At 71.2% G+C, this 129,656-nt stretch overlaps 19 protein-coding genes across 19 annotated transcripts in view; 11 read left to right on the forward strand and 8 right to left on the reverse strand.

The window, feature by feature from the left end:
• Positions 1-1,695: 1,695 nt before the first annotated feature.
• On the forward strand, positions 1,696-3,480 carry CCS (copper chaperone for superoxide dismutase; the record flags this gene model as incomplete). The annotated part of the gene is made up of 8 exons (XM_082012403.1): positions 1,696-1,731; positions 1,951-2,023; positions 2,103-2,243; positions 2,313-2,490; positions 2,571-2,631; positions 2,712-2,789; positions 3,087-3,190; positions 3,261-3,480. The coding sequence occupies 8 exons, from the start codon at positions 1,696-1,698 to the stop codon at positions 3,478-3,480; spliced, it is 891 nt and encodes a 296-aa protein (XP_081868529.1).
• Positions 3,481-3,933: 453 nt separating this feature from the next.
• Positions 3,934-9,364, forward strand: RBM14 (RNA binding motif protein 14). The gene is made up of 3 exons (XM_082012397.1): positions 3,934-4,294; positions 6,483-8,118; positions 8,653-9,364. The coding sequence occupies exons 1-3, from the start codon at positions 3,949-3,951 to the stop codon at positions 8,858-8,860; spliced, it is 2,190 nt and encodes a 729-aa protein (XP_081868523.1). The 5' UTR covers positions 3,934-3,948; the 3' UTR covers positions 8,861-9,364.
• A 1,243-nt stretch (positions 9,365-10,607) lies between these two features.
• Positions 10,608-14,870, reverse strand: LOC309415014 (RNA-binding protein 4-like; the record flags this gene model as incomplete). Its single annotated transcript, XM_082012400.1, has 2 exons — positions 10,608-12,738; positions 14,459-14,870. 2 exons carry the CDS (start codon positions 14,868-14,870, stop codon positions 12,047-12,049), a joined length of 1,104 nt encoding a protein of 367 aa, XP_081868526.1. The 3' UTR covers positions 10,608-12,046.
• Positions 14,871-17,487: 2,617 nt separating this feature from the next.
• Positions 17,488-39,931, reverse strand: SPTBN2 (spectrin beta, non-erythrocytic 2; the record flags this gene model as incomplete). Its single annotated transcript, XM_082012376.1, has 35 exons — positions 17,488-17,706; positions 18,664-18,706; positions 18,797-18,970; positions 20,084-20,295; positions 20,412-20,487; positions 20,784-20,935; positions 21,029-21,225; positions 21,330-21,414; positions 22,381-22,519; positions 22,616-22,860; positions 23,384-23,758; positions 23,849-24,053; positions 25,220-25,350; positions 25,451-25,705; positions 25,784-25,873; positions 25,965-26,189; positions 26,764-27,027; positions 27,101-27,247; positions 27,324-27,414; positions 27,484-27,686; positions 27,783-28,539; positions 28,824-28,961; positions 29,039-29,909; positions 29,997-30,150; positions 30,238-30,540; positions 31,527-31,685; positions 32,641-32,758; positions 32,847-33,034; positions 34,201-34,313; positions 34,386-34,501; positions 34,735-34,815; positions 34,902-34,993; positions 35,678-35,851; positions 37,463-37,614; positions 39,778-39,931. 35 exons carry the CDS (start codon positions 39,929-39,931, stop codon positions 17,488-17,490), a joined length of 7,098 nt encoding a protein of 2,365 aa, XP_081868502.1.
• Positions 39,932-46,965: 7,034 nt separating this feature from the next.
• On the forward strand, positions 46,966-49,648 carry RCE1 (Ras converting CAAX endopeptidase 1; the record flags this gene model as incomplete). Its single annotated transcript, XM_082012377.1, has 8 exons — positions 46,966-47,162; positions 47,965-48,067; positions 48,155-48,238; positions 48,309-48,387; positions 48,660-48,827; positions 48,904-48,975; positions 49,269-49,331; positions 49,418-49,648. 8 exons carry the CDS (start codon positions 46,966-46,968, stop codon positions 49,639-49,641), a joined length of 990 nt encoding a protein of 329 aa, XP_081868503.1. The 3' UTR covers positions 49,642-49,648.
• Positions 49,649-50,256: 608 nt separating this feature from the next.
• On the reverse strand, positions 50,257-51,470 carry ZBTB3 (zinc finger and BTB domain containing 3; the record flags this gene model as incomplete). The annotated part of the gene is given in 2 exon segments (XM_082012399.1): positions 50,257-51,171; positions 51,174-51,470. Coding segments are annotated over 2 exon segments (1,212 nt in total).
• An 877-nt stretch (positions 51,471-52,347) lies between these two features.
• On the forward strand, positions 52,348-58,302 carry GANAB (glucosidase II alpha subunit; the record flags this gene model as incomplete). The annotated part of the gene is made up of 25 exons (XM_082012378.1): positions 52,348-52,367; positions 52,532-52,819; positions 52,898-53,006; positions 53,082-53,209; positions 53,300-53,479; positions 53,801-53,866; positions 54,251-54,350; positions 54,474-54,558; positions 54,649-54,745; positions 54,826-55,006; positions 55,085-55,238; positions 55,324-55,559; positions 55,645-55,771; positions 55,843-55,922; positions 56,173-56,316; positions 56,406-56,502; positions 56,586-56,687; positions 56,767-57,010; positions 57,086-57,150; positions 57,266-57,342; positions 57,437-57,511; positions 57,621-57,734; positions 57,810-57,922; positions 58,004-58,104; positions 58,193-58,302. 25 exons carry the CDS (start codon positions 52,348-52,350, stop codon positions 58,300-58,302), a joined length of 3,093 nt encoding a protein of 1,030 aa, XP_081868504.1.
• A 2,420-nt stretch (positions 58,303-60,722) lies between these two features.
• Positions 60,723-62,241, forward strand: B3GAT3 (beta-1,3-glucuronyltransferase 3). Its single transcript, XM_082012406.1, has 3 exons — positions 60,723-60,840; positions 61,456-61,746; positions 61,976-62,241. Exons 2-3 carry the CDS (start codon positions 61,456-61,458, stop codon positions 62,072-62,074), a joined length of 390 nt encoding a protein of 129 aa, XP_081868532.1. The 5' UTR covers positions 60,723-60,840; the 3' UTR covers positions 62,075-62,241.
• Positions 62,242-66,191: 3,950 nt separating this feature from the next.
• On the forward strand, positions 66,192-76,524 carry EML3 (EMAP like 3; the record flags this gene model as incomplete). Its single annotated transcript, XM_082012394.1, is given in 24 exon segments — positions 66,192-66,222; positions 66,422-66,574; positions 66,768-66,906; positions 66,908-67,048; positions 67,353-67,460; positions 67,714-67,742; positions 67,866-67,892; positions 67,983-68,106; positions 69,188-69,337; positions 69,427-69,496; positions 70,836-70,946; positions 71,030-71,125; positions 71,202-71,336; positions 71,424-71,562; positions 71,640-71,791; positions 72,552-72,677; positions 72,759-72,890; positions 73,587-73,654; positions 74,725-74,813; positions 74,927-75,024; positions 75,099-75,186; positions 75,455-75,553; positions 75,635-75,765; positions 76,297-76,524. Coding segments are annotated over 24 exon segments (2,631 nt in total). The 3' UTR covers positions 76,492-76,524.
• A 656-nt stretch (positions 76,525-77,180) lies between these two features.
• MTA2 (metastasis associated 1 family member 2) lies at positions 77,181-83,219 on the forward strand (the record flags this gene model as incomplete). The annotated part of the gene is given in 19 exon segments (XM_082012396.1): positions 77,181-77,208; positions 77,962-78,029; positions 78,125-78,218; positions 78,718-78,835; positions 78,913-78,976; positions 79,081-79,198; positions 79,298-79,400; positions 79,482-79,581; positions 79,683-79,871; positions 79,970-80,044; positions 80,153-80,211; positions 80,317-80,414; positions 80,953-81,092; positions 81,170-81,398; positions 81,476-81,565; positions 81,923-82,041; positions 82,623-82,771; positions 82,883-82,967; positions 82,970-83,219. Coding segments are annotated over 19 exon segments (2,007 nt in total). The 3' UTR covers positions 83,051-83,219.
• A 381-nt stretch (positions 83,220-83,600) lies between these two features.
• On the forward strand, positions 83,601-86,940 carry TUT1 (terminal uridylyl transferase 1, U6 snRNA-specific; the record flags this gene model as incomplete). The annotated part of the gene is made up of 9 exons (XM_082012379.1): positions 83,601-83,709; positions 83,800-83,990; positions 84,069-84,272; positions 84,660-84,774; positions 84,861-85,188; positions 85,279-85,388; positions 85,470-85,592; positions 85,687-85,779; positions 85,850-86,940. 9 exons carry the CDS (start codon positions 83,601-83,603, stop codon positions 86,938-86,940), a joined length of 2,364 nt encoding a protein of 787 aa, XP_081868505.1.
• A 3,931-nt stretch (positions 86,941-90,871) lies between these two features.
• Positions 90,872-93,694, forward strand: TAF6L (TATA-box binding protein associated factor 6 like; the record flags this gene model as incomplete). Its single annotated transcript, XM_082012381.1, has 10 exons — positions 90,872-91,018; positions 91,121-91,207; positions 91,396-91,546; positions 91,651-91,701; positions 91,810-91,904; positions 91,997-92,071; positions 92,158-92,378; positions 92,476-92,608; positions 92,706-92,834; positions 92,933-93,694. The coding sequence occupies 10 exons, from the start codon at positions 90,872-90,874 to the stop codon at positions 93,692-93,694; spliced, it is 1,851 nt and encodes a 616-aa protein (XP_081868507.1).
• Positions 93,695-94,232: 538 nt separating this feature from the next.
• Positions 94,233-95,900, forward strand: TMEM179B (transmembrane protein 179B; the record flags this gene model as incomplete). Its single annotated transcript, XM_082012382.1, has 5 exons — positions 94,233-94,398; positions 94,939-95,126; positions 95,201-95,335; positions 95,450-95,525; positions 95,742-95,900. The coding sequence occupies exons 1-5, from the start codon at positions 94,303-94,305 to the stop codon at positions 95,898-95,900; spliced, it is 654 nt and encodes a 217-aa protein (XP_081868508.1). The 5' UTR covers positions 94,233-94,302.
• A 5,070-nt stretch (positions 95,901-100,970) lies between these two features.
• On the reverse strand, positions 100,971-101,632 carry TMEM223 (transmembrane protein 223; the record flags this gene model as incomplete). Its single annotated transcript, XM_082012404.1, has 2 exons — positions 100,971-101,269; positions 101,371-101,632. 2 exons carry the CDS (start codon positions 101,630-101,632, stop codon positions 100,971-100,973), a joined length of 561 nt encoding a protein of 186 aa, XP_081868530.1.
• Positions 101,633-101,825: 193 nt separating this feature from the next.
• Positions 101,826-110,161, reverse strand: NXF1 (nuclear RNA export factor 1; the record flags this gene model as incomplete). Its single annotated transcript, XM_082012398.1, has 21 exons — positions 101,826-101,938; positions 102,032-102,092; positions 102,208-102,390; positions 103,306-103,378; positions 103,460-103,502; positions 103,613-103,728; positions 103,862-103,920; positions 104,045-104,152; positions 104,245-104,300; positions 104,407-104,475; positions 104,785-104,821; positions 106,142-106,251; positions 106,335-106,442; positions 106,536-106,624; positions 106,713-106,782; positions 106,867-106,947; positions 107,101-107,205; positions 107,350-107,433; positions 109,086-109,215; positions 109,293-109,488; positions 110,131-110,161. The coding sequence occupies 21 exons, from the start codon at positions 110,159-110,161 to the stop codon at positions 101,900-101,902; spliced, it is 1,848 nt and encodes a 615-aa protein (XP_081868524.1). The 3' UTR covers positions 101,826-101,899.
• Positions 110,162-111,074: 913 nt separating this feature from the next.
• STX5 (syntaxin 5) lies at positions 111,075-112,902 on the reverse strand (the record flags this gene model as incomplete). Its single annotated transcript, XM_082012402.1, has 10 exons — positions 112,825-112,902; positions 112,652-112,722; positions 112,489-112,544; positions 112,279-112,349; positions 112,085-112,201; positions 111,939-111,995; positions 111,763-111,848; positions 111,558-111,654; positions 111,324-111,445; positions 111,075-111,234 (listed from the first exon to the last, which is right to left on the reverse strand). Exons 1-10 carry the CDS (start codon positions 112,885-112,887, stop codon positions 111,075-111,077), a joined length of 900 nt encoding a protein of 299 aa, XP_081868528.1. The 5' UTR covers positions 112,888-112,902.
• A 2,205-nt stretch (positions 112,903-115,107) lies between these two features.
• On the reverse strand, positions 115,108-119,116 carry NAA40 (N-alpha-acetyltransferase 40, NatD catalytic subunit; the record flags this gene model as incomplete). The annotated part of the gene is made up of 7 exons (XM_082012409.1): positions 119,021-119,116; positions 118,818-118,870; positions 118,626-118,721; positions 117,527-117,685; positions 117,341-117,424; positions 117,155-117,232; positions 115,108-115,249 (listed from the first exon to the last, which is right to left on the reverse strand). Exons 1-7 carry the CDS (start codon positions 119,057-119,059, stop codon positions 115,108-115,110), a joined length of 651 nt encoding a protein of 216 aa, XP_081868535.1. The 5' UTR covers positions 119,060-119,116.
• A 3,340-nt stretch (positions 119,117-122,456) lies between these two features.
• Positions 122,457-127,103, forward strand: RCOR2 (REST corepressor 2; the record flags this gene model as incomplete). The annotated part of the gene is given in 13 exon segments (XM_082012383.1): positions 122,457-122,577; positions 123,017-123,073; positions 123,163-123,243; positions 123,666-123,718; positions 123,807-123,968; positions 124,948-125,072; positions 125,143-125,212; positions 125,313-125,504; positions 125,774-125,851; positions 126,202-126,259; positions 126,355-126,557; positions 126,844-126,898; positions 126,901-127,103. Coding segments are annotated over 13 exon segments (1,458 nt in total).
• A 1,294-nt stretch (positions 127,104-128,397) lies between these two features.
• Positions 128,398-129,656, reverse strand: part of MARK2 (microtubule affinity regulating kinase 2) — a gene marked incomplete at its 5' end in the record, with an annotated part of 14,072 nt that continues 12,813 nt past the window's right edge. The window contains one exon of the mRNA XM_082012395.1: positions 128,398-129,143. Within this exon, the coding sequence (XP_081868521.1) occupies positions 128,789-129,143 (355 nt within the window). The 3' untranslated portion in view covers positions 128,398-128,788. The remainder of the gene's footprint in view (positions 129,144-129,656) is intronic.

Genomic DNA, 129,656 nt, shown 5'->3' on the forward strand with positions numbered 1-129,656 from the left:
GAGCGCGGCATGCAGGTGGGCGCGGTCCCGCGCCTCCATGGCACGTGCCGCTGCCGACGCTGGGCCCCCGCGAAAGAAGCGTCCGGGGTCGGAGCCACACTCCTCCAGCCGCTCCAGCCGCGCCAGCAGCAGCTCCCGCCGCAGGATGCTGCCGGCTGCCGCTTCCCAGGCCTCCAGCGCCGCTGGCAGCCGTGCCAGGGCCACGCCGGCGCCATACTTCACCGCCATCTCCAGCCTCTCCCAGGTGGGGACGCCCAGCGTGGCCCAGAGCCGGTGCAGCCGCCTCTGCAGCCGCTCCAGCCCTGCTGGCGCCGGCTCCAGCACCACTGGCTTCCACAGCCCCTTCTCGTGCGGCTCCGCCGGTGCCGGCTCCTGGTGCGGCTGCGGGGCTCCCGCCGGCTCTTCCTCGCCGCTGCCATCACCACCGTCCAGGTGGAAAATGGTGTGGAGGAAGTCAGAGCCAGTGGCTGCGACAAACTCGAGGTAGTCGCTGAAGAGGTGGGCGGTTTGACGCTGCCCGTGCCGGGCGTCCCCACGCCGCGGTGGCTCAGTGGTGTTTCGGCGTCCCTGCTTGCCCGTGGGGAGCAGATCCGCCAGGGCGGCTGCCGGCTCGACCAGGGGCTCGTGGTGGAACTGCAGCCGCTCGGCGGGGAGGGCCTTGCCCAGCTCCCGGTACAGCTCCTGCACGCCCAGCAGCTCCGGTCCGGTGTCCCCTCCGGCGTCGCAGCACAGCGGTGGGTGCGGCCGCAGCGTCACCCCCTCGGCTAAGGCCCTGCCCGGCGGCAGCCACAGCCCGGCCATGCCGGGCCGCAGGAGCAGGCGGGGGCCGGGGGGCCGGGGGGATGTCGGGGCCCTCCACTGCGGCGTCGCCGCCAGCCGCAGGCCCCGGAGCTGCCGGAGCCGCGCGTCGTCCTCGGTGCGGCGGGTGAGCACTGCCAGGAGCGGCGGCAGCTGGCAGCCGGCCCTCGCCTCCCTCCCGTCCTCGCCGGCCGCTCGCTGCGTCAGCCGACGCAGATCCTCCATCACCGCGAGGGTGTCCGGCGGTATTTTGGGGGCCGGAGGCTCCCCGTGGGGCGCCGGCGTCACCGGGGAGAGGCGCCGAGGGGGCAGCGAGCGGGGGCGGTGCAGCCCGGCGGTGCTGACGTGGCTTTCGGCGGCGGGGGACTCCCGGCCGGGGGTGCCGGTAGCTCCGGGGGTCTCTGGGCTGGTGGCGGAGGCCGAGGGCTGGGGATGAGCCCACCCCCGAGCCACCCACAGCCCCCCCCAACCACCCCCAGGTGGGTTTGGGGGCCCCGGGACGCTTCGAGGAGAGGGGTCACGCGCGGAGGGGCTTCCCCGTGGGAGGGGTGACCCCCCCCGAGCGCCCTGCAGCCCCCCCCCCCCCAATCCCCCCCCACGGGAGGCCCCTCCGTCCGGTCCCCCCCGGGAGCTCCAAACACCCCTGGGACCCCCACCCCCCCTACAGCCCGGTGGGCCCCCCTCGACCGGCAGCAGCCCCCCGGGACCCCCCGATAACCCCCCGGGCACGGCGGGACCCTGCGGCCTACCGCCTTGTTGCCATGGCGACGGCACGCCGGAAGTGGCTCTATCGCCAAATTCCTCCCCCTCCGGCTCATCCCCTTTCCGGTCCGTCGCGAGGGCGGTCCGGCCGCCCCGGCGGCCCCGCGGGTGGTTCCGGGGGCGGAGTCCGCGGCCATGGCGGCGCCGGGACCGACCGGGAGCAGCTGCCGGGTCAGGGCCCCTCCGCCGGGGTCGCGCGAGGGGAGATTTGGGGGTGCAGAGCCCCTTGCACGGGAGTTTTGGGGGTGCAGGGCCCCGAGGGACCAGGATTTGGGATTGCAGAGCGCCTTCCATGGGACATTTGGGGGTGCAGGACCCCTTGCACACGAGTTTTGGGGGTGCGGGGCCCCAGGGTTTGGGGGTGCTGACCCCAACCCCCCCTCCCCGCAGCTGGAGTTCGCGGTGCAGATGCGGTGCCAGGACTGCGCCGAGGCCGTGCGGGCGGCGCTGCAGGGAGCCCCAGGTGAGCCCCCCGTCCCCCCCGTCCCGTCCCCCCCAAGAATCGGGGACCCCCCTCCCCGTCACCCCTCTCCTTCCCGCAGGCGTGCGGCTGCTGGAGCTGCGGCTGGAGGCGCAGACGGTGCTGGTGGAGACGACGGCGCCGGCCGAACGGGTGCGGGAGCTGCTGGAGAACTCGGGGCGCCGGGCGGTGCTGAAGGGGATGGGGGGGTCCGACGACGACGGTGAGTGAGATTTGGGGTGCCGGGGGACGGACGGACGGCGGGTGCGGGTGCCGACGCGTCTCCCCACAGCGAGCCTGGGGGCGGCGGTGGCGGCGCTCGCCGGCCCCGGCGCGGTGCGGGGCCTGGTGCGGTTCCTGCAGGTCTCGCCGACGCGGTGCCTGGTGGACGGCGCCGTCGAAGGGCTCCCGCCGGGCGCCCACGGGCTCCACGTCCACGAATTCGGGGACCTCTCGCGCCCCTGTGACAGGTACCTCGGCGGGGGGACGCGCGCGCCCGCGTCTGGGGGCGCGGGCACCCCCGACCCACCCCGTGTCTTCCCCCCCACAGCTGCGGGGGCCACTTCAACCCCGACGGGGAGTGCCACGGGGGACCCCAGGACCAGCACCGGGTGAGCCGGTGGGCACGGCCGCTCCGTGGGGCTGGGAGGGGCTCCTGGACCCTCCCTGACCCCCCACACCCCCACCGCAGCACGTTGGGGACCTCGGGAACATCTGGGCCGACGCCGAGGGCCGAGCCAGCTTCCGCATGGAGGACTCGCGCCTGAAGGTGAGGCTGGGGAGTGCATGGACGGCCCGGCCCCCTCCCACGGTGGCAGGGGGTCTGGGCTGCGCCCCACGGCCGTGGGGAGGGTCTGACCCCGGTCCTGTGGCCAGGGGGGGGTCCCAGCTCTGCCCCACGGCTGTGGGGAGGGTCCAAGCTGCGCCCCACAGCTGTAGGGGAGGTCCAGGCTGCGCCCCATGGCCGTGGGGAGGGTCTGGCCCCAGCCCCACAGCTCGGAGGGTGGGCAGTCCCCAGCCCCACGGCGGTAGGGGGGTCCTGAGCCCTCTCTAACCCCCCCGCCAGGTCTGGGACATCATCGGGCGCTCGGTGGTGGTGGCAGCAGGCGAGGACGACCTGGGCCGGGGCTCCCACCCGCTCTCCCGGGTGACTGGGAACTCCGGGCCGGGGTGAGTGCTCTAGGGGGGCCCGGGGGCTCTGGGGGGCCGCTCGCCCCCTCACTGCTCGTGTGCCCCCCAGGCTGGCCTGCGGCGTGGTGGCCCGTGCGGCCGGGCTCTTCCAGAACCCCAAGCGGGTCTGCTCCTGTGACGGCGTGACCCTCTGGGAGGAGCGGGACCGGACCACGGCGGCCCCCAGCCCCACGAAGGCCCCCAGCCCCGCAACGGCCCCTGACCCTATGGCGGCCCCCGGCCCCACGGCAGGTTCCAGCCCTACGGTGGCCCCGGCCCCCCACCTCTAGGAGCTGCCCCGGGACAGCAATAAACGATAACTCGCTCTCCGGCCTCTGCGGTTTCCGGGGGGCCGGGGGCTGCTCGTTCCCGCGGTGCTCGGCGCTGCGCGTTCCCCGGGGCCTCAGCGGCCCCTTTAAGGGTGGGCGTGGCCAGCGCGGCGGCGGCCGTTAGAGGCGTGGCGCTGGGGCGGGGCCGTGCGGAGGGGGCGGGCGGCGCGCAGGCGCGGCGGTGGCGGCGGGAGCGCGGAGTGGGCGGTCGCTGGGCGGGAAGCAGGGGCGGCGGGCGGCGCGCAGGCGCAGTGCGGAGGGCGCGCACACGGCGGGCGGCGCGCAGGCGCGGTGCGGAGGGCGCGCGGGCGGCGCGCAGGCGCAGTGGCGCGGGCGCCGCTCCCGCTCCGCGCTGAGGAGACGCCGCCATTTTGTGAGGCCGCCGCGCCGCTGCGCTCCCGCTCCCCTCTCCCCGCCGCTGCCGCCACCATGCGTCCCGGCATAAAGCTCTTCGTGGGCAACGTCCCCGAGGAGGCGACGGCCGAGGAGCTGAGCGAGCTGTTCGCCGGCGCCGCCGGGCCTGTGCTCGGTATCGCTCTCATGAAGCAGTTCGCTTTCGTGCACCTCCGGGATGAGGCGGCGGCGGCTCGCGCCATCACCCAGCTCAACGGCCACCAGCTGCACGGCCGCCGCATCGTGGTCGAGCCCTCGCGGCCTCGGCCCACCAACACCTGCAAGATCTTCGTCGGTAACGTCTCGGCCGCCTGCACCAGCGGCGAGCTGCGCTCGCTCTTCCAGCAGTACGGCACCGTCGTCGAATGCGACGTGGTGAAAGGTACCGGACCCGCCGGCACAAGCCTGTTCGCCTCCCCCGGGGCCAGTGCCCCGCCGCAGGGGGCTCGCCGCTCGCCTCCGTCCTGGAGCCGCTCCGGCCCCGCTCTCGGCTCGGGGGACCCGTGTTGCGTCCGGCTGGCTGCGGCTTCCCCCCCCGCCCCCTGCCCCGGCCCGATCTGGCGGCGCCCCCGCACACGAACCAAGGCCCCGGGTCCTCCTGCCGCCCCCCAGCCCCGGCCGGAGCCCTGCGAGCCCTCCTGGGTTCCCCAGACCCCTCTCCCGCCCCTCTGCCCCGTTAACCCCCCAGCGCACCCCCGGGTGCGCGCTCTCCAACCAGGCCGCGTCCTCCATGCTCGGCTCTCCCCCAGCCCCGGCGGTTGGAAACCGCTGCCACCGCCTCCGTAACTGTTCCCTGAGACGAGGCGCTTTTCCCCCCGTCCCGCTGCGACGTCGCCCCGGCTTCGCCCTCGCAAACACGCTTCGACGTGGAGCGAGCCGTTCCCCCGTCGGCCCAGGCGGCAGAGCCGGAGCCCGCGAGAAGCGTGCTGTAAAACTCCCGAGGGGGGATTCGATCGACTCCGGATCAGGGATCCCGCAGCACGGGATCCCTGAGGTGAAAAAGCGGCATTCCCACGTCGTGCGGCCGCTCCCCGAGGTGCCCGTTCCCCTTACCCCGGCGGCATCCCCGCCGGCTCCTCCGCCTCCCGGGAGGGTGATGTTGTTGCCTCTGCTCTCTCGTCCCAGGTCGCAGGCCCACCGGCTCCGTCCCGCCAGGACGCAGCTTCCCAGCGGAGCCCGTCTGAAACCGCCCCAAACCCACGCCAAAAGTTTCTGGCGTCCCCTCGGCCGGTGGCTGATTCGTGGGGTGCCCCAGAGAGGGCTGGGGGTGGATGGAGGAGACGTCCCCTCCTTAGGCTGCTGGGGTGGGATACGTGGATGCGGGATGGGAGCCAGGGAAGGGCGGGATGGCGGAGCGGAGGGGGGACAAGCAGGAGGGTGGGCAAAGCGACGCTGACATTTAGCCAGATCGTGAAATACCAGGATGGGGGTCGCTCGGCCAGCGACACGCTGAGTGTGCCGCGCTCCCTCGGGCGGGCTGCCCTGGCCGATCTGTGCACCGGCCCTCTGGCTGCGGGCTACAGCGGGCTCTTGCCGCCAGCGCCGGTTATGGTGATCCCTGGCCCGTGACCATCCGTGGGGGGATGCCGTGAGGTTGCTGAGAGGAGCCTTTCCGCCCTGTGCCGGCCTCCCGGACCCGTCGTGCCATGGGGACACCCTCCCCAGTTACTGCGGCGGCACCCGAACCCCAAAACGGTTGTCCTGAGCGCTGCGGGTGGCTGCCGGGCCTGGCGTGGGCACAGCGTGGTGGCGAGAGCCATGCGGGGGGACGGGCTGGCTGCCTGTGACGTGGCGGGTGACCCGCTGTCCCGCCACACACCTGGACCGGCCGCTCTGGTTCCTGCTTCCACCGCTCCTCGCCTCGCTCTCCATCTCCTTTCCGACGCCTCTCCGCTTCGGCGCCGCCTTCGTGCCGTGCTGCTCGCCCGGCTCCGCCTCGGCCCGGGCGCTCGGCGGGGTGTGCGGTGCCTCCTTCTGCCCCCGTCTCTTCCTCTGTCTTCCTCCCCCCTCTCTTCTCTCCCTGTCCTCCTGCTGGCGCTCTGTCCCCCTCGGCACGACCCGGTGTCTCGGCGGGCACCAGCCCTCTCTGGCTTTGTTCCGCTTACCGGCGGGCTGGCCCGGCTGAGCCCGCGGCGGCCGTGCCGCCATCCCGGGGCGCTTGGTCTCTGCGTGCCAGAGGACGGGTAGGGAGGAGTCTCCGGCGGCGAGAGGCCGCTGTGCCGTGGGACCGGGTGCCGAGCTCCCTCGGTGCAGGGAGGGCACGGGCGAAGGGAGGAAGAAAACGGGGGTGGGAAATGGATTTAAAAAAAGCCCTGACTGGGTGTTCCTGAGCCGGGGGACGCCGGGCGGGTGGCTGGGCTCGTTAGGGTCCGGCTGAATTAATTGTGGGGCAGAAGCGAACGACGGCGGTTCTGTCTCTCCGCTGCCTGAGCAGCAGCAGCAGCGGAGCGGGTGCTGTCCCGCCGCTGCCGAGCCGCGCGCTGCCGGCGAGGCTCGTTAAAGCTTTCGGTCCTGTAACGAATTGTTTTTTTCTCCCCCCACTGATAACCCTCTGTCTGCTGCTTTATCAGACTATGCATTTGTTCACATGGAGAACGAAGCAGATGCAAAGGTTGCCATCGAAAACCTTAACGGGAAGGAGGTGAAGGGGCGCAGAGTGAACGTGGAGCTCTCCACCAACGTCCAGAAGAAGGGCGCGGGCCAGGCCCTGCCGCCCGCCCTCAGCCTCGACAAGAGCAAGAGGATCGGCCTGGAGTACCGCGAGAAGTTCCAGCCCAAGATCGAGGGCTTCGACCAGCAGCGCCGGGCGGCGGACGCCGCCTTCCCCTCGGCCGCCGCTGCCGGCTACGCCACCGCCTCCTCCCTGTATGACTACCAGCAGCGCTTCGGCACCGGCGGTGCCGGCAAGTACGAGGCCTTCGAGGCGCAGGCCAGGCCCGCCTCCCCCTCCTACTTCGGGAGGGACCGCAGCCCGCTCCGGCGCTCCCCCACCCGGGCCGGCTACGCGGCGGTGACGCTCCCCATGACGGCGCAACCGGCCGCCTACCGCGCCCAGCCCTCCGCCTCGCTGGGGGCCACCTACCGCGCCCAGCCCTCCGCCTCCCTCGGCGTGGCCTACCGCCCGCAGCCCACCACGGGCCAGGCCGCCTCCTACCGCGCCCAGCCCTCCGCCTCGCTGGGCAGCGCCTACCGCTCCCAGCCCTCCGTCTCCCTCGGCGCCTCCGGTGCGCAGCCCACCGCCAACTCCCTCGCCTCCTACGGCGCCCAGGCCGCCGCCTCCTACGGCGCGCAGCCCGCCGCCTCCCAGCTCTCCGGCTACAGCGTCCAGTCCGTCGCCCTGGCCTCCTCCTACGGGGCGCAGGCCGCCTCTGGCTACTCCACCTCCTACGGCGCCCAGGCCACCGCCTACGGCGCCCAGGCTGCTGCCGGCCCTGCCGCCTCCTACGGGGCCCAGGCCGTGGCCACACACGTGGCCTCCTACGGCGCCCAGGCCGCTGCCGCGGGCCACGCCGCCTCCTACGGCGCCCAGCCCGTAGACGGCCACGCCGCCTCCTATGGCGCCCAGCCCAGTGCCGCGCTCTCCGCCTCCTACGGCGCCCAGGCCGTGGCCGCGCACGCCACCTCCTACGGCACCCAGGCGGTGGCCGGTCACGCCGCCGCCGCCTACCAGCCTGTGGCCGGCCATTCGGCCTCCTACGGCGCCCAGCCGGCGGCCGCGCTCTCCGCCTCCTACGGCGCCCAGCCCGCCGCCGGCCACTCCGCCTCCTACGGCGCCCAGCCCGCTGCCAACCTGCCCGCCTCCTACGGCAGCCAGTCCGCCGCTGCCGCGCTCTCCGCCACCTACGGCGCCCAGGCGGCATCCTCACTGGCCGCCTCCTACGGCAGCCAGGCCGCCGCCGCCTCCTACAAGGCGCAGGCCTCCGCCCCGCTGACGGCCGCGTACCGGGCCCAGGCCTCCGGCTCGATGGCGGCGTCCTACCCGGCGCAGCAGGCCTCTTCCGCGTCGCTGGCGGCCGCCTACCGAGCCCAGCCGGGCAGCGCCTACGACGGGCCGAGCCAGCTGGGGCAGCAGGCGGCTTCCTACCTGGGCCTGTCGCAGGCCGCCGCCGCCGCCGTCGCACCGCCCTACGAGCGCACCCGCCTCTCCCCGCCTCGCAGCGCCGCCTACGACGACCCGTACAAAAAATCGTCCGCTCTGGCAAAAAGGTACGGCGCCGGGCCGGGGCCGGCCGGCCGCGCGAGTCGCTCCACGCCGCCCCGCTGGACGCCGCCGCCCGGCTCGCGGCTTAGTCTCGGCTCCGGCGCGGCTCACTAACTGCCCGGCGTGCAGAAGGGTGGGCGCTGCGTGCCGGCACGCGGGTGCGGCGGCTCTGCTCCCGCGGCGCAGACCCCCCCGCGTAACCCCCTCCCCTGGCTCCCCGGGGGGTGCGTGTGGGCAGGCTCACCCCTTCGCCGTACCGGCCGCGCTGCGGGGCAGCGAAGGGGGCTTCGTCCGGGGCGGGGGGAGCTGGCGGCACGTGCTTGCCGGCGGCTGGGTTTCCCCGGATGCCCGGAGTCGGCTCGGTGGGTGCACCGGGCGCCGCTTCCCCATTCTGCGCCGGCTTTGCTTGCGGCGCTGCCTGCCCGCAGCCCGGCAGGGTCACGCTGCCGCGGCGCGTCCCGCCCAGGGACGCGGTCGCCGCCGGCGGCGGATTCGGGCGCCCTCCCCCTCATTCACCTCCTGTCTCTTCTCTCGACCAGGTACGGTTCCGAGCGCCGTCTCTCTGACCTCTCAGATTACCGCCGCTTAGCGGACTCGCCGCTCGCGTACCGCCGGTCGCCAACAAAGTCCCCGATGGATTACCGCCGCCTTCCAGAAGCGCACGCCGATTACGCCCGCTACTCGGGCACCTACGGCGATTACCTGCCCGCCGCCCGCGTCCACTCGGGCTACCAGCGCCGCCTCTGAGCCGGGCGGCACCGGGGCTGGGGAGGGGTGTCAGGCCGCTTGCGTCGCCGCGGGATTGCGCTCGGTGCTCCGCCTCGCCAACCGCTGCCGCACCCGGCACGGTTCGCCTTCTCCCGCCGCCGTCCCCGGGTGCAGGGACGGTTATTTTTTAGCTGCTTTTTTTTTTTTTTCTTTCTCTTTTTGAGTTTTTAGAAGGATCCATGGTTACGGTTGGAAAGCGTGCCGCGCTCCCCCGGGGGAGCGGGCAGCGGGCGCGCGGCGCTGTTCCTCGCCACAGGCATGGTGGAATTGTCTCTCGCTCGGGGCACGCGCGCCCGTCGGCACCGCCGGCGCTCGTACGCTCTTTTATACCACGAGTTCCCCCCTTTTTGGGTTCGTTTCCCCCCTTTTCCAGCGTCAGTCTGCGGCGTGACGCCGGGCTTGGCGCAGCAGCGGGGGTTTTGTACGACTGTAAATAAATGCTGGGCTCTTCACCGTTTCGCAACCGTCTCCCGTCTGGTTCTTTCCCAGCCCGGCACTTCGGGGGACTGGCAGCGCCGTCGGGGCCACCGCCGCCTCTGTTCGGGCAGCGCCGACGTGGTGACGCACCGGAGCCGCGGCTGCCCGCTCGCACTCGTGTCCCTCTGCCCGTTCCTGGCAGCGCCGGCACCACCCCCCCAGCAAATGCCGCGTTTGGGTCGCGCGGCGCCGGTTCCCCCCGTGGCCCCGGCACCGCTCGGTGCTGGAGCTGCTTTCCCGCTGCTGGGGCGGCAGATTCAGAGCGCCGGAGCGCTGCCACCGGCGCTGCCGGGCGCGGGCGGTGTCCCTGCCGCGGTGAGCGCGTGCCGGCAGCGGTGCTCTGCTCCCTAACCTGTGCCCGCTGCCTCTTTTTGGGTGAGAAAAGCCGGTTTTGAGAGGAGAAACTGTGTGTGTGCCCGAGCGACGGCGGTTACACCCGCGGTGGCCAGTCGCACGTGTATCGTGTGGCAGAGCCGGCCGCTGCCTCGCCGCCACTACTTTCCGAAAGCGCTTTCTGTCCCGTCGTCTCTCCCGCGAGCCAGGGCCGGGTCCCGGTTGCGCCATGGCAGGGAACATGGCTGGGGCTCGTTAACCACCGTGGTAATTAGCTGGGCAGAAGGGTCTAATGCTTCTCCCCCTCATTTTCCAGGGCAGGCGCCGGGGGACGGTCCCCAGGCCCACCCCGGTGGCGGAGGAGCCGGTGCTGATCACCCGGAGGCAATTAGCGGAGGCGCAACGGCCCTGGAACCGCGGCGGCCGACGAGGGGCGAGGAGCTCGGGGCTCCCGCCGCAAAACCGGGGCCCAGAGACCAGCCGACAGGCCGGGACGCCGACGTCACCGCTTAACGAGCGCAGAGAGGCGGGGGGAGCGGCGCAGGCCCCTGGGGGACTAACGAGCCAGCCCCGCGCAGGTTAATTAGCGGGTGGTGGCAGGGGCCCTGCCAGGGAGGGAGGCGGAGGAGCCCCGGGGGGCACAGGGAAGGGGGAGGCAGCCGCAGAACCGGAGGGGTTCGTTAAAACCCAGCCCCGCTCGTTAGCCAGGGCAGCGCAGGGCCCTGGGTGTCCCTTCCTGGGGGGCGGGGGTCCCCTTTTGGGGGTCCCACACTCATCTGCCCCTTCGTTTGCAGCGCAGCCCCCGGCCGGGAGCTCCTCGTCTGCAGGCAGGGCAGCACCGGTGAGTCGGGGCGGTTGCGAGCTGGGCGGGGGGCGAATTGGGTCGAGAGAAATAACCGGGGCCGGAGCCAGCGGGTCTGTTAAAAATTTGAGTTTATTTTACCGGAAAGTGGGGTTGGGGGACGCTAAACGCCGTGGGGGGGCACGGGGCGAGCTCCAACCCCACGCTCGGCCCTCCCACGCCGGCAGGGCGCAGGGGGAGCGCGGCGTGGCGGCCGCGACTCGGCTACGTCATTTCGTATTAAAAAGCTACAAGTGGATTATTCACCCTCTTAAAAAATAAAGACAAAAAGAAAAGAAATAATAATAATAATAAAGGAAGCAACAGCGAGGGAGCGAGCGGCTCCGCGCTGGCCGGGGGCGGGAAAGCAAAGCAAAGCAAAGCTGGCGCTGCGGCTACGGCTGCGGTTACGGCTACGGCTACACTTGCTCACGACCTGAGCCTAGACCAGCTAGGGGGGGCCGGGGACCCCCAAACTACCTGAAAAAGCAAATCCTGACAAGGGAGAACGGAAAGCTGGGGGGGTGGAGCTATTCCTGACCAGGCTGGGAAGAAGCTGAGCGTCCGTTAGGAACCGACTCGTTAGCTGAACCCGGCTGCGCTTTGAAGCCCGGCGCAGCCCGAGACGCGCGGTGCCGATTCGGTGTGCGACGGGAACCCGACGTCCAGCCGCAAATATCTTACCTGAAAGAGAAAAGCAGAGTTGGCGCAGGTGCCCGGTGCAGGTGCCGGCACCCGCGCCAGCCGGGAGCGCGCCAAGGACCGGGCCGAGCCCCGGCGCGAGGCGGCGGCGGCGGGCGCCCGGAGGAGCGGCTGGCTTCCTGAGAGCAACCAGAGTCCTGAGGCAGCGGCGGCGGGGGGCTCTGTGGCCGCCCCGTGCCGGGGGGGCTGCTGGGAGCCCCCGTGGCTGTGGCACGCCCGCGGCGCTGCGCCACGGACGGTGGCCATCCCGGAGGGACCTGCAGCGGGGCGGCAGCCCGGCTGCTGGCAGCTTTACCGGGAAGAGCCAGCCCCGGACAGGAGCTACTCCTGGGGGACGCATGTGGTGGCCACGGCCCACAGCGCTGGGGGCTCTGCGGGAACCCCCCACCCTGCGGAGACCGTGCTGGGACGGTACCCAGGCGCAAGGGCTCGGCCCCAGCCGCGGGGAACGCTAATTAAAGGCAGGGGAGCCCCGAGGGAGAGCGACCCGCCGGCACCAACCAGCTCCCGGCAGCAGCACTGATGGCCACGGCGCGTCCTCGCCATGCGCCCCGTGCCGGGCAGAGTGCCCAGCGCCAGCGTCTGGGCTTTAACGCCCGCCAAGACCCCGGTTGGGCCTGTCTGCTTCACCGCAACCCTTCCTCCCGGCTCGCATCGAGGCGAGGATGCTCGACCGGCACAACCAGGGGCTGGGGGACGCGGGCCCCGTGTCTCCAGCAGCTGAGGACCCCCCACCGCGGTGCCCAGAGGCACTGCCGGTTGCAAGGCGCCGAGTGGCGCGCGCCAGACCTGCCAACACGCTCACCTCCGGCTCAAAAGGCAGAGTACCGCGCCCGGTCCGCGTACGGGTCCCGCCCGAACCGCTGCATGTCGTAGAGGGAGGCCCGGGCCACCGAGGAGACCGGCGACAGCTGCCCACGCTCGTACGTGTACGCCTCTCCGACGGTGGTGGCCGCGGCGGCCGTGCGGCGCAGGGGGCTTCTATCCCGGGTGTAATAGGTGGAGGAGGCGGCCGCCGCGGCGGCGGTGGCGGCGGCGGCGACGGCGGCCGCCGCGCCCGGGGTCGGCAGCAGAGCTCTATCGTACGCGTCTAGGGTGGTGGGGATGCGACTGGCCATGGCTGTGGTGGCGGCCATGGCCGAGGACTGGACCTGGGAGTACTGGGCGTACTGGGAGTACTGGGCCATGGTCTGCTCCGCGTAGGCGTCGTACGCAGAGGCCGTGGCGTAGGAGCGGACGCGGTAGCGCTTGTAGTAGTCGGCCATCCCGCCGTACGCCTCATCGTAATACACGGTCTCCCCATAGCCCGCGGTGTAGGGAGTGCGCACGGCTCCGTACTGCTCGTTATAGGCCTCGGCAAAGTCCGCCACTTGCCCCGGGCGATCTACCGGGCACTCTTTAGACCAGTGCCCTTCCTTCCCGCAGCGGTAGCAGCCGCTCTTGTCTCCCATCCCGGGCGCCGTCCGGAGCCGGCTGGTGGACAACTGCACGCGCATCCGCTTGCCTTGAGGAAAGAGACGCGAGAGGGAGGCGATCAGTGAGGCCGCACCGAGAGCGTGGACGCAACCACGGGCGCCGGTGGGCGGCGGGACGGGACCGGCCGCAGCCCTGCCCGCGGCCGCGCAGCCTCCGAAAGCGCCGGGTGCCACGGCGAGGAGCGACCCGGCGCAGGAAGAGCCCGCGACGGGCTCGAGCGGGAGCCGCCTCCCGGCTGCTGGCCACCCGACTTACCAGGAAGGTGCCGGCGGGGACGGGGCTCCGCAGGCAAGACCGAGCGCTGCCCGCGCCGGCCGCCGCGGGCTACGCCAGGAGGGGCTCTGGCGGCTCAGCCAGCCAGCGAGCCGCCGACTACCGTGGCGAGCAGCCGAAGACGGCTTTCTGCTGGCAACCGGCACGCGGCAGCACAGCCGCAGCACCCTGGGGATCAGCCAGCGGCATCGCCGGCCCCGTATCAATGGCAAGCTTCCCACCGGAAAACGCTGACGCCAGCACGCTCCTGGCAGCGGCAGGAGCGATGCGACACCGGACAACCGCCCCGGAGCAAACGAGGCTTCGGACAGGGGCCGGCCTCAAGCGCGGCACGAGGCAAGCGAAAGCGCAACCGGGGACAAGTGCTGGTCCCGCGGACACCCTGCGGCCGGGGAGCTCTGGACGCGGCCGCGCCGTCCCGGCTGGAGAAGAGTTTTGGGGGACGCCCAGAATCGGGGCAGCAGGGTTTGCCCAAACCCCAAGGGGAACCGGGAGGGCCGAGCCCAGCCCCACCGCCGCTCGGGGTGAAGCGCCGGACGCCTCCCTGACGACCCGGCCTGCCTGCCGGCGCCGCTTCCGGATGGGGGATGCGCTCGCCATCAGCGCCACGGCGCCCAGCCTCGGCCGCGAGCTCGGATCCGGACGATCGGCCCCGCCGCTGCATCCGCGCAAGAGGCCGAGAGGCAGAGGCTGCCAGCGAAAGCGCCCGCGCCGCGTCTCGTCTGGGAGTCGGGCGAGGGCCCGGGGCGGCACGTCGAGAGCCCGAGCGAGGAATGCCGCGTGCCACCGGCAGCGGGGACACGGCCGGCGCGGGATCGGGCGCCTCCGCTCACCCTCTTACCAGGCAGGGCAACGCTACAAGGGCGGGAGGCAGCCTGGCTTCACGCCGCGCGGGCGGGACCCGCTGCTCCGGCCCGGCAGGACCAGGCGCGGCGGCCGTCGGCACAAGAGTTGGGACTTCGCCGTCGAGATCCTCCTGCGGGGCGGCCGTGCTGGGTTAAGTCAGAGATGGATCAGTCCCGTCCTCCCCCGGCCCAGCCCCAAACGCCCCTGCCCTCGCTGCGGCTGCCGTGGAAAAAGCAGTGCCCAGGCTCGCCAGGCAGGAAGGCGGCTGCGCCGCGCCAGCCTGGCCCTTGTCGTGCCGTGCACGGCACGAGGGGAGCTGGAATGAAAAAAAAAAAAACCAAAAACAAAAAAAACCCCATTGGCACTTAATTCCAGCGAGGGGCAGGGCGGGCGAGCCCGGTGACGCAGCTCTGCCGCAGAGCCGAGCGCGGTGCCGGAGGATCACCCGTGGGCCGATCACCCCGGTGCTGCTGCCGCGCCCCCAACAGGCGCAGCCAGAGCTGGAAGGGAGTGAAAACATCTAACGAGGTGCAGGAATATCAGGAATCCTCCCGCAGACCCACGGGGCTCGAGCGCCAGACCCATCCCCGCTCCCCAGGGATCTCCGCCGCGACCCCGGCGCGGATCACCTTGGAACTCGGTGTTGTCCAGCCCGCGGATGGCCTCCACCGCATCCTCCGCCCGCTCCATGTGAACGAAGGCATAATCCTTGACGATGTCGCACTCGATGACGGGGCCGTACTCCTCGAACTTGGCCCGCAGCTCCAGGTTGGTGCAGGTGGGGCTGATGTTGCCGACGTGCAGCTTGGTGGAGGCCTTGCTCTTGTTCTTGCTGGCCTCCACGTTGATGCAGACGCCGTGCAGCTTGTGGTGGTGCAGGTTGCGGATGGCGTCCTCGGCCGCCGTCTTGTCCTCGATGTGCACGAAGCCGTAGTTCTTGATGATGTCGCACTCCAGCACCTTCCCGTACTGCTCGAAGAGGGAGCGGATCTCCTGCTCCGTCGCCTCCCGCGGCAGGTTCCCGATGAACAGCTTCACCATCTCGCCCAGCCTGCGCCGAAGCAGCGGGGCGGGGGGCTCAGTGCCGCCGTCCGCGTCCCCCCTCCCCGACACCTGCCTTGCGCCGTAGCGGGGGCGGGCCCGGACCCCCATCCCTGCTTAGAGAAGGGGGTACAGACCCCCGCAGGGCTCTGCGCCCCCCCCCGAGGGCTGTGCCCCTCCACAGAGCGGCGCTCCCAAACCCACAAAAACACCCCAAACCTCTGCCCGCCCCGCCCCCCCCGCGGGGCTGTACCCCCAAACACTCCAAATCCCCCCCCAAAAGCACCCCAAATCCTTGCCTGCCCCCCCAGTAGGCCTGTGTCCCCCCCTCGCAGGCCTCTGGACCCCCCCGGGGCTCCGGCCCGGCTCCCCCCACCGGGCCTTTCCCGCTCCCCCCCCCCGAGGCCTCCGACCGCTTCAGCGGGGCCGGGCCCGGGCCCAGCTCACCCCGCTCGCCCGTCCGGCCCCGCTGCCGGCCTGCCCCCCTCTTCTCCCCCATTTTGTCCACCACCACCCCCCGCCCCTCCCGGTACCGGCGCCGCCGCAGCCCCGCCCCCACCTGCGCCCCGTCCGCCGCGCGGTCCTCACAAAATGGCGGCGGCGCTACCCGGTCGGCCTCCGCCTCCCGCACTCTCATTGGGCAGCGGCTCTGTCCGTCAAACGCCGCTGGGTACCGTCACCCTTCCGCGGCCGGCATCGTGGGCCCGCCCACGGAGCTGCTGCAGCCAATCACGAGCGGGAAGGGGCGGGGCGAGCGGCAGCGGAGCGGTCCATTGCGGCCTCCGCGGGGGGCGGCGGCTGGGGCGGCCCATTGATGGCGGGGGGGAAGGGCCGGCGGGACCCGCGGAGAGCGGGGGCGCGCAGGGTACTGGTGCCCCGTACTGGGGGCACTGGTGTGACCCACGGGCACCCGCACGCCCCCGCCGCCGGCCCCAGCGCCCGGCGCCGCCCATCCCTAAACCCGTCGTGTCCCAGAACCACCCAAAACCATCCCACCCCAAACCCACCCCAAACCCACCCCATCCCATCCCTGTCCCCATCCCATCCCAAACCCACCCCAAACCCACCCCATCCCTGTCCCCATTCCATCCCAAAAACACCCCAAAACCATCCCATCCCTGTCCCCATCCCACCCCAAAACCACCCCAAAACCATCCCATCCCTGTCCCCATCCCATCCAATCCCAATTCCCCTCCCTTTCCACCTCCATCCCCTCCCAGGTCCCATCCCCTCCCCATCCCAGTCCCATCTCCATCTATCCATATCCCAATCCCAATCCCATCCCATCCCCATCCACGCCTGTCGCCATCCCATCCGGTCCTGATTCCCATCCCAATTCCCACCCCATCTCCATCCCCTCCCAATTCCCACCCCATCTCCATCCCCTCCCAATTCCCACCCCATCTCCATCCCTTCCCAATTCCCACCCCATCTCCATCCCCTCCCAATTCCCACCCCATCTCCATCCCTTCCCAATTCCCACCCCATCTCCATCCCTTCCCAATTCCCACCCCATCTCCATCCCCTCCCAATTCCCACTCCATCTCCATCCTTCCCAATTCCCACCCCATCTCCATCCCTTCCCAATTCCCACCCCATCTCCATCCCTCCCAATTCCCACCCCATCTCCATCCCTTCCCAATTCCCACCCCATCTCCATCCCTTCCCAATTCCCACCCCATCTCCATCCCCTCCCAATTCCCACCCCATCTCCATCCCTTCCCAATTCCCACCCCATCTCCATCCCTCCCAATTCCCACCCCATCTCCATCCCCTCCCAATTCCCACCCCATCTCCATCCCCTCCCAATTCCCACCCCATCTCCATCCCTTCCCAATTCCCACCCCATCTCCATCCCCTCCCAATTCCCACCCCATCTCCATCCCTTCCCAATTCCCACCCCATCTCCATCCCCTCCCAATTCCCACCCCATCTCCATCCCCTCCCAATTCCCACCCCATCTCCATCCCTTCCCAATTCCCACCCCATCTCCATCCCTTCCCAATTCCCACCCCATCTCCATCCCCTCCCAATTCCCACCCCATCTCCATCCCTTCCCAATTCCCACCCCATCTCCATCCCCTCCCAATTCCCACCCCATCTCCATCCCTTCCCAATTCCCACCCCATCTCCATCCCTTCCCAATTCCCACCCCATCTCCATCCCCTCCCAATTCCCACCCCATCTCCATCCCTTCCCAATTCCCACCCCATCTCCATCCCCTCCCAATTCCCACCCCATCTCCATCCCTTCCCAATTCCCACCCCATCTCCATCCCCTCCAATTCCCATCCCTTCCCATCCCCACCCCAATCCCAATCCCATCCGGTCCCAGCTCATTCCCAATCCCAGTCCCCAGCCCATCCTCACCCCATTCCAATCCCCCTCCCAATCCCGCCCCGGCCCCGCCGGCGCACTCGGGGGCCCGCCGCGTCTCTACGGTGCCTTTATTGGGGCGGGGGCCGCGCGAGGACATCACGGGGACGCGGGGGGCCGCGGGGGCCCCGGGGCGGGAAGGCACGAGGGCGCGGGGGGACCCCGGGCGCGTCCCCCCGCCGCGTCCCCCGCCGCGTCCCCCCGCCGCGTCCCTCCGTCGCGGCCCGGCGTCGCCCCGGCTTCTACTTGTTCTTCTTGAAGAAGCTGAAGCGTTTCTCGCGCTCCTTCTCCTTGCCCTCGCGGGCGCGGGGCGCGGCGGGACCCTCGGCGGGCGGCGGCGCGGGGGGCATGCTCATGGCCCGCGTCACGCCCTTGGCGCCCGCCGCCGCCTCCCGCGGCCCCGGCGCCGCCGCCGGCGCGGCCGCCGCCTGGATGGCCCGCAGCCAGCTGCTCATCTCCGCCTGCGGGGACGGGCGGCTGCGGGCGCGGCGGGCACGGGGGGGGCGTGGGGGGCGTGGGGGGGGCGTGGGAGGGGGAGGGGGCGTGGGAGGGTGGGAGTGGGTGTGGGGGGGGTGTGCGAGAGTGTGAGTGGGCGTGGGAGGGGGTGTGCAAGAGTGTGAGTGGGCGTGGGAGTGGGTGTGGGAGGGGTGTGTGAGAGGGAGGGGGCGTGGGAGGGTGTGAGTGGGCGAGGGAGGGGGTGTGCAAGGGTGTGAGTGGGCGTGGGAGTGGGTGTGGGTGTGTGAGAGGGAGGGGGCATGGGAGGGTGGGAGTGGGTGTGGGAGGGGGTGTGCAAGAGTGTGAGTGGGCGTGAGAGTGGGTGAGTGGGCGTGGGAGGGGGTGTGCAAGAGTGTGAGTGGGTGTGGGAGTGGGTGAGTGGGCGTGGGAGGGGGTGTGCAAGAGTGTGAGTGGGCGTGGGAGTGGGTGTGGGAGCGGGTGTGGGAGAGGGAGGGGGCATGGGAGGGTGTGAGTGGGCGTGGGAGTGGGTGTGTGAGAATGGGAGTGGGCGTGGGAGGGTGTGAGTGGGCGTGGGAGTGGGTGTGGGAGAATGGGAGTGGGTGTGGGAGGGTGTGGGAGGCCCTGAGAGGGTTTGCAAGGGCATGAGTGGGTGTGAGTGGGCGTGTGAGGGTGTGAGTGGCCGTGCGAGAGGGTGTGAGTGGGTGTGGAAGTGGGTGTGTGAGAGTGGGAGTGGGCGTGGAGGGTGTGAGTGGGCGTGGGAGTGGGTGTGCGAGAATGTGAGTGGGCGTGGGAGGGGTGTGGGAGGGTGTGAGGGGGCGTGGGAGGGGTGTGGGAGGCCCTGAGAGGGTGTGCAAGGGCATGAGCGGGTGGGAGTGGGCGTGGGAGTGGGCGTGGGAGGGCCCCAGCGTCGGGGCGCGCGAGGGGGCTCCCCCGGCCGTGCCCCCTCCCCACCCGGCGCTCACCTCGTCCTTGGCCTGGAAGAGGTACTCCTTGCCGTCGCTCAGCCTGGGGGGGGGCATGCTCAGCGCCCCGCGCCCCCCAGCCCCCCGCCGCCCCCCCCATACCCCCCCAGCCCCCCCTGCCCCCCGCCCCTACCCCAGCTTGAAGACGTGCTTGCGCTTCTTGTAGTGGAGGGCGGGGTGGCAGCGGGCGCCGCGCAGGCTGGCGGGGGGCTCGCCGTGGTACGGGACCCCCGCGCCCGCCCCCTTGGCGTCCTTGTAGAAGCCCAGGCGGCCCCCCCGCAGCACGCAGTACACGCCCTGCCAGGACCTGCGGGGGGGGCACGGGGTGAGGGGGGGGCACGGCTCCGTGGGGGGGGACACCCGGCTCTGGGGGGACACCCGGCTCTGGGGGGGGGGGCACGGCTCTGTGGGGGGGGGCACGGCTCTGTGGGGGGGGGACACACGGCTCTGGGGGGAACACGGCTCTGTGGGGGGGGCACGGCTCTGTGGGGGGGACACATGGCTCTGGAGGGGGGGACACGGCTCTGTGGGGGGGACACGGCTCTGTGGGGGGGGGACACGGCTCCGTGGGGGGACACAGCTCTGTGGGGGGGGACACACACAGCTCCGTGGGGGGGACACATGGCTCCGGGGGGGAACACGGCTCTGTGGGGGGGACACGGCTCTGTGGGGGGGGGACACGGCTCCGTGGGGGGGACACAGCTCTGTGGGGGGACACACAGCTCTGTGGGGGGGGACACACACAGCTCCGTGGGGGACACATGGCTCCGGGGGGGGACACACGGCTCTGTGGGGGGGACACACGGCTCCGGGGGGGACACACATGGCTCCGTGGGGGGGGACACACATGGCTCCGTGGGGGGGGACACAGCTCCGTGGGGGGGGACACGGCTCGGGGGGGGGGGACACGGCTCCGTGGGGGGGGACACACGGCTCGGGGGGGGGGGGACACACGGCTCGGGGGGGACACACGGCTCCGGGGGGGGACACACGGCTCGGGGGGGGGACACGGCTCGGGGGGGGGGACACGGCTCGGGGGGGGGGACACGGCTCCGGGGGGGGGGACACGGCTCGGGGGGGGGGACACGGCTCCGGGGGGGGGGACACGGCTCGGGGGGGGGGACACGCACGGTACCGGGGAGGAGGGACACACCCCCAGACCCGTGGGGGGGCACCCCCAGCGCCGCAGGGAGCGGGGGCGGTGCCCGTTTAAGGGAGGGGCCGGGAGGAAGGGGTGTGGCCGCAGAGAGGGCGTGGCCGTGGGGTGCGGCTTAGCAGGGGCGTGTCCCTATGGGCGGGGTCAGGGTGGTGGCACGTGGGATGGGCGTGAACGGGGTGTGTCCCGTTGGGGGTGTGGCCTGCGTGGGTGTGTCCGGGGAGGGTGTGGCCTGCGTGGGTGTGTCCGGGGGCGTGGCCTCACCTGTTAGGGGCCTTCTTGCCCTGGGCCTCCATCTCGTGCTTGCGGCAGAGCCCCCCCTCCAGGCTCTCGGGGGCGGGGGGCGCACGGGGGGGCAGCGTGGCCGCATGGGCGGGGTCGGGGGCCGGGACCCCCCCCTGGCGCCCCCGGGGGGAGCCCCCCGGGCTGGGCCCCCGCTCCCCAGCCCCGTTGGTCAGTCCCGGTGCCGCCGGCACCTGCGGGGGGCACGGGGGGGAGTGGGTGCCCACCCACGGGGCGGGGGGGTACACAGAGGTGGCGGGGAGCTCCCCCCCCCGGCAGGGGGGTCCCCCCGTCGCGGGGGGGGGGTTACCTGGATCGCGGCGCTGTCGGGGCAGATCCCGTTGACGGCCGGTGCCTCCGGCTGGAGGCTCTGCAGGGCCGGGGCCCTGGGGGGGGGCGCGGGGGTGGGTGAGGGGCTGGGGACCCCCCTGCCTCCCCCGGGCCCTCCCTGCGTGTCCCCCACCGCGTCCCCTCCCTCCCCAGGACCCCGATGTCCCCTCAGGCCTGGCGCTGCCTCCCATGTCCCCCCCCCTTCCCTCCAAGTCCCCCCCGTCCCCTCATTTCCCGTGTCCCCCCCCGGGACCCCCATATCCCCCCTTATCCCAGGACCCCACATCCCCCATGGCCCCACCCCCCCAAGCCCCCCAGACCCCCATGTGCCCCCCAGACCCCCGTCCCTCACCGCTGCGGCTCGCCGGGCCCCACGCCGTTCCGGGCGTCGGGGGGCACCGACGGCGGGACGCCCCCCGCCTCGGGCTGCGCCGGGGGGGGCGTGGGGGGCCGCTTCTTCCTCGCCTCCTCCTCCTCACGCCGGCGCCGCTCCTTCTCCTCCAGCTGTGGGGGGGCCACACGCAGAAGGAGGGGGTCCGGCGCCCGCGCCGAGCGTGCCGGCGGCGGGGGGGTCCCCTCCCCGCGCCCCCCCCTCACCGTGGTGAGGCGCTCCAGGGCGGCGAAGCGCTCCTCCCAGGCGGCGGCCGCTTTCTGGAAGCCCTGGTGGCGCTTGATGAGGTTCTCCACCTCGGCCACGCTGCTCCCCAGCTCCGCCGAGCGCACCAGCGGCTCCTGGCTGGCCAGCCAGGCCTCCGCCATGCTGGCGTCCCGCCCGAACATCAGCACCTCCAGCGCTGCGGGGAGATACGGGGCGGGGGGGGCACGCGGCGTGGGTCCCGGGCCCACCGGGCGGACCCCCGGCCCGCTGGGGGGGGGCCGCCCCCCGCCCCGCGCTCACCGATCTGCAGCCAGTCCATCTTCTCCTGCCAGCGGTCGCCGATGTCCCGGCGGCGTTCCCGCAGCTGCGAGAGCTTCTCCGCGATCTGGGGGTGGCGGGGGGTGAGTGCGCGGCGCGGGGACGCGGGGGCAACGATGGGGACGCGGGGACGGGGACGGGGATATGGGGACAAGAATTGGGACATGGGATGGGGACACGGGGACAGGGACATGGGATGGGGACGGGGACGGGGACGTGGGACGGGGACGTGGGACGGGGACGTGGGACAGGGACGTGGGGATGGGGACAAGGACACAGGGATGGGGACATAGGGACAAGGATTGGGACATGGAGATGGGGACATAGGGATGGGGACAGGGACACAGGGATAGGGATGGGGACGTGGGGATGGGGACGCGGGGATGGGGACATGGGGACAGGGACATGGGATGGGGACAGGGACACAGGGACAGGGACGGGGACACAGGGATGGGGACGGGGACACAGGGATGGGGACGGGGACACAGGGATGGGGACACAGGGATGGGGACACAGGGATGGGGACAAGGACACAGGGATGGGGACATAGGGACAAGGATTGGGACATGGAGATGGGGACATAGGGATGGGGACAGGGACACAGGGATAGGGATGGGGACGCGGGGATGAGGACGCGGGGATGGGGACATGGGACACAGGGACAGGGACGGGGACGTGGGGATGGGGACACAGGGATGGGGACAGGGACACAGGGACAGGGGCAGGGACATGGGGATGAGGACATGGGGACAAGGATTAGGACACGGGATGGGGACGGGGATGTGGTGACGGGGACGTGGGAACGGGGACAGGGACATGGGGACAGCGATGGGGACACAGGGATGGGGACAGGGACACAGGGATGGGGACGTGGGGACAAGGATTGGGACACGGGGATGGGGACAGGGACACAGGGACAGGGACGGGGACATGAGGATGGGGACGTGGGGACAAGGATGGGGACACAGGGACGGGGACGGGAACGCGGGGACAAGGATTGGGACACGGGATGGGGACATGGGGCCGGCCCCACCTTGTCGGCGGCGTAGTGGCCCTTGTCCAGCAGCGCGGTGCCCATGGCCACGCAGGCGTCGAAGCTGTCGGCGCGCGCCTCCACCTCCGCCTTGATGCTCTGGTGGTTCTTGATCACCAGGTCGGCCGAGGACACGTCCCTGCGCCGGGGCCGGGCGCCGCGGTCAGCCTCCCCGCGGCGCCGCCGCCGCCGTGCCGGCACGCGCCCCCCGCCCCGGCGGCGCGGCCCCCCTCACCGCGGGCGCTCCTGGCCCTCGATCTGCAGGCGGACGCCGTCCATCCAGAGCAGCAGGTCGCGCACCGCGCGCAGGAAGCGGAACTTGTCGACGGTGTCGAGCAGCAGCCGGCGCCGGTCCTGGCTGCTGCCGCGGAGCTCGGCCCAGGCTTCGCTCACCGCCCGCTCGTGCCGGCGGATGTCGGCCGCCTTCTCCCCGGCGTACGCCTTCTCCAGCCGCGCCGCGTCCTCCTGCACCTGGTGCACCTGCGGGCGCGCGGACGTGAGGCCGCGCCGTGCCGTGCCATCCCGCGCCACACCGTCCCACACCGTGCCGCACCGCGCCATGCCGCGCTGCCGTCCCACGCCGTGCTGCGCCGTGCCACACCATCCCGCACCGTGCCGCACCGCGCCGCACCATGCCGCACCGCGCCGCGCCGCACCACGCCATCCCGCACCGTGCTGCACTGTGCCACACCACGCCGTGCCGCGCTGTGCCACGCCGCTCCATCCCGCACCGTGCCGCACCATGCCGCACCGCGCCATCCTGCACCGTCCCGCGCCACGCCATCCTGCACCGTGCCGCACTGCGCCGCGCCGTGCCGCACCGTCCCGCGCCACGCCATCCTGCACCGCACCACGCCGTGCCGCGCTGTGCCGCGCCGCTCCATCTCGCACCGTGCCGCGCTGTGCCACACCGCGCCATCCCGCACCGTCCCGCGCCACGCCATCCTGCACCGTGCCATGCCGCACCATGCTGCGCCATGCCGCGCCGCGCCGCGCGGCTCACCTGGGCGCTCAGGGCCTGGATGTCGTGCTCGTAGGCGGTGTGCATGCGCTGCATGGCCTCGGCCGTGTTCAGGTCGCGGCCCACCTCGTCCGGCAGCTGCTTCTGCTTGTGCCGCACCTGGGCCAGGGTCTCGCGGGCGTCGTGGTGGAAGCGGTGCAGCTCGTAGGAGGCCGCCAGCATCTGCGACCGCGTGTCCATCAGCTCCAGCAGGTCGGCCCAAGCCTCGTTCAGCCCGTCCTTCCACTCGGCCACCGTGGCGTTCTCCGGGTGCCCCGCCGCGATCAGCGCGTCCGCCAGCCCGTTGACGCCGTCCACCCGCTCCTGCCCGATGCCGCTGGTGTCCCGCGAGAACTCCCGGAACTTATCCCGCAGCATCTGCCGGGAAGGGGACGGCGGCGCGTCGGCGACGGCGGGGAGGGGGCGCGGGGACGCCCCCCGCCGCGCCCTCCCGCCCCGGCCCCGCACCGTGACGTGCTCGTAGTCCTGGCCCAGCTCGTGGGAAGCGGCCACCACCTCCCGCTCCGAGATCCACTGCTCCAGGTCGTCCACGTCGCGCTTGAGCTGGCAGAGCCGCTGGTGCTCCTGCAGCGCGGCGCGGCGCTCGCCCGCCAGCTCCTTCAGGCCGGCGTAGAGCTTGTCCACCTGGCCCTGGCGCAGCGTCAGCCGCTCGCTGCGGGCGCGGCCGGCATCAGCGCCGGCAGCACCGGGGGGACGCGGCCCCGGGGGGACGGCGGGCGTGGGGAGGGGAGGGGCGGGGGGACGCGGGGTCACCGCGGGGTGATGCGTGTGGGGCTGGGGGGGACATGGGGTCCCCATGGGGTGACGTGTGTGGGGCCAGGGGGTGGCGGGGGGACACGGGATCCCCATGGAGTGACGCGTGTGGGGCCGGGAAGGGGTGAGGGTACATGGGGTCCCCGCGGGGTGATGCATGTGGGGCTGGGGGGGACACGGGGTCCCCATGGGGTGACACATGTGGGGCCAGGGGGTGGCAGGGGGACACGGTGTCCCCATGGGGTGACACATGTGGGGCTGGGAGGGACATGGGGTCCCCATGGGGTGACACATGTGGGGCCAGGGGGTGGCAGGGGGACACGGTGTCCCCATGGGGTGACACAAGTGGGGCTGGGGGGGACATGGGGTCCCCATGGGGTGACACATGTGGGGCCAGGGGGTGGCAGGGGGACATGGGGTCCCCATGGGGTGACGCGTGTCGGGCTGGGGGGGTGGCGGGGGGACACGGTGTCCCTGTGGGGTGATGCACGTGGGGCTGGGGGGGACACGGTGTCCCCATGGGGTGACACATGTGGGGCTGGGGGGGACACGGGGTCCCCATGGGGTGACGCGTGTGGGGCTGGGAGGGACATGGGGTCCCCATGGGGTGACACATGTGGGGCCAGGGGGTGGCAGGGGGACATGGGGTCCCCATGGGGTGACACATGTGGGGCCAGGGGGTGGCAGGGGGACACGGTGTCCCCATGGGGTGACACATGTGGGGCTGGGAGGGACATGGGGTCCCCATGGGGTGACACATGTGGGGCCAGGGGGTGGCAGGGGGACATGGGGTCCCCATGGGGTGACGCGTGTCGGGCTGGGGGGGTGGCGGGGGGACACGGTGTCCCTGTGGGGTGATGCACGTGGGGCTGGGGGGGACACGGTGTCCCCATGGGGTGACACATGTGGGGCTGGGGGGGACACGGGGTCCCCATGGGGTGACGCGTGTGGGGCCGGGGGGTGGCGGGGGGACACGGGGTCTCCGCGGGGTGATGCCGGCGGGGACGGCGGCCCTCGGGGAGGACGCGACCCCCGCGGCACGCCGCCGGCGGCCGCGCCACCCACCTCTCGGGGTGCCCGCCGGCCACCATGTCGCGGCTCTGCGCCGACAGCTGCTGCACGGCGCGGGCGTAGTCCCGCAGCGCCTGCTCCAGCACCAGGTGCTTGCTGACCATGGCCTGGGCGCTCAGCTCGTCCTGCGGCGGCGGCGGCGGCTCAGGGCGGGCGGCCGCGCCGCGCCGGGGGTCCGCGCCGCGCCGGGGGTCCGCGCCGCGCCGGGGCGGGGGGGAGCCGTACCTTGGCCTTCTCCTGCGACATCATGTGCAGCTCCTGCTCGCCCATCCACGCCTCGGCCTCGGCGGCGTCGCGGTAGAACTGCTGGGCCGCCTGCGCCCGCTCCAGCCGCCGGTGCCGCAGCTCCGCCTGCAGCCGCAGCTCGCGCCAGGCTTCCCGCAGCTCCAGCGCCCGCTCGGCCGGACCCCCCGGCCCCCCGCGCCGCCCCAGCAGCTCCTCCACCCGCCGCTCGCGGCCCTGCAGCTCCTTCTGCAGCGTCTGCCGGCGGGAAGGGGGACGCGGCGGTGAGCGCGGGCGGGGGGCGGCGGAGCCCCCTCCCCGGCTCCCCGCGCCCACCTGGTTCTTCTTTATCAGGAGCTGGACGGACGGCAGGTCCTTGCCGTGGTCGGTGGACGCGGCGAGGGGTCTGCGCTCCTTCACCCACAGCTGGGGGGAGGCGGCGGGCGGGGAGGGGGGGTCAGGGAATGCCGGGGGGGTCCCGGGGGGTCCCCGTCCGGCGCACCGCGCGCCCACTCACGATCTCGTCCTCCAGGTCGCGGTGGAACTGGTGCTCCTCCCGGGAGGCCAGGAGCTTTCGGCGGCGCTGGCGCAGCGGCTCGCGCAGCCCCAGGAACTGCTCCTCCACGGCGCGGACCTGCCGCTGCGCCCCGGCCGCGCGGGCGTCCTCCCGGCCGAGCGCCCGCGCCTGCGCCCGGATCGCCTCCAGCTCCTTCTCCCGCACCGCCGTCTGCTGCTCCAGCATCTGCCCGGCCGCGTGAGGGACCCCGCGCCGGGCGCCCCCGCGCCCCCTCCCCGGCCGACCCCCGTCCCCGTGCACCCCGCCCCTGGAGACCCCCGTCCCGGCAGACCCCGTCCCCACAGACCCCGTCCCCTGGAGACCCCCATTCCCTGCAGACCCTCATCCCCTGGAGACCCCCATCCCCACAGACTCCATCCTGGAGACCCCCGTCCCGGCAGACCCCCTCCCCTGGAGACCCCTGTCCCCTGGAGACCCCCGTCCCCACAGACCCCGTCCCCACAGACCCCATCCTGGAGACCCCCGTCCCCACAGACCCCATTCCCTGGAGACCCCCCTCCCCTGGAAGACCCCCATTCCCTGGAGACCCCCATCCCCTGGAGACCCCCGTCCTGGCAGACCCCGTTCCCTGGAGACCCCCCTCCCCTGGAGACCCCCATCCCCACAGACCCCATCCTGGAGACCCCCGTCCTGGCAGACCCCATCCCCTGGAGACCCCCGTCCCTGCAGACCCCCTCCCCTGGAAGACCCCCATCCCCTGGAGACCCCCGTTCCCGCAGACCCCGTCCCCCCGCCGGACCTGCTGCTTCTTGAGCAGGATGTTGACGCTGGTGAGGTCCTTGCCGTAGTCGTCGGAGCGCAGCTGGGCGTGCACGCCGGCCAGCCACCCCCGCAGCGCCGCGCAGGACTGGGCGCACAGCTCGGCGCGGTTGGCGTCAAACAGGCGCCGCGCCTTCGTCCGCGTGGTCGACTCCAGCTCGTCCCACAGCCCCCGCAGCGCCGCCAGCTTCTCCGTCACCACCGTCCCCAGCTCCGGCTTCGCCGACGCCAGCTGCTGGCCCTCCTGCCGGGGACGCCGGCGTCAGCGGGGCCGCGCCGGCGGGGGTCCCGGCGCCTCGGCCTCGCCGCGGCCCCACCTTCTCCATCTTCTCCAGCCAGCCCTTGTTGGCGGCCAGCTCGGCGGCGAAGGCCTGGTGCTTCTGCCATTTGGTGTGCAGGTTGCGCGCTTCCTCGTAGGACACGTCCTGCGCCGTCAGCATCTTCTCGTTGATCCAGAGCGTGAGCTGCCGGCGGCAGAGCGGGGCCGGCGCCGTCACCGCGTGCCGGCGCCGGCCCCGCTCCCGCCGGGATGCCGCTCACCTCCTGCCCGTCCTGCAGGAACCGCTGCAGCTCCCAGTTGTCCCGCAGCCGCCCCAGCAGCTCCTGGGCCGCCTCCCGGTTCCGCCGGTGCCTGCGGCGAGGGCGAGGGGTGAGGGCTGCGCCGGGGCCGCCGGCGCCGCGGGAGGGGGCGTCCCCTCACCTGCTCTCCACCGAATCCACCGTCTCCTGCACCTTGTCGGCGTGGAGGCTGCCCTCGGCTACCAGCTTGCGGCCGGCGGCCACCAGCCCCTGGACGCGCTCCCCGTTGGCCTCCATGGTGGCCATGAAATCCTCGTGCTTCTTGACGGAGGCTTCGGCTCCCGGCAGCGTGCCGGGCATCTCCGTGTGCGACAGGGCGTACTCCTGCGCCGGGCGCCGGAGCGGGCGTCACCGCCGCCCCTCCGGCACCCCGGGGTGCCCCCGGCCGGCGCCGCCGGCTTCGCGGGGCCGGCCGCTCACCTGGGTGCTGAGGACCCCCTCGACCTGCTTGGAGTCGCGGAGGAAGAGTTGGAAGGCGAAGGCTTGGGACAGGAGGTGGTGGCGGTTCTCCCACATCCTCCCCAGCTCCTCCCAGCCCGTGTCCAGCGCTTCCAGGCGCTGGTGCAGGAAGACGTGCTGCGCGTCCGTCTGTCCCCGCGTCACCTCCCGGCCCACGGCTCGCGTGCTGCGGTAGTCGTCGCCGTAGTGGGCGATCTCCTTGCCGATGCTCTCGTGCTGACTCAGCAACCTTTCGGCCTCGGCCAGGGTGGCCGGCACGTCCTCGGAGGCCACGGCCGTCTGGGTGCGGGACAGCCAGGCCTGGAAGGCGGCCAGGTCCCGCAGGAAGCCCTGCAGCTTGCGAGCCTCCCCCAGCGACTCCTCGCGCCGCCGCAGGCCGCGGCACAGCTCGTCCCGTACCGCCTCCACGGCCGACAGCCGAGCCAGGATGACGGGCGCCTGCTCCGGCTGTTCGGCCGCCAACTTCTCCGCTTCGGCTCGTAAATCCCGCACCTTGCCCTGGATGGCTTCCAGGTCGCGCTCCACGCCCGACAGCTTGCGCTGCAGCGCCGTGACGCCGGCCAGGTCGTTGCCCAAGCCCTGCGTCGACTCGATCACCTTCGTCTTCTCCCGCATCCAGGACGTGGTCTCGTCGCACTCCAGGTGGTAGTTCTGGACGTTCAGCGCCGACGTCAGCGCCTCCTTCTTCTGGTCGGCCAGCGCGCGGAACCGCTCCCACCTGCGCGGCGGCGGCGGCGGCGTCAGCGGGGACGCGCCTGCCCCCGCCGCGCCCGGAGACGGACACCCTGCCCGGCGGTCCCGCCCGCGGTGCCCGGCCCTGCCCGCAGCGTCCCTGCCCGCAGCGTCCCCCTGCCCGCAGCGTCCCCCTGCCCGCAGCGTCCCTGCCCGCAGCGTCCCTGCCTGCCTGGAGCATCCCTGCCTGCAGCGTCCCTACCCGCAGCATCCCTGCCCGCCACGTCCCTGCCCGCCCGCAGCACCCTGCCCGCAGCGCCCGCCACCCACCCGGCGTTGAGCTGCTCGCGGGTGGCGCGGACGCTGTCCTGGTTGCGCCGGTCGGCGGCCAGCAGCTGGTCGGCGATGCGGTTGACGGCGGCCACGCGGGACGCCAGGTTGTTCATCTCGGGCTCCAGCGTCTCGAAGCTGCGGGCGGGGACGGGGGCTCAGCCCGCGCCGGGGGCCGCGCCGCGCCGGGGCGGGGGGCCGGCGCCGGCGCTCACCGCTGCTGCACCACCTCCAGGTCCTCCAGCTTGTCGGGGACGCGCAGGGCGCGCAGCCACTGCTCCTTCTCGCCCACCCACAGCCCGCAGGCGTCCGCCTCGCGGCGCATGGTGTAGAGGCCCAGCGCGTCCTGCAGGTCCTGCCGCCGGCGCTCGGCCCGCGCCGCCAGCTCCCGGTACCGCCGCTCCAGCGCCGGCAGCCGCCCGGCCGCGCCGGGAGCGTCGGCGAAGGCGGGCGGCAGGGCGCGAGCCTGCTGGTGCAGGGCGTCGATGGCGGGGCGGTGGCTCCGCACCTCCTCCTGCACCTCGCGGTGCTGCCGGGCCAGCCGGCGGGTGGAATACTCGTCGTGGCCCAGCTCCGGGCTGGACGCCAGGCGCAGGGCGTCCTCCAGCCAGGCCTCCGCGTCCGCCGCCTCCGCCTGGAATTGGAAGAAGCCGGCGGCTTCCCGCAGGCGTCGCTCGCGCTCCGCCGCCAGCTCGGCCAGCGCCCGCCAGCGTCCTTCCGTCTCCCGCGCCCGCTCGGCCACCTCGGCCGCCCCCAGACGGCCCTCGGCCGCCAGCCCCCGGCCCCGGGCCAGCGCCTGCTCCAGCGGCCCCGCGCGCCCGCTCAGCTCGCCGCGGAAGGCGTCGTGCTGACTCAGCAGGCGCAGGGAGCTGGTCAGATCCCGGCCGACGTCCTCGGAGGAGAGGAGCCGTTCCTGCTCCCGCATCCAGGCTTCTTCCTCCCCGGCGTCCCAGAAGAATTTCCAGAGCCGCCGCGATTCCTCCAGCCGAGCCCGGCGCTGCGCCGCCAGCTCCGCCAGCTCCCGGTAGCGCAGCTCCAGCGCGGCCACGCGCTCGCGCGCCGCCGCCGGCTCGCAGGGCCGGTAGCCTGCGGGGACCCCCGGCAGGTCCCTGAGGGGGTGCGCCGGCCGCCCCGGGGGTCCCAGGGGCCGCGGGGTGCCCCGGCCGCACTCACCCTCGCCGGGCCCGGCGAATCGCTGCGCCGCCGCGCTCACCGCCCGCACCCGCTCCGCCTGCGCCGCGATGTCGGCTTCCACCAGCGCGTGGATCTGCAGCAGGTCGTCCACCTCGCGCAGGTGCTTCCCCAGATCCTGCGACTGCAGCCGGCCCTGCGGCACCGGGGAGCGAGGGGACGCGGCGACGTCAGGGTCCGGCCGCCGCGCCCGCCGCCGCCGCCGCCGCCGCCGCGCCGCTACCTTCATCTCCTCCATCCAGTCGGTGAGGTGCGCCAGGTCCCGCAGCATCTTCTGCAGCTCCAGGTGCCGCAGCAGCCGCTCGCGGCGCGCGGCCACCAGTTGCCGGAGGAAATCCCAGAGCCGAACCACGTTGTCGCGACGCGTCAGGACGCGGCGGATGTCGTGGTAACGCTCGGCCTCCAGCTCGGCCGCCACCGCGCTCACCGCCTGCACCCGCTCGCTGTAGGCCACGATGTCCGTCTCGATGGCCTCGTGTTTCCGCACCGCCGCCTCCACCGCCGACATGTCCGTCCCGAAGTTGTCCTGGGGGGGCGGCGAGGCCTGAGCGCGGGGCAGGGACGGCCCCTGCGCCCCAGGGGACCCCCCGTCACCCCCAGGGCGGTGGGACCCCCGGACCCCGCGGGTCGCCAGGGTCAGTGGGGCGCGGGACCCCCAAACCCCGCGGGTCCCCGGGGCGCTCGGGGGCTGGCGGCGGGGCGTGGGACCCCCGAACCCCGCGGGTCCCCAGGGCGCTCGGGGGCTGGCGGCGGGGCGTGGGACCCCCGAACCCCGCGGGTCCCCAGGGCGCTCGGGGGCTGGCGGCGGGGCGTGGGACCCCCGAACCCCGCAGGTCCCCGGGGCGCTCGGGGGGTGGCGGCGGGGCGTGGGACCCCCGAACCCCGCAGGTCCCCGGGGCGCTCGGGGGGTGGCGGCGGGGTGTGGGACCCCCGAACCCCGCAGGTCCCCGGGGCGCTCGGGGGCTGGCGGCGGGGCGTGGGACCCCCAAACCCCGCAGGTCCCCGGGGCGCTCGGGGGGTGGCGGCGGGGCGTGGGACCCCCAAACCCCGCGGGTCCCCAGGGCGCTCGGGGGCTGGCGGCGGGGCGTGGGACCCCCAAACCCCGCAGGTCCCCGGGGCGCTCGGGGGGTGGCGGCGGGGCGTGGGACCCCCAAACCCCACAGGTCCCCAGGGCGCTCGGGGGGTGGCGGCGGGGCGTGGGACCCCCGAACCCCACGGTTCCCCGGGGCGCTCGGGGGCTGGCGGCGGGGCGTGGGACCCCCGAACCCCGCAGGTCCCCGGGGCGCTCGGGGGGTGGCGGCGGGGCGTGGGACCCCCGAACCCCACGGTTCCCCAGGGCGCTCGGGGGGTGGCGGCGGGGCGTGGGACCCCCAAACCCCGCGGGTCCCCGGGGCGCTCGGGGGGTGGCGGCGGGGCGTGGGACCCCCGAACCCCACGGGTCCCCAGGGCGCTCGGGGGCTGGCGGCGGGGCGTGGGACCCCCGCCGTCCCGGTCCGCGCCGCCGGCCGGCACCTGGGAGACGAGGCGCTGGTTCTCGCTCAGCCAGGTCTCCCGCATGGCTGCCTTGCGGTCGAACCGCGCCGCCAGCTGCTCCAGCTTCTCCTGCCGGATGAGCTCGGTGCGCAGCGCCAGCTCCCGCTCGTGTTCCGCCTTCTCCAGCCGCTCCCAAGCCTGGACGGGACGCGGCGCCGTCAGCCGACGCCGCGACGCCGTCCCCGCCAGCCGTCCCAGCACCACGACACCGGTCCCCATCAGTCGTCCCCGTGCCGCTGTCCCCGCGCCGCGACACCATCCCCACCAGCCGTCCCCGCGCCGCGACACCATCCCTGCACCGCAACACCATCCCCGCCAGCCGTCCCCGCGCCACGACGCCGTCCCCGCACCGCAACACCGTCCGTGCCAGCCGTCCCCGCGCCACGACACCGTCCCCGTGCCGTGACACCATCCCCACCAGCCGTCCCCGCGCCACGACGCCGTCCCCGCCAGCCGTCCCCGTGCCGTGACACCATCCCTGCACCGCAACACCATCCCCGCCAGCCGTCCCCGCGCCACGACGCCATCCCCGCGCCGCGACACCATCCCCGCCAGCCGTCCCCGCGCCACGACGCCGTCCCCGCACCGCGACACCATCCCCACCAGCCGTCCCCGCGCCACGACGCCGTCCCCGCGCCGCGATGCCGTCCCCGCGCCACGACGCCGTCCCTGCCAGCCGTCCCCACGCCGTGACACCATCCCCACCAGCCGTCCCCGCGCCACGACGCCGTCCCCGCACCGTGACACCATCCCCGCACCGCGACACCATCCCCGCCAGCCGTCCGTGCCAGCCGTCCCCGCGCCATGACGCTGTCCCCACGCCGCGACACCATCCCCGCCAGCCGTCCCCGCGCCGCAACACCATCCCTGCCAGCCGTCCCCGCGCCACGACGCCATCCCCGTGCCGCGACACCATCCCCGCGCCGCAACACCATCCCTGCCAGCCGTCCCCGCGCCACGACGCCATCCCCGTGCCGCGACACCATCCCCGCGCCGCAACACCATCCCTGCCAGCCGTCCCCGCGCCACGACGCCGTCCCCGTGCCGCGACACCATCCCCGCCAGCCGTCCCCGCGCCGCCGCGCCCTCCCACCTTGTTGATGTCGGAGAGGAGCCTCCCCTCGCGCGGCACGTAGACCTTCTGGTTGTTGGCCCGCATCCGGCTCTGGACGGTGAAGAGCAGCACTTCCAGGTTGCCCTTCTCCACGAACCTGGGGCGGGCGGGGGGACGGGCGCCGCTCAGCCCCCCCGGCGGCGGCGGGGGGGCAGCGGCGGGGGGGGGCGGGCGCGGGGGCTCACTTGGGGGGCTTCTCCACGGTGCGGTAGGTGTTGAAGGCGTGGAGCTGGTTCCGCACGCCGGGCAGCGCGCCGGCCAGCTGCCGGTCGTTGAGGGCGAGGATGGTCCGTGCGATCCAGCCCAGCAGCTCCCCCGCCAGCTCCTCGTACCGCCCCACCAGCTCCTCCGCCTCCCGCGCCGCCTCCAGCACCTGCGGCGCCCGCCGGACGGCCGTCTGTCCATCCTCCGGCTCCCCGCGCGGCCGTCTGTCCCGACGGCCCTCCGGGGGGCCGCCGTCCGTCCCCCTCTCGCCAGCCGGACGTCTGTCCCCCCGGCTCGGGCACCCGGATGGCCGTCTGTCCGCCACTCCTCTCCCTCTCCCTCCGCGTCCGTCTGTCCAGCCCTTCGGCCTGCCCTCCGTCCAGCCGCCCACCTCCTCTCTCCCTCTGTCTGTCCATCCTTTCGGGCACCCGTTCGTCTGCCTGTCTGTCTGTCTGTCCATCCTTTCGGGCACCCGTTCGTCTGCCTGTCTGTCTGTCTGTCCATCCTTTCGGGCACCCGTTCGTCTGCCTGTCTGTCTGTCTGTCCATCCTTTCGGGCACCCGTTCGTCTGCCTGTCTGTCTGTCTGTCCATCCTTTCGGGCACCCGTTCGTCTGCCTGTCTGTCTGTCTGTCCATCCTTTCGGGCACCCGTTCGTCTGCCTGTCTGTCTGTCTGTCCATCCTTTCGGGCACCCGTTCGTCTGCCTGTCTGTCTGTCTGTCCATCCTTTCGGGCACCCATTCATCTGCCTGTCTGTCTGTCCCTCCTTTTAGGTGCCCATTCGTCTGCCTGTCTGTCTGTCCATCCTTTCGGGCACCCATTCGTCTGCCTGTCTGTCTGTCTGTCCATCCTTTTGGGCACCCATTCGTCTGCCTGTCTGTCCATCCTTTTGGGCACCCATTCGTCTGCCTGTCTGTCTGTCCATCCTTTTTGGTGCCCATTCGTCTGCATGTCTGTCTGTCTGTCCATCCATTTGGGTGCCTGTTCGTCTGCCTGTCTGTCTGTCCATCCTTTTGCGCACCCATTCATCTGCATGTCTGTCTGTCTGTCCATCCATTTGGGCACTCATTCATCTGCATGTCTGTCTGTTCATCCATTTGGGTGCCCATTCGTCTGCCTGTCTGTCTGTCTGTCCATCCTTTTTGGTGCCCATTGTCTGCCTGCCTTGCCTGCCTGTCCATCCATTTGCGCACCCATTCGTCCGTCCGTCCGTCCATCCTTTTAGACCCTCATTCACCTTCTTCCTCCATCCAGCTGCCCCCCATCCACCTCTCCGCCCGTCTCCCCCTCCCTCCGTCCTTCCCTCCGTCCGTCCGTCCATCCGCCCGCCCGTCACCTTCCCGACGCGCTTCCCCTCCACCGCCAGCGCCTTCATCTTGGAGAAGTAGTGGTAGAAGGTGGCCACGTAGGTGATGATGGACTTCTCGTCCGGCTGGTCCACGTTCACGTCTGCGGGGAGCGGAGAGTGGGGGGTGAGTGCGGCCCCCCGGCCCCCCCCCGGCCCCCCCGGCCCCTCCTCACCCTCGGGGTCCAGCAGCTTGGTGAGCCCGAGCTCGCGCTCGGCCAGGTTGAAGGCGCTTTGCAGGTTGTAGTGCGCGTTGCAGCGTCGCAGCGCGTCCATGTCCACCAGGTCCGGCCTGGGCAGCGGGACGGCCTCAGCCCCACGGCGCCCGCCCCACGGCGCCCGCCCCACGGACCCTGCCCCACGGCGCCCGCCCCGCGTCCCCGTCGCGCGCCCCGCGAGCCGCGCCCCGCCTCCCGCGTCCCGCATCCCGCGCGCCCGCTGCCCCGCGCCGCCCGCCCCACGCGCCCCCCACGCGCCCCCCACGCGCCCCCCACGCGCCCCCCACGCGCCCCCCACGCGCCCCACCTGTGCTTGTGGATGATGGCGTTGAAGGCCAGCCCGTCCCGCCAGCTCGTGGTGAAGTTGTGCACGTTCACGTTCGGGTACCTGCCAGGTGCCGGGGTGAGGGCTCAACCTGCGACCCCCAGCCCCCCGGGACACCCCCCCCAGACCCCCCGGGACCCCCCGCTCACCCCGCCGTCTTCATCTGGCACCAGAGCAGCAGCGCGTCCTTGGCCGACTTCTTCTCCTTGTTGTCCTCCGTCTCCACGCTGATGTCCTGGATCTGGGGGGCGGCGCGCGCTGAGGGGGGTCCCGGACCACCCCGCGGCTGGGGCGGTACGCGGGCGGTGGGCGGGGGGGGGCTCCCGGCTGGGGCAGGGGGCTCCAGGGTGGGCACGCAGACCCACAGCGGGTGCAGGGACCCCCACGGTGGCTGTAAGACCCCCATAGCAGATGCGGGGACCCCCACCGTAGAGGTAGGGACCCCACAGTGGGTTGAGGGACCCCCACGGTGGATGTGGGACCCCCGTGGCAGATGCAGGACCCTCGTGGAAGATGCAGGGACCCTACAGCAGCTGCAGGACCCCTCTGGGTGATGCAGGACCCCCATGGCAGCCACGGGACCCCGATGGCAGCCGCGGGACCCCACGGCTGATGTGGGACCCCCATGGCTGATGCGGGACCCCCATGGCTGGTGCGGGACCCCGATGGCTGGTGCAGGGACCCCCGGGGCTGATGCAGGGACCCCGATGGCTGGTGCGGGACCCCGATGGCTGGTGCAGGGACCCCCGGGGCTGATGCAGGGACCCCGATGGCTGGTGCGGGACCCCGATGGCTGGTGCAGGGACCCCCGGGGCTGATGCGAGACCCCCGGGGCTGATGCGAGACCCCCGGGGCTGATGCAGGGACCCCGATGGCTGGTGCAGGACCCCCGGGGCTGATGCGGGACCCCCGGGGGCGGCGGTACCTGGAAGCGGAGGATGATGGTCCAGACGAGGCCGAGGGTGAGGCGGTGGTTGCCATCCACGATGTCGTGCGAGCCCACGTTCTCCAGGTGCACCCGCTGCTCCTTCAGGAACTGCAGCGCCTTGTCCACGTTCTCCAGGCAGTGGATCCGCATCCGGCCCTTGGTGGGCTTGGGCTGCGGGGGGCGGGGGCGGCCTCAGGACCCCCGGCGCACGGCCCGGGGCGCCCGGGGGCTGCGGCACCCGGGGAGGGGCACCCGGCCGCCGGGGAAGGGGCGCCTGGATGCCGGGGACCCGGGGAAGGGGGGTGACGGGTACCGGGGTCCTGGGGAAGGAGGTGTCTGGGGGGTCCTGGGGAAGGGGTCCTGGGCTGGGGGTCCCAGGGAACGGGGTGCCTGGGGGTTCCGGGGAAGGGGCCCCAGGTGTTGGGGTCCTGGGGAAGGGGTCCGGGGTGTTGGGGTCCTGGGGAAGGGGTCCTGGGCTGGGGGTCCCTGGGAAGAGGGTATCTGAGGTGTCCTGGGGAAGGGGTCCTGGGTTGGGGTCCTAGGGAAGGGGATTCCTGGGTTTTGGGGTCCTGGGAAGGAGTTGTGGCTCGGAGGTCCCAGGGAACGGGGTGCCTGGGGGTTCTGGGGAAGGGGCCCCAGGTGTTGGGGTCCTGGGGAAGGGGGTGTCTGGGGGGTCCTGGGGAAGGGGTCCTGGGCTGGGGGTCCCAGGGAACAGGGTGCCTGGGGGTTCCAGGGAAGGGGCCCCAGGTGTTGGGGTCCTGGGGAAGGGGGTGTCTGGGGGGTCCTGGGGAAGGGGTCCTGGGCTGGGGGTCCCAGGAACAGGGTGCCTGGGGGTTCCAGGGAAGGGGCCCCAGGTGTTGGGGTCCTGGGGAAGGGGGTGTCTGGGGGGTCCTGGGGAAGGGGTCCTGGGCTGGGGGTCCCAGGGAACAGGGTGCCTGGGGGTTCCAGGGAAGGGGCCCCAGGTGTTGGGGTCCTGGGGAAGGGGGTGTCTGGGGCGTCCTGGGGAAGGGGTCCGGGGTGTTGGGGTCCTGGGGAAGGGGTCCTGGGCTGGGGGTCCCAGGGAAAGGGGTGGCTGGGGGTCCTGGGGAAGGGGTTTTGGGTATTGGGGTCCCGGGGAAGGAGTCCTGGGTTGGGGGTCCCTGGGAAGAGGGTATCTGAGGGGTCCTGGGGAAGGGGTCCTGGGTTGGGGTCCTAGGGAAGGGGATTCCTGGGTTTTGGGGTCCTGGGGAAGGAGTTGTGGCTCAGGGGTCCCAGGGAAGGGGGTGCCTGGGGGGTCCTGGGGAAGGGGTCCCAGGTTGGGGTCCCGGGGAAGGGGATTCCTGGGGGTCCTGGGTGTTGGGATCCTGGGGAAGGAGTCGTGGCTTGGGGGTCCCAGGTTGGGGGTGTCTGGGGGGTCCTGGGGAAGGGGTTCTGGGTTGGGGGTGTATGGGGGGTCCTGGGGAAGGAGTCGTGGCTTGGGGGTCCCAGGTTGGGGGTGTCTGGGGGGTCCTGGGGAAGGGGTCCTGGGGAAGGGGATTCCTCGGGGTCCTGGGTGTTGGGGTCCTGGGGAAGGAGTCGTGGCTTGGGGACCCCAGGTTGGGGGTGCCTGGGGGGTCCCGGAGAAGGCGTCCCGGCGCCGTTCCCCCCAGCACCGTACGCCCCAAAGACCCCAAATCCCCGGGAAGGTGGCGGCGGGCCGTCGCGGGGAAGGCGACGGCCACCCCGGGGGTGGGCGGGCGGGCGGGCGCGGGGGGTCCCCGCTCAGCCCGGGGTCGGGGGGGGGCGTGGGGGGTCCCCGCTCACCAGCTGCTCCCCCGACAGCACCTCGAGCAGGCGCAGCAGCATGCGGCCGTCGCGCAGGTCGCTGTACAGGTCGCCCAGCCGGCAGGTCCCCCGCGCCAGGTGGGAGTTCACCCACTTGGTGAAGGTCTTTTTCTGCACCGCCTCGCGCTCGTCTGGGGAGGGGAGGGGGCCGCGTCAGCCGGGACCCCCCCCCGCCCCCCGCAGGGATGGGGCAGGGGGGCTGGCGGGACCCCCGCGGCGTGGAGAGACGTCGGCGGGACCCGAGCGCTGCGGAACGCGCCCCGTGGCTGGGGGGGGCGGGGATATGGGGGGGTGTCCCCCCACCCCAGGGGCCGTAGGCGTCCGGACCCCCGGCTGTGGGGTGGGGGGAGGCAGGGGGGGTGCTCGGTTTCCCGTGCCAGCCGCGCCCGGCGCCGGCCCGGGATTAGCGGTAAGAGGATTTGGGGCCGGGCCGTGGGGGGCCCGTGGGGGGTCTTGGGGAGGGGAGGGGGGATTGGGGGGTTTGGGGGGCCGTGAGGGGTCTTGGGGGGGGGGAGTTAGGGGGCTGGGGGGGGGATTGGAGGGTTTGGGGAGCCGGGGGGGGGCGTGGAGGGGGGGATTAGGGGGCTGTGGTGGGGCTTGGGGGGTTTGGGGGGCCATGGGGGTCTTGGGGGGGTTAGGGGGCCGGGGGAATCTTGGGGGGGGTAATTGGGGGGCTTGGGGGGGGTCTGGGGCGGGGGTCTTGAGGGGCTATGGGGGGTCTTGAGGTGGTTCTTGGGGTGGTTGGGGGGCCATGGGTGGTCTTGGGGGGGCTGTTGGGAGTCTTGGGGGGGATCCAGGGGGTGTTGGGGGGTCTTGGGCAGCCATGTGGGGTCTCGGGGGGGTTGGGGGGCTGCGGCCAGACCCCTGCATCCCCCCCGGGCCCCCGTGTCCCCCCCACACCTGGGGGTCCCCCTGACACCGGGGTGTCCCCCCCAGACCTGTGAGCCCCGACAGCTGGGGGGGGTGTGTGTGTCCCCAGACCCATGTCCTCCCCACACCTGGGGGTCCCCGCCTGGACCCCTGGGTCCCCCCCCACCCCCGGGGTCCCCCCCACAGTGCCCCCCAGCTTCGGGTGTGCCGGTTTAGGGGTGCGGAGGTGTGCGGGGGGGGGGGGGCGTGCACGGTGGTTTCAGGGAGGCTCATGAGAACCTGGAGGGATCTATAGGGTCTGGGGGGGACCCGGGGGGTGGGCACCTATAGGCCCTCAAGGGACGCCTATAGGGTCCTGGAAAACACCTATAGGGCTCGAGGTGGGGGGGGTGTCTATAGGGTCCGGAAGGACGCCCAGGTCCCCGGAGGCACCTGCAGAGCTGTGGGGAGCCCTATAGGGTCTGGGGGGGACCTGGCCAGGACCTATAGGGCCAGGGGAGGCTATAGGGATGGGGGGGGGTGTCTATAGGGTCGGGGTGGGGGGAGCTGGGGTTGACCTTCAGGCTCTAGGGAGCCCTATAGGGGCTGGTGGGACCTATAGGGGTCACCGAATGGGGACCGAGGACAGGGGGGCCCCGAGGGCTCTGGGGGGGTCCCCGTCCCCCGGGGGGGTCCCATCCCCATCGGGGGGGGCCCCGTCCCCGTCTCACCTTGGAGCTGCTTGAAGCGTCCCTCGAGGACGCCGGGGAGCGCGGCCGGGGGGCGGCGGGGGGCGGCGGGGGGCGCGGCGGGGCGGCCGGCCATGGGGGGGGGCCGTGGGGTCGGGGGGGCCGTGGGGCTGGGTGCCGTGGGGCTGGGTGCCGTGGGGCTGGGCGGGCGAGGGCGGCGCCGGGATTTACGTGAAAACAGGTCGGGCGGCTCGCGACGTGCGCGTGTGCGTACACGCGTGTGCGTGCGTGCACACGCGTGTGTACTTACGCGGGGGCGCGCGTTCACGCGTCGCGCGCTCGCACGTGCGCGCGTCGGGCGCCGGCGGCGTGTGCGCTTGGCGGGGCGCAGGGGGGGCCGCCCCGGCGCCGCCGCCCCCCAAACTCCATCCTCCTGCCCCCCCCCCCCGGGTTTCGGGGTGCTCCCCCCTGTGTCCCGGCTCCCCTCCCCCTGTTTTTGGGCTGCCCCCCACGTTTTTTGGGCTGCCCCGTGGGGTTTTTCGGGGGGCGCCCGCCCCATTTTTGGAGGTGCCCGTCCCTTTTTGGGGGCGCCCGCCCCATTTTTGGGGGCGTCACACCTGGTTTTGGGAGGCGCCCACCCCCTTTTTGGGGGTGCCCCCCCTGGTTTTGGCTCGGGTTGGGTTTCCCGCCGTATTTTCCCCAGTCGGGGTGCCCCCCACCCCAGCCCCCATTTTTGGGGGCGCCCCCTCCCCGTACCGGCCAGCGCCTTGATGCGGGAGCGCTCGAAGCGTCGGGCCGAGCTGCCTTCATGGTCGCCCTCCTCCTCCTCCTCCTCGGCCCCGTCCCAGCGGCTGTTGACGCCGAAGGGCCGCGGCAGCTCCAGGCTGTCGTAAGCCGGGGGGGACAGCATGGCCCTGGGGGGCTGCGGGGGCTGGCCCGGGGGTCTGGCGGGGGGGGGGGGGGGCTGTCACCGGGGGAGGGGGTCCCTGGCACCGGGGGGGGGGGCCCCCGGGGGGTGCGGGGCAGGTGCAGCGGTAGGAGGGGGGAAGGACCCCCCCATCTCCCCCGGGGAGCTGTGTGGGGCACCCCCCAAGCCCAGGAGGGGCACCCCCCCCCCCCCGGGTCCTTGAGGGACCCCCCCTGAACTGTGCGGGCCCCCCCGCCAGCTCGTGAGAGACCCCCCCCCCGATCATTAAGGGATCCCCCAAGGCCAGGAGGGACCCCCCGACACTTGAGGGACCCCCTCAAACTGGGCGGGACCTCCCCCCACCCGTGAGAGACCCCCCCTCAACTGTGCGGGAGACCCCCCCCACCCGTGAGAACCCCCCCACACCTCCTCTAGCGACCCCCCAGGACCCTCCCCAGCCTCCCCAGTGACCTCTGACCCCCCGAGACCCCCCACTCCTCTCCGGGGACCCCCCCCGCTAGCCCCGGGGGGGTCCTCCAGCCCCGCAGCCCCCCCCCCCCGCGGCGCCTCCCGGCCGTTTAATGCTCTTAGCGCGGGATCAGCGGCCGGACCCCCCCGCGCCGGCGGGGGGGTGGGGGGTTGGGCACGCGTGTCGGCGGGGACACGCGGGGCACGAATGCGGGTGCCTCGGGGGGGAGGGGGGTCCCTAGCAAGGCCCCGGGACAAAGCGGGGTGGGGGGGGGGCCCTGCCCGGTGCTGCGGGGAGCGCGGCCGCTGCCGCAGTGGCGAGGGGGGGGTGTGCGGGAGCGGGGGGGATGCGGGGCCGGTGCGGGATCGTGGCTCGGGGGGGTCCCTGCCCGGGTGGGGGGGGTGGGTAGAGGTGCCCCCCCCCCATCCCGCCGGCCCGGCCCGGTCCTACCTGCGCGCTGCGGTGGCGGAGCGGGCTGAGGTCCCGGCAGCTCATCACACCCGCGGCGGCGCGGCCGGGAGGGGCGGAGCGGGGGCGGGGCCAAAGCGGCGCCGGGGGCGGGGCCATGGGGAGGCGGGGGGGGGGGGTTGCCGGTGCCGCTGGACCCCCCCCCCGCCTTCCCCCGCCGTCGCCACAGCAACCAAGGGGCGGGAGACAGGGAGATGAGCTGTTGCCATGGCGACGGCTCCGCCAGTCCCGCCCGTAGCCATGGCGACCCGCCCCGCCCCCGGGGAGGGGCTCCCTGGCGCCCCCCTCCTCCGCGCCGCCAGGGGGCGCTCGTGGGAAGGGGTGGGGTGGGGGTGGGGCGTGCCCGCGACATGGCGGACCAGGCCGTGCGCGGGGTGCGGGGGGTCTTGGGGGTCCCGGCGGGGTCAAGGGTCACTAGGGAGGATGGGGGGGGGTCGGGGTCACTAGGGAGGATGGGGGGAGCTATGGGGAGGGGGGTCTCTGGGGGTCAGGGGTCACTAGGGAGGATGGGGCGGAGCTCTGGGGGGGTCTCTGGGGGTCAAGGGTCACTAGGGAGTATGGCGGGGTCAGGGGTCACTAGGGAGGATTGGGGGGTGTCCTGGGGGGTCTCTGGGGGTCAGGGGTCACTAGGGAGGATTGGGGGGTGACGGGGGGAGTAAGGGGTCCCTAGGCAGGATTGGGAGAGGCCCCGGTGGGGGTCAGGGGTCACTAGGGAGGATTGGGGGGGGTCCGGGGGGGCTCAGGGGTCACTAGGGAGCCTGGGGGGGCTCGGGGGGGTTTCTCAGGGGGGTCAGGGGTCACTAGGGCGGATGGGGGACCCTGGGCCCCCCCAAGCGCCGCCCGTGCCCGCAGGTGCTGGAGCGGCTCCTCCTGGGCCTGCCGCCCCCCGAAGCCGGGGAGCCGAGGCGGGGGGCCCTGCTGGTGGCCCTGGCGGCGCAGGGGGACGCGGGGGGCGCGGGCCGGCCGCGCTGCACCTTCACCGGTGCGTGGGGGGCCGGGGGGGGGGCTTGGGGGGGTGCTGAGGGGACCCCGACACCCCCTTGTCCCCGCAGTGGCGGCCGCTGGGGAGCTCAGCCGCCATCTCGGCGCCGAAGCCCTGCGGGGAGGTAGGAGACGACCCCGGCCCGCGCCGTGGCCCCCCGTGCGCCCGGGGGTCCTCAGCACGGCCCCCACCCCCCCCCCACCCCCCAACAGCCGCCCCGGGGGTGCCGAAGCTGCCGGGGGGCCCCCCCGCCCCTGCCCCGTGCTGCGGCCGGATCCTGCACCGAGCGCGGCTGCGTTTGGCTTTCCAGGTGAGGCTGGGGGGCTCAGGGGGCCCCCCGCCCTCCTTCCCCGTGCCCTGGGGTCACCTTGGGGGGGGGAATCGGGGCCGGGGGCCCCCCGGGAGCCCCGGCCCCTGCCGCAAGTAGGACGGGTGGATAAATATAGCCGGGGCGGCCTGGTTTTGGTGGGGGGGGCAGCAGAACAGGGTCACTGGGCGGCGGGTGGCACCCCAAAACCTGTGCCAGGGCTGGGGGGACGGGCTGGGCCCTGAAGCTGGTCCCAGTCCCCTGGTGGGGCTGGGTTGGTCCCCGAAATTGGTCCCAGTCCCTTGGCGGGGCTGGGCTGCGCCCCCAAACTGGTCCTAGTCCTTTGGTGGGGCTGGGTTGGGCCCCGAAACTGGTCCCAGTCCCTTGGTGGGGCTGGGCTGGGCCCCAAACTGGTCCCAGTCCCTTGGTGGTGCTGGGTTGCGCCCCTAAACTGGTCCTAGTCCTTTGGTGGGGCTGGGTTGGGCCCCGAAACTGGTCCCAGTCCCTTGGCGGAGCTGGGCTGGGCCCCAAACTGGTCCCAATCCCTTGGTGGGGCTGGGTTGGGCCCCGAAACTGGTCCCAGTCCCTTGGCGGAGCTGGGCTGGGCCCCAAGCTGGTCCCAATCCCTTGGCGGGGCTGGGCTGGGCCCCAAACTGGTCCTAGTCCCTTGGCAGGGCTGGGCTGGGCCCCAAACTGGTCCCAATCCCTTGATAGGGCTGGGCTGCGCCCCCAAACTGGTCCCAATCCCTTGGTCGGGCTGGGTTGGGCCCCAAACTGGTCCCAGTCCCTTGGCAGGGCTGGGCTGGGCCCCAAACTGGTCCCAATCCCTTGGTGGGGCTGGGTTGGGCCTTGAAACTGGTCCCAGTCCCTCGGTGGAGCTGGGCCCCAAACTGGTCCCAGTCCCTCGGCGGGGCTGGGCTGGGCCCCCGCCCAGGGTGTGCCGAGCCGGGGCCGGGTGTGCGGGGGCATCGGGGACCCCCCAGCCCTCTCTCCGCCCCCCCAGCTCAGCCCCCCCGCCGGCACGCTCTCGCCCGACTGCGTCGCGCTGCGGCGGTTCCTGCACAGGACCAGCGTGGCGCACCCCGAGGTAGCGTCACCGCGGCGGGGCCGGGGCGTGCGCCGGAGGCGGGGGGGGGATCCCCGCGCCGACCCCCGTCTCCCCCCAGGTGGAGTTTCACTTCTGTGTCAGCGTGAACGGCGCCGTGACCTCACACACCTACGGGTGAGCCCCTGGCGACACCCCCCCACCCTGGGACACCCCCACCCTGGGACACCCCCATGCTTGGGATACCCCAGACCCAATAGCTCATCCCTTGGAGATGGGGATGGGGGCACCGTGGGGGGTCCCAGCCAGGGGACGGGGACGCGGGGGGGTGGTCCCAGCGCGGTGCCAGCCCCTCCCTGCGCCCCACAGCCGGGAGAGCGCCGCGGCGCTGGCGGGAGCGCGGCTGCGGGTCCAGAGCCGGCACTTCGCTCTGTAGGACGGGACGGTCGGGGGGCCTGGGGGTCAGCGGGTCGGGGGGCCTGGGGGTCAGGGACGGGGGATCAGTGGGTCACGGTTCGGGGCCTGGGGGTCATGGTCGGGTTACCTGGGGGTCAGCAGGTTCAGGGGGCCTCGGGGTCAGGGACGGGGGATCAGTGGGTCAGGGTCAGGGGACCTGGGAGTCACGGCTGGGGGGACTGGGGGTCATGGTCGGGGTACCTGGGGGTCAGTGGGTCAGGGTCTGGGGGCCTGAAGGTCACAGTCAGGGTACCTGAGGGTCAGCGGGTCAGGGTACCTGCGGGTCACGGTCAGGGGCTCAGCAGGTCAGGGTCGGGGGGCCTGGGGGTCAGGGTTCAGGGACCTGGGGGCAGCGGGTCAGGGTCGGGGGGCGTGGGGGTCAGGGTCAGGGTACTTGGGGGTCAGGGTCAGGGTCCTGGGGGCACAGCACCCGCCCCCCGCCTCTCCCCCCGCCCAGCCCGCCAGAGCCCGGGGCTGCGACCCCCTGCAGCAGGATCCACCCCACGCCGGGACCCCACATCCGGCTGCGCGTCCCCCCGCCCGCCGCCGCCGTGGGGCTGGGGGGCGAGCTCAGCGTCCTGCCCGTGGCCGCGGCCTGCCCCTGCCTGCGGCCGGCACCCAACCTGCCCGCCCGCCTCGCCGCCGTCGCCATATCCCGGGGGCCGGGGGGCCGGGGGGGCCGCGCGTGGGGCCGCGTGTGGGGCCGGCCCGTTCTCCTTGACGGTGGCCACTTGTTCCTCTACGACCCCGCGGGGCTACCGGCCGGGCCGCTGCCGGCCCAGCTCCTCCGGGACCCCTCCTGGCTGGCGGACTGGGGGCACTTCGGCCTCGCCGCGGCCCCCCACGCCTGCCCGTGGGGCGAGGAAGGTGCGTGGGGAGGGGCCGGGGGCGACGGGGAGGGGGTCCCGCCGGTGGGAGAGACCCCCGCCCCACCCCGGTGCCGCGTCTTGTCCCCGCAGAGCTGGCGACCCCCGACGCCGCGTACGCGGTGCGGCGGGGAGCGGGCGCCCCGGACGGGGACCGGCACCCCCAGACCCTCCTGCTCTTCCTCTTCCTCCGCCACGAGGATCCCTTCCAGGCGTACGACGCGGGTGCGTGGGCCGGGGGGGTCCCCGTGGGCCGGGGGGTCCCGCACTGGGGGGTCCCCGTGGGCTGGGGGTGTCCCTGTGCCGGCGGGTCCCTATGGACTGAGGGGTCCCTGTGCTGGGGTGTCCCCGTGCCGAGGGGGTCCGTGGGCTGAGGGATCCCTGCACCGGGGGGTCCCCATGGGCTGTGGGGTCCCTGTGCCGGGGGGGTCCCTGTGGGCTGCGGGGTCCCTGCACCGGGGGGGTCCCCATGGGCTGCGGGGTCCCTGCACCTGGGGGGGGTTCCCTGTGGGCTGAGGGGTCCCTGTGCTGGGGTGTCCCTGTGCCGGGGGGGTCCCTGTGGGCTGAGGGGTCCCTGTGCTGGGGTGTCCCTGTGCCGGGGGGGTCCCTGTGGGCTGAGGGGTCCCTGTGCTGGGGTGTCCCTGTGCCGGGGGGGTCCCTGTGGGCTGAGGCGTCCCCATGCTGGGGGGTCCCCTGGCTGGGGCGATCCCCGTGGGCTTGGGGGTCCCCGCGCCCTGGGGGTGTCCCCGCAGCCCGGGGGTGTCCCCAGCCGTCCCCCGTCGCCCCCGCGGTGACGACCACCCCCCGCAGGCGCCCGCCGGCTGCTGCTGGCCCACCTGGGCCAGACGCTGCTGAGCAGCCGCCCGGCGCTGGCCCGCGGCCTCCGCGCCCTCGTCCACCCCCTGCTGCGGGAGCTGCGCCGCCGGCACGAGGTGGGCGCCGCCGCGCTCGGGGGGGGGGGGGGGGGGGGGCGCCGCCGGGAACCCCCCCCGCCCCTGACACCCCCGTCCTCGCCCCGTCCCGCAGGGCCAGGAGCGGCTGGCGCGGTCCCTGCCCGTCGTGCTGGACGCGGTGACGGCCGTGGTGGCCGCCAGCGCCAGCGCCCGCTTCCGCGGCGCCTGCCTGCGCGCCATGCAGGTCGGGGGGGGCGCGGGGAGGGGGCGCGGACCCCACGGCGGGGCGCCGGGGAGGGTGGGATGGGTGGGGGTCTCACCCCACCCCGCGTCCCCGCAGGTGGAGGACACCCCGGCCTTGGCGGCGGCCGCGCGGCGCAGCTTGGCCGAGGCGACGCGCCGGCGCCTGCTGCCCCACGCCTCCTGCCAGCCCCACGGCGCCGCGTGGGACGCCCGGGGGGGTGAGGGGCAAACCGGGGCCGGGGGGGGGGGGCGCGGGGCGGCACCCGCCGCCCCCACCGAGCCCCTGACGCTCACGCCGGGCCCCCCCGCAGCGTCCCGGGCGCAGGGTGCCCGTGTGCGGAGGGGGCAGCGGACGGAGGAGGAGGAGGAGGAGGAAGGCGAGGGGCAGGTGGGCTGTCAGCAGCGGGGGGGGGTCCCAGGGGTGCCCCCCCGTGCCCTCCCAGTGACACCCACCCTGTCCCGCAGGGCTGCCGGCAGGAGCGGATGCCCTGAGGGACGGGGATGCAGCCCCCCCGCCCCATGTCCCTGTGCCGGCCCAGTTCACCCAGTTCCCCCAGTTCATTTGATCCTGGCTGGTCCTGGCAGCCTCCAGGGCCTGGCACGCCCAGCCCAGTTGCCCCAGTTGGTCCCAGTTTCCCTCATTGGTCCCAGTTGCTCCAGTTGGTCCTGGTTTCCCTCATTGGACCCAGTTCCCCAAGTCAGTCCCAGTTACCCCACATGGTGCCAGTTCTCCCAGTCAGTCCCAGTTCCCCCAATTGGTTTAGTTCCTCTCATTGGTCCCAGTTCTCCCAGTGAGTCCGGATTCTCTCAGTCAGTCCCAGTTCTCCCATTTCATCCCGGTTTCCCAGTCAGTCCCGGTTCCCCCATGTGGTCCCAGTTCTCCCAGTCAGTCCCAGTTTCCATGGTGGGTCCCAGTTCTCCCAGTCAGTCCCAGTTCCCCCATTTGGTCCCAGTTTTCCCAGTCAGTCCCAGTTTCCCCGGTGGGTCCCGGTTCTCCCAGTCAGTCCCAGTTCCCGCATCCCAGTACCCCATCAGCTGTGCCCCAGTTTCCCACCCAGCTCCCATCGCCCCCTCGACGCCCCGCCCCGCCTTTTGGCACACCCCCTCCCGCCCCCCGGAGCCCCGCCCCGCCCCATGGGGCCTTGCTCCGCCCCGCGATGCTTCGCTCCGCCCCGCGGCGCTTGGCCCCACCCTACCCCCAGCCCCGCGGCGCCTGGCCCCGCCTTCTCCCCGCCCCGCGGCGCCTGGCACCACCCTCTCCCCGCCCCGCGGCGCCTGGCCCCGCCCCTGGCCCCGCCCCGCGGCGCCATGGCGGTGTCGGAGGCCGCGGGCGGCTCGTCCTGGGCCGCGCCGGGTCGCGCCGGGCCGGCCCCGGGAGCGGCCCCGGGAGCGGCCCCGGCCCCCGCCGCCGGCCCCGGGCCGTGCTGGGCCGCCGTGCTGGCCTGCCTCAGCCTGGCCTGCTCCTACGTGGGCAGCCTCTACGTCTGGGGCAGCCCCCTGCCGCGGTACGGGCTGGGGGGCCGGGGGGGGCTCCGGGGGGCATGGGGGGCTTCTTGGGGGGTCTGTAGGGTACCCGCGGGAGGTATGGGGGGGTTTATAGGGTGCGTGGGGGATCTGTAGGGTATCTGTGGGAGGTGTGGGGGGTCCATAGCGTCCCTGGGGGGGTCTGTGGGGTACCCGTGGGAGGTATGGGGGGGTCTGTAGGGTATCTGGGGGGGGCCCATAGCGTCCCTGGGGGGGGGGGCTCTGGGGAGGTATGGGGGGGTCCGTAGCGTCCCTGGGGGAGATCTGGGGGGGTCTGTGGGGTACCCGTGGGAGGTATGGGGGGGGGTCTGTAGGGTATCTGTGGAGGGTCCATAGTGTCCCTGGGGGAGGCCTGGGGGGTCTGTGGGGTACCCGTGGGAGGTATGGGGGGTCTGTAGGGTATCTAGGGGGGGTCCATAGCATCCCTGGGGGAGGCCTGGGGGGTCTGTGGGGTACCCGTGGGAGGTATGGGGGGTCTGTAGGGTATCCGGGGGGGGTCCATAGCATCCCTGGGGGAGGCCTGGGGGGTCTGTAGGGTACCCGTGGGAGGTATGGGGGGTCTGTAGGGTATCTGGGGGGGGTATGGGTATCCTGGTGGGGTTTATAGGGTACCTGGTGGGTCTGGGGTGCATTGAGGGTGGTTGGGAGGGGGTCTTCAGAGTATTGGGGGGGTTATAGAGTACGTGGGGGGGCTGTGGGGTCTTGGGGGAGCTCCTTGGTGTCTGTGGGGTGGGGGGTGCAGTCGGGATAGCCCCCCACTCATGCTGACCCCCTTGGTGGCAGGGACCACCCGGCCGTCATCAAGCGGCGCTTCACCAGCGTTCTGGTGGTCTCGGGGCTCTCCCCGGCCTTCGTCTGGCTGTGGAAGGAGCTGACGGGCATCAAGGTGAGGTTTGGGGGGCCCCGGTTTGAGGGACGGGGACACACGGGGGACCCCCGAGAGCGATGCTGACCCCCCCTCTTCTCCCCACAGCCGGACACCCCGCTGCCGGCACTGCTGGGGCTGCGCCTGGAGGGGCTGCTGCCGGCCACGCTCCTGCCGCTGCTGCTCACCATGGTAGGTGTGAGGCTGGGGCGGGGGGCAGCACGGCCCCCCTGGCTCCCCCTGAGCCCCCCTGAACCCCCAGATCCTCTTCCTGGGGCCCCTCATCCAGCTCTCCATGGACTGTCCCTGGCGCTGGCTCGATGGCGTCAGGGTGGCCCTCGGTAAGAGGGGGACACGACTTGGGGGGGCGTCAGGGGCTGGGTAAGGGGTCCCGAGCCAGGGGGGGCGCTGGGTTTTGGGGAGCACTGGGTTTGGGGGGGGCGCGCTTGGGAATCTGAGCGGGTTAATGGGGTGTGGTGGGTTTGGGGGTGGCAGAGGTGGGGTTTTGGGGGGGCCCGTTGGTTCAGACGACCCCGAGCGGGGCAGCGGGTTTTGGGGTCAGCGGCGGCGGGTTTTGGGGTGCGGCCATGGGCCCCCCCCCGGTGTCCCGCAGACCCCCGTTTCTGGGCGCTGTGTCTGGGCGACGTGCGCTGGCTGCGGAACCAGGTGGTGGCCCCGCTGACGGAGGAGCTGGTCTTCCGCGCCTGCATGCTGCCCATGCTGGTGCCCTGCACCGGCCCCGGCCCCGCCGTCCTCGCCTGCCCCCTCTTCTTCGGCGTGGGTGAGTGCGGGGCCCCCCCGGGGACCCCCCCAGGCCCCCCCAGCCCGAGCCTGACGGCCCCTTTCTTGCCCCCCAGCCCATTTCCACCACGTCATCGAGCAGCTCCGGTTCCGGCAGGGCTCCGTCGGCAGCATCTTCATGTCGGCAGGTACCGCCGCGGCGGGGAGGGGGGGGCCGTGGGGCGCCCGGGGAGGGGGCTGGGGGGACCTTGGGGTGCTGGGGGGACGGGATATGGAGAGCTTGGGGCAGGGTGGGGGTACTCTGGGGGTGGGCTGCGGGGTGGGGAGGCTGCCTGGGGGGCATAGGGTGCTTAAGGGATGTGTGGGGTGTCTGGGGGGGATGTGGGGAGCCCGGGGGGGATGTGGGGAGCCCGGGGGGGATACAGGGTTCCTGGGGGGGGTATGGGGGTGCTCAGCCCCTCCCCAACACCCCCCCCCGCAGCTTTCCAGTTCTCCTACACGGCCGTCTTTGGCGCCTACACGGCCTTCATCTTCCTCAGGACAGGTGGGGCGCGCAGGGGGGCGCGGGGGGCCGGGGCGTGGCGGGGGGCGCGGCCGCTCCCACTGTCTGTCCGTCCGTCCGTCCCGCAGGCCACCTGGCGGGCCCGGTGCTGTGTCACTCCTTCTGCAACTCGATGGGGTTCCCGGCGGTGGGGGCGGCGCTGGAGCACCCCCGGCGCCGCGCCCTGCTCCCCTGTTACCTGCTGGGGGTCCTGCTCTTCCTCCTCCTCCTGCACCCCCTCACCGAACCCGCCTTCTTCGGGGGGGCCCCGGCCTGCGCCCCCCGCCCGGGGGCTCCCCCCGCCTGCTCCTGACCCGGGCGCGGGGCGCCCGCCCCGGCCCCCCAGCCCCCAGCCCCTGTTTTTATAGGTGCCGCCGGACAGAGCTCTATTTTTGTGATTAAAGTCCTTTAAGCCTTGGCGTGCCTGGACTGGGACGGGACTGGGACGGGACTGGGAGGGACTGGGACGGGACTGGGAGGGACTAGGATGGGACTGGGACGGGACTAGGATGGGACTGGGACAGGCCCAAGTCGGGACCTGGGCCCTGCCGGGATCGGGACTGGGTTTAAGGGGAGTCGTACTGGGTTGGGCTGAGGCCCAAACTGGAATTTGTCCCAGTTCAGACTGGGAGAGGACTGGGAGTGCCAGAGTTCCTCCCCTCCGGCAGGGGGCGCTGTGCTACGGCAGGTGCGCTCGCGGCACGACTCAGCTATTGGACGGTGCGGGAGCCAATGGGAGCGCGGCGTGGGCGTGGCCATAGGCCCCACCTCCTCGAGAGACCACCCGCTGCCGGTTACCCGCGGCGTTTTATTCCCTCACGGCCGCACGTGACCGCCGTACACCCGTTCCGCCCCCGCTGCAGGGCCCCGCCCCCTCCCCGGCGCCCCCGGGTCCCGCCGCCCGCCGGCTCCGCCGCCCCGTCCCCGCTTAGGGCGGGTTGTCGCAGTCGCGGTCGTGGTCGCCGTGGCCGCCGCGGGCGGGCGGCCCGTGGCTGTGGGCCTTGCGGATGTGGCGGTAGAGGTCCCCGGACTGGGTGTAGCTGCGCAGGCAGTGGCGGCACTCGTACGGGCGCTCCCGCGTGTGCACGGTGGCGTGGCGGCGCAGGGTGTAGGAGCAGGAGAAGGTTTTCCCGCAGGTGGGGCAGGTCGGCGCCTCCTCGGCAAAGAGCCCGAAGCCCCCGCGCCCCTCCAGCGGCGGCAGGAACAACGGCTCCCGCAGCGCCGGCAGCCCGAAGGGCAGCGGCTCCCCTGACGCCTCCCCAAAGGCCGCGGGCCGTGGGGCGCGGGATGGCCCGGGGAAGAGGCCAGCGGGGCGGCGGGCGCCCGCCTCGGGTTCCTCGTCGGAGATGACGATGGCCTCCACCTTGACGGCGGCAGGCAGCAGCCCGCCAGGGGCGGCGGGCGCCCAAGGCCCTGCGCAGAGGCCCCCTGGAGCAGGCAGCTCGCCCCCAGGGAAGGCGGCGCGGGGGGCGGCCTCCGTCGAGCTGCTGGGGCTGGGGAGGGGGAGCTCTGGGGGGGCGGCACGGGGCCAGTCGCCCTCCATGCCGGGCTGCGTGGTGTCGGCCACGTCCACGCGGGGCACCGGCGGCTCGGGGGGGAGCGTGCCCAGCTCCTCGCCACCCCCAGCGTGGGGGGCTGGGCCAGGGAGGGCCGGGAGGGGTGCCCCGGGGCTGGGCGGGCGCTGCTGGGGGACGGCGGGGGGCAGCGGGGGGCTGCCGGGGGCGTCCTCCTCCCGCTTGGTGCTGTCGGCCTCGGCCGGCACCCGCGCCTGCAGCTTCTTCTTGCAGAGCTTGACGACGTCGTTCATGTGCAGGTAGCTGGCGGCCGCCAGCACGTCCTCCAGCCCGCCAGCACGTCCTCCAGCGGCGTGGCGGCCAGCGCCAGCCGCCCCTCGTACATGAACTCCAGGAGCAGGCCGAAGGCGGGCGGCGTGACGATCTCGCTGTTCAGGCAAACCAAGTCGCCCTTGTCCAAGCGCTCGGCGTAGCACATGTGGAAGAAGGCGCTGCAGGCGGCCAGGACGGCGCGGTGGGCCGGGAATGGGGCGCTGCCCACCAGCACGGTGCAGTCGCAGAGGAAGCCTTGGGCCCGCTGTTCCCGCAGCCCCCGCAGCAGCTGCCGGCTGTGCTCGGGGAACTCCATGGCGTCCCGCGGGGCTCTGCCGGCCTGCGGGGTGACAGAGCGGGCCGGGGGTCAGCCGGGCCTGGCCGGTGACAGGGCCGCGGGAGGCCGGTGCCGGCCCGGCCTGCCCGGGAGACCCTGCCCAGGCCGGGAGGGGCCGGGCCCGGCGCGGCGGGGCCCGTTCAGGCCCGGCGGGGCCCGACCCGGTTCCGCGCCCCCCGTCCCCACTCACCACAAAGCAGCGGCCTGGCGACGCCCCGCCCCTCCGCGCTGATTGGCAGCCCTGCCGGCCGGCCGCTCCCGCTTCCATTGGCCCGATCGCATACCGCTCAACGGGGCCGAGCCGACGAGGGTTAGCGGCGCCTGATGATTGGCCGTCCTCCCCCGCCACTCATGGAGACGGGCTGCTGATTGGCGCCTTCTGCCGCCCTCCCGGGAAGAGGCGGGCCGCGGTTGCCATGGCCGTGGTTGCCATGACCGCGGGGGCGGGGCGTTGCCGGGGAAGCCCTCGGCGGGCGGCGGGTCCCCGGGCCGGCGGGGTGTTCTGACTGGGCACTCGTATGTGTCACTCAGCTTTCCCGCGCTTTCATTGGTCTGCGGTTCCCCCCAACCGGTATGTCTCCGCCTCTTCCCTATCTCGCACTCTGATTGGCGCAAGGTGCCATCCCTCATTCCCTCGCGCACCAATCACGGGGCGGTGGGCGGGGCTAGGATCTCCCCGGCAACGCGGTGAGGCGGAACGGGACGGGAGCGCGCGCGCGCGCCGGCGGGGCCCAAGCTCCTCCCCGCAGAGGGAGGGGCGCGGCCGAGGGAGGGTTCGAGGGCGGGGCTCTCCGCAGCCAATGGGGCGCGGCGGCGTAGGGCCAGGGGCGGGGTGAAGGGTCAGGCCCGATCCAAGATGGCGGCGGCGCCGGGGAGGTGAGCGTGTGCGGGCGGGGGATCCCGCGCCTGGACACCCCCCCATCCCCCCGGGAGCCCCCATCCCTCGCCGGAGGGACCCCCGCACCCTCCCCGCCAGCGCCCCCCCCCCCCCCGCACCGCGCCCCCCGCCGCCCGCGCCCCCCCAACCCGCCGGGCCCCAGCTGCGGGCCGAGCCCCGCCACCAGCCCCCCTCCCCCGCCCGCGGTGGCTCCCGGCCGTCCCGTCCCCGCTCCCCGGTTGCAGCCGGTGTCGCGTCCCCCTGCCCGGTTCCCTGGCCCCTTCCCCGCCGTGGCGGAGGCGGAGCCGCGGCCCTGCCCTTCGCCCCGACCCGCCCCGTCCCCCCGCAGGCGGCGGCCGGCGGCGCTGCTCTGGGCGGCCCTTTGCCTCGGGGCCGCCCTGGCCGTGGACCGGAGCAACTTCAAGACGTGCGAACAAAGCGGTTTCTGCAGGTGGGTGCGGGGGAGGCCCCGCCGGGGGGGGCGGCCGGGGCCGGGCCGGGGCTCAGGCTCTTTCCCCGCTCCCCGCAGGCGCCAGCGCGGCCTGCAGCCCGGGCGCTCGCCGTACCGGGCCCTCCTGGAGTCGCTGCAGCTCGGGCCCGACGCCGCCAGGCTACAGCTCATCAACGAGGCCACCAAGGTCCGTGCGGGGCCGGGGAGGGGGGCGCGGGGGCCGGCAGCGTCCCGCCGACACCGTGCGTGCGGCTCCTTCCAGGTCCCGCTGCTGCTGGAGCTGTGGGGGCTGCGGGGCAACGTGACCCGTATCCGCGTCAAGGAGCTGAATCCGCCGCGGCCGCGCTTTGAGGTGCCGGACGTGCTGGTGGCGGAGCCACCGGTGGAGAGGTGAGCGCCGGGCAGGGGGGGACGCAGGGCGGGGGACACGGGCGGGGGGACGCGGCCGCCCTCAGCGCCCTCCCCGTGTTTTCCCGGCAGGCTGGCGGTGACGGGACGGGATGAGGGGAGCCTGGAGCTGTCGCTGGGCCCTGCGGGCCACCGGCTGCTGGTGACGGAGAAGCCGTTCCGCATGGACCTGCTGCAGGGCCGGGAGCTGCTCTGCAGCATCAACGCCCGCGGCCTCCTCTTCTTCGAGCACCTCCGACGCCGCCGGGACTCGTGAGTACGGCCGGGCGGGCGGGACCGGCCCCCCACACCCCCCCCAGGCTCCCCTCCCACCCCGGGGCACCCAGCAAACCCCCTCCCAGGGAGCTTGGGGTGCCCGGCTGTCCCTGCTCCGGTGAGGGTAACTCCCCCGGGAAGGGTGGGAGAACGGCAGCGCTCCAAGGGACCCCCCCCAAGAGGGAGGGCAGCCCATAAGGGGGGGGGGGGGGAGGGAGCCGCGCGGGGCTGCGTCCATCTGTCTGTCCGGCGGCTCCTCGCACTGACTTTCGCTGTGTTTCTGTTTCTGGCTGCGCTTCCCCCCCGCCCGTGCCCCAGTTTCTCGGATAAAGTTAGTAGCTCGGTCGGTAGCTTGTGGGATAAGATCAAGAGCCTTTTCCATAGGTAAATCTGTGGCTTCTGCTGCTGCTTCTGCCCCCCCCCGCCCCCCCGGGCCCCCAGCGGGAGCCCCGGCCAGGGGACAGCGTCCCCCCCCCAGCCCCCTGGGCTGGGCAGGCTCCAGCGGGAGGGAGGAGGAGGGGGCAGGAACGGCCGGGGCCGTCCCCGTGCCCCCCAGAAGCGAGGAGCTGCCCCCCCACCCCGAGTGAGCTGGGGGGTAGTTGGGGTGCTCTCTCTATCTCGGGGTCCCCAGTGAGTGCCTGCTGCGGTGTCCTGGCCCGTGTCCCCTCCCGCCCCGCTGCGAACCCGCTCTGCGCGTGTGACTCCTGCCTGCGGCAACCGGGGTGCCCCGGCACCCCGTAACGCCCACTCCTCTCCCCTCACTTGCAGGGACACCCCCAGGGAGCCCCCGGCGGAGGAGGGGGCATCCGCTGAGGGGCGGGAAGAAGCTGCTGCCGGGACGGAGGACGCCGACAACCGGAGCGAGAAGGTATTATGGGGAGCGGGGGGGGCTCCGGGCGAGGTGCTGGGGGGCCAGCAGGGAGATGGGCCCCCCCTTTCTTTTGGGAGAATCCCTCTCCCCACCCATCCCTAACGGCGTCCGGCCCCGCAGGCCCCGGAGGCTGCGGCCGAGGCCGCGGAGGAGCCGGGCTCTTGGGAGGAGACGTTCAAGACGCACACGGACACCAAACCCAACGGTGAGGCCCGTCCCGTGGCGGCGGGGGCAACCGGTGTGGAGCGGGGGCCCCCGGTTTGACAGCCGCGTCCCCCTCCCCGTCCCACTGCAGGACCCACTTCAGTGGGGCTGGACTTTTCCCTGCCGGGCTTCGAGCACGTCTACGGCATCCCCGAGCACGCCGACAGCCTGCGGCTCCGCACCACCGAGTGAGTGGCGGGGAGGGCGCGGCCGGCGGGGTGACGGTGGCACCGCGGGGGGGGACGCTGACCCGCCTGGCCTCCCGCAGGGGGGGGGACCCGTACCGCCTCTACAACCTGGACGTCTTCCAGTACGAGCTCTACAACCCCATGGCGCTCTACGGCTCCGTCCCGCTCCTGCTGGCGCACAGCGCCCGCCGCACCCTCGGCGTCTTCTGGCTCAACGCCGCCGAGACCTGGGTGGACATCAGCTCCAACACCGCCGGCAAGGTGCGGGGCGGGCGATGCCGGGGGGCGGGTCCGGGGAGGGGGTCCGGCGGGGCCCTGACGCCCCCTCCCCACCCGCAGACGCTTTTCGGGAAGCTGCTGGATTACATGCAGGGCGGGGGCGAGACGCCGCAGACCGACGTGCGCTGGATGTCGGAGAGCGGCATCATCGACGTTTTCCTGCTGCTGGGCCCCACGCCCGCCGCCGTGGCCGGGCAGTACGCCGCCCTCACCGGTAACGCCGCCGGGGGACGGGCCGGGGGGCGCGGGGCGGCGGCGGGGACCCCGCACCGAGCCCCGCTGTCCCCCCGCCTTCGCAGGCACCCAGGCGCTGCCCCCCCTTTTCGCCTTGGGTTACCACCAGAGCCGCTGGAACTACAACGACGAGGAGGACGTGGCGGCGGTGGAGCGCGGCTTCGAGGAGCACGCGGTGCCCTGCGACGTGCTCTGGCTGGACATCGAACATGCCGACGGCAAACGCTATTTCACCTGGGACCCCAGCAAGTTCCCCCGACCCCGCGCCATGCTGGAACGCCTGGCCGCCAAGAAACGCAAGGTGGGGGGACCGGGAAGGGCCTGGGGGGGGGGGGGCTGCGGGACCCCTCCCACGGGTGCTGACGCGTGGGTCCTGCCCCCCCTAGATGGTCAGCATCGTGGACCCCCACATCAAGGTGGACAGCGGGTACCGCGTCCACACCGAGCTGCGCTCCCGCGGGTTCTACGTCAAGACAAAGGACGGCAGCGACTACGAGGGCTGGTGCTGGCCGGGTGAGCGGGGCCGGGCGGGGGCCCGGGGGGAGCCCCGGGGGGGCCCACGCTGACCCCTGCGCTGCCCCCAGGCTCCGCCGCGTACCCCGACTTCACCAACCCCGAGATGCGCGCGTGGTGGGCTTCCATGTTCGCCTATGACCAGTACGAGGTGAGGACCCCCCCATGTCGCCGTCGGCTCGCTGCCCCCCCACCCCGTCGCTGCCCTCCACCCTGTCGACCTCCTGCTTTTGAATTGCTGTCGTGGCCCCCCCCCCCTCACCGTGGCCCCCCCCCCTCACCGTGGCCCCCCCCCCCTCACCGTGGCCCCCCCCTCCTCACCGTGGCCCCCCCCTCCTCACCGTGGCCCCCCCCTCCTCACCCTGGCCCCCCCCTCCTCACCGTGGCCCCCCCCACCCCAGGGCTCGACCGAAAACCTCTTCACCTGGAACGACATGAACGAACCCTCGGTCTTCAGCGGCCCCGAGGTGACGATGCACAAGGACGCGGTGCACCACGGCGGCTGGGAGCACCGCGACCTCCACAACCTCTACGGCCTCTACGTGGTGAGCGCGGCCCCCCCTCGCCCCGGACCTCCCCGCGCCCCCCTCGCCCCCTCACGGCCTTTTCTCTGTGTTCTCTCCCCTCCCCGCAGCAAATGGCGACGGCCGAGGGGCAGATCCAGCGCTCGGGCGGGCAGCGCCGACCCTTCGTGCTGAGCCGGGCTTTCTTCGCCGGCTCCCAGCGCTACGGTGAGGGCGGGGGTCCGCCCCGGGGGGCCCCCCCGCGCCACGTGCGTGCGTCCCCCCGCCGCCTGACCCCCCCTCTCCCGCAGGCGCGGTGTGGACGGGCGACAACGCGGCGGAGTGGGAGCACCTGAAGATCTCCATCCCCATGTGCCTGAGCTTCGGGCTGGCTGGCCTCTCCTTCTGCGGCGGTGAGCGGGGCGAAAGCCGGCGCGGGGGGCGCGGCCGCGCGGCGGCGGGGGCCGCCCTGAGCCCCTCCTGCCCCCGCAGCGGACGTGGGGGGCTTTTTCAAGAACCCCGAGGCGGAGCTGCTGGTGCGGTGGTACCAGGCGGGCGCCTTCCAGCCCTTTTTCCGCGCCCACGCCCACCTGGACACGGCGCGCCGCGAGCCCTGGCTCTTCGGGGAGGAGAACGTGGCGCTGATCCGCGCCGCCGTCCGCCAGCGTTACGCTCTCCTGCCCTTCTGGTACACCGCCTTCTACCGCAGCCACCGCCACGGGCTGCCCGTCATGAGGTGAGCGGGGAAGCCCCGGGGGTCTCCCCACAGCCCCCCGCCGCCGGCTCCCTGACGCCCCGCGCCTGCCCGCAGGCCGCTCTGGATGGAGTACCCCGAGGACGCCGCCACCTTCGCCATCGATGACCAGTACATGATCGGTGAGGCGGGGGGGGGGGGGGGCTTGCCGCAGGGATGCCCCCACCCCTGAGGTGTCCCCAACCCTGTCGCGGTTCCCCCCAACCCAGCGCTGACCCAGTACCCCCCCTTCCCCAGACAGGGCGCTGCTGGTGCACCCGGTGACGGAGCAGGGCGCCCGTGGCGTGCAGGTCTACCTGCCCGGCAAGGGAGAGGTGAGCTTTGGGGGGGGGGGGGGGTCTGCAGGCTTTGGGGGGGGCCGTGGGCGTCCGGCCATCTCCCCCCCAACCCGCTCTCTGGTACCCCCAGGTCTGGTACGACGTCGCCTCGCATCACAAGCACCACGCGCCCCAGACGCTCTACGTGCCGGTGACCATGAGCAGCGTGGGTGACGGAGCTGGGGCTGGGTGGGGGGTTTGGGGGGGCGGGGGGGGCCGGGCCCACCTTCCCACCCCCCCCCTTCCCACCCCCACGCCCCCCGTCTCCCCTGCAGGTGCCGGTGTTCCAGCGCGGGGGGACGGTGGTGCCGCGGCGGGAGCGGGTGCGGCGTTCCACCGAGTGCATGCGCGGGGATCCCTTCACCCTCTACGTGGCCCTCAGCCCCCAGGTGAGTGCAGACCCCTCCCCAGGCCCCCCTGGTCCCTCCCCAGGCCCCCCTGACCGCTGGCCCCCCCCCCCCAAGGGCACAGCGGAGGGCGATCTCTTCCTGGACGACGGGGAGAGCTTTGACTACGAGACGAAGGCGCGCTACCTGCACCGGCAGTTCACTTTCGCCGGCAACGCGCTGACGGCCAGGTACCCCCCCGCGCCCCCCCAAGCCCCCTCCCTGCACCCCCAGGCCCCCTCCTGACCCCTCCCCATTCTCCTTCCCCGCAGCGCGGCGGACCCCCGGGGCTCCTTCGACACCCCGGCCTGGCTGGAGCGGGTGGTGATTCTGGGCGCGGGGAAACCGGCCGCCGTCGTCCTCCGTTCTGCAGGTGAGTAGGGGGCTCGGGGGGGGTCCTGCGGCTGCGTGCGCCCCTCAAACCCCTGTGTTACCCCCTCCCCCCCCGTGTTCCCCCCCAGATGGCTCCGAGACGCGCCTCGACTTCCAGCACGAGGCCGAGACCTCCGTCCTCACCCTGCGCAAGCCGGGGGTCCGCATCGGCGACGACTGGGCCATCATCCTGCGATAATGCAGAGGGGGGGGGCTGCTGCCGGGGGGTGGGGGGCTCCCCCTGCCCCCCCCCCGCCCCCCCAGGACCCCCCACAGCCCCCTGGGACCCCCCACCCCGGGGAAGGGGCCTGTCCCTGTGCCCCCTTGGCTGCTGTATCGGGGTCTGTCCCCGGGTGGTTTGGGGGGCTGGGGGATACACACACACACGCTGCCTCTGACTGCCCCCCCCCCCCCCCGCCCCCCAAGTGTGGGCCTGGGGTGCAGCGGGGGGCTGGGGGGGGGCTGGGGACCAAGGCTCTGCGTGCTCCCCCTGCCCCCCTTGTGCCCCCCTCCCTTCTTCCTCGCTCCTTCCTCCCCCCCGCCCCCTTTTTCTCCCCCCTCCCCCAGCCTGTGGGGGTCAGCTGGGGTTTGGGGGAGCCCCCGCCCCTCCTTTCCTCCCCCCTCCCCCGGGGGGGGCAGAACGGCCCCCCCTTTCGCGGCTGAGCGGGGCCGGGGGGAGGGGAGGCGCGGCCCCGCGCGGAGTTTTGATAAAAGAGAAATAAAACCAGGACAAAACGCGGTGTTTTGGGGTTCCCGGGGCGGGGGTGGGGCATGTGTGTGCCCGGAACGCCGCGGCTGGGCCGCCAGCGCCCGCCGGACCCCGCGGGTCGGACCGCGGCCGGAAGTGACGGCCAAGCGCGCGAGGGGGGGGGCGGCCCGGAAGTGCCGGCCCGGCCCGGCCCGGCCCGGCCCGGCGGAGGCTTCGCGGCCCCGAACCGGCCCCGGTACCGCTCCCCGTTCCAACCGCCGCCGCGCCCCGGCCGCCGCGGCCCGGTCCCCGGCCGGCCCCGCCGCGGTGAGTCCCGGTCCCGTCGCCGTGGTAACAGCGCCACGTCCGCACTCCTCCTTTGCTGCGGGACTGGGAGCACCGGGAGGAGCACTGGCGGGGACTGGGAGCACTTGGGGGGGGGTGCTGAAGGGACTGGGAGTAGTGGGGTGAGTACTGGGGGAATGTTGGGGGGACTGGGGGGCGGTGGAGGGACTGGGAGCACTGGGGGGGGGTGTTGGGGGGGCTGCAGTGACTGTTGGGGCGACTGGGAGCTCTGGGGGTGAGATATGGAACACGTACTGGGATGGGGGGGGTTACTGGGATGGACTGGGAAGGAGGAGGGAGGTACCAGCGGTGCTGGGGTGGGTGTTGGTGCTGGGGGCTCCAGGGCAGGACGCCTGGGCACCCAGGACCCACGGGAGCCCCTGAAACCCCTTCGCCCACCCCCTCCCCAGGACCCCCCGAGCACCCCCCGGCCCCCTGAGAGCCCCCCCGGGCCCCCTCGGCCCCGCCATGAGGCTGAAGCTGAAGAACATTTTCATCGTCTACTTCGTGGTGTCGCTGGTGGGGCTGCTCTGTGCCCTGCTGCAGCTCGGTGAGGGGGGGCCGGGGGGCAGCTGGGGGGTCCCTGACCCCCCCCCAGGGCCACCCTGGGGTCCCTGACCCCCTTCCCCCCGCTGCGTGTCCCCCCCCACCCAGGGCAGCCCTGCGACTGCTCCCAGCAGCTGCGGGCCGAGCGGCGCCGGGGCCGGGAGCTGCGGGCCGGGGGGGCGCGGGGGGAGCCGCGGGCGCAGGGGGGCGGCCGAGCCCTGCCCACCATCTACGTGGTGACCCCCACCTATGCCAGGTGAGACCCTCCCCCGGCCAGCGTGAACTAGCCCCCCCAGACCCATTTACCCCCCCCCCCCCCCGGCCCCATACAGCTTGATCTGCCCCCCCCAGACCCATTTACCGCACCTTCCTGGCCCCATAGAGCCTGACCTGGCCCCCCCCAGACCCATTTGCCCCCCCCGGCCCCGTACAGCCTGATCTGCCTCCCCCCGACCCATTTACCGCCCCTTCCTGGCCCCATAGAGCCTGACCTGGCCCCCCAGACCCATTTACCACCCCTCCCTGGCCCCATAGAGCCTGACCTGGTCCCCCAGACACATTTGCACCCCCCTGTCCAATACAGCCTGACCTGGCCCCCCAGACCCCTTTTCTCCCACCGTGCTGCCATACAATAATTTTCCCCCCCAGACCCATTTCCCGCCCCCCCCCAGCCTGGTTTGCACCCCCAGACCCATTTCCAGCACACAGCCTGGCCTGGGACACCCCCAGCTCCATCCGTGCCCCCCAAACTCCTTGGCTTCGTATGACCCCCAGCAGCCCCCCAGGATCCCCAGCAGCCCCCCCAGCCCCTTTTGCCCCCTCCCCAGGCCCGTGCAGAAAGCGGAGCTGGTGCGGCTGTCGCAGACGCTGCTGCACGTGCGGGCGCTGCACTGGGTGGTGGTGGAGGACGCGGCGGCCCCCACGGCGCTGGTTGGGGGGCTGCTGGCCGGCAGCGGGGTGCCCTTCACCCACCTGAACGTCGAGACCCCCCCCGAGCGTCGCCGCCGGCCCGGGGACCCCCCCTGGTTGCGCCCCCGCGGCGTCGAGCAGCGTAACCGGGCGCTGCAGTGGCTGCGGGAGACGCGGGCGCCCGGCGAGAGCGGCGTGGTCTACTTCGCCGACGACGACAATACCTACAGCCTGCGGCTCTTCGAGGAGGTGGGGACCCCCCCCGAGCCCCCTAACCCACCTCGAACCCCCAACCCCCCCCAGGAACCCCCTAAGCCCCCCGAGCCCCCAACTCCTTTCTGCTTCGGAATGTCTCCGGCTTGTGCCTCTTTGAGGTGACGGAGTGTGTTGTTAGCCTCCAAACTCCCCTACTCCTCCCAGAGCCCCCCAATACCCCCCCAAACTCCCCTACTCCCCCTAGAGCCCCCCATTCTTCCTCAAACTCCCCTAATCCCCCCCCAGAGCCCCCCAATTCCCCCCTAGAGCCCCCCATTCCTCTTCAAACTCCCTAATCCCCCCCCAGAGCCCCCCAATTCCCTCCTAGAGCCCCCCATTCTTCCTCAAACTCCCCTAATCCCCCCCCAGAGCCCCCCAATTCCCTCCTAGAGCCCCCCATTCTTCCTCAAACTCCCCTAATCCCCCCCCCAGAGCCCCCCAATTCCCTCCTAGAGCCCCCCATTCCTCCTCAAACTCCCCTAATCCCACTTAACACCCCCAGTCTCTGCCCCTTTGAGGGGGCGTGCTCCTCCCCGGCCCCCCCCCGAACCCCCCCTGAGCCCCCTGACCTCCGGCCCCCCTGACAGCCGTTCTCTCCCCACCCCCCAGATGCGCAGCACCCGGGGCGTAGCGGTCTGGCCGGTGGGGCTGGTGGGGGGCCTGCGTTTCGAGCGGCCGCTGGTGGCGGGGGGCCGGGTGGTGGGCTTCCACACCGCCTGGAAACCGGAGCGCCCCTTCCCCCTGGACATGGCCGGCTTCGCCGTGGGGCTGCCCCTGCTGCTGGCGCAGCCCGGCGCCCGCTTCGACCCCCGCGCCGAGCGGGGGTACCTGGAGAGCAGCCTGCTGGGGGGGCTCGTCTCCCCCGCCGAGCTGGAGCCCAAGGCCGACAACTGCACCCAGGTAGGGGGCCGGGGGGGGCGGCCCTGGGGGTCCCGGGCGTCCCTCGGGGCGGGGGGTGACAGGGCGGGGGGCGCGGGCCAGGCTGGGGGGCTCCGCTGGGTGCCCAGCCCCGACCGAGGGGGTCACTGGGGCGCACGGGGGGCAGGGTGGGGGGGCCCCGGGGGGGAGCGCGGGCCGCTCCGGGTGGGGGTCCCGCTGACGCCGCGTCCCCCCCTGTCCCCCCCCCCAGGTGCTGGTGTGGCACACGCGGACGGAGAAGCCGAAGCTGCGGCAGGAGGAGCAGCTGCAGCGCGAGGGCCGGGGCTCCGACCCCCACATCGAGGTGTGAGGGACCCCCCCCGCGCCCCCCCCCGCCCCGCAGGGACCCCCCCCGGGGACGCAGCGAATGTGGGGATGCCCCCCGGGGACCCTCGGACTTTATTTATCGAGGGGGCCCCCCGCTTTTCCGTGGGGTGACCCCCCGCTTTCCCACGGGGCTCCCCCAGCCGGGTCTCGTCTCCGTAATAAACTCTCCCGCTCCGTCCTCGTCCGTGTCTGGGGAGGGGGGACACCCCACGCCAGGGGGGTGGGCGCCTCACACCGGGGGCTGCTGCGTGCCCCCCACCACGGCAGGGGGCCCGGGGTGCCGCGGGGGAGGCAGGAGTGGGGCCCCCCCCCAGATTTCCTGCTGCCGGTGGATTTTCATGTGGGCGTTGCGGCTCTTGATCTTGGGGAAGATCCTGGGGGAAACGAGGGTGCGGTGGGGGGCTGGGGGGGAGCAGCAACCCCTGTGCCCCCCCGCCGACCCCCTCTGTGCCCCCCGGCACCCCGTGTGCCCCCCAGGCCCGCCACCCCCCCGCGTACTTGCCGCAGAGCTTGCAGGGGAAGCGGGAGCCGAGGGTTTCGGGTGGCGTCTGGAACAGAGACAGGCACGAGAGGGGGTCCCCAAAACTGGGGGGGGGCCCCTGGTGCCCCCCAGCATTATGGGGGCGTCCCCAGCCCCCCCCGTACCTGCCTGCGCCCCCGTCCCAGCCGCGACTTGTGCAGGTAGTAAAACTCGACGCACTGCGTCGTCCGCTTGGAGGGCACCTGGGGGGGGGGGGGGGGCGGGTTTTGGGGTGCCCCCGTGGATCGGTGGGGGCCCGGGAGGCGAGAGGGGAGGCCGGCGAGGCGGGGGGCGCGAGGGGGGGGTCCCTCACCGCTCGCCGGATGCGCGCGAAGTCCTTCCCGTGCCGCGCCAGGGCCTCGGCAAAGAGCCGCCGCTCCCGGGGGGTCCAGGCGTCGCTGCCTGCGGGCGTGGGGGGGGGATCAGGATTTGGGGGGGCTTCCCCTTGACCCCCCCCGACCCCCTCCCCGACTCACCGGTGTAGTGATACCCGGCCAAGGGGTCCGCCCGCGGCCAGGCCGGCGTCCCCAGCAGCAGCAGCTCCAGGGCACCCTGAGTTTGGGGCCGGGGGGGGGGGGCGCGGTGGGTCGCAGGGTGCCGGGGGGGGCACCCCCAAACCCCCCCGGCCCCCCCCTCACCATCAGGCTGCCGCGGGCGCGGGCCAGGCAGTGCAGGGCCAGCTCCCGGTTGGTGCCCCCCCCGGGCAGGGCGCTGGAGCAGGCCAGGGCCAGGAGGGTCTCCACTGCGGGGGTCCGGGCTGAGGGGGGGGGGCGAGTCCGCGGGCAGGACCCCCCCTACAACCCCCAGCCCGGGAAAAGGAGGTCTGGGGGGAGGGGGGGGGGCCCTCACCTTGCTGCTGGGTCTCGGGGTCCCCCTCCAGCCCGGGCCAGGGGCTCCAGGCCGGTGCGGTCCCCCCGTGGGGGGGGTCCCGCCTGCAGCCCCCCGCCGCCGGCACGGCTGCCTGGAAGCCGGGACCCCCGTTGATCTGCCTGGGGGGGCGGGGGGGGGCAGAAAGAGGTGGGGGTGGCAGGGCAGCCCCCCTTCCACCCCGCCGCCCCCCCCCCGCCCCCCGGTGTGTGTGACACCCCCCTCCCCAACTCACGGAAGCGAGAGGTGTTGGTGGCGGGGGGGGGGCTGCCCCCCACCGGCAGCCCCCCGAACAGCCCCGGCCCCCGGCGCCCCGGGTCTAGCATGGGGGGTGGCCGGTACCGAGGGGGACCCCCCCCCAGCCCCAGGCGGCTTTGGTACGGGGGGGCCCGGGCCCCGCCGGGAGGGGCCGGGGGGGCCTGCGGGAGAGAGGGGAGAGGGGTGACAGGGGGGGCCCGTGCCCCCCCCGTGCCCCCCCCGTGCCCAGGCGTCCGGCCCCTCTCACCTCGGGGGGGGCCCTGGCCCCTTCATAGGGGGGGGTCAGCTCGCAGCCCCCCCCCGCCGCCCCCAGGGACCCCCCCGGCCATGGGGGGACCCCAGGGAAAGGCAGCTCGGCCCCCCTGAAACAGCGGCTGGGGTCCTGCGGGGAGGGGACGGGGGGTCAGGCGCTGGGGGACCCCCGGGCCCCCCCCGGGCCCCCCCCGGGCCCCCCCCCGGGCTCACCTGGTCGCCTCGCACCCCATCGGGCGCCCAGCCCGGGGGTCCCAGGAGTCCGGCGAAGCCCTCCGGCCCCCCAAGTCCCTGTGGGGCTGCTATGGGGCGAGGGAACGGATTGGGGGGGGGTGTCAGGGTTACCCCCACCCCCAAAAAGGCGTCTGGGCCCCCCCCCCCGAGCTCACCTGGGCTCTGGAAGGGTGCAGGGGGGGCGCAGGACGGGGGCTGCAGGTCCTGGTAGAGGCAGGCGGGGGGCAGCTCCTCGGGGGGGGGCCCGCCGTGGGGCAGGAGGCCGTCGTGGGGCAGGGGCAGGTAGCCCGGGGGGAGGGGTGACCCCCCCGCCCGCCGGGGTCCCGGCCCCCCAGGCCTTGCCCGGCAAGCGGCCGGCGAAGGCCTGGGAGAAGGGGTCCAGGCGGCCGGGGGGTCCCTCGCCGCTGGGGGGGCCCCAGGGCCCGTGGGGGTCCTGGGGGGGCCGGGGCTCCCAGTGGGGCTGCCCCACGGCGGGGAAGGGGCCGCTGGGGGGGTACAGGGGGGTGTAGGGGCCCAGCTGCGGCTCCATGGCGCTGTGTGGGGCAAGACGGGGGGGAGTGGGGCTGGGGGACCCACGGGGTGGGGCGGCAGCGTGGGGACCCCACGGACCCCCACATCCCCCCACGGGACCCAGCGGTCCCTGGGCCACCCCGCGGACCCCAAAGTGCCCCCACAGGACCCAGCGGTCCCTGGGCCACCCCACGGACCCCCACATCCCTCCACGGGACCCAGCGGTCCCTGGGCCACCCCGCGGACCCCCATATCCCCCCGCGGGACCCAGCGGTCCCTGGGCCACCCCACGGACCCCCATATCCCCCCACGGGACCCAGTGGTCCCCTGGGCCACCCCACGGACCCCAAAGTCACCCCGTGGGACCCAATGGTCCATGGGCCACCCATTGGCCCCCGATGTCCCCCCACGGGCCCCGGGCGCCCGGGCCCCGCTGTACCTGCAGCGGGGGCTCGCCCGGTCACCGTCCCCTCGCCGCGGCGGGCGCGACGCGCGCAGCGGAGCGGAGGCTGTTCCCGGAGGCGCAGCCCCGAACCCGCTTGCGCTATGACTGTGCAGGATGCGGCCCCGGCTCCCACCTGCCCCCCCGCCCCGGGGGAGGGCAAAGTGGGGCCGACCTGCCCCACGGCAGGAGTTGGGGGGGGGACACACACGCACGCAGCCCCATATCCTGGCCCGGGGGTGCACGGCACCCAGGCATCGCGGCCCCGGCGCCCACCGAGCCTGGACACGGGGGTCTGGGTCCCCCCCCCCGGCTTCAGGGGGCGCCTGGGTCCCCCGCTGGGGCGCGTAGAGCCGTGGGGCTGAGCCCCTCGTCCCGGCCCGGGGAGGGGGCTGTGGCACCCGGGTCCCCCACGCAAGCGACGTTTCGCTTTCGGGATGAATCGGGGCCGCCGGCGCCCTTTGTTGTGGGTTCGGGGCGCCGGCACCCCCGATTCATCCCGAAACCGGGCGGGTGGGGACTGCCCCGCGCCCCACGGCTGTGGGGTGCTCGCCCCACCTCGGCAAAGCCAAGCGCCCCGGCACCAGCCCCCCGCGAGCGGGGCTTGGGTGGGGGCGGCGCTGGGGGTCCCTCAGCCCGGCGGCGGGGGGATTTACTGGGGGGCCACCCCCGCCCCATGGCTGCCCCCAGGGCGCTGGCGATACGGGGGTCGGGGGGCACCCAGAGCCCCTCGCCCCAAATCCTGGGGGTGGGGGGCGGGGGAGGACGGCGACAGGGGGGCTGCCGGGGCGCCGCGTGCCGGGGGTCCCGGGAGGGGGGCAGGGAGGGGGGGCCGCGAGCGGGGCGCCTTGGGTGCCCCCGGAGGGCCGGTGTCCCCCCGCCCCGCGGAGGCGGCGGGCGCAGGATCGGGCCGGGGCGGCGAAGGGGAAATGACTCGGCGACGCGGCGGCGCTTCCTGGGGCGGCGGAGCCGGAGGCCGCGGCCGAGGCCTGGCGCGAGCCCGGCCGCTCGCCCGCCATGGAGCCCGAGCCGGAGCGCGGCCCCCGCGGTGAGCCCGGCAGCCACGGACGGGCCGGCGGCGGCGGTGGGGGGCTGCTCCGGCGGGACCCCCTCCCCACCCCGGGAACCCCCATGCTGGGTCACCCCACACCCCCACCCCCCCGCCAGAAATGGGGTCTGGCTTTTTGGGGAGGGGGTCCCCCGTCCCCCCCAAGGCGGCACCGTCTCACCCCTCTGCCCTCCCGCAGGTGACCCCCCCGGCCCCCCGGCCCCCCAGGAGCTGCGGCTGCGGCGCCTCGAGGAGGAGCTGGCGCTGGTGAAGGCGGCGCTGGCGGACGCCCTGCGACGCCTCGGCCTCTACGACCAGCACCTGCCCCGGCTGCTGCGGCACCCGCCCCACGGTGAGGCCTCGACGCCGGCCGGGGGTCCCCCGACCCCGCCGCGGCGGCGGCCCTCGCCCGCAAGCCTGGGGGTCCCGCGTCCGTCCGTGTGTCCCCCTCTACGGAGCCCCGGCTCCGGGGTGCGGCGGCGGAGCCGGGAGGGGGGGGGTCTCGGGCGCTGACCCCTCTCGCCGTCGTCCCCCCCCCGCCGCAGCCGACGGCGCCGTGCCGGAGCCCTGCCCGCAGCCGGACCCCGACGGGCTCCCCCCGGCCCCCCCCGGGCCCCCCCAAACCGTCAGCGTGGGGACGCAGACGGAGGAGACGGTCCCGATCCCGGAGGTGCTGGGAGCCGGCGGGGGGGGGCCCCCAGGAGCCACCCCCCCCGGGGTCCCCTCCGTGCCCCCCGGCACCCGCCCCGGCCTCCCCGGAGCCCCCGGCTCCCGATTCCCCCCCGGCGGCCCCCAGCCCGGCCCCTCGGGGCACCCACAAAGAGCTGTGAGGACGGGGGACCCACCCCGACATTTGGGTCGGCTGGGGGAGCGGTGGGTGGGGGTCTGGGTCTGTTGGGGGGGGGGAGTGGGGAGAAGGGGGGGGTCCAGAGGCTGGGGTCCGGTGGGGGGGGGAGTTGGGGGGCCGTGGGGAGAGGGGCCGGGGGCCGGTTGCCTGGGTGCGGGGGGAGGACGGTGGTGGGGTTATGGGGGGATTTGGCGGGGGGGGGGGGGGGAGAGGCGGGGGGGTGTTAGCCCTTCACTGACGGTGCCCCCCCCGTGTCCCCCCGTGTCCCCCCGTGTCCCCCCAGCCTGCGCAGGCACAGCTCCTCCTCCGGCAGCTCCAGCCCCCGGCAGCGCCTCAGCAGGAAAGCGGCTTCGTCCGCCAACCTCCTGCCGCAGGCGGGGAGCCCCGAGAGGTGGGGGCCCCCCCCGCACCCCCAAACCCCCCCCCGCACCCCCAATCCCCCCCCCCGCGCCCCAACCCTCACCCCGCGCCCCTCACCCCCCCCGCACCCCCGCAGCCCCTCTGCACCCTGCCTGCGCCCCCCCGCACCCCCCCAACCCTCCCTGCACCCTTTCGTCCCCCCTGCGCCCCCAAACCCCCCCTGCACCCCCAAACCTCCCCCGCACCCCCCACGCTCCCCCGTTGACGCCGCCTCTCCCTGGCAGCCGCCCGAAGGAGCCCACCCTGAGCCCAGGTGGGTGCTGGGGGGGGGGGGGGGGGGGGGGACCGGGGGTCATTTTTGGGGTGCGGGAAGGAGGGGGGGGGAATCATTACGGGGGGGCTCGTTTTTGGGGCGTAACGCCGTTTCCCTCCCCAGGGTCGCGCCGCGGGAACTACAACCTGGGTGAGGCTCGGGGGGCATCCGGCCGGCCGCGGGGCGGGGGCCGCGGGGCGGGGGCCGCGGGGTGACCCCCCCGGTGTCCCCGTCCCGCAGAGGGGGTGTCGGTGAAGATGTTCCTGCGGGGTCGCCCCATCACCATGTACGTGCCCTCGGGGCTGGGCCCCTACGGGGGGCTGCGGGCTGAGCTGCCCCCCGAGCGCCTGCAGCTCGACTGGGTGTATCCTGCGTCCCCGCCGCGCGCCGCCCCCCCGCCCTGGGGGTCCCCAGCCCTGGACCCGGCTGGGTGCGCCCCTCCCTCGCTGGGGGTCCCATCCCTCGCTGGGGGTCCCGTCCCTCTCTGGGGGTCCCATCTGGGGGTCCCCATCCCTCTCTGGGGTTGCATCTGGGGGTCTCTGTCCCTCTCTGGGGGTCCCATCCCTCTCTGGGGTCTCATCTGGGGGTCCTCGTCCCTCTCTGGGGGTCCTATCCCTCTCTGGGGTCACATTTGGGGGTCCCATCCATCTCGGGGGGTCCCATTCCTGTCCTCATCCCCTTCTGAGGGGGTCCTGTCCCTCTCCAGGGTCCCATCCCTCTCTGGGGGTCCCTTCTGGGGGTCCCTATCTCCATCTGGGGGTTCCGTTCCTCTCAGGGTCCCCTCTGGGGGTCCCATCCCTCTCTGGGGTCCCATCTGGGGGTCCTGTCCCTTTCCAGGGTCCCATCCCTCTCCGGGGTCCCCTTCTGGGGATCCCCATCCCCATCTGGGGGTCCCGTCCCTCTCCGGGGGTCCCTTCTGGGGATCCCCATCCCCATCTGGGCGTCCCATCCCTCTCTGGGGGTCCCTTCTGGGGATCCCCATCCCCATCTGGGGGTCCCGTCCCTCTCCGGGGGTCCCTTCTGGGGATCCCCATCCCCATCTGGGGGTCCCGTCCCTCTCCGGGGGTCCCTTCTGGGGATCCCCATCCCCATCTGGGCGTCCCATCCCTCTCTGGGGCTCCCTTCTGGGGGTCCCCATCCCCATCTGGGGGTCCGTCCCTCTCCGGGGGTCCCTTCTGAGGGTCTCCATCCCCATCTGGGGGTCCGTCCCTCTCCGGGGGTCCCTTCTGAGGGTCCCCATCCCCATCTGGGGGTCCGTCCCTCTCCGGGGGTCCCTTCTGAGGGTCTCCATCCCCATCTGGGGGTCCCGTCCCTCTCCGGGGGTCCCTTCTGGGGATCCCCATCCCCATCTGGGGGTCCCGTCCCTCTCCGCGGGTCACCCTCCAGGGTGGCGGGGGGGGGGGTCCCCGCGCACCGCAGCCGCCGCGTCCCTTAACGGCGCCCAGCTACGGGTACCGGGGCCGCGACAGCCGCTGCAACCTGCACGTGCTGGCGTCGGGCGAGCTGGTGTACTTCATCGCCTGCGTCGTCATCCTCCTGCACGTCCCGCGCCGCCGCCAGCGCCACTACCTGCGTCACAGCGACTGCGTGCGCTGGTGAGCCCCGGGCGGGGGGGGGGGGTGTCCCCGTCCCCGTGTCGTGTGTGTGTGTCCCCCCCCCTCACCCCCCGGCCGCCCCGCCGCAGCCTGGCCGTGCACCCCGACCGTCTCCGCGTCGCCACGGGGCAGGCGGCCGGCGTCGACAAGGACGGCAAGGTGCGGGGCGGGAGGGGAGGGGATGGACTGGGATGGACTGGGATGGACTGGGAGGGGAGGGGGGGTGGGATGGGACGGGCTGGGATGGACTGGGATGGAATGGGAGGGGGGGGATGGGACTGGATGGACTGGGAGGGGGTGGGATGGGATGCACTGGGAGGGGAGGGGATGGACTGGGATGGACTGGGAGGGGATGGGATGGACTGGGAGGGGATGGGATGGACTGGGAGGGGATGGGACAGGATGGACTGGGATGGGACGGGATGGACTGGGAGGGGAGGGGATGGGATGGGATGGACTGGGATGGACTAGGAGAGGATGGGATGGGGCGGGATGGGATATGATGGGATGGAGAGGAAATACGATGGCATGGACTGGACTGGACTGGGATGGAGAGGGGATATGATGGGATGGACTGGACTGGGATGGGAGGGGATGGACTGGGATGGGATATGATGGGATGGGGAGGGGATATGATGGGATGGACTGGACTGGGATGGAGAGGGGATATGATAGGATGGACTGGACTGGGATGGGATGGGAGGGGATGGACTGGGATGGGATATGATGGGATGGGGAGGGGATATGATGGGATGGACTGGGATGGACTGGGAGGGGACGGGATGGGATGGACTGGGATGGGACAGGAGGGACTGGGAGGGGAGGGGATGGGATGGACTGGGATGGACTGGGAGAGGACGGGATGGGATGGGATGGGATGGGATGGGATGGGATATGATGGGATGGAATATGATGGGATGGAGAGGAAATATGATGGCATGGACTGGACTGGGATGGAGAGGGGATATGATGGGATGGACTGGACTGGGATGGGATGGGAGGGGATGGGCTGAGATGGGATATGATGGGATGGATGGGGGGGGACGGGATGGGATGGACTGGGATGGGACAGGATGGACTGGGAGGGGAGGGGATGGGGTGGGATGGACTGGGATGGAGAGGGGATGGACTGAGATGGGATATGATGGGATGGGGATAGGAAATGATGGGATGGACTGGGATGGGACAGGATGGGATGGGATATGATGGGATGGAATACGATGGGATGGACTGGGCTGGACTGGGATGGGATGGGAGGGGATGGACTGGGAGGGACTGGGATGGAGAGGGGATGGACTGGGATGGCATATGATGGGATGGGAGGGGATGTGATGGGAGGGACTGGACTGGGATGGGATGGGATGAGGGTGGAACGAAGACAAGCCAGCGGCAGGGACGGGATGGGACGGGGACAAGGACGGGACGGGATGAGGATATGTGCCCCCCACCGTGGGGTGGGACCCCCGGGACCCCCCACCCCGCGCCGCCCCCCCCCCAGCCGCTGCAGCCCGTCGTGCACATCTGGGACTCGGCCACGCTGCTCACGCTGCAGCAGATCGGCCTCGGCAGCTTCGAGCGCGGCGTGGGCTCCCTCGCCTTCTCCACCGCCGTGAGTCCGCGTCCCCGCGCCCCCTCGACCCCCGCCCCCCCCGTCCCGCCCCCCCCCCCGTCCCCCTCACCCCGTCCCCCCAGGACCAGGGCGCCTTCCTCTGCGTGGTGGACGACTCCAACGAGCACATGATGTCGGTGTGGGACTGCGCCCGCGGCACCAAGCAGGCGGAGGTGAAGGTGAGGGGGGGACCCCGGTGACGGGGGGGGGGTCTGCGGGGGGTCCCGGCATCTGGGCTGACGGTTTGCCCCGCAGAGCACGAACGAGTCGGTGCTGACGGTGGAGTTCAACCCCCAGGACAGCAGCAGCATCATCACCAGCGGCAAATCCCACGTCTACTTCTGGACCTGGAGCGGGACCGCCCTCACCAAGAAACAGGGAATCTTCGGGGTGAGACCCCCCGGGGGTCCCGGGGCGCCGGGGCGGGGGGTCCGGCTTCGTGCTGACGCTGCTGTGTCGTGTCCCCCCTCCCCGCAGAAGTACAAGAAACCCAAGTTCATCCAGTGCTTCGTCTTCGACGCCGCCGGGGACGTGCTGACGGGTGACTCCGAGGGCAACATCCTGACCTGGACCCGCGCCGGCGGGGACGGGCGCGCGCCGGGGAAGGGCGGCAAAGGTGGGAGACGGGGCGGGGGGGGGGGGTGGGTGGGATGGGGTGGGGGACGCGGGCGAGGGCTGACCCCGGCTCTGCAGAGACGTACCAGATCGGGCAGCAGACGCGGGCGCACGAGGGCAGCGTCTTCGCCCTGTGCCGCCGGCGGGACGGGACGGTGCTGAGCGGCGGCGGCAAGGACCGGCGGGTGGTGTGCTGGAGCCCCGCGCTGGCCCTGCTGCAGGAGGCCGAGGTGGGGGTCCCGGCCCCCCAAAACCCGCCCCAGCCCCCCCCCGACCCCCCCTGACCCCCAGCTACCCGAGCGCTTCGGGGCGAGGGTGACCCTTGGGGTGCCCCCCCCGACCCCCAGCTCCCCGAGCGCTTTGGCACTAGGGTGACCCTTGGGGTGCCCCCCACCCCCCGACCCCCCTGACCCCCAGCTCCCCAAGCGCTTTGGCACTAGGGTGACCCTTGGGGTGCCCCCCCCGACCCCCAGCTCCCCGAGCGCTTTGGCACTAGGGTGACCCTTGGGGTGCCCCCCACCCCCTGACCCCCAGCTCCCCGAGCGCTTTGGCGCTAGGGTGACCCTTGGGGTGCCCCCCACCCCCTGACCCCCAGCTCCCCGAGCGCTTTGGCACTAGGGTGACCCTTGGGGTGCCCCCCACCCCCCGACTCCCCCCGACCCCCAGCTCCCCGAGCGCTTCGGGGTGAGGGTGACCCTTGGGGTGCCCCCCACCCCCTGACCCCCAGCTCCCCGAGCGCTTTGGCACTAGGGTGACCCTTGGGGTGCCCCCCACCCCCCGACCCCCAGCTCCCCGAGCGCTTTGGCGCTAGGGTGACCCTTGGGGTGCCCCCCACCCCCTGACCCCCAGCTCCCCGAGCGCTTTGGCACTAGGGTGACCCTTGGGGTGCCCCCCACCCCCCGACTCCCCCCGACCCCCAGCTCCCCGAGCGCTTCGGGGCGAGGGTGACCCTTGGGGTGCCCCCCACCCCCCGACCCCCCCGACCCCCAGCTCCCCGAGCGCTTCGGCGCGGTGCGGACCATCGCGGAGGGTCCCGGGGACGAGCTGCTGGTGGGGACGACCCGCAACGCCCTGTTACGGGGGACGCTGGACGCCGGCTTCGCCCCCATCGTGCAGGTGGGGCCGGGGAGGGAGGGAGGGGTGGGGGTCTCTCCGCTGGGAAGGGGGTGACGGCCCCCGCCCCCTGTGCCCCCCCAGGGACACACGGACGAGGTGTGGGGCTTGGCCACCCACCCCAGCTGCTGCCTCTTCCTCACCTGCGGCCACGACCGGCAGCTCTGCCTGTGGGACGGGCAGGAGCACGCGCTGGCCTGGAGCCTGGCGCTGGAGGTGGGGGCCGGGGGGCGCGGGGGGCACGGGAGCCCGGGCCGGGGGGCCGGGGGGCCCGGGAGGCAGCGGTTGGTATGGGGGTGCAGGAGGGCTGGGGGTAGCAGGGGCTGGGAGAGCAGTGCGGGGGGCTGGAGGGACCGGGGGGGGCTGGTATGGGGGTACAGGGGGGCTGGAGGGACCGGGGGGGGGGCTGGTATGGGGGTACAGGGGGGCTGGAGGGACCGGGGGGGGCTGGTATGGGGGTACAGGGGGGCTGGAGGGACCCGGGGGGGGCTGGTATGGGGGTACAGGGGGGCTGGAGGGACCGGGAGGGGCTGGTATGGGGGTACAGGGGGGCTGGAGGGACCCGGGGGGGGGCTGGTTTGGGGGTACAGGGGGGCTGGGGGGGTGTGGAGGGACCGGGAGGGGCTGGTATGGGGGTACAGGGGGGCTGGGGGGGACGCGGTATGGGGGTACAGTGGGGCTGGGGGGGTGTGGAGGGGCTGGGAGGGGCTGGTATGGGGGTACAGGGGGGCTGGAGGAGCCGGGGGGCTGGTATGGGGGTACAGGGAGGATGAGGGGGGCTGGAGGGACCAGGGGGGTGATATGGGGGTACAGGGGGGCTGGGTAGGGCGGGGGGGCCGGGGGGCAGGAGCCTGGCGTGGGGGACCGTGGGGGGCCGGTGCCCGCACGGCCTGACGCCCCCGTCCCCGGCAGGACACGGGGCTCTGCGCCGACTTCCACCCCGGGGGGCAGGTGGTGGCCGTGGGGCTGCTGACGGGGCGGTGAGCGACGGGGGACGCGGGGGGGACGCGGGGGGGACGCGGGGGGGACGCGGGGGGATGCAACAGGGCGGGGGGAGGGGTGGTGCCACGCAGTGGGGGGACCCAAGAGGCGGGAGGAGGGGGACACGGTGTCTGTGCCCCTCCCTCCGTGTCCCCATGCCCCCCCCGCATCCCCATGCCCCCCCCATGTCCCCATGCCCCCCTCCCCGTGTCCCCATGCCCCCCCATGTCCCCATGCCCCGCCTCCGTGTCCCCATGCCCCCCCCGTGTCCCCATGCCCCCCCGTGTCCCCATGCCCCCACATCCATGTCCCCATGCCCCCCTCCCCGTGTCCCCATGCCCCCCCATGTCCCCATGCCCCCCTCCCCGTGTCCCCATGCCCCCCCATGTCCCCATGCCCCCACATCCATGTCCTCATGCCCCCCTCCCCGTGTCCCCATGCCCCCGCCTCCATGTCCCCATGCCCCCCCATGTCCCCATGCCCCCACATCCATGTCCCCATGCCCCCCCTCCGTGTCCCCATGCCCCCCCGTGTCCCCATGCCCCCACATCCATGTCCCCATGCCCCCCTCCCCGTGTCCCCATGCCCCCCCCATGTCCCCATGCCCCCCCGTGTCCCCATGCCCCTGCCTCTGTGTCCCCATGCCCCCCTCCCCGTGTCCCCATGCCCCCCCATGTCCCCATGCCCCCGCCTCCGTGTCCCCATGCCCCCCCTCCGTGTCCCCATGCCCCCCTCCCCATGTCCCCATGCCCCCCCATGTCCCCATGCCCCCGCCTCCGTGTCCCCATGCCCCCCCTCTGTGTCCCCATGCCCCCCTCCCCGTGTCCCCATGCCCCCCCATGTCCCCATGCCCCCGCCTCCGTGTCCCCATGCCCCCCCTCCGTGTCCCCATGCCCCCCTCCCCGTGTCCCCATGCCCCCCCATGTCCCCATGCCCCCGCCTCCGTGTCCCCATGCCCCCCCTCCGTGTCCCCATGCCCCCCTCCCCGTGTCCCCATGCCCCCCCATGTCCCCATGCCCCCGCCTCTGTGTCCCCATGCCCCCCCCGTGTCCCCATGGCCCCCCCGCAGGTGGCTGGTGCTGGACACGGCGACGCAGCAGCCGCTGGCCGGGGGCTCGGACGGCAACGAGCAGCTCTCGGTGGTGCGGTTCTCCCCGGGTGAGCCCCCGTCCCCCACGGCAGCGAGATATTGGGGGGGGGGGGGGGGGGGGGGGTGTCCCCCTGCGCCTGTGTGCGTCCCCCCCGCCCCAACCCCCTCCCCGTCCCCGCAGACGGCTCCTTCCTCGCCATCGGCTCCCACGACAACTTCATCTACATCTACAGCGTCGCCGAGGGCGGGCGCAAGTACACCCGCTTCGGGCGCTGCGCGGTCAGCGGCGGGGCGGGGGGGCCGGGGGTCCCCGCTGCACCCAGCGCCCTCAACACCCCCCCCGCCCCCCCCAGGGCCACTCCAGCTTCATCACCCACCTGGACTGGTCCAAGGATGGGCGCTTCGTCATGTCCAACTCGGGGGACTACGAGATCCTCTACTGTGAGCCGGGGGGGCGCGGATTGGGGGGGGCTGGTGGGCACCCCCTTACCCTGCTGGGACCCCCCCAGGGGCTGGCAGGCACCCCCTTACGCTGCTCGGACCCCCGGCATGGGGGGGCGGGCAGCATGCAACCCCCTGGGACCCCCGGCTATGGGGGTGCGGGCATGCACCCCCTTATCCTGCTGGGGTTGGGGGGCTGGTGTGCACCCCGCCCTCCCCCAGGGGGTGAGGGGGGGAGGGGTCTCACTGCCCTTGTCCCCCCACCCAGGGGACGTCGCCGGGGGCTGCAAACTTCTCCGCAACCGCTTCGAGAGCCGGGACCGGGAGTGGGCGTCCTACACCTGCGTGCTGGGCTTCCACGTCTTCGGTGGGCCTTGTGGGGGGGGCCGGGGAGGACTGGGGGGTTCTGGGGGGGTCCCCCTAACCCCCCCGCCTCGGTCCCCTGCAGGCGTCTGGCCCGACGGCTCTGACGGCACCGACATCAACTCCCTGTGCCGGTCCCACCACGAGCGCGTGGTGGCCGTGGCCGACGACTTCTGCAAAGTGCATCTGTTCCAGTACCCCTGCGCCCGCCCCAAGGTGGGCTGGGGGGCCCGGACCCCCGCCTGGGGCGGGCGGCGGGGCTGGGGGGGGCCTGGACCCCCAGGTGGGGTGGCCGAGGGGACTGGGAGGAGGTCGGGTGGGGTGGGCTGGGGGGCTGTGGGGGGTCGGAGGGGGCGTGGACCCCTGGGTGGGGCGGGCTGGGGGACTGGGAGGGGGTCGGGACCCCCGGGTGGGGCGGGCTGGGGGACTGGGAGGGGTCGGGGGGGGCCTGGACCCCCGGGTGGGGTGGCTTGGGGGACTGGGAGGTGGTCCGGCGGGGGCCCGGACCCCCGGGTGGGGCGGGCTGGGGGACTGGGAGGGGGTGCGGACCCCCGGGTGGGGTGACTTGGGGGACCGGGAGGGGTCGGGGGGGGCCTGGACCCCCGGGTGGGGCGGGCTGGGTGCAGGGGAAGGGGCTGTGGGAGGGCGGGTGCCTGCAAGGGCCACGCGTGCGCGAGGCGAGGGCGCGCGCGAGGAGCCCGGGGCGCGCGGGTCGCCCGCGCCCGCTCACGCTCGCGGCCCCCGCAGGCGCCGAGCCACGTGTACGGCGGCCACGGCAGCCACGTCACCAACGTGCGCTTCACCCACGACGACGGGCACCTCGTCTCCCTGGGGGGCAAGGACACCAGCGTCTTCCAGTGGCGCGTGCTGGGGGGGCCGCAACCGCCCTGCGGCCGCTCGCCCTGCGCTCCCGAGCCCGGGGGAGACCCCGACCCGCGCTGAGCCGCCCCCCTGCTTCCTCTTCCGCTTCCTCTTCCTCCCTCCTTCCCTCTTCCTCCTGGGGACCAAGGCGGGGGGCTCGGGCCCCCCCCACCCATTTTCACGCTGCACTGTGAGAGGCGCCAATAAAGCCTGGGGTCAGGGGCCCGGCTCCGCCTGCTTCCTGCGGCCGCGGAAACGGCCGCCCACTTCCCGGAAGCGCCGGAGATTGCCGAGCCGGCCCGAGGTTGTTCCCACCCCCTCCCCCCCCCTCCCCCGCCCCCGACCCCTTTCCGGAAGCGCTCCGGCTCTGGCGGAACTTGCCGAGCCCCTTCCGGAGGAGCCCGAGGCCGGGCCGAGTCGTCCCGAAGCTCTTCCGGAGGCGCCCGAGCCGGCGCCGAGGAGTCCCGAGGCAGCTCCGGAGGTGCCCGAGGGCCGGCCGAGGAGTCCCGAAGCTCTTCCGGAAGTGCCCGAGCCGGTGCCGAAGACTCCCGAGGCAGCTCCGGAGGTGCCCGAAACCCTTCCGAGCCTCTTCCGAAAGGTTCCGAGGCTTTTCCGGAAGTGCCCGAGGCCGTGCCGAGCCTGTTCCGAAGTCGCCCGAGTTGCTCCGGAGGCGCCCGAGCGGGTCGTGCCGGTGCGGAGGCGGCGGGAGCGGGAGGCGATGAAGCGCGGCCGGGGCCGGGCCCGGGGGTAGCGCGGCCGAACGAGCGGCCATGGCGGCCAACATGTACCGCGTCGGCGGTGAGCGGGGGCCGGGACCGACAGGGGAGAGGGGGGCCCCGCGGCTGTGGGGCGACGGGGGTCCCGTGAGGGGATTAGGGGGTCCGTGAGGGACGGGGCGGGGGGGCCCACAAGGGGAAGGGGGGGGGTCTGTGGGGGGATTAGGGGGTCTGTGAGGGAAGGGGGGGTCCTGTGGGGGGATTTGGGGGGGCCGTGAGGGATGGGGGGGGCACTGTGAGGGGAACGGGGGTCTCTGAGGCCCAGAGGTGGGTGACGCTCGCCCCCCTCCCCCGTGTCTGTGAGGAAGATGAGGGGTCCTCGGGGGGGGCCAGTGCCGTGTCTGTGACAAGAGGGACCCACGAGGGGGAAGGGGGAGCCCACGAGGAGCCCCGGCTTTTGGGGTGGGGGGGTGTGTGTCGTCCCGTCTGGGGGGGGGAGGGGAGGGCAGGGCCCGTGTCTCGGTGGGGGACCCCTGGCCTGTGGGGGGGGGGGCTCGGTGAGGGAGAAGAGGGGTCCCCGTGTCTGGGTGGGGAAGGCGGGGGCTGTGTCTGTGAGCCCCCGAGGTGCACGGGACCCCTTTTGGCGCGGGGGGATTGTGTAAGAAGGAGCCCCCCGTGCCCATGAGGGTGCCCCTGTGTCCGCGAGGAGAAACCACCTGCCCCATTTTTGGGGGGGGGGGACCCCTTTCTCCTCTCCTTACTCGTTAGAAGAAGGGAGGGGGGCTGCATGGCGGGGGGGGGGGCTCCCCTCACCGCACCCCTTTTTTCCCTGCAGATTACGTCTACTTCGAGAACTCCTCCAGCAACCCCTACCTCGTCCGCCGCATCGAGGAGCTCAACAAGGTGGGGGGCTGCCACCCCCCCCCCCCCCATTCCCGGGGTGGGCTTCTCCTGCCGCCCCCTCCTCACCTCCCTGCGGCGTCCCCCTCTCCCCGCAGACCGCCAACGGCAACGTGGAGGCCAAGGTCGTCTGCCTCTTCCGCCGGCGGGACATCTCCAGCAGCCTCAACAGCTTGGCCGACAGCAATGCGCGTGAGTGCGGGCCGCCGCGCCCCGGCGGGGCCAGGGGGATTGTGTGGGGCAGCGGGAGGGGGGCTGTGGCTGGGTGTGTGTCCCAGGGCTGGGGGGCAGATCCCAGCGTGGGGCGTTCGGTTCCCAAAGGGGGCTGGGCTGCCCCAGAATGCGGGGTGGGGGGAGCTGGCCTGTCCCGATCTGCCGTCCCTGGGGTGATTCTGGGCTGGGGGGACACACACACACAGACCCTCCCCAATGGGGAGACGGGCAGAGCAGGGTGTCGTGGGGAGGGAGCGAGGCACGGCCAGCGGAGCGGGGAGGTTCTGGGGGGGCCCTCAGGGGCTGCCCCACCCGGCTTCCCGCGCCTGCGAGCAGGGCTGGGCTGTGCCCCCCCCCCCCACCGCGCCCCCCTTGGCCTGGGGCCGCTGCCAAAACCCGGGGAGGGGGTACTGGGAGAACAATGCGCCTCCCGCTCGAGGAGGGGGGGCCCTCTGAGCCCCCCCCTGCCCGCGCCCAGGCGAGTTCGAGGAGGAGTCCAAGCAGCCCACCATGACGGAGCAGCAGCGTCACCAGCTGAAGCACCGCGAGCTGTTCCTGTCCCGGCAGTTCGAATCGCTGCCGGCCACCCACATACGGTGCGTGCCGCGCCGCCGGGGGGCTCCGAGGGGGGGCTGCGGGTCTCGCCCTGACGTCCCGGCTCTCTGCCTCGCAGGGGGAAGTGCAGCGTGACGCTCCTCAACGAGACCGACATCCTGGGGCAGTACCTGGAGAAGGAGGTGAGCCCCATGCGGCCCCCCACAAGGCAGGGGCTGATTTGGGGTCCCCCCCGCACCCAGCTGAGCCCACCTTACGCCTTCCCCCCTCCTGCTCCCCCCGCCAGGACTGCTTCTTCTACTCGCTGGTGTTTGACCCTGTCCAGAAAACCCTCCTGGCCGACCAGGGCGAGATCCGGGTCGGCTGCAAGTACCAGGCAGAAATCCCCGACCGGCTGGCCGAAGGTGGGGGGCCTCTGCGGTGTCGGGGGGGACGTGCTGCGGCACGGGGAGAGGAGCAGGGGGGAGGGGAATTCAGCCTGATGCCCCCCCGCTTCGCCCCAGGCGAATCGGACAACCGAAACCAGCAGAAGATGGAGATGAAGGTGTGGGACCCCGACAACCCCCTGACGGACCGGCAGATCGACCAGTTCCTGGTGGTGGCACGGTGAGCTGGGGCCAGGGAGTGCTGGGGGGACGTGGGGGGCCCCTGCTGACGCCCCCCCGTCCCTGCGCCGTCCACCCCCAGAGCCGTCGGGACCTTCGCGCGCGCCCTGGACTGCAGCAGCTCCATCCGGCAGCCCAGCCTGCACATGAGCGCCGCCGCCGCCTCCCGGGACATCACGCTGGTGAGATTTGGGGGGGCCGGGGAGACCCTGACTCTGTGGCGGGGATGCTCCTCCTCATTCCACCCCCCCTTCACCGTTCTGCGTTCCCCCCGTGTCCCCAGTTCCACGCCATGGACACGCTGCAGCGCAACGGCTACGACCTGGCCAAGGCGATGTCGACGCTGGTGCCGCAGGGGGGGCCGGTGCTGTGCCGCGACGAGATGGAGGAGTGGTCGGCCTCCGAGGCTATGCTCTTCGAGGAGGCGCTGGAGAAGTACGGGAAGGACTTCAATGACATCCGGCAGGACTTCGTGAGTCGGGGAGGGGGGTGGGCGCAGGGGGCGGGACACAGGGGGTGAAGGACCCCCGCCTCGGTGCGAGGACTCGCTCCCCTCCTCTCTCCCCGTAGCTGCCCTGGAAGTCACTCGCCAGCATCGTCCAGTTCTACTACATGTGGAAAACCACCGACCGCTACATCCAGCAGGTAAGGGGGGGGGCTGCTGCGGGTCGGGGGGTGCTGCTGCGGGTCGGGGGCTGCAGCCAGCCCCCCACTGCGCCTGCCCCCGCGTCTTACCCTCGTCTCTGCTCGCAGAAGAGGCTGAAGGCAGCGGAGGCGGACAGCAAGCTGAAGCAGGTCTACATCCCTACCTAGTGAGTTGGGGAGGGGGTGCTCCTGGGGGGGCCTGGGCCCCTTCCTGGGCCCTGGGGGGGGACGACGGGACCCCCCCGGCCCCCCCTGACCCCCTTTTTCCGCAGCACAAAGCCGAACCCCAACCAGATCATCTCGGTGGGCTCCAAACCCGGCATGAACGGTGCCGGCTTCCAGAAGGGGCTGACCTGCGAGAGCTGCCACAGTCAGTGGGGAGGGGGCCTTGGGGGGCGCGGGGGGGGTCCTGGGGCTTGGGGGGACGCCGTGGGGGGCGGTTCCCGGGGTGGGGGGCACCGCTGGGTCTGGGGTAGGAAGGGGGGGGGGCTGAGGGCAGCAGAAGCAGGGGGTATGTGGGGAGTGGTTGGGGGGGGGACAGGCTGGAGGCAATGGGGGGCTACAGGGGCCGGAGGGGGACATGGGCAGCAGTGGGGTGCTATAGAGGCGGGAGGGGGGGCACGGGCAGCAGTGGGGTGCTATAGGGGCGGGAGGGGGGGCACAGACTGCAGTGGGGTGCTATAGGGGCGGGGGTGGGCAGGGGCAGCACTGGGGTGCTATAGGGGCGGGAGGGGGTCCCGGGCAGCAGTGGGGCAGGAGGAGAAAGGGCTGTAGAGGGGTTAGGGGGGCAGGATGGGGGGCGCAGGATGGGTGTGTTGGAGGGCAGCGGAGCCGCAGGGTCTCCGCGCCCACCCCGGGCAGGGGTCTCCACACCCACCCGCAGCACACCCCGTCCCCCCACCCCACAGCCACCCAGTCTGCCCAGTGGTACGCCTGGGGCCCCCCCAACATGCAGTGCCGCCTCTGCGCCTCGTGCTGGATCTACTGGAAGAAGTACGGGGGGCTGAAGACCCCCACGCAGCTGGAGGGAGCGGCCCGCAGCGCCTCGGTGAGCCCCGGGGCCGGCGGGGGGGGGTGTGTGCAGAGCCCCCCACCCCCCTGCCTGACCCCCCTCCGTCCCCGCAGGAGCCGCACTCTCGGGGTCACCTCTCGCGCCCCGAAGCGCAGAGCCTCTCCCCGTACACCACCAGCGCCAGCCGGGCCAAGCTGCTGGCCAAGAACCGCCAGACCTTCCTGCTGCAGACCACCCGCCTCACCCGCCTGGCGCGCCGCCTCTGCCGCGACGTCCTGCAGCCGCGCCGCGCCGCCCGCCGCCCCTACGCCCCCATCAACGCCAACGCCATCAAGGCCGAGTGTAAGCGGCGGCGGGGAGGGCGACGCGGGGCTGCGCCCTCCTCTTCCTCCTCCTCACCTTCCTCTCCCTCGCCGCAGGCTCCATCCGCTTGCCCAAGGCCGCCAAGGCTCCCCTCAAGATCCACCCGCTGGCCCGGCTGCCCCTCGCCGCCATCGTCAAGGAGCTGGGTAAGGGGTTGGGGGGCACGGGGGTGTCCCCGGGGGTGTGGGGGCCTGGCCCGAGCGGGGCTGGGGGACGTTGGGGGGGGGTCCCCGGGGCTCTGGGGCCTGGCCCCAGCGGGGCTGGGGGACGTGGGGAGTGGCTGGGGGATGCGAGGGGCTGTGGGCCCAGCCCTGGGGGGCGCGGGGAAGGGGTCTCCGGGGGTGTGGGGCATCGGGGGGCACACAGGGTCCCCAGCCTGGGGGTGGGGTGCGGGGGCTGGATGCTGGAGCTCTTCCTGGGAGCTGTGGGGCAGCAGGGTGGTCCTGTGGGGCTGGGGGGGAGCCGTGGGGCAGCCCCTGACCCCCTGTCCCCCCGCCCCCCAGCGGCACAGGCCCCCCTGAAGCCGAAGACGCCGCGTGGCACCAAGACCCCCATCAACCGGAACCAGCTCAGCCAGAGCCGGGGGCTGGCGGGGCTGGTGGGCAAGAGGGGCTACGAGGGGGCCGGCGAGGGCCACCGCCCCCCCCGGGTACGGGTACGGGGCGCTGGGGGGCTACGAGGGGGCGGCGAGGGCCACCACCCCCCGGTATGGGGACGGGGGGGGCGGGGTCTCCCTGTGACTGACAAGGAGCAGGGCCTGTGGGAAGGGGGCTGGGGGTGGAGCGTGGGGTGATTGACAGGGGATGGAGCCTGGGGGAAGGAGGTTGGGCTTCTTGTGGGGGGGTCTGGGGTGATTGACGGGGGCTGGTGATTGACAGGGGGCGGGGCCTGGGAAAAGAGGTGGGTTGGGGCGTTTGGTGTGATTGGCAGGGGGCGGGGCCTGCGGTAATGGAGCTGGCCGTGATTGGTGGGGAAGAGCCGGGGGCTGGCTTGATTGACAAGGGAATGAGACGCGCTGGGGCTGGGGCGGTCTCTGGGGTAACTGACGGCTCCTGTGGGCGGGGGCGAGGCGGTGTGATTGGCAGAGGGCGAGAGGGGCGGGGTGTGATTGGCAGAGGGCGAGAGGGGCGGGGTGTGATTGGCAGAGGGCGAGAGGGGCGGGGTGCGATTGGCGGAGGGGCGGGGCCTGACGCTGCCGCGCAGGTGGGGGCTTCGGGCCTCCCCTTCTCGGCCAACGGGCGCGCCCTGGCGGCGGGGCTGCGCACCGGGCCCCCCCCCGCCAGCAAGCGCCAGAAGCTGAACCCCGCGGACGCCCCCAACCCTGTCGTCTTCGTGGCCACCAAGGACACCAGGTGCGGGGCGGGGGGGCTCGTGGGGGAGGCCCTGCGGGGCCACGGGGCGGAGCGGGGGGTGGCTGTGGGCTGCCGCTGACCCCCCGTCCTCCCTCCCCCCGCCACCACCAGGGCGCTGCGGAAGGCGCTGACGCACCTGGAGCTCCGCCGCGCCGCCCGCCGCCCCAACCTGCCCCTCAAGGTGAAGCCGGGGCTGCCCCTGCGGCCCGGGGGGGCCCTGGCACCCTCTGCCCCCCACACCCCGCCAGCACCTCAGAGCCCATCGTCCTCGAGGACTGACCCTCCCTTCCCCCCCCCAGCCACCGGGCCGGGCCCCTTTTGTATTTTTTTTATTTCCATAGAAACCGCGGGGGGGGGCGGGCCCGGGGCTGGGCCGGGTACCGGTCTGGAGCCCCCCCGCTGCCCCCCCCCCCGATCCCCGCGGGCCCCTTTTGTACGTGGAGCAACGCCCCCGGTTTTGTATCTCGGGCTGTCCCGGTTCTGTAGCGACAAGAAATAAAACCGACGATTTTTCTTCACTGGGACGCAACAACCGGCACCGGGGGCGAGGAGGCGGAGACCCTGGGCCGGGGGGGAGTGGGGCGGGCTCCGGCCGGAACGCTTATGCTGGGGTCGCGTTTCTGGGGGAACTGGGTGCGGGACGGACGGCTTCTGGCGGAAGTTTCCCGGGGAATCTGGGCGGGACGGACCACTTCCGGGGGAGGTTCCCTGAGGGAAACGGGCGCGGGAGGACGGTGGTGGTGTGGGGAGGGCGGGCACCGGCCCGGACCCCGGTCCCGGCCCAGCCACGGACGCGGGCACCGGCCCGGACCCCGACCCCGACCCGAGCATGGAGGTGGGCTCCGGCCCGGCCCCCGACCCGCTGGCGGACCCTGACGTGGAGGCGCTACCGCGGGGTGGGTTCCGCTGCCGCCTGTGCCAGATCTCCGCGGCCAACCGTGAGTGCGGGTGCCCCGGTGGCAGGGAGGGGAGTGGGAGGGGGGCTCCGGGGCACCGGATGATGGCGGAATCCCCCTCCCCTTGCGCAGGGCCGAGCCTGGCGGATCATCTGCGGGGGAAGAAGCACCAGCGGCTGCGGAGCTTGCGGGCCGAGCGCCAGGCCCAGGAGCAGCGGAGCCTCTTCGTTAGCGGCTTCGCCCGCGGCACCTCGGGTGCAGAGCTCGCCGAGTACTTCGGGGCCTTCGGGGACGTGGCGGCGGTCGTGATGGACAAGGAGAAGGTGGAGGCGGGCTGGGGGGCTGGGACGGGACGGAGGCACCGGGTTGGGGCTGACGGGGTGCGTGTGTCCCCCTCGCAGGGCGCTTACGCCATCGTGGAGCTGCGGGACACCGCGGGTCGGGAGCGGGCGCTGGCGGAGCCCCAGCACAGCCTGTCTGGGCACCGGCTCCGCGTCCGCCCTCGGGAGCAGAAGGTCTTCGCCTACGGCCCCTCGGGGCGCAGCCCCCGCCGGGAGCCCCTGAGCCCAGGGCGGCTGGAGCAGGCCCTTTGGCAGGCCTCAGATGTGAGTTGCGGGGGCGGAGGGGCTCCGAGGTTCTCCCAGGGCTTTGCGGGGCTCCAGGGAGGTTGAGGGGAAGTCCCGAAGCTCTCCTAGGAGTTTAGAGGGGGTCCTGGAGGTTTGGGATGGGGCCCCAGGGAGTTTACCGGGGGGGCCCTGAGGCCCTCCTGGGGTTTGGATGGCGTCCCAGGGGTTTTGGGGGATCCAAAGGCTCTTCTGGAGGCTTGCAGGGCTCTCCTGGGGATTTGGGGGTAGGTCCTGGGGCTCTCCTGGGGGTGGGGATCCCACTGGAGACCATGGGTGACTTTGGGGCTCTTCGGGGGGGGGGAGGCTGGACTTTGCCGGGGTTGGGGAGATGCACCCCAGGACTGCCGGTGACACCGGTCCCTGCAGGTGGACGCCCAAATGTCACAGCTGGTGGGGCTGCTGGAGCTAAGCGAGGACGAGCGCCACGTGCGGCACCTCCTGGTCACGCTCTTCCAGGAGGTTTTCACCGAGTTCTTCCCCAGTGAGTCTCCTCCTTGTGCCCCGCGCGGCTGCATCTCTCGTGTGAGCACGTGACATGACAACGTCCCTCCGTCTCTCCCCACCCAGGCTGCGCCGTCGTGCCCTTTGGCTCCTCCGTCAATGGCTTCGATACCCGTGGCTGCGATCTGGACCTGCTCCTGGACTTGGAGCCGACCAAATCCCTCCAGGCATCAACACGAGACACCCCTGGGGCCGGCGCAGAGGATTCCATCCTGAGCGACATCGACTTGACAGCGACACCAGCGCCAGAGGTGCTGGAGCTGGTGGCGACCGTGCTGTGGCGCTGCGTGCCGGGCGTGCGCCGTGTCCGGGCCGTGCCCACCGCCCGCCGCCCCGTCGTCAAGTTCTGCCACAAGCAGTCGGGGCTGGCGGGTGACATCTCTGTCGACAACAGGTCTGGGGGGCGCAGGACCCCAGGGCGGGTGCTGGGGGGACCCTCTCCTCTCCGGTGATGCATCCTCCCGTGACGCCTCTGTCCCCGCAGGCTGGCGCTCCTCAACACCCGATTCCTGCAGCTTTGTGCCGAGGCGGACGAGCGTGTGCGGCCGCTGGTCTACGCAGTGCGGCTCTGGGCCAAGCAGCAGGGCCTGGCAGGTGAGGGTGGGCAAGGGCGCCCACAGCCATGTCCCCGGCCCATCGGCGAGCACGGCACGGTTCTGACACCGTCTCTCCCAGGAAACCCCGCCGGGGGAGGACCCCTCCTCAACAACTACGCCCTGACGCTGCTGGTGCTGTTTTTCCTGCAGACGCGCAGCCCCCCTGTGCTGCCCACCGTCGCCCGGCTGCATGATTTGGCAGGTAGGGTCTCTCTGTCTTGTCTGTCCATCTGTCCGTCCCCTTTTGCACAGGTCCTGCTGTGCCGGTGCTCCTCTCAGCACTCGCTCTGCTCCAGGAGACGAGGACCGCACCGTCGTGAGCGGATGGGACTGCAGCTTCCCCCGGGACGTGGCATCACTGGAGCCCAGCACCAACACCGAGAGTCCCTGTAAGTGCCGGCCAGGGGTCCGGGGGGGGTCCTGGGATCCTGGCGCTGCCCTCAGCCCTTGCTCCCGCAGGCTCGCTGCTGGCCGACTTCTTCCGTGTCTTTGGCGACTTCGACTTCCCGGGGCAGGTGATCTCACTGCGGGAAGGCCGGGCGCTGCCGCTGCCGCCATCCACCGCTCCCGAGGCCGGCGAGGGGCTGAAGCTGGGACCCCTCAACCTGCAGGACCCCTTCGAGCTGAGCCACAACGTGGCAGCCAACGTCAACGAGAAAACGGCGTTGCGCTTTGAGCGCTGTTGCCGCGATGCGGCCAAGTATTGCCGCAGCCTGCAGTACCGCCGCAAATCCAGCAAAGGCCGAGCCTGGGGGCTGACGCGGCTTTTCCAGCCGGGCGCGGTGGAGCCGGGAGCGACGAGCGCCGGCGCTTTCCTCATCACCATTCCCTTGGACGCAGCTGGCAGCTCCCAGCAGCTCTGCCATGAGCCTGGTGGTCGTGGACCCTGGTTTTGGGAGGTCTGCGCCGCCATCGCGTTCGTGCTGAGGGAGGTCCTGAAGTGCAGCTGCACCGCAGGGAAGCCGCCCAGTGCTCCCAGTGAAGAGTCTGGGCTCCCGGGGGACTCGGTGCTGTCTGAAGAGGTGCCTGTGGGACCAGACACGGAGGAGCCGACTGCAGCAGAGCCAGCATCCGTGGGCTCCAAGCGTCGCCTGCCCGAGGTGACAAATGGCACTGCGCTCCCAGGCGGGAAGAAGCCGCGGACAAACATCCCCGAGGAGACGGCAAACTGGAGCTGCGCCGTCTGGCACCGCGTGTGGACAGGCCGCCGCCGCGTACGCCGGCAGCTGCAGCAGGGTGATGGCCCCGAGGGGCCGGGCGGCGCCGAGCTGGAGCTGGAGCAGACAGTGACGGAGGCCATCGTGCAGCGGGAGGGAGCCGGGCGGCCGCTGGAGCCGCTGCTGCGGTTCGAGGCCAGTGCCCGGGTGGCTGGCGGGAGGCGGGAGGCGCGTGTGCTGCTGCGCCTGGTCCCTTCCCCGGCCCCCCCGGGGCCGCTTTTCCGGGACTTTTTCCACTTCGTGCGGGGGTTCCTGCCCACCGCCGTGCAGCGGCGCCTGGGCCGGCGGGGCCCGCAGCCCCCGGCCCGGGCAGAGCCCCCGCCAGTTCTCTAGAGCCGGAGCTTTTGCAGTAAAAGGTCTGTTCTGCAGCCGCGTCCTGCGTGGGGTCTTGCTGGGGGAGACGCGTCGCGCGATCCGTAGTGCGAGCAGTGGGAGAACGCGGGGCCTCCGAGCCCGCGGTCAGCCGGACGCGCGGTTGATGGCGGCGCTGCCGGGCGGCGTTCCAGCGGCGCTCGGCCGAAGCCCTTCGCACCGGGCGGTAGCGCCGGGTCGGCCCGGGAGCGTCCGGTCCCTTCCACGTGAACTGTCGCGGCCCGTCCGGCTCCGTTCCGCCTGGAGCCCCGCTCATGCGGCGGGAGCCGGAGCTGCCGCCCTTCGGCCTCCCGGCCCCGGGGGTGAAGCGGGGGCGGGCGGGTGCCCCGGCGGGTCCCGGGGAGGTGGGCGGGGCGTGCGTGTGGGCGGGGCGTCGTCGGGCCAATGAGATGGCTGGCGCCGCGTCTTCTGCAAAACGGCGGCGGGAGCGGGCAAACCTGCTGGTGTGTTTGCGCGGGGGTTGGGGCGGAGCCAATGCAAATTGCGGCGCGGAGCAGACCAATCAGGTTGCGAGAGAAAGGGGCGAGGGGAGGCCTGGGCGCTGGGATCCGGGGGCGGGGTGTAGAAAGCAGAGGTGGGTTGGGAGAGGAGGGCGGGGCGGGGCGAAAGCGAGGAGGGGGCGTGGGTAGGCTAATAAGTTGTCGACGGGGTCGAAGGGGCCGCCGGGAGCGGCCGCTGCGGCCGATCCCCGGGGCGCGGCGGGGCTCGGCGGCCGCGGCAGCCGTCGGGGCGGCGCGGGCGAGTGCGGGGAGCGGAGCGCGGAGCGGAGCGCGAGGGCGGCGCGGAGCGTGGTGGTGTGTCCGTGCGTTGCGTGCGGTGCGGGAGGCGTGTGGAGCGTGGTGTGGGGGCGCGGTGGCATCGCTTCTCGGCCTTTTGGCTAAGATCAAGTGTAGTATCTGTTCTTATCAGTTTAATATCTGATACGTCCTCGATGAGAGGACTTTATATTAAACGGATTTTTGGTGCCGGGAGTTGGACCCGGAGCTTGCTCCCTCCGCTCCGCGCATCGTCCCGGTATTGCAGTGCTTCCGGGCACGGTGCCCCGCCGCCCGCGGCGGCGCTTTGCTGGGTTAACGACAGAATTAGTAAGTTCTTTTGTCTCCCCTTCCCCCCCCCCCGCCGTTTCCGTGATAACGGCGCAGTTCGGGGTTGGCACGGGGTGTCCGTCTGTCTGCCTGTCCATTCCGGGGAGGCGGCCGCTTCAGCTGGAAGCCGTCACGGGCGGTTTGTTTTCCGTCACCGGGAGTGGCTGAACTTAAACCAGAGCTTTCAGCCACCAAATACTGTTATCGCCACGGAAGGTACTCGAGGGCAAGCAGGGGTGTAATTGGGACTAATTGTAATCACCCGGCTGCCTCCCAGGGTGTAACCGCGCCCCGGGCCGAGCGCGGAGTCTGGCCGGGGGGCAGAGCTCACGCAGCTCGGTGCTTGGAGAGAGGCCGCCTTGTGGGCAGAAAGCGAGTCGTTTTTCCATGATTAGCGACACGAGAGAGCAGCGGGCGGCACTAAATGACGTTGTCCCCTATTTTCCGACGCTTTTTTTTTTCCTTTCCCAGCCGGTTTTGCTGGTTCCTCCTCGGCCCCGTCAGTGGCTGCTCCCGCGTCCTCGCGGCGAGTTTCCGCCTTCTCGGACTATTTTTCATTTTGCCGGATAACGAAATAATCGTCTCCCCGGGCCGGGCCCATAGTCTCGCAGCTCGGGGTCGCCGGGGAGAGACGGGGCCGCGACACAGCAGCGAGCGGGTAAGACAGGAGCCGCAGTCCCGAGCCCCTTAATACTATTCTTGACTTAGTAGAGAGCCGCCGCGGGCGGCGGGGCACCGTGCCCGGAAGCACTGCAATACCGGGACGATGCGCGGAGCGGAGGGAGCAAGCTCCGGGTCCAACTCCCGGCACCAAAAATCCGTTTAATATAAAGTCCTCTCATCGAGGACGTATCAGATATTAAACTGATAAGAACAGATACTACACTTGATCTTAGCCAAAAGGCCGAGAAGCGATGCCACCGCGCCCCCACACCACGCTCCACACGCCTCCCGCACCGCACTCAACGCACGGACACACCACCACGCTCCGCGCCGCCCTCGCGCTCCGCTCCGCGCTCCGCTCCCCGCACTCGCCCGCGCCGCCCCGACGGCTGCCGCGGCCGCCGAGCCCCGCCGCGCCCCGGGGATCGTCCGTAGCGGCCGCTCCCGGCGGCCCCTTCGCGCGCAAACCTGCCTTCTTCCCATAACCACGCCCTCAGGCTGCACCAGCCCCGCCCCCGCCAGGTGCTGCACGCGCACGACCCGCACTCCCTTTGCTACGCGCCACGCCCCTTCCCCGGCGCCGACTTACGCCCCCACCGCCCCGCCCGCTCATTTGCATGCCCCGCCCCGCCGCGGGAAACGCCGCCGCTGCGGGAGCCAGGGAGCATCGCCGGGGGCCGCGGGGCGGCGGGGCCCGCCGGGAGCGGGTCACGTCAGGGGACCCGGGTGCACTTCGGGCTGGAAGCGAAACAAAGGTCTAAAACAATTACAAGGTTTCAGCACGTGTCACTAAATCAACTCTTAACTTCCAGGGAAGGTTATCGATGACATGATGCGTCGGACGTCACTCTGGCACTCTTTAGCCTAATGACTGATTACGTTTAACGCCTACTCCCGTAGCCCGTAGGCTGCATTTCCTCAGCGTAACACTGTACCGGTGTGCCAGCGGTTAGTCACGAGGAAAGCCGGCCGCACGAAAATTAAAACCGGAGTTAAGAGCGAGGACCGAGAGCCTAAAGAGTCCAAAGAGATCCTGACCTTGCGCGTAGGGACAGGCGGGCAGACCAGGATGAGAAGGAGGAACCGCGCGACTGGACAACAGGAGGGGCGAACGTCCAAGGAGAAGAAATTATCCTGGAGAGACCCGTGAGCACAGAGGGGAAAAAGGAGCGGGGGGGCTGACTCCCCAAACGACCCCCGACGACCACCCGAGACCCCGCGCGCGCCTGGTGCAGTTTTGCAACGCCAGCGTTACGTGAATGCAGCGGATAAGCGAGGAGGCGGCGATTTCTTGGAAAACGTGTGACTATTCACGTCTTTAAGGGAGATAAAGGATGAACTTCTGTTTCGGCGCACGCGTGTTAGGAGGAGCCATCCCCCACGCGTCCGGCGCCGCAATAAACATACCGGCTTCGTAACGCTTTCGGGTTGTGGAGCTCGTTTCCGCACGTCAAGGAACCCCCGCACGAAGGGGAAAGAGCCCCGGAAAAGCGGCCCCGGCGGGCGGGGGAAGAGAGCAAGCGCAGCAGCAGACGCGCCCCGCGGCCGCTCCCCAGGCGATACCCGCACCCGCCCGGCGTCGCCGCCACCCATCTGTCGTTAACCCAGCAAAGAGCCGCCGCGGGCGGCGGGGCACCGTGCCCGGAAGCACTGCAATACCGGGACGATGCGCGGAGCGGAGGGAGCAAGCTCCGGGTCCAACTCCCGGCACCAAAAATCCGTTTAATATAAAGTCCTCTCATCGAGGACGTATCAGATATTAAACTGATAAGAACAGATACTACACTTGATCTTAGCCAAAAGGCCGAGAAGCGATGCCACCGCGCCCCCACACCACGCTCCACACGCCTCCCGCACCGCACTCAACGCACGGACACACCACCACGCTCCGCGCCGCCCTCGCGCTCCGCTCCGCGCTCCGCTCCCCGCACTCGCCCGCGCCGCCCCGACGGCTGCCGCGGCCGCCGAGCCCCGCCGCGCCCCGGGGATCGGCCGCAAAGGGGGACTCCCAGCAGCCCTTTAGCCAGTATAATTTGCATGTATCCGCCCTCAGTAGGCGTAGCCCAACGGACACCCTTTCCGTGCGTTTTGATTTGCATGTCTCCGCCCTCAGTGGGCGTGGCCCGGCGGGAGGGCGCGCAGCCATGTCGGAGCGGGAGGAGCGGCGGTTCGTGGAGCTGCCGCGGGAGTCGGTGCGGTTGATGGCGGAGAGCACCGGGCTGGAGCTCAGCGACGAGGTGGCGGCGTTGTTAGCCGAAGACGTCTGCTACCGGCTGCGGGAGGCCACGCAGGTACGGCCGGCGGGGCGGCGCGGCGCGGGCCTGGCCTTAGTCCCGGCCTTGGTCCCGGTGCCGGTCCCGGTGCCGGTCCCGGTGACGGTGCCGCCCCCGCAGAACAGCTCCCAGTTCATGAAACACACGCGGCGACGCAAACTCACCGTGGAGGACTTCAATCGGGCGCTGCGCTGGAGCAATGTCGAGGTGAGGGGACCAGAACCGGGGCGGGGGGGTCCCCGCTACCTTCCTCCCCCCCCGTGGGGCTGGGGACACCGGTGGGGCTGCGTCCCCAGCGCCGGGCCCAGCAGCACACTCCGTGCTCAGGGTCCCCATGGGGTGGTGTGTCTCTGGGGGGTGCTGGTTTGGGGGGTGCCACCACAGTGTCCCCCCAGGCGGTGTGCGGCTACGGCTCCCAGGACGCGCTGCCCTTCCGGGCCATCAAGGAGGGCGAGCTGTACTTCCAGGAGGACCGAGAGGTCAACCTGGTGGAGCTGGCCCTGGCCACCAACATCCCCAAGGGCTGCGCTGAGACGGCCGTGCGAGGTGAGGGGTCTACCTCCCAGCCCCCGGCACCCCGCTCCTGCCTGACCGCGGTGCGGGCAGCGTGCAGGCAGGGCACTCATCGCCACCGCCGCACTCTCTTGCAGTGCACGTCTCCTACCTGGATGGAAAAGGCAACCTGGAGCCACAGGGAGCCGGTAAGGAGAGATGGGGGTGTCGCCAGGTCGTGGGGGGCTCGTCCTCCCCCCGGCGGGGCCGGGGCTGGCCCTTGGGGTGACGTGTCATGTGTTCCCCCCCCGCCGTAGTGCCCAGCGCTGTCTCTACGCTGACAGACGACCTGCTCAAGTACTACCAGCACGTCACCCGGGCGGTGCTGGGCGATGACCCCCAGCTAATGAAGGTGGTGTGGGGCAGGGGGAGCCCCCCCCCGCCATCCTGAGCACACCTGAGTGGGGCTGACCCCCTCCGTGTGGCCGGCGTCCTCGCCCGCAGGTGGCCCTGCAGGACCTGCAGACCAACTCCAAGATCGCCGCTCTCCTGCCCTACTTCGTCTACGTGGTCAGCGGGGTGAGCGTGGGACGGTCCGGGGGTCTAGGAGCCTGGGCGGTGGGGTCAGCTCCCGGCTGAGCCCGGCCCCGGTGCCCTGCCGGCAGGTAAAATCGGTGAGCCACGACCTGGAACAGCTGAACCGGCTGTTGCACATCGCTCGCAGCCTGATCCAGAACCCCTACCTCTGCCTGGGCTCCTACGTCCGCAGCCTGATCGCCAGCGTCATGTACTGCGCGCTGGAGCCGCTGGCCGCCTCCATCAACCCCCTCAACGACCACTGGACGCTGCGCGACTACGCCGCCATGTTGCTCAGCCGCATCTTCTGGTGGGAGGACCCTCCCTGGGGCTGGGGAGCGGGGCGGGGAGCCGCCGCCGTGCCCCCGTCGCGGCGGGGACTGGAGCGTCTGCCGCGTCGCCCGCAGGACCCACGGGGACCTGGTGAGCGGCCTGTACCACCAAATCCTGCTCTCGCTGCAGAAGGTGCTGGCCGACCCCGTGCGCCCGCTCTGCTCCCACTACGGCGCGGTGGTGGGGCTGCACGCCCTGGGATGGAAGGTGAGGGTGAGGGGGGACACGGCGTTGCCGCACCGCGGCCCCCAACTGCCCCGTGCTGTTGCCTGCCCGTCCGTCTGTCCGTCTGTCTCTTCCGCAGGCAGTGGAGCGGGTGCTTTACCCCCATCTCCCCACGTACTGGGCCAACCTGCAAGCGGTGCTGGACGACTACTCGGTCTCCAACGCCCAGGTCAAGGCCGACGGGCACAAGGTCTACGGTGCCATCCTGGTGAGCGGCTCGTCTTGCCGAGGGAGCGCGGGCCGGGGGCCCGGGCGGGCGAGGGGCACGCGGCCCCCGCTGCCAGCACCGTTTTCTCCCCCTCCCAGGTGGCTGTCGAGCGTCTGCTGAAGATGAAGGCGCAGCAGGCGCCCACAGCGGCGGCCGGGGCCAGCCCGCGGCCGGAGGGCTCGCCACGGCACAGCCCCAAGCAGGACCCCCAGGCCGAGGCGGGCTTCGGCCTCAGCCGGCCTCTGCTGCAGTTGGGGGGCGGCGGGGGCCACCCCTCGTCCGCGGCCCCCGTGCCGCCCCCGCTCTCCTTACACGACATGTACCACGAGCTCTACGACTTCTTCGGTGACAGCCTGGCCGCCCGTTTCGGCACGGGCCTGCCACCAGCTGCCCTGCCGCCCCCCGGCACCCCCGAGGGTGCCCGGAAGGAACCGCCGGCCTTCGGGGGCGAGGGGACGGCGCGCAAGATGCCGCAGTTGACGGCCAGTGCCACGGTGAGCCCGCGGGAGGAGGAGAGCCCGCGGGGCGAGCCGCCGGCCGGCCGGCCGGCACTACACCGCCCGGCCAGCCTGGCCCGGCCCCGCGGGGCTCCCCGGCAGCCCGGCCACCGCCCAGGCGCCCGCGAGGTCTTCCAGAAATGCCGCTTTGCGCCCCGCGGCGCCCCGCGTTTCAGCTTCATCATCGCGGGTCGCCAAGCCGGCCGGCGCTGCCAGGGCCGCCTGTTCCAGACCAGCTTCCCGCAGCACCACGGACCCGGCCACGTCTCCCGCTACGCCCAGAAGCTGCCCATGATCGGCCGCACCAGCCGGCCGGCCCGGCGGTGGCCACGCGCCGAGTACTCCCTCCACCTCCTCCTCTGAGGCGGGGGCCCGGCCCTCGCCCCCCGTCAGCATCGGCACCAAGCCGGCGTGCCTCTCGGCGTGGGGGTCTGTGGGTGCCGCCAGCGGCAGCCCGTCGCTGTAGCGTGTCCGGCGGTTAATAAAGAGGCATCTGCTGCGCGGTGCGGGGGGTTTGTAGCTGCCGCGGCGCGGCCGGTACACTTGTGTCCCCGCCGTGGCGGCGGCAGGAGGCAGACAGCATCCATCCCCTCATGGGCAAAGCCGAAGTGGCGGCGGCCCAGCGGTGCCGAGAAGGGATGGAGCAGGTCAGTGGGTCGCGGCCATCCTGGTGAAACCACCGGCATCGGTGCTGGCGGCGTTCGCCGCGGCTGGGCGGATGGATGGGTGGCCGGCGCCAGCGCCGAGCAGGCTGGGGATAGGAGCTGTTCGGGGGGGGGGGGGAGCCGTGGGGCTGAGCAGAGCCACCAGCTGCGACAGGACACGACACCGGGGCAGAGCGGGACGGCAGCGGCCAGAGCCCTGGGCTGCGGCGGTGCTGCCGGAATGGTGCTGCGGCACAGCCCGGCCCCGTGCTGCCGGGGCGGGGTGGGGCGGAGGAGGCCGGGCTGAGCAGGGAGGGGGGACGGAAGATGGCGGTGTCCGTCCTGCAGCTGGCGGAACTGGCCCTCCACGGAGCCGCCTTCCTCTGCGGGATCGTCTGCGCTTCGGCCCTCACCGTGGCACAGGTACCGGCGCGGGAGGGGGCTGGCCCCGTTGCCCAGCGCAGGTGGGAGCGGACGGGCGCGGGACGGGGGCACAGCGGCTTCACCCCCCTCCTTGCCCCACGGCTCCCTGCGTTCGCCCCCCCGCGCCCCAGGCTGCCGGTGGGGGTCTGCGCTGCCGCCCCGGGGAGCCCCGTCCCGCTCCTGCCTTGGCTGGGTCTGTCCTGGCCGCCCCCCTCCCCAATTCCTGTGCCACCCCCCCCCCCGGTTTTGGGCACCGCGTGCTATGGGCAGCCAGGACGCAGGCGGGTGGCACCGTGGGAGGCGGGGGGGGGGCTGGCTGAACCCCCTGCCCGTCCCGTGGCCTCCGGCACATCATGTGAGCACAGGAGTCAGCCGGGGCGGTTTGGGCTTCCTTCCTCGCCCAATGCTTCTCCTCCTCCTCCTCCACCTCGCCTCGCCGGTCTGTCCGGCTGGGGCTGAGCGTGGCTCCCCGTGGGTGCCTGGGGAGGGGGTGGGCGTCATCGAGCAGCAGCCCCCCCACGATGGCCTCCTGTTCGCAAGGGAGAGTTCGGAGGATGGTGCATCCTCTACGGCACGGTGAGCTGGAACGGGACCGCGCTGGTGCCCAAGTCCTTCAGCCACATCTCGCTCTGCTACTTCGTCTCGGCCGTCTCCGTCGTGGTGGCCCTGTACTGCTTCTCCTCGCTGCTCTACGGCATCTACGGCTGCTGCGCCGACGAGGCCCCGTGGTGAGCCGGGGGTGGCGGGGCTGGGGGTGCCCCCCGAAGCCCCGCGCCGCTGACGCCGCTCCCCTTTCTTGCAGGGACCGCACCTGGCTCAACGTCGCCCTGGTCATGGCTGCTGTCATCCTCTTCTTCCTCCTCATCTCAGCCTGCATCCTCCGCGTGGGCATGGACGCTCTCTGCGCCTCCATCCAGCAGAGCAAGAGCCTGGCCAGGTAGCAGCCGCCTTCCCCGGGGGGCGAGGGGGGTCCCACAGAGAGAAACAGCCTTTCCCAGGGACCCCCCGGCTTCTGCCCACCCCTCACGCCGGCTCTTCCCCATCCCCGCAGCTGCCAGGAGGCTGAGCGCAGGCCGTGGGCGTCCTACAGCCCAACCCGCTTCTACAGCAACCTCTACAGCGCGCAGGTGAGGCGGGCGGGATGCGCGGCGGAGCGCCGCACGCGCGGGGGGCCGGGGGACACACCGTATCCGCGGGAAAGCGGTTGCCGCTACAGCCGCGCGTCCCCGTGGCGTGGGGAACCACCCCGCCGGCTCTGGCAGAGAAAGCGGGGAGGGAGGTGACGCCGGTAGCACGTGGCCCCCGTGTCGCGTGCCACCCCGACGCCCTCCCCGGCCCCGCAGGCGTCGGCCTGGGTGAACGTCTTCCTCTGGTGCCTCCTGACCGCGCGGCTGCTGGCGCAGCGGCGCAGGGAGGGCCCCTTGCCGCTCCTGCGACGCAACGACCCCGAGTGGAGCTCCGAGACGGAAGCCATTTTCGGGGGACGCCCCGTAGGGCCCTGAAGGACGGCGGCAGCCGGGCCGAGGAGGACCAGACCTGGATAAGGAGCGTGAGGGACGCTGCAAGCCCCTCGACGACGTAAGAGAAGGCAGTGATGTCATTAACGTGCCGGCCCCTCGCAGCCCACCCCCCACCGTCAAGGATTTTTTTGGGCGCTGAACTTCCGGTATTAAAGATGGGGGATTTGCAGGAATTGGAGCTCGTGCCTGTGCTGGCAGCAGGAGGCGGGTTGTACCCGGCGCTCCACGCGGGACATGGGCGTGGGGGAACGGGGGGGAAGCGCCTGCGGACACAGGGACGGGGGAAAACTCCGCTCCATCTATCGTTAACCCAGCAGAGAGCCGCCGCGGGCGGCGGGGCACCGTGCCCGGAAGCACTGCAATACCGGGACGATGCGCGGAGCGGAGGGAGCAAGCTCCGGGTCCAACTCCCGGCACCAAAAATCCGTTTAATATAAAGTCCTCTCATCGAGGACGTATCAGATATTAAACTGATAAGAACAGATACTACACTTGATCTTAGCCAAAAGGCCGAGAAGCGATGCCACCGCGCCCCCACACCACGCTCCACACGCCTCCCGCACCGCACTCAACGCACGGACACACCACCATGCTCCGCGCCGCCCTCGCGCTCCGCTCCGCGCTCCGCTCCCCGCACTCGCCCGCGCCGCCCCGACGGCTGCCGCGGCCGCCGAGCCCCGCCGCGCCCCGGGGATCGGCCGTAGCGGCCGCTCCCGGCGGCCCCTTCGACCCCGTGACAACTTATTAGCCTACCCACGCCCCCTCCTCGCTTTCGCCCCGCCCCGCCCTCCTCTCCCAACCCACCTCTGCTTTCTACACCCCGCCCCCGGATCCCAGGCGAGGGCCTCCCCTCGCCCCTTTCTCTCGCAACCTGATTGGTCTGCTCCGCGCCGCAATTTGCATTGGCTCCGCCCCAACCCCCGCGCAAACACACCAGCAGGTTTGCCCGCTCCCGCCGCCGTTTTGCAGAAGACGCGGCGCCAGCCATCTCATTGGCCCGACGACGCCCCGCCCACACGCACGCCCCGCCCACCTCCCCGGGACCCGCCGGGGCACCCGCCCGCCCCCGCTTCACCCCCGGGGCCGGGAGGCCGAAGGGCGGCAGCTCCGGCTCCCGCCGCATGAGCGGGGCTCCAGGCGGAACGGAGCCGGACGGGCCGCGACAGTTCACGTGGAAGGGACCGGACGCTCCCGGGCCGACCCGGCGCTACCGCCCGGTGCGAAGGGCTTCGGCCGAGCGCCGCTGGAACGCCGCCCGGCAGCGCCGCCATCAACCGCGCGTCCGGCTGACCGCGGGCTCGGAGGCCCCGCGTTCTCCCACGCTCGCACTACGGATCGCGCGACGCGTCTCCCCCAGCAAGACCCCACGCAGGACGCGGCTGCAGAACAGACCTTTTACTGCAAAAGCTCCGGCTCTAGAGAACTGGCGGGGGCTCTGCCCGGGCCGGGGGCTGCGGGCCCCGCCGGCCCAGGCGCCGCTGCACGGCGGTGGGCAGGAACCCCCGCACGAAGTGGAAAAAGTCCCGGAAAAGCGGCCCCGGGTGGGCCGGGGAAGGGACCAGGCGCAGCGGCACACGCGCCTCCCGCCGCTCTCCAACACCGGCCCCGCACGCCGCCGCACCGACATCCGCCCAGCAACCCCAGCCGTACCTCTGTCGTTAACACAACCAAGTCCCGCCGCGGGCGGCGGGGGCACCGTGCCCGGAAGCACTGCAATACCGGGACGATGCGCGGAGCGGAGGGAGCAAGCTCCGGGTCCAACTCCCGGCACCAAAAATCCGTTTAATATAAAGTCCTCTCATCGAGGACGTATCAGATATTAAACTGATAAGAACAGATACTACACTTGATCTTAGCCAAAAGGCCGAGAAGCGATGCCACCACCCCCCCACACCACGCTCCACACGCCTCCCGCACCGCACTCAACGCACGGACACACCACCACGCTCCGCGCCGCCCTCGCGCTCCGCTCCGCGCTCCGCTCCCCGCACTCGCCCGCGCCGCCCCGACGGCTGCCGCGGCCGCCGAGCCCCGCCGCGCCCCGGGGATCGGCCGTAGCGGCCGCTCCCGGCGGCCCCTTCGCGCGCAAACCTGCCTTCTTCCCATAACCACGCCCTCAGGCTGCACCAGCCCCGCCCCCGCCAGGTGCTGCACGCGCACGACCCGCACTCCCTTTGCTAGGCGCCACGCCCCTTCCCCGGCGCCGACTTACGCCCCCACCGCCCCGCCCGCTCATTTGCATGCCCCGCCCCGCCGCGGGAAACGCCGCCGCTGCGGGAGCCAGGGAGCATCGCCGGGGGCCGCGGGGCCCGCCGGGAGCGGGTCACGTCAGGGGACCCGGGTGCACTTCGGGCTGGAAGCGACCTGGCAAGGCCACCTCGTCCAGCCCCGGCCGCGAGCAGGGACACCCTCCCCCTTCCCCTGGAGCGCGGTGCCCCGAGCCCGCCCAGCCTGGCCTGGGCCCTTCCCCGGGACGGGGCGGCCCCTGGGAGCCTCACCAGTCCATCGCCCCCCGCAGCCGGAAACCTTTCGTCCTGACGGCGCGTCTACATCTCCCCTCTCCGAGTTTAAAGCCGTTCCCCTGCTCCTGTCGCCACAAAGCCTGTCCCCGTCTTCCTCCTCAGCCCCTGGAAGTGCTGCCAGGCTGCAGCAAGGTCTCCCCGGAGCCTTCCCTTCCCCGGGCTGCAGCTCTCCCAGCCCGTCCCCACAGCAGAGCTGCTCCGGCCCTCGGGACATTGCCGTGGCCTCCTCTGGCGCCGCTCCCACAGCTCCGTGCCTCCCCTGTGCCGCGGGCCCCGGAGCTGGACGTAGCGCTGCAGGGGGGGCTCGCCAGGGCGGAGCAGAGGGGCAGAACCCCCTCCCTCGCCCTGCTGCCCACGCCGCTTCGGGTGCGGCCCAGGACGCCGCTGGCCTTCCGGGCTGCGAGCGCCCAGTGCCGGGTTACGAGCGGCGTTTCACCCGCCAGAACCCCCGGGTCCTTCCCGGCAGGGCTGCTCTCCGTCCCGTCAGCCCCCGGCCTGCGCCGACACCGGGGTTGCCCCGACCCAGGCGCGGGCCCCTGCGCTTGGCCTCGTCCGAGGGCCCGCGCCTGGGGCCGCTGCAGGCCCCTCGGGCTGGCAGCCCGTCCCTGCGGCGTGTCAGCCGCACCGCTCAGCCCGCTGTTCTCTGCGAACGCGCTGCGGCTGCGTCGGTGCCGCTGCCTGCGTCACGGGTGACGACGTTACACAGCCCCGCTCCCCGGCCGGGCCCTGACGGACGCCGCTCGCCACCGATCCCCATCGGGTTCCGATTCGCCCCGCCCCAATCCCCGCCCGCCCCGAGGAGATTTGCACGCGCCGGCCGGGTTTTTGGCTAAGACCCGCTGCCAGCGATCGCATTGGCCGCATGTCGCCCCGCCCACGCCTGCGTCCCGCCCTCCGGCCCGCGACCCTGCGGGGCACGCGCCCGCCCCCGCTTCAGCCCCGGGGGCTGCGCTCGGCGGCGCCGCAGCGAGACGGGGCCGCTGGGCAGGGCCCAGCACGGGGCCGGGAGGGCGGCTGGCGGCCGAGGAGCCGCCGTAGCGGGCGCTGAGGCTGCCGGGCCCGCCGCGCGCGGCTATGGCGGGCACCGGGGCCGGAGGACCAGGCCGCCCGCTGTCGCCCACGCGAGTTCCCCGTCCCAGGGGACGCACCTGCCACAAACGCCCACAGCGCCGCTGTATCTGTCGTTAACCCAGCAAAGAGCCGCCGCGGGCGGCGGGGGCACCGTGCCCGGAAGCACTGCAATACCGGGACGATGCGCGGAGCGGAGGGAGCAAGCTCCGGGTCCAACTCCCGGCACCAAAAATCCGTTTAATATAAAGTCCTCTCATCGAGGACGTATCAGATATTAAACTGATAAGAACAGATACTACACTTGATCTTAGCCAAAAGGCCGAGAAGCGATGCCACCACGCCCCCACACCACGCTCCACACGCCTCCCGCACCGCACTCAACGCACGGACACACCACCACGCTCCGCGCCGCCCTCGCGCTCCGCTCCGCGCTCCGCTCCCCGCACTCGCCCGCGCCGCCCCGACGGCTGCCGCGGCCGCCGAGCCCCGCCGCGCCCCGGGGATCGTCCGTAGCGGCCGCTCCCGGCGGCCCCTTCGACCCTGTCTACATAGTATTAGCATAGCCACGCCTTCACGCAGCGTTCCCACTTTATTTGCGTAACCACGCCCGTCAATCCAACGCGACCGGTCCCCTCGCTGGTCTCGCGGAACCTGCCCCACCCCCTTTTTAGCCTTCGCCCCGCCCACTATGGGGCCACTGCGGGTCCGCGGGGTGGAAGGTGGCGGGGGCACCGGAACGCCTGGGTCCCCAAAGGGGTTTGGGGGGGTGTGCTGGGGGCAGCAGGGAGTCCCACCACAGCCGTTGCTCGTTCCCCTGACCCCTAAGCTCCAACCACTGATGACCTCACCCCATATTCTCCCCAAATCCCTGCTGTCCCCTCTCAGGTCCCGCTGCCCGCCCCAGCACTGCCCCAGCATGTCCAGACACTCTTTAATCTGGGGCCGTGGCCTCAAAGCTGGGACAGATCCTGCTTAGGGACCTGGGAGAGGGGATGCAGAGGGGCTGGGGGCAGCACAAATTATATAATAACCCCATAATATCATTAAGTTACTGCCCGGAAGGTGGTGGCCACCACACAGACACCAATGGCCGCCTGGGCCCTGAGCTGCTGCTGCCAGCACCGGGTTTCGGCTAGGAGCCAGCGGGAGGACAAGAGCAGCTGCCCCATGGATCAGGACCCCCACACACCCCCTCTCTGTGCCTCTGGGGGACCCCTAAGAGCCCCCCCGAGACCCACCAGCCCTCCCCAGGGCCTCACATGAGGAAGATGATGATGTAGAGCATGACATCCTGGCGGGATGCAGCACGGGGACTGCCCAAACAGAGCACACGGAATGGCGGGTGCAGTGCAGGGTGGGTGTCTCCCCATAAACCCCCCGTGAAGCAGCCAGACGTGTCGGCGACACAGGCTTTATTCAGAGGCGATATGGGGTGAAGGGTCCCGGCCCCCCAAGTGTCTTAGAGCTTGCGGTAGGCGCCAACGGTGATGTCGAAGAGGCGGGGGTTGTACAGCTGCCCTCCCTTGTCCAACAGATAGAAGAAGGAGCGTCCCTTCACCTTGAGAGGGATGGCGGCTGGTACCTCAGAGCGGTGAGTGTGGCAGGAGACGTGGCGTAACGGGACGGTGAAGGTGGGTCCCCGGCCCAACCCCAGCGGCCCGTGGGTGCTGATGGTCACCTCCGCGCCCCCACGGAGCAGCGTCACCCGGCGCACAGCGCGGAGGGGGAACAGGCAACCGGCCGCCATGATGAGAGAACCTGCGGGTGGGGGACGGGGGGGGTCAGTGCGGCCACCGGGCCCGTCCCGCTCTCCCTAGGCCCGGTGTGAGCCCGGACCGGACCCTCCCCCGCCCCGGTACCGAGGGTGAGGCAGGAAGCGGTGAAACCGAAGCGCCATTTGTTGTCGCGGGGACGGAGCGGGTCGTCAGGACCGGGCCCGGGCGGAGGACGAAGGGCCGTGAAGGCAAAGTGAGCCAGGTAAGACCAAAAAAGTCCCTGTCCCGCGCAAAAGAAACCGGCCAGGCGGAAGAATCGGTCTCGTTCGTGTCGGAACAGCACCACGTCCCGCGGCACCGCCGCCGCCGCCTCCAGCGCCGCCGCCGCAGCCCGGGTCGCCGCCATGGCGGCCCCGCCACAGCCACTTCCGGTGTCGACCACGCCCCATACCCTCCACTTCCGGTGTCAAGCACCCTGCTCCGGCTCCGCTTCGGGTGCCGACCGCCATCTTTGTGCCGGGCGTGACTTCAACCGCCCCCGCCCCGCCCCGCCCCTTCTTAAAGGCGCAGCGCAGCCCCAACGCGCCAGCGTTGAAACGGTTGGATTTATTTACAAAACGGTGGGGACTAAAACGCCGGGGGAGGGGCGGGGAGAGGAGGGGGCGTGCGCCGCTCACTTGAGAAACGCCACCTCGGGGATCTTGCCTTCCAGCTGCAAGAGAAATTGGGGGGGGGGGGCTCAGCCAGGGACCTGGGGAGCCCCCAGGGTGGGGGACCAGGGCTCAGACCACCCCCCCAGACCCACCTTCAGCTGGGTGAAGACCTGCCCAGCCCGGCCGTAGTCCCAGTCGTTGTCCTGCAGGCACCTGGTGCATGGGAGAGGGTGAGGTAAGGGGTGGGCAAGGGGCAGAGTTGTCTCCCCCGAGCTTGGGGGGGGGGGGGGGCTCCCCCAGCGCAGGGTGGGGAGGGTCCAGGACTCACTTCTGGGACCACTCGAGGTTCATGCCCGACTGCATGGAGAAGGCGGCCAGCATCTCCTGCTGCTCGGCGGAGAGCGTGGGCACGGGGCTGGAGGAGGGGGTGGGCGCCGGCATGAGGAACGCCTTGCGGATCTCCTCGGTGGTGGCGTTACGGACGAAGAGCTCGTCGTTAACGATGCAGAGCCTGGGAGGGGGGGTCAGAGGGTGAGAGCAGGGAGGGGGACACACTACGCTCCAGCTCCCTCCGGGCCGATCTGAGGCACAGGATCGGCTCCCCAGCCCCCCCCAAATACCGCGTTCAGTTTTGGGCCACAAAAAAGACATTTTGGTGCTGCAACGCGTCCAGAGAAGAGCGACAAAGCTGGTGAAGGGGCTGGAGAAAAAGAGAAGGGGCTGAGGGAACCAGGGAGGGAATTGGGGGTCCGGCTCTTGGCTCAAGCGATGGGACGAGAGGAAACGGCGTCAAGTTGTGCCCCGGAGGAGGGGGGGGGGGCGTTTAAATTGGATATTAGGAACAATTTCTTCACTGAAACGGTTGTCAAGCGTTGGAAAAGGCTCCGCAGCGGTGGAATCGTTGTCCCGGGAGGGGACTAACAGACGTGGGGCGGAGGGACGGGGGTGACGGGGGCTGCGTGAACGGTCAGACTCGATGGGAAACCTCTTCCAGCCTCTCACCACCCTCAGCGTGAACGTTTCTTCCTTGAGTCCCGTCTAAACCTCCCCTCTTTTAGTTTAAAACCATTCCCCCTTCTCCTGTCGCTAAAAAGTCCGTCCCCAGCATCTTATGGCACCTTTTGGTGCTTCAAGAGTCTCCCCGGAGGCTTCGCTTCTCCGCGCTGACCAGCCCCAGGCTCCCTCAAGCCTTCCTCACAGGAGAGAGGTGCTCCAGCCCCTTCCTCATCCTCCTAACCCTCAGCCGGACTCCTCTGGGGAGCCCACAAGTGACGCTGGGCAGAGCCGGCGCCTCCGGTTTTCAACCCGCGCCGCGTTCCGCTCATCCCACCCCGGCGCGAACAGCGTCTCCGTGAAGCTCTTAGGCAGAGGGACGCGCGCGTGACGCGCTGAAGCATCCGACGGTAAAACGATATCCGCCGCTTACCCGGTGTTGCCAGCCGGCACCGCGATGAACATCCGGGTGAAGGCGCGTACCGAATCTCGGGATTTGCCGTCCACTGTGGGAGAGAGGAAGAGGAGGTGGCGGGATGCACCAGGAGGAAGGCCCGCGGCGAGGATGAGGAGGGGGTGAAGCTCACCTTCCTTGAAGATCCCGTGGACGGCGAAGCACAGCAGCGTGTTCTGGAAGAGAGGGGAGGGGCTCAGGGTGAGGGAGGGGCGCAGGGTGAGGGGGGGGCGGCCCGGTGCACCGGTGCGGGGTGGGGGGCGAAGGATCCGCTCCCCCGGCTCACCGTCTGCGCGCAGATATCCACCATGAAGGAGTTGACGTCGTGCTGGGTCTTGGGGAGCTCGTTGAGGAAAGCCACCACGTTGAGCCGCGTGTGTTTGAGCAGCTTGAAACGCATGGCTGGGGAGGGAGGAAAAAAAACCCAAAAAACCGCTGAGCCCCATCTTCCCTGCCCCACACCTGGCCCCCCAACTCCCGGGGTGGCTCGGTTGCAGGGTGGGGGGACAAGAATGGGGGGAGTGGAGGGGCTTACTGGGGTCTTTCAGCTTCTTCACGTTTCTGCTGTCCTTGAAATATTCGTTCAGGGTGTTCCTGTGGGGACAAGCGTGGGTCAAGGCTGTGTCGGGGGGTGCGGGAGGGGGTTTGGGGGATGTGGGGGAGGTTTGGAGGTCCTGCCCTTTACCCCACCCCTGTGACCGACAGCGAGGGGACGTACCTGGGGGGATTTTGGGGCCCAAAGGGGATGCTGAGGGAGCAGCAGGCTCCGTCGTGGTAGGCGTCCAGCAGCCCCTGCCTGTCGCTGGAGTCGTAGACGGAGTAATACCTGGGGAGGGGGACACACGAGGGCGAGGGGGGGGTGAGAAGGGGAGGGTGGGGGGCAGCGAGACCCCCGCCCGCCCCGGCGCCGGCACTCACTGCTGTAGGAACCGCAGCACCAGCACCTTCAGGTCATCTGAGCCGAAGTAGCTGCCCTGAAGTCGGGGGGAGGCACAGCGGTTACCCCCCGGGCGACAGATACCCACCCACCCCGGGATGGGGGCACGGGGCCCCCCCCAAATCCTCCCCCCACGTCCCCACCTTGCAGGGAGGCAGCGTCGTGGGGGCCTCCACATCGAAGGCGATGGGTGGAGGGAGCTCGTGGCCGTCCTGGCGGGGAGGAGGCAGAGACCGGGATGGGGGGAGCAAATCTCTCCCACCTCCTGGCATGGCTCAGTGTCCCCCCTAGCCCCCCAGCACGGCTCAGCGTGTCCCCCTCAAGCGCGTCCCCTCCCGCCCCCCAGCGCGGCTCGGCGCGTAGCCCCCCAGCACGGCTCAGCATGTCCCCCCAAGCGTGTCCCCTCCCGCCCCCCAGCGCGGCTCGGCGCGTCCCCCCAACCCCTCCCGCCCCCCGGCGCGTCCCCCCCAGCCCCTCCCGCCCCCCAGCGCGGCTCGGCGTCCCCCCCCCGCATCGCTCACCAGGCGCAGCAGTTTCGGGAAGCGCTCTCTGACGAAGCTGCCGAGAGGGAGCCGAGTCAGTGCGGTGGCCGGGTTGCCCGGCTGGGCCAGGCCTTGCCCCCACGGCAAACACCAGCCCCCTCCCTGGGGACCCCTCCCCACACTGCCCCCACCCCTCGCCCACCCTCCCTGGAGCCGTCGGGTGCGCGGCCACCCCGCAGCTGCCTCTCCGATGCCGCAGCCCCCTTGCTGGGGGCCTGGTGCCATCCATCCCCCCCACCCCGGGGCTGCCCCTGCCCCTGGGGGGGGGTCTCGGGCCGCATCTGACGAGGAACCGGCCGGCTCAGGACTTACCTGGCTCGTACTCACCTGGCTGCGGGTGCCCGGAGGAGAGGGGAAGGGGGAAGAGGAGAAATTCCCACCGGTCGTGGCGCAACCGTTGGCACGACCCGGCCGTTTACAGCTGCGGAGCCCCTGCGTCGGGGAGGGGGCGGGGGTCTCCCCGGTCGAGCGAGCAGCGAGAGGGGGTGAAGCAGGGGTAAGGGGGCAGAGGGGTAGGCAGCCCCGGGCAGAGCCTCTTCTCCTTCGTACCGCTCCCTCCCGGCCCCAAGAGCGTTTCGGGGCTCTGGGGTACGGCCGCATCCGGAGCCGAGACCCCCCCGTCCGCGCCGGGGACCGGCGTCGGCGCGCCCAGGGGGGGCCTGCCCGGAGCGGGCTGAAGGCCTGCGCCAGGCCTGGGTTAGCGAAAGCCTCCCCGCGCCGGCCGCGGCTGGGCGGCGGCGTTTGGCCACTGCACGGCTGTGCCTGTCTTAGGTTGTTCCTCCCGTGAGGAATCTTACCCGTCTCTGGCTAGCCAGCCATCGTCGAGGGCCGAACGCGGGCGCAGGGAGGGGGGGCGGCGGCGTGGGGGGAGGCCGGAGGCAGCGACGCCGTGCCCCGTGCCGTGTCCTGAAGCCCCCGAAAGCCCGTGGAAGGGCGGAACGGTGTCGAAAGCCCCGTCTGCGCGGCAGAGGGGCAGGAGCGGCAGGCAGGGAGCGGGGCGCTCCGGAGAAGAGGCTGCGTACCCCAGGGGAGGAAAAGAGGGGGAAGGAGGGAGCGGGGAGGACGGGGAAGCAGGCGAAAAGCGGGGCTCCGAGCAGCTGAAACAGATCTGCCGTCCTCTGGCGGGCGGGTGATGGCCCGTCCCGGCCTCGCGCCACGACCGGGGGCTGCGTGGGAGCCTGGGGCGGGGGCGCAGGGGCGTCCGGGCACCGGCGAGCAGAAGACACGGGGTGTATGTTTGGGGAGGGGGGCGGCCTCTCTTCGTCCTGCCGTGCTGCCCCCCGCGGAGCAGGGGCGGCCCATGGGCCCCTAGGGCCGCCCCAAGGCTAACACTGACCTGATGTAGGTGGACTGGTCCCGGAAAGCGTCGCAGAGGGGATTTCCATCGAGCCAAAGCTCCTCCAGTTTGAGCCCCTTCACCTTGTCCAGCTCCCGGTCTGATTTCAGCTGTGGAGAGGGACACACACAAGGGGTGAGGGGCCATGGGGGGCACTGGAAAGGGGTGGGGGACACAGCAGGGCGGCACCCACCTCGTTGTGAGAGAGGTCGAGGATCTTGAGGCCAGCGGCTTTCTGTGCCAGCTCGGACAAGTCGTCCAGGTGGTAGAGCTTGTTGCTGCTCAGGTTCAGGGATTGCAGCTGCGGGAACAGGTAAGGGGTTGTGGGGGTCAAATGGGGGCTGTGGGGGTTCAGCTGGTGCCGCCGGAGCATGGAGAGCCACCCCGTCCTCACCTCGGGGATGTTGTCCTCGATGATGCGCAGCACGACCAGCATGCAGCTCCGTTGGTTCAGCACCACGTCGATGCTCTGCGACATCAGATCTGGCGCAGGGGGAAGGTGTGGAAACGAGGGGTGAGGGGCTGCCCACCGCAGCCCCCTCCCGCCGCCGGGGCGACGAGCAGCGCTTACCTGGGTCGACGCGGAGGCTCTTGAGGTCCAACGCCCGCTGCGAACCATCGTATCTCTTGCTCATGCAGAGCTGGGACAAGGCAACGAGGATGAGAGCGGGCAGCTCCTGCCTTTTCCCCTCTGCCCAGAGCCCGCAGCCGCCCGCCCCGCTCACCTTCAGTTGCTCAATCTCCTCCGGTTTCAGCTCGTTCTGCAGGGACTGAGGTGGAGCCGACGAGTTGATAATTATCACCACCTACGAGCGAGCAGAGCAGAGCATGAGGCAGCGCGTGCTGGCAGCGAGCACGGCCCACGCGGCACGGGCAGAAACGGCCGTGCCGTGAGATTCGCTCCTGTGGGGAGAAGCCCCCGGCCCGCCCGTCCCAGCGGTGCCGGAGGAGCCGCAGACCTTGTAGTTGTCCCTGTCGGTGATCTTGCGGGAGACCTGTTTGAGGGCGCTGGCGGTGGTGGCATCTTCCACGTAGAACTGGGCCCGGTTGTGGTCGTAGTGGAACTGAAAAAAGCAAATGTTGGGGTCCGGGGGGCAGCTCCCACAGAGCTGGAGCAGAACCGACCTCCTGGCGGGTGCGCGCTCCCCTGCCCCGACCTCCCCGAAATGGGAAGCGAAACAAAACCCAAGCGCTTGGGCCTTGCTCACCTCAACGGGAGTGAAGGGGACGCTGCAGAGGTTCTGGATGGAGCTCAGCAACCACGACTTGTCGTATTTCTTCCCGTACGGGATCTAAGAGACAATTTACCCGGTGTCAGGGCGCAGGCAGGGCGCAGGCAAGGTGCAGGCAGGGCTGGTAACAGCATATGCTGCATCAGCGCTCGTGGAGGAGCTGCCACAGCCCTGGCCAGACCACACGTGTTGTAGCTGCGCAGGATGCAGCTGCCTTCTGCGTCCGCCCAGGGAAGGAAAGGAAGAGCAGGGAAGGAAAGGAAGAGCAAAATAGACGATTTCAGGCTGAAGTGACCTACAAGGCTCATCAAATCCAACTGCCCGACCACTCCCGGGCTGACCAAACGCCAAAGCCTGTTGTTAAGGGAATTATCCCAACACCTCTCGCACCTCGGCAAGCCTGGGGCATCGCCCGCCTCTCCAGGAAGCCTCTTCCAGTGTCTGGCCACCCCCTCGGTAAACAAATGCTTCCTCGTAGCCAGTGTGAACCTCCCCTGCCGCAGCTCTGAACCCTTCCCAGGTGTCTTGCCCCTGGATCCCAGGAGAAGAGCTCAGCACCTCCCTCTCCACGTCCTCAGGAAGCCCCTCAGCCTCCTTCTCTCCAAACTAGACCACCCCAAAGTCCTCAGCCGCTCCTCACAGGACATCCCTTCCAGCCTTGTCACCAGCTTTGTTTCTCTTTTCTACATTTAAGCACCTTAAACATCCTCTTTAGTATCGCGGGGCCCACAGCGGGACAAGCCCCTCTCTTCACCGGCCGCTTCTCCTGTGTTTGATGCCCCCCAGGGTGCCGTGTACCCTCTCAGCTGCCGACCAGCACCCCCAGATCCCTTCCTGCAGGGCTGCTCCCCAGCTGCTCCTCTCCCAGTTTATCTTTGTGACCAGCGTTACTCTGTCCCGGGTGCGCAATCCAGCATTTCGATTTGTTAAAATTCATCATAGCCCAAAAGAATTGTAAAATCATAATGAATCACAGCAGCATTTAAGCGGAAGAAGACCCTTAAGATCATCGAGTCCAACTGTTCACGCGGCCCAGTCCACACCAAACGCCGTCCCTCTGCCCCACGCCTGTTAAATCTCTCCAGAGATGACTCCACCACCGCTGTGGAGCCTGTTCCAACGCTTGTCAATGATTTCACTGAAGAAATTGCTCCGAATATCCAATTTAACCACCCCCGGGCGCAACCTGAGGCCGTTTCCTCTCGTCCCGTCGCTTGAGATGAAAGTCGGACCCCCAACTCGCTACCAGGCAGCTGTGGAGAACGAGGAGGTCTCCCCTGAGCCCCCTCCATGGTTCCCTCAGCCCCTTCACCAACTTCGTCGCTCTTCTCTGGACGCATTGCAGCACCAAACGTCTTTTTTGTGGCCCAAAACTGAACACAGTATTCAGGGGGGGCTGAGTACACGGGGGAACCGATCCTATGCCTTGTCCCACTGGACACACTAGTCCTGATGCAAGCCAGGAAGCTATCGGCCTTCTTGGCCACCTGAGCACACTGGTCAGATCCGGGATCGTGCCCGGTGCCAGGCCTCGCGGGAGCTGGATCCCTCTGAACACCCCCGGTTCCCTCAGGGACAGGGTGACAACGGCCACGCTCGCCGTCCACTCGCTGCCAACGGTCCCCGGCGACGGTTGATCCCCGTCCCCACGCCATGGGAAAGCGGGTGACAACGGCCGTGATCCCCGTCCCCGCGCCGCCTGCCCCACTCACGGTGATCTTGAACCAGTTCTTCCGCCCGCCATCACGGCTGGTGCCGCTGCTCCGCTCCGGGGTGGGAAGGTCGCGTCTGACTGTGATGTGGATGTTGGCCGTGCGGTTCGGTCGTGGACCATAGGGCAAGCTAGAAACGACGAGGTGAGATTGGGGGGAGCCCTGAACCCCCCCCCGAGCCCCTCCCCACACGCCAGCCCCACTCACTATCGGCTGCGGGGTCCGTCGTGAGCCTCGCTCATAGGGACGTCGCCGTCGTCCTCTTCCAGCCGCGCGCGGAGACCGGGGCCACCGCGGCTACGGGAGCGGTGGTTCATCTCGCTGTACATCTTCCCGCGGAACGGACCGCGGCCCTTCTTCCTGCGGCCCGAGAAACCTCGGCCGCCCACGCGGTCATCGTGCTCTGCCCAGGCAGCACCGCCGTCAGCTACCACACCGGGTCACTCCCCGCCCTGGCCCGGGGGGGGGGTCTATCCCAGCCCAGGAGTCCCCTCTGTGCTGGTTACCAGCTCCATCGCCTTCATCCAGCCCCCATGCCCTCTCCTTGGCCCTCATGCCCTCCTTTGGGCCCCCAAGCCTTCCCTCTGGTCTCCCGTTCCCTCTCCCCGGCCCCCAACCCCTCTCTCAAGTCCCCCATTCCTTCTAGCCGGCCCCCAAGCCTTCCCCTTGGCTCCCACACCCTCTCCCCGGCCCCCGAGCCCCCTCTCCGGTCCCCCATTCCCTCTTCCCGGCCCCAAAGCCTTCTCCCCGGCCCCCAACTCCTCCCTCTGGTCCCCCATTCCCTCTTCCCGGCCCCCGAGCCTTCTCCCTGGCCCCCAACCCCTCTCTCTGGTCCCCCATTCCCTCTTCCCGGCCCCCGAGCCTTCTCCCCGGCCCCCAACCCCTCCCTCCGGGCCTACAAGACCGGGCCCAGCGGCCCCTCCAAGCACCCCGGGCCCCGGTAACTTCCCTCCACTCCCCGAGCCCGGCGATCGCCCCCGGCCCTCTCCTCCCCTTCCCGGCCAGGCCGGGGCCCGCCGGCCCGCCGCCCCGAGCCGCCACTCACCGCTGTACCCCCCCTTGCCCTCCTCCGCCATCGCCGCCGCCCGCTCCCGGCCCCCGCGGCCTATCCGCCGCGCCACGCCCCCCCGCGCGCGTCACTTCCGCCCGGAGGGCACCACCACCTCCCGTGCGCATGCGCGCTCGCCAGCACCCCCACCCCACCCCCGCCGCAAGCATCTGTCCCGCCGAGACCGCCGGTTCGAGTCCCGCCGCGGGAAGAAGAGGCAGCGCTTTGGGGGCGGGGGGTCCCACGGCTTTAATTGGGGTCTGCAGCCCACCCCCCCCCGGGGGTCCCCTAGCTTTAACGGGGTCCCCAGCCCCTCGCCCCAGGGATCCCACGGGTTTAACGGGGGCTGCAGCCCCTCCCCAGTGTCCCACGGTTTTAATAGAGGGCTGCAGCCCCCCTGGGGGGTTCCCACAGCTGATGTGGGGGGGCCCTACAGCTTTACAAAGGTCCAGAGTTCCCCGCCCCGGGGGTCCCATGGCTTTAACGCAGGGCTACAGACCCCCAGAGTCCCACAGCCCCCTTCCCCAGAAGTCCCACATATACAATGGGGTCTGCAGTCCCCCCCACATCGGGGGTCCATGGCCTGTTGGGGAGGCACAGTGGAGGGGAGGGGGGGGTCTGGCAGCATTCCCAGGATTCCTGGCCCACCAGGAGGGTCCACAGCCACCATGACCAGGCGGAGACAGGGACCGGCCTCGGCGTAGGCTTGTGGGACCCACAGGAAGGGGCCCGGCCTGCTGCACCCCCCCCAGCCCCTCGGGGGGGACACAAGGGGGTCCCAAGGGCAGGTTGGGGGCCCAGGCAGGACCCTGCCCCGTCCCCCCCTCAAACCGTCCGTCTCCGAGCCCCGCAGAGCACGGACTGAGTCCGTCTGCCCCGGCTGGGGAGAGGGGACAAGGCTGGGGCGGGTGGGGGGCGGCAGTGGGGGGCGTGGAGGACGCTCAGGCCAGGAAGACGACGAAGACGATGAAGAAGATGATGAGGATGAGGAAGATCTTGACCATCAACCAACGGTTGGAGGTGACCGACTGGAAATACTTCAGGATCTCCCCGTGCGCCGCCTCCACGTTCAGCTGCGTGTCCTCCACGCCGGCGTCGATCCTGCGGGCGGGGAGGGCGACACGGGATGGCGTCAGGGGACGGACGGACACCGAGGGGACGGACGGACGGACGCGGGGGGAATCCGGTACCTCTGGATCGTCTCCTCCTGCTCCTTCACCATGTGTGCCAGCTGCTGGAAAATGGAGCCCAGCTCCACGATGGTGGACTCGATGTTCTGCATCGTGTCTGCTCGACTCTGGATGTAGGAATCCTGCGGGCAGAGAGACGCGGGGGCCATCAGGGCTGTTTCTGTGTCGTCGTCTCCCCAAAAAAATACCCCCAAATCGCTTCGGGGGGGCTCTGTGTGTGCCCCCGTCCCCCACCTGCTCGTCGATCAGCTGTAGCTGCTGACTCGTCCGCGCGTCCATCTCGATGGCCACCGTCCCGGCGCGCTGCTGCTCGTCCTGCAGCACCGCCGAGCTGCCTGCAGGGAGAAGGGGGTCTGAGTGGGGGGCAAAGACCCCCGCCCCTCCCCAGCCCCCTAATCATGACCCCCCACACCCCTCCCCCCCACCAAAATCCCAGCACTCACCCAGGTTACCGGCAGCGAGGGGCAAAGCGGAGACGGGGGCGCGGGAGAAGTGCTCACGGCGGCTCCGCTGCTGCTTCAGGTTCTGGGGAGGGGGGCACGGGGGGGTGGGGGGTCAGGGTGGGCGGGGGCAGGGAGGGGGCGCAGTGGGGTTGGGGGGTGGGCGAGGACTCACCTCCGTCCGCACCTCCAACACCGACTTGAAGTCGTTAGACATGGAAGCCAGTTTGGACTGGGAAGGGAACGAGAGGGGAGGGATCAGGCGCTGCCGAGGGGGGGGTCTGCGTGTGTGGGACCCCCCCCCAGCGCCGCCGGCCCCACCTGCAGCGACACGACGACGGTGTTGGAGTGGGTCTGGACGTGCCGCCCGCTCGGGCCCCCCCGGGCGCGCACCATCTCCTGCAGCTGCGCGATCTGCTTGTTCAGGCTGTTGATGTCCTATGGGGGGCATGGGGGGCGTGAGGGGGGGTCAGGAACACCCCCTAATGCCCCCCCCCCGCCTCCAGGGCTCCTACCTGCTTGATGATGTAGGTCAGCTCCTCGATCTCCACCGCCTTGTCGTCGAAGAGGGACTTTCGCTTGGCCACTGCCAGCGCCGGAGGGGGGACACAGCGTGGGGCGGGGGGGGGGTGTGCTGCCATCAGGGCACCCCCCCGCCCCCTCCCCGGCCCCCTCCTTGTGCCCCTAACCCCCCCCCCCAAAGGACCCCGCACCCCGAAACTCACGGATCGTCAGCTTCTCCAGCTTGGCGAAGGTGTTGCTGAGGTCCTTCCCGATGCGCCTGCCATTTGGGGGGGGGCCCGTCAGAGCTGGGGTGCCCCCAGCAGCCACCCCCATCCCCTGGGGACCCCGACACCCCCTGCTCCGATCCCCAGGACCCCCCCTCACTTGGCCATGAGGCTGAACTCGCTGCGCTGCCGCCCCACGCCCGGGGCCGTTCTGCCGGGCTGCGCCCTGTCCTGCAGTGGGGAGAAGCGGGGCGATGGCGGGGGGGTTGAGACCGGGGTTGGGGGGCAGAGGGGACCCCCCCCATCCCCCAAAACACCCCCCAAAACACCCACCTGCCGACCCTGCAGGGATTTGCAGGCGGAGAGAAACTCCTGGGTCCGGTCGCGACACGACATGGCGTCCGGGGCGGGGGGGGGGCGTCCGGGGGCGGCGTCGGGGGCGGGGGGGGCACGGCCTGTGTCCGGGGGGGCCCCACGTAAACGCCCGGTTCCCGCTGCTTAGAGCCGTGCCGGCGCCGCGCGTTCATCGGGGCTCATCACCTGCGGCTACGGTGACCGGGGGGGGTCAGCACCGGCCGGGGGACCCCCCCCTCTCCGCGGCACCGGAACCTCCCCCCCACCGGCACCGGGGCTCCCCCGCGGCACGGGGATCCCCCCACCGGCACCGGGGACCCCTGCGCGGCCACCGGGAACCCTCCCCGCTCCCAGACCACTCCGCTCCCCCGGGGGACGCCAGCGCCCGTGGCGGCGGCGGGGGGGGGGGGGGGGGGGGCGGGGAAGAATCCCGTAGGGGCGGGGCCACTCGCACGCTGCCAGCTCAGCCCCGCCCCCCGCGCGCGCTCACCGGGACTCGGGTCTGACCGGGCGCCACTGCCGGGATCCACCGGCCGCGCTGACGTCACTGCCACGTCTTTCCTCCCTGCGCGCGTCATGTGACTGTTAGTTCTCCGGAAGTCCTACGCTATGGGCCGGCAGCACGGCGATGCGCCGGAAGTGCCCGTCAGTCCTCCAGGAGGCCTACTCTATGACCCGGCAGTCCTCCGGGAGACAGGGAGTTGCACCAGTGGGGGCCCCGCCCCTAGCGACAGGCCCCGCCCTTGGTCTCCAAGCCCGGCAGAAGGGAGCGGCTCTCCCGTAGCGACGGGTTCCGCCCCTGGCAACTGGCCCCTCCCCTAGAAACAGCTACCCGCCCTAGCAACCGGGCCACGACCTTGGAAACCGCCATCGCCCTTATCAACCAGCCCCCCTCCACTGCCGGCGACCTCACCGTGACGCCATCAGATAACTTCACAGCCCTCCTCCCCAAGCCAAGACCCCACCGCAAGCCCTCCCGTTCCCCCGCTGGAGGGACCCAGGCGTCCGGGAAGACAGAGGCGGAGCCGGGCGCGGCGTCAGCGGCTTTTATTGGGGTGGGGGAGCGGTCGGAAGGGTCCCATCGGCGGCGGGGGGCGATGTGGGAGGGGTCCCGGTGCAGCACCCCCGGTGGTCCCGGTGCTGAGTGGTCCCGGCGGTGCGTGGTCCCAGCGGGATAGGGTGGGCGGGCGGGGGGTTCACTCCCGCTTCTTGTACTCCTCGAGGTGGGCGAGCACCCAGGCGGCGGGGCCCAGGCAGGCGACGAACATTGCGAGGAAGCCCACGACGCTCTCCTGCGGGCACAGCGCCGTCAGCCCTGGGCCCACCCCCAAGGTCACCCGCCGCCCCGGTTCCCCCCACCCCCGAGCCGCCCCCGCGCTCACCCCGGGCCCCAGCGGCTGCTCCGGCGGCCCTGAGATGATGCCGCGTTGGGCCGGGCCAGGCCGGGCCGCGGAGCGCAGAAGAGAGCGGGCTAGCCGGACGGCGAGCGGCATGGCGGCTACGGAAGCGGAAGTAACGGCACTCGTCACTTCCGGGGAGGTAGGCGTGGATGCGTGCTCCCCTGCCTACATGCAACGCCCCGGTACTCCGGCCCCGCCCCCTCCGCTCAAGCTCCACCCCCGCACTCGGTCCCAGCCCCACGGCAACCCCGCCCCCTGCGCTCAGTCCCCACCTATCACACACCAGCTCCGATCACGACCCCGCCCCTCACTCAACACTGCCTTTGCCCCCGTGCTCAGGCCCCGCCCCTGAAACGCAGCCCCGCCCCCTGTGCACGGGGTCAAGACACGGCCCCAGCACAGGCTAGGCGCTGCGGTCCTCCAGCGCGCCAGGGGGCGCTCTTCCCCAGGGCAGCAAGTGGGCGGGACCCTGGCATCCTGCCCCTCCCCCACCGCCAAGCCAAATTATTTTTATCATTATTTATTTGTTTAACATACAAACAAAAACCGCCGGGAAAAAAAGACAAATAAAAGGGAGGGTAGGGGAAGGGGCCTCGACTCCCGCGAGGCACCAGAAACAAGCAGAACAGGCAAAAACCCCCTTCCAGCCCCAAAATGAAGGCCTGCCCCTCCCCCCCCAAAGGAGGGGGATGGGCTGGGGGGTGGGGGAGGGATCCCCTCACCCATTGGGTGACAGGAGAGGGGCTGGGGGGTGTGTGGGGGTGGGGTGTGTGTTCCAACCAGGCTGGGTCCCCCTCCCCCCATCGCTGTGTTGGTTTTGGGGTAAAACCCACCAGATTTGGTTAAGGGGTGGGGGAAGGGCTCAGTGACAGCAGCCCCCGCAGTGGCCCCCCCCGGGGTGGGGGTGGCTCTCCCCGAACTTGGTGCGTCGGCTGAGGATCTCATAGGAAGAATCGTCCCCGCAGCAGCCCGAGACGCTGGGGGAGGCGGCGTCCACCTCGAACCTGGGGGGAGGGGGGCGATGACATCACCCCGACCCTCCCCCACGTCACCCCAACCCCCCCATGTCACCCCGACCCCCCCCCATGTCACCCTCCCTGGCTGGCGTGGGGGGGCAGGGAGGGAGGGGAGGGGGATGGGGGGGAAAACCCCTCAGAAAAGAGGGGAAAAGATCCTAAAAACATCCAAAAAATGGGTTAAAACACCTGGGAAAGGGGCAAAATAGAACTAATGCAGCAGACTGGGTTAAAGCGCCCCAAAAAGAGGGGTTAAAGTAAAAAAAAGTGCCCCCAAAACCCCCAGGGTTAAATCACACACACATGCAAAAGCATTAAAATGCCCCCCAAAATGGCAATAAACCGCCAAAATAAACAAAAAAGCAGGGCTAAAATGGAAAATTTAAATAAAAGGCATGAAAACGCCCCCCCAAAAAAGCAATAAAATGCTCAAAAATCAGTGTTACAAGTCCGTCCCGCCCCCCCCAAACAGGTTATAAACACTAAAAAAAAAGGGTTAAGACACCCAAAAACCCACATGGATAAACCACCAAAACCCCGGGTTAAAGTGCCTAAAAAACGCAAATAAACAGATTAAAAAAAACAGCAAAGGGGGAAAAAATCACCTTAAAAATAGCTGGAAAAGAGGCAAAAAACCACACACCCAGAAAAGCAGGGGATGGACTCGGAAAACAGGTTAAAAAACACCCGGAAAAAGTGTTTAAAAAAAACCAAACACAAACGGAAAATGGGCTAAAAAAAAAAATCCCATGGAAAATGAGGTAAAACCATCTGGAAAAGGGCAGAAAGCCCCAGAAAAGGGGCAAAATCACCCAGAAAAGGGGTAAAACACACCTGGGGATCAGCTGGGAAAGGGGTAAAAAAAAAAAATCCCAGAAAACGCCGGGAAAAGGGGCAAAAACCCCAGAAAAGGGAGGTAAAAACACACAGAAAAGGGGCTTCAAAAATCACCTGGGAAAGAGGGTAAAAAACCCTGGAAAACACCTGGAAAAGGGGGGAAAACCCCTTCAAAATGGGTTAAACCCCTCAGAAAAGGGGAAAAAACCCTCAGAAAATGGATAGAAACCCAGGAAAGGAGCTAAATCCTTCAGAAAACGGGCTAAAAACCCCAAGAAAAGGGATAGAACCCCTTAGAAAATGGGCAAAAACAAGAAAAGGAGCCAATTCCTTCAGAAAATAGGCTAAAACCCCAGAAAAGGAGCTAAATCCTTCAGATAATGGACTAGAAGGCCAGAAAAGGAGCAAAAACAGAGAAAAGGAGGTAAATCCTTCAGAAAATGGGCTAAAAACCCCCAGGAAAAGGGGCAAAAAAACCTCAGAAAACAGGCTGAAGCCCAGAAAAAGTGCTAAACCCTTCAGAAAAGGGGCTAAAAACCCGCAGAAGACGGGCAAAACCTTTCAAAATGGGTAAAAGCCCAGAAAAGGGGATAAAAAGCTCTCAGAAAAATGGATAAACACGCAGAAGAGGGGCTAAACCCTTCAGAAAACGGGCTAAAAACCCCCAGAAAAGGGGATAAAAACCCAGAAAAGGAGCTAAACCCTTCAGAAAACGGGCTAAAAACCCCCGGCAAAGGGGCAAAAAGCCCTCGGAAAATGGGTTCAAACCCCCCGGAAAAGGGGCTTTCCCCCGGGAGCTGGCGCCGAGGGGGGGGACCCGAGCACCCACCTCTCTCGGCTGCCCCTGCCCCGCCTGCCCGCGTCGCCCGGCCCCGGCACGTTGCCAGCGCACTGAAAAGACAGTCGTGCGAACAACGTGTTACAGACGGACGGACGGACAAACTCCCCCCCTCCCACCACCCCCCCACCTTCCTCCTCCCCACCCCCGGGCTGGAAAACGGGGTAAAACCAAGCAAATTTTGGGTTGTTTGTTGGGGTTTTTTTTTTTACGCTTACTGGAGCGCTTCTCGGAAGAACTGGTAGGCGCCGTGGTTGTGTTTAAAGACCGTCAGCATCACCTTCTTCATCTGCGTGCTGCGGGGTGCGGGGAGGGAGAGATACGGGGAGAGGGGGGGGCTCAGCCAGGGGTGGGCGGCCCCAAAATCGCCTGTTTTTACCCCAAGAACGAACGTCAGTTGTTACCTGTTAGCCACCAGCTGGAGGATCTGTAAGAGGAACTTGCCCAGCCCTCGCCGTCGCACCCTGCTCTCCAGCTGCACCTCGTAGCTGCGAGGATAAACCAAAACCATCCCCCCCGCCCCGCGGTGTTATAAAGTGGGGGGAGACCCTTTTTCGGGGTTTTTTTACCCCATTTTTGAGGGTACTCACCAGTAGAGAACCTCGTCGCCGCACTCGACGTCGAAACGGAAGTGGGAGAAGGCGACGGGGCCGGCGCCGGGCTCGCGGGCGATGAGGTACCAGGCCCGGTCGTCCCGCAGTTCCTCCCGCTTCTCCCGCTCCTTCCAGCCCCACTCGCTCTGCTCGTACCTGCCCGTTTGGGGTGAAAAACAAGGATTTGGGGGGCAAAACGCACCAATAATTGGCGGGGGCAATCCCTACAGTGATTTGCAGGGCAAAAAAAAAAAAACCTCGCCAAACTTCAGCAACTTCGGGGGCTAAAATCCTCGAAGCCCAATGATTTGGGGGGGGGGGCACACCACAACAATTCTGGGGGCAAAAAAGCCAAAACACCAAAAATTTTTTTGGTCAACAACCCCTGCAATGATTTTAGAGGGGAAAAAAAAAAATAATCATGATTTTGAGGAGAAAAAAAACCCCAACAATTCGGGGGCATCCCAATCACCACCACCATTTTGGGGGCAAAAAACCCACCCAGCGATTTTTGGGGAAAAAATAAAAGAATTATTTCGTGGGACCCCCCCCCAACGATTTTGGGGAAAAAAAAAAATTTGGGCGCAGAACCCTGCTGCCCCGATTTTGGCAGCGAACCCAATCCCAACCATTTTGGGGGGCAAAAAAACCCAAACAACCCACCCAAACAACCCACCCAACAATTTTGGGGCCCTAGAATTTTCCCCCAACCATTTTGGGGGCAGAACCCAAAACCTCAACGATTTCGGGGAGCCAAAAAGAAAAACCCACCCCAATGATTATGGGGCACCAAAAAACACCTCCCCCAACAATTCGGGGAGTAAAAACCCTCAACAACCTCAGGGCAAAAAACACAAGAATGTTGGTGGAGCAAAAAACTCCCACAATTTTGGGGAAAAATAATCCGCAACGATTCCAGGGCACAAAAAACCCCCACGATTTCGTGGGAGCAAAACCAACCCCAACGATTTCGGGGTCATGGCAGGCGAGCGTTTCGCCGCGGAGCCTGGCGAGAGGCCGGCGCACCCCCCGCGGCACCGGGAATCTCGGCGTTACGGTTGTGCCGCCCGCGCCGCGGCCGTGGGGCGCGACTCACAGCGTCTGCATGTTGGCCTTGGTCAGCTCGAAGGCCCACTCGAGGGTGGGGGGCTCCAGCCCGGAGACGCGTTTGCACTCGATGGCGACGTTCAAACTGCGGAAGATGCCGGGAGGGAAACGGCGTCGGCACCGGGGATACGCCGGCGGCGCCGGGAACGGCCTCGGTGACACCGCGACGGGCAACACTCACCCGTTCCGGTCGTATTTCTTGAAAACCGGGAACGCTTCGAGTGGATCTTCGAGCTGGAAGAAACCAAACAGCAACCCCAAAAAACAAGGAGGGAGGGTTTGCTCCCACCCGCCTAGGCCCAGCTCTGCAGCAGGGGTGGGTTTTTCACCAATTCTGTGGTTTTTACCCCAGTTTTCACCACACCAGAGAGGTGGCACACTCACTTTGTTGGCGGCTTCCACTTTGGCACAGACGGCGTCCATGGCCGCTCGCTCCTCCAGGCGCTTTTGCTTCTTCTCCTTGGCTTTGCTCGACTTCCTCTGCAGCAAAAAAAAGCTAATTTTCACTAAATCATGGCTATTTTAACAAATAACAAAGCTCTGCCCACCAACAGCGGGTCAGTTTTGCCCGGAAATTAGTAAGAATTAAAGCCCACGGAGGAAAAAAGAATAAGCAAGTTGCAGGTGAGGAGTGGGGTTTGCCACAAAATCCTGGCAAAAAAAGTGCTTTTGGGGTAAAAAAAAAGAGTGTTTTGAGGAGCGCACGGGGGTGGCTGAACCCTCCCGATCTCCATGGGAGCGGGAAAGCTTTGCTGCATCCTGGTCCCCATGGTTGTTACTGCCACGGTAGTTAAAATTTAGTGGGGTTTTGCCCTTAAATCTTTGGTGTTTCAATGAAGCTGGCACTCATTAGACAGGCTGGGACGGTTGTACCCAAACATGGGCGATTTTACCCCAAAATGAGGGAGAGGAGCCTCACAATCCCACCAGGATCCCTCCAAATCCCTGGCAAACCCTGAAGACCCGCAGGGTATCAAAGTGGATCTGGGGATCCCCAAGCTTCGCCTCCAGCAAAACTAAGTTCAAAACACCCACAAAATCAGTATTTCACAGGAAAAAGGCTGATGAGTGTGGTTTAGGGAGAACGACAGGGCAAGCCTCCCTCCACAAAAATATACCTGTCAGCGTTTTTGGGGGAATTTAAGGGGTTTTTGGGGTCGGAATGGTGTTTTTTTTTCCCTACCACCTGCTGCTGGCTGGGATGCAGATCCTAAAAGATCCGGTTTTGGCTCATTTTAGGGAGAAAACCTGTGTGTTTCCCAGCAGTTGGGGTCTGTGGTTAGAGTGAAGGTGGAGTGAGGTCTCTGGGGTCTCCCAGTGTCCCCACACCCCCATCAGGGACCTCCAAAACCCTTGGGGGCTCTGAATGCACCCTATTGTACCCCAAACACCTGCCCTCCCTCCCCTGCCCCCCCAACCTCCATCTCTCCCCACAGTCCCCCAAAAACCCAAACACCCACGTCAGAGACCCCCCCATCCCCCTCAACAGACCCAAATCCGCTCTCAAACTCCCTCAGAGTCCCCCCCGCCCCCGACACACCGAAGCCCCTCAGGGAGCCCCAAATCCCCTAGAAAGGCCCCAGATCTCCTCGGGGAGCCTCAAATCCCCTTAGAGGGTTCCACATTTCCTCATGGGAGCTTCAAGTTCCCATAAAAGGTCCCAAACCCCCTCACAGGAGCCCCAAATCTCCTCAGAGTAGCCCCACAGCCCTCCACACGGTCCCAAATCTCCTCACAGCAGCCCCCAAGAGCCTCAGAGGGCGCCAAGTACCCTGAGAAGAGCCCCAAATACCCTCACGATGGCTCAAAATCCCCATGAAAGGTCCCAAATCTCTACATAGGAGCCACCGAACCCCTCGGAGGTCCTAAATCACCTCAGAGAAGCCCCATATCTCCTCACAGGAACCCCCCCACCCTCTCAGATAGCCCCAAATTGCCTCACAGAAGCCCCATATCCTCTCACATGGCCCCAAATCGCCTCAGAGGAACCTCAAAGGCTCCGCCCCGGCTCGGCCCGGCCAGGCCCCACTCACCCCCATGGCGGCGGCGACCGCGGCCGCGGCGGCTCCTCACGGCGCGGGGGCGCGGAGGGGACTGAGGGGGCGCGCGCGGGAGCGCGCCCTATAAATAGTGGGGGGGGAGGAGCGCGAGGCGCGCGAGCCGGCGGCCGGCCAGCGCCACTGCGCCTGCGCCGAGGGGAGGGGGCGCGAGGAGAGGGACCGCGCATGCGCGTTGCTGCGGGCGGGGGGGTGTGAGGGGGCGCGCATGCGCTGTAGAGGCGGGGGAGCGGGCGCGTGGCGGCGCCGTTGGGCGCGAAGGCGGCTCGTCGCTGATTGGCTGAGAGGGGCGAAGGCGGGAAAGCGGGGCCCCCCCCCCCCCCCGTTCGCTGAGGGGAGCGGCGGCAACCCGCGGCCCACAGGTCTGCCCCACAGCGGCCCCACAGCCTGGCCCATAACCCTGCCCACGAGCCCTCGGCCTGCCCCATAGCCCGATCCCACAGCCCTCGGCCTGCCCCATAGCTCGGCCCTACAGCCTGACCTGAGAGCCCTCGGCCCACCCCACAGCCCTGCCCCACAGCACTCGGCCTGCCCCATAGCTTGGCCCCACAGTGTGGTCTGAGAGCCCTCAGCCCTCACCGTAGCCCTGCCCCACATCCCCGCCCCAGGGTCCTCGGCCTCCCCCATAGCCCTGCCCCATAGTGGCCCCACAGCCCACCCATGAGCCCTGACCCCATAACCCTGAGGCCCATAGTCCTTCAGCCTGTCCACAGCCCCCAGCCAAGCCCCATTGCCTGCCCCATAGCTCCCCCCAGCAATGGAGGGCACTCTGCACCCCCATCCTGACCACTGTGTCCCACAGCACCCCACAGTGGTGAGCACCCTCGGATGGAGGGGTGGGAAGGGGGGGTGACAGGGAGATGTGGGGCAGGGGGCAGCCCCACAGCGTACAAGCACCAGGGAGCCTGTAATGGGGGTGTGGAGGAAATCCCCAAGGGGTCTCCCGGCCCCACAGCATCCCCATGGCCCCCTCAAGCCCACAGTAGGCCAGACCCCCAGCCCCACAACTCCCTCAGCCCCACAGCGGGTGAGACCTCAGCCCTCCCCAGCCCCACAAGTGGGCTAGAACCCCAGCACCACGACCCCCTCAGCCCCACAGCAGCCCCATGGCCCCCACATCGGGCCTGACCCCCAGCCCCACAGCAGCCCCTTTGTCCCCCCGCCGCCCCCAGCCCTTTGTTCCCTCCAGCCACACTCAGGGCGGGGGGGTGTGTGTGTGTGTGTGACACGGCCCCACACACGCGTGTGCCGCCCCCCCGCTATGGGTCCCAGCCCCACACCACCCCCCCGCGCCCCCCTTCGCCACCGGCGGAGGGGTACGCTGGGGGCGGGGGGGCCGTGCTGAGGCCGGGGGAGCTGGAACTACTTTGGCACCGTCAGGCGGCGGCAGCGGCCGGCGGCGCATTGTGTGGGCGCGGGTGGGCTCGGGTGGGCGCCGAGAACCCCCCCAAAACACCCCCCATTCCCCTTCTCCTTCATCCCCCTGCCCCATAACTTTACTCCCCATTTTGGGGACTTTCCTCTTTTTTGGAGGAGGGCGCCCCAGCCCCCCAACGCAGCAACACCCCCCTCCTCATATTCCCACGCCCCCCCCCCCCCCGTAAAATAATCAAGATTATCTTAAAGTTGGGTATGGGGCAGTGGGGCTGAGCCCCCCACCCCTCACCCTCCCCACCGGCGGGGCCTTGTGGGGCTCCCCCCGAGGGGTGTGGGGGAGGATTTGGGGGGGGGTGTCACCCCGCGCCCCCTCCCCTCCGCAGGCGATGCCGTCGGTGATGGAGAAGCCCTCGGGGATCCTCTCCCGCAGCCGGGCGAAGTCGGTGGCCGCCGGCGGCGTCCCCCCCCCCTCCGAGGACGAGGGCAGCGAGGAGGAGCACGCCCACGGTGAGTGCTGCTCCCCCCACCCCCCAAAAACACGCCTGTGTGCCCCCCACCCCCCAAAAAACACGCCTGTGTCCACCCCCACCCCCCAAAATCACTCCCATGTCGTCGTCCCCCCCCCAATCACGCCTCTCTGTGTGTGTGTGTGTGTGTGTCCCCCCCGTGTCCCCCCACGCGGGGCACCACGTGTGTTGTTTTGGGGCGGGGGGGGGGGGCTGCGCTCACGTCACCCCCCCCACCCGTGGGGTTTTGGGGAGGGGGGACACATACACACACACGCACAAAGCCCCGGCCCCATTGTCCCCGGCCGCCCGCGTGGTGCGCCGGCCGCCGGCTTTGTTCACCAGTGGGGGGGGGGGGGCTGCCCTAGACCCCCCGTGACCCCCCCGCCCCCCCGTTAACCCCGCCCCCCCCTTTTTTTTCCCTCCCCGCCCCCCCCCAGACAGCATGATCCGGGTGGGGGCTGACTACCAGGCGGTGATCCCCGACTGCAAACCAGGTAGGGAGGGTGTGGGGGGAGTTGGGGGGCTCGGGGGGGGGGGGTTGGGGGGCGTGTCCCCCCCCTTTGACCTCCCTCCCCCTCCCCAGAGAGCCCCGCCCGCTACAGCAACAAGGAGCTGAAGGGGATGCTGGTCTGGGCCCCCAACCACTGCGTCTCCGACGCCAAACGTGAGCCCCCCCCCGCCCCCCAGTGCCATAGCGGGGCGTCCCTCTAGTGCCCCCCACCCCCTTTACCCCCCAACACCCCTTTTACCCCCCATACACCCCCGACCTACCCCAACACCCCCTTATCCCCCCCAAGACCCCCTGAACCCCCCCAAAACCCTCTTTCCCTCCTGTAGCCCCCCTAACACCCACCCTTGCCCCCAAACACCCTCTTTCCTCCTCGTAGCCCCCCCTTAAGCCCCCCTTTACCCCAACACCTCCTTCATCCCCCAACCCCACTTTTACCCCCCTTTTTGCCCCCCCTTTATGCCCTCAACACCCCCTTTGCCCCCCCTTACCCCTCCCTTACCCCCCCAACACCCCCCTTACCCCCCCTTTGCCCCCCAAACCTCCCCTTAACCCCCCCCCCCCTTTTACCCCCTCAGTGGACAAATACATCGCCATGGCAAAGGACAAGCACGGCTACAACATCGAGCAGGTACCCCAGACCCCTCCCGAAAGAGCGCGGGGTCCCCCCCGGGGTGCGCCCCACACCCCTCCTGACCCCCCCCGCGCCCCCGCCCCAGGCCCTGGGGATGCTGCTGTGGCACAAGCACGACGTGGAGAAGTCCTTGGCCGACCTGGCCAACTTCACGCCCTTCCCGGACGAGTGGACGGTGGAGGACAAGGTCCTTTTCGAACAGGCCTTCAGCTTCCACGGCAAGAGCTTCGCCCGCATCCAGCAAATGGTGAGAGAGCCCTCCCCAAAATACACCCCCGACCCCCCGGCGCCGGCTGGCCCCAGCCCCGGCGTCTCCCTGGGAACTCCAGGCTGGGGGTCGGTGTCCCCACGGGACCCCCAGGGTGTCCCCTGGGGTGCTGGGGGGGGGACAGGGGGGACTCCCCCGGCATCAAGGAGATGGTATGGGCCACCCCGACCCCCATAGGAGATGGCACAGGCCACCCCATTCCCCCTTATAGATGTTATGTGCTACCCCTGTACCCCCGTAGGGAATGGTACGTGCCACCCGGTGACCCCCCCCCCCATGGGATGGTACGTGCCACCCCGTGACCTCCCCATATGGGATGGTACGTGCCACCCTGTGCCACCCCCCCCACATGGGGTGGTATGTGCCACCCCTTGACCCTCCCCCCCCATATGGGATGGTATGTACCACCCCTTGACCCCCCCCCATATGGGATGGTATGTACCACCCCTTGACCCCCCCCCATATGGGATGGTATGTGCCACCCCTTGACCCCCCCCCATGGGATGGTATGTACCACCCCTTGACCCCCCCCCCATATGGGATGGTACGTGCCACCCCGTGACCTCCCCATATGGGATGGTACGTGCCACCCCGTGCCACCCCCCCGCCATGGGATGGTATATACCACCCCTTGACCCCCCCATAGGGGGTGGTACGTGCCACCCCTTGCCCCCCCCCATATGGGCTGGTATGTGCTACCCCCCGACCCCCCCCCATAGGAGATGGTACATGCCACCCCACCCCTGCCCCCAGCAGGTGGCACCTCCCACTCCCCCCATTTCTAGGGGACTTCCCCCCCCTCATATTTAGGGGGTGCCCCCCCTATTTATGCGGTTCCACCCCCCCCTTCTCAGGGGTTACCCCCCAATTTCTAGGGGGCTCTGCCCCCCATTTCTAGCAACCCCTGCCCCCTCCTTGAGCCAAACTCCCCCACCCCCTCACCCTGTGCCCCCCGCAGCTCCCCGACAAGCTCATCCCCAGCCTCGTGAAATATTATTATTCCTGGAAAAAAACCCGCACCCGAACCAGCGTCATGGACCGCCAGGCGCGGCGCCTCCTGGGCCGTAAAGACCGCGACGACAGGTAACACCCCCCCCCCCCAATCCCCCCAGATCCCTCCCCAAAATCCCCTTTTTCACCCCCGTTTCCGTAGCAACGACGAGACTGATGACCACCGCCCCGTTAACGAGGGGGAGACGGAGCCGCTGGACCCCAAAAAAGAGGTTTGAGGGGGGGGGAGGGAGGGGGCTGGGGTGACCGCGCTCACTTCGTGAGCGCGGTCACCCCAGCCCCCTCCCTCCCCCCCGTGTGAATGAATTCCAGCCTTTTTACCCCAAAACCGCCGCGCGGAAGGAGGCGCAATATCGTCACCACCCCCCGGCGCGCCACCGCCGGCGCCCCCCCCGGGGGATGCACCTCAGCCGGGAGGACGTCGCCGGCGTCACCGCCAACCCTGACCTGGGGGCTCTGGCTCTGCGGCAGCTGGATTGTCAGTTGGTTTCCCTCAAACGGCAGGTAAAAAAACCCCAAACCGACCAAAATTCCCCCCCAAATCTATGGGGTGCCCCCCAAGTGTGGGGTGACCCCCCCCCAAGCTCGATCGTCTGCTCGTTTCCCTCAAACGCCACATAAAAACTCTCCCTCCCTGTAATCTATGGGGTGCCTCTCTAGTTTTGGGGTGCCTCCCTCCATTGTGGGGTGTCTCCCTCGGTTGTAGGATGCCTCCCAAGTTATGGGGTGCCCCCCAAGTTGTGGGGTGACCCCTGGGACTCTCTCCCCTGCAGGTGCAGCGGATCAAACAGATCAACAGCGGCCTGAAGCAGGCGCTGGAGGGCGGCGTGGAGGGGCTGCGGCCGCCAGAGGTGAAGGTTGTGGGGGGGACCCACGGCGTCCCCACACCCCCCACGGCATCCTGCCGTGCCCCACGGCATCACCACTGGGCCCCATGGGGTCACCCCATGTCCCTGTGTGCCCCGTTGTGTCCCCAGGTTGCCCCACGGTGTCCCCCCACATGTCCCACGGCATTCCCATGTGCCCCACGGTATCCCTGTGTGCCGCATGATGTCCCTGCTGTGCCCCACGGTGTCCCCACACGCCCCACAGCATCCCCATGACCCCCATGGTGTCCTCCTCGTGCCCCACAGCGCCACACCGTCCCCCCACATCACCCCACGGTGCCCCACCTCACCCCACACCCTCACTTTTCCCTCAGGGCAACGGCAAATTCAGCTCTCGCTGGACGACGGACGAGCAGCTCCTGGCGGTGCAGGGTGAGCCCCCCCCCAGCCCCTCCTTCGTTATCCTCGTTAGCCCCCGCCGCCCTCGTTAACCCCGCCGCCCTCGTTAACCCCGCCGCCCTCGCCAGCCCTGCGGCGCTACGGCCGCGACTTCCCGGCGGTGGCGGGGGTGCTGGGGAACAAGACGGCGGCGCAGGTGAAGAGCTTCGTCCTGGGCGCCCGGCGCCGCTTCGGCCTCGACCGGCTGCTGCGCGAGCGGGAGGCCCCGAGGGCGGGTGACCCCCCCGCGCCCCCCCCGGGGGAGGGGCAGGAGGAGGAGGAGGACGAAGAGGTAAGTGGGGACCCCCCCCCCCCCCCCCGGTAGGATCCAGGCTGGGGACTGGGACCAGCAGCCCCGCCCCGGCCCTGGCCCCGCCCCAGCCAACTTTGGGCCCCACCCCTCGTCCAGCTGACCCCGCCCCTTGGCCCCACCCCCGGTCCGGCCCTGGTTCTGCCTCTTGCCCCTGCTGCTACCGAGTCTCGGTCCCGCCCCCGGTCCAGCCGTGGTCCCGCCCCTACCCAGTCTCGGTCCCGCCCCCCAGCTCGGCCCCGCCCTGACACCGCCTCTCTTCCCGCAGGTGCAGATCACAGGGGTGTCTCGCCCGCCCCCGACTCCCGCCTCGGCTCCGCCCCCAGCGCGGCCCCGCCCCCACCCTCCCCCTCGCGACCCCCGCAGCCCCCGCCCCTCCTGCGCCCGGCCCCGCCCAACGCCCCGGTGTTGCCGCGGCCGCCGCCTCCCCTCCAGCAGGGCCGGGCCCCGCCCCCTCTCATCCGCCCCGGCCACGCCCCCGCCGCCCGGCCACGCCCTCCCGCCGCCGGCCACGCTCCGCCCCGCTGAGCGCCGGGGAACCCGCGCCACGCCCCCCTCCGCAGCGCCCCCTGCTGGGCCGGGGGACACGCGGCCCCGGGGGGTCCCTGGGGGGGTCCCCGGCCGCGTTTGCAATAAAGGTATTTTACTAGAGCGGCTGCGTGCGCTGGGGGGGGGGTACTGGGTTGTACTGGGAGCACTAGTCGGAGGCAGCGGATCTTTCTGGAAATTTTTTAATCTAGAACCTGGAAAATCCACCGCGCGCGGGCTGGGGGCGGGGCTGGGGGCGGGGCCAGAGGCACTGCCCCTCCCCCCCCGGGCAGCAGCACCCCTGGGTGCCGCCCCTCCCCCCGCCGGGCAGGGGGTGGCAGTGCCCGGAGGGGGGGGAGGGGCGGTTGCTGGGGACACCCCCCCTCCCCCCGAGGTATGTAAAGGGCACGTGCAGCCCCTCCTCCCCCCCACGTGCCCCTGGGGGCGGGGCTACAGCAGGTCAAAGGCGGGGGTGGGGGCGACCCCCAGCAGCAGCACAGCCCCTCCCCCCCGCCCTTCCTGAGTGGGAGGAGGGGACACCCCATCACACACGCCCCACCCCCCTATAAGGCTGGGGGGTCAGTACTGGGGGGGGGGAGGGGCCACTAGGGCCCTGGGCCACCAACGGTCTCCCGAGGTGGCCCTGGGCCATCCAGGACATTCCCCATGGCTGCAGGTGGCCTTGGGCCACCAGGACCTGCCTGTGAGGTCCTGGTCTGTCCCCATGTCCCCCAGCTCTCCTCACACTGCCCGGGGCCACCAAGAAGGGCCCTGGGCCACCAGGATGTTCCCCATGGCCCCAGGCTGTCCTCACAGGGCCTTGGGCCACCAGGACGTGTCCCTGATGTCCTGGTCCATCAAGAATGGCCCCGTGTCCCCAAACATCCTCATGATGCCCTGAGCCACCAAGAATGGCCCCAGGATGTTCTCACACTGTCCTGGGCTACCAAAGACGGTCCCAGCTGGCCCTGGGCCACCAGGATGTTCCCCCTGGCCCCAGGCTGTCCTCACAACATCCTGGGCCACCAAAGACAGGCCCAGCTGGCCCCAGGCCACCAAGATGCTGCCCATGGCCCCAGGCTGTCCTCACAACATCCTGGGCCGCCAGGATGTCCCCATGAGGTCCTGGGCCACCAAAGACATCCCCAGCTGGCCCCGAGCCACCAGGACGTCCCCACAGGTTCCAGGCTGTCCTCACGATGTCCTGGGCCACTAAAGACATCCCCAGCTGGCCCCGAGCCATCAGGACGTCCCCACAGGTCCCAAGCTGTCCTCATGCCCTCCTGGGCCACTAAAAACATCCCCAGCTGGCCCCGAGCCACCAGGATGTCCCCACAGGTCCCAGGCTGTCCTCACGATGTCCTGGGCCACTAAAGACATCCCCAGCTGGCCCCGAGCCACCAGGATGTCCCCACAGGTCCCAGGCTGTCCTCACGCCCTCCTGGGCCACCAAAGCCATCCCCAGCTGGCCCCGAGCCACCCAGCCCCCCCGGGCTGTCCTCCCACGCTCCTGGCCACCGCCGCAAGGTCCCCAGGGGTCCCGGCTCCGACCACGCCGCCCCCACCGGGTCCCCGGGGCCGGCGGGGGGAGGAGGAGGAGGAGGAGGAGGAGGGTGGGGGGGGGGGGGCAGGCGGGGGCCGGCCGTGCCCGGCAGCGGCGGGTCCCCGCGGCGCGGGCCGGCGGCTCAGAGCTTGAGCTCGTTGGCCACCTTGGAGGCGATGTTCTTGAAGGCCATGGAGGTGCCGGCGATGCGTTTGAAGCGGACGCCGTTGAGGGAGAGCCGCGGGAGTTTACAAACCTCCATCTCCCACTGGACGAAGGAGTCGTGGCCGGGAGCGCCGTGGGCGCAGAGGAGGACGAAACGCTCCTGGGGTTCGCAACGGCAGCTGTTGGCGTCGAGAACCTTCCGGATCTCCCGTAACATCTCGCCGGGCTCCAAGGAACTCGTCGTTTTCATGCTCCAGGTGAAACGCAGGGAACGGGGTTTGGCTTCGCGCCCGCCGCCTTCGCGCGCCTCCTTCTCGGGACCCACCGCCGGCCTGGGGGCGGGGGGAGAGCGGCGTCAGCGGGAGCGCCCGAGGCGGGGCTGGGCACCCGCTGGGTGGCACCGGGGACCCAACGGGTGTCACCCAGGCAAACACGGGGGGCGTGGGTGTCAGCCAGGCAAACACGGGGGGCGTGGGTGGCACCGGGGACCCAACGGGTGTCAGCCAGGCAAACACGGGGGGCGTGGGTGTCACTGGGACACTAGGGGTGTCACTGGGACAGACACAGGGGTCATGGGTGTCACAGGGGACCCAATGGGTGTCACTGGGAGCGGCGGGGAGACCGGGGGTGCCACAAGGGACCCTGTGGGTGGCACCAGGACAGACGTGGGGGTCGTGGATGGCACAAGAGACCCAAGGGGTGTCACCGGGAGCAGCGGGGAGGCCAGGGGTCCCCAGAGGACCCAGTGGGTGTCACCAGGACAGATGTGGGGGTCATGAGTGGCACCAGGACACTAGGGGTGTCACTGGGACACTAGGGGTGTCACTGGGACAGACACGGGGGTC

This window comes from Phaethon aethereus, assembly GCF_964289735.1.
Source record: "Phaethon aethereus genome assembly, chromosome: 37".
Taxonomy (NCBI): Eukaryota; Metazoa; Chordata; class Aves; order Phaethontiformes; family Phaethontidae; genus Phaethon; species Phaethon aethereus.

Bases quoted from the DNA above. Each gene is read 5' to 3' on its own strand.
- B3GAT3 (XM_082012406.1), top strand. From the start codon at position 61,456: ATGCGCAGCACCCGGGGCGTAGCGGTCTGGCCGGTGGGGCTGGTGGGG. The intron at 61,747-61,975 runs GTAGGGGGCCGG...CCCCCCCCCCAG, and splicing joins AGGCCGACAACTGCACCCAG to GTGCTGGTGTGGCACACGCG.
- RBM14 (XM_082012397.1), top strand. From the start codon at position 3,949: ATGCGTCCCGGCATAAAGCTCTTCGTGGGCAACGTCCCCGAGGAGGCG. The intron at 4,295-6,482 runs GTACCGGACCCG...CTGCTTTATCAG, and splicing joins CGAATGCGACGTGGTGAAAG to ACTATGCATTTGTTCACATG. The intron at 8,119-8,652 runs GTACGGCGCCGG...TCTCTCGACCAG, and splicing joins TCGTCCGCTCTGGCAAAAAG to GTACGGTTCCGAGCGCCGTC.